Source organism: Scyliorhinus torazame, chromosome 30 (assembly GCF_047496885.1).
Source record: "Scyliorhinus torazame isolate Kashiwa2021f chromosome 30, sScyTor2.1, whole genome shotgun sequence".
NCBI classification, from domain to species: domain Eukaryota; kingdom Metazoa; phylum Chordata; class Chondrichthyes; order Carcharhiniformes; family Scyliorhinidae; genus Scyliorhinus; species Scyliorhinus torazame.
Window position 1 is genome coordinate 20,619,748 of NC_092736.1, and position 144,179 is coordinate 20,763,926.

Sequence of the window (144,179 nt, forward strand, 5' to 3'; positions counted from 1 at the left end):
TCAGGGGATGTCCCGGAGGACTGGAGAATAGCCAATGTTGTTCCTCTGTTTAAGAAGGGCAGCAAGGATAATCCCGGGAACTACAGGCCGGTGAGCCTTACTTCAGTGGTAGGGAAATTACTGGAGAGAATTCTTCGAGACAGGATCTACTCCCATTTGGAAGCAAATGGACCTATTAGTGAGAGGCAGCACGGTTTTGTGAAGGGGAGGTCGTGTCTCACTAACTTGATAGAGTTTTTTGAGGAGGTCACTAAGATGATTGATGCAGGTAGGGCAGTAGATGTTGTCTATATGGACTTCAGTAAGGCCTTTGACAAGGTCCCTCATGGTAGACTAGTACAAAAGGTGAAGTCACACGGGATCAGGGGTGAGCTGGCAAGGTGGATACAGAACTGGCTAGGCTATAGAAGGCAGAGAGTAGCAATGGAGGGATGCTTTTCTAATTGGAGGGCTGTGACCAGTGGTGTTCCACAGGGATCAGTGCTGGGACCTTTGCTCTTTGTAGTATATATAAATGATTTGGAGGAAAATGTAACTGGTCTGATTAGTAAGTTTGCAGACGACACAAAGGTTGGTGGAATTGCGGATAGCGATGAGGACTGTCGGAGGATACAGCAGGATTTACATTGTCTGGAGACTTGGGCGGAGAGATGGCAGATGGAGTTTAATCCGGACAAATGTGAGGTAATGCATTTTGGAAGGTCTAATGCAGGTAGGGAATATACAGTGAATGGTAGAACCCTCAAGAGTATTGAAAGTCAAAGAGATCTAGGAGTACAGGTCCACAGGTCATTGAAAGGGGCAACACAGGTGGAGAAGGTAGTCAAGAAGGCATACGGCATGCTTGCCTTCATTGGCCGGGGCATTGAGTATAAGAATTGGCAAGTCATGTTGCAGCTGTATAGAACCTTAGTTAGGCCACACTTGGAGTATAGTGTTCAATTCTGGTCGCCACTCTACCAGAAGGATGTGGAGGCTTTAGAGAGGGTGCAGAAGAGATTTACCAGAATGTTGCCTGGTATGGAGGGCATTAGCTATGAGGAGCCATTGAATAAACTCGGTTTGTTCTCACTGGAACGATGGAGGTTGAGGGGAGACCTGATAGAGGTATACAAAATTATGAGGGGCATAGACAGAGTGGATAGTCAGAGGCTTTTCCCCAGGGTAGAGGGGTCAATTACTAGGGGGCATAGGTTTAAGGTGAGAGGGGCAAGGTTTAGAGTAGATGTACGAGGCAAGTTTTTTACGCAGAGGGTAGTGGGTGCCTGGAACTCGCTTCCGGAGGAGGTAGTGGAAGCAGGGACGATAGGGACATTTAAGGGGCATCTTGACAAATATATGAATAGGATGGGAATAGAAGGATACGGACCCAGGAAGTGTAGAAGATTGTAGTTTAGTCGGGCAGCATGGTCGGCACGGGCTTGGAGGGCCGAAGGGCCTGTTCCTGTGCTGTACATTTCTTTGTTCTTTGTTCTTTTGTTATGTCTTATTTGTAAACTTTTATTGGGCTGGATTCTCCCGCCCACCCCAGTCGCGTGTTTCTAGGCGGATCGGCGTTTGCTGGTGGTGGGATTCTCTCCCCCTGCCTCTTGTCAGTGTGTTTTCCCATTGAAGCCCCCTCCCCATGCCGCCGGGAAACCCACGGGCCGGGGTGTGCTTCCTGCGGGAAAAGAGAATACTTCCAAGTTTTGCCTTCTTTTGTCATTTGCAGTGGGAACACCAACTCACACACAGTCCCTCACCCCCTCAACCTCACCCACCCCCACCCTCACCCACAACCGCCTTCACCCACCTCCTCACTAACATCCTCACCCACACACTCCCCCAAGCCCCTCACTCACAACCATACTCTCACTCACACCCTCACTCACCCACACACACACACACACACACCCACAACACACTCACCCCTCCTCACACACTCTCACCCTCACACACACTCTCACCCACACCCCTCACCCACCCTGTCACTCACCCCCTGATGTGTCTCTCAGGCTTCTGCGGCCCCAGTTTTGGTTGCCCTTGGGTCTCCATGGCCCCAGCCCTGCTCAGGCCCTCGATAGCCAGACCTACCACTGTAAAGGTCCCGCGTAACCCCTGTAAGGGTCCCGCGCACCCCTGGGGATCCGCAGAATCCAGAGGTAGCACATTTAACACATTGCAACAGCCCAAGGCACTTCACAGGACTGTCATCGATGAAAAAAACATTCAATTATGTTTTTTCAACACCAAGCCCCAGGATGTGAAATCAGGAGGGATTGGGCTGTAGTAATGTCTGAAAGGAGCAGAGAGAGGCAGGGAGGGAATAAGGTGGGTGAAAGAGGCCTTCACTGATGGTGGAGTGGTTACAATCCACAAGAGTCCTCAACTGGAGGAGCACAGGTTGGAGGGCTGAAGGAGGTGACGGAGAGGTGAGGATAGGGAGGGATTTAGAAACAAGGATGAGCTTTTTAAAAATGAGGTAATGTTGGATGGGGAGCCACCAGAAGAATGGGGAGGAGGGAGATTTAGAGTGATTCAAGAGAGATGCAGCATTGCTCCTGGACCTGGGCATATTTCTGTAGGCCATCAGGGTTTTATCCAACTTCCATCGTTCCTCTGGAATGTTGACTGACCTGTTATGCATTTCCATATCAATGCTTGGCCTTCAGCAGTGAGCCACAAGACAAATACATCATATGGCAAATATCTTTTTAACTGTAGGATTATACGGTAATTGTCTATCTGTAGAAAACTGCACCAAACCACTTTGGCGGATCCTACCAATTACTTATGTTCATCTCTCGATTTCAGATGTCGCACATATTGATATTGGAGTCAGTTGCCCGCGGGAGGGGTGTACTCTGGATACAGCTGAACGGATTCTAAATGAGATTGATGTTTTTCCGTACAATACCTGTTGATTGTGCTCCAGGACTCCAGGTGCACAGGTAAGGAGACACACCCTTTGGTGATTGCTTCATACACTAGCCACGGCCAATCCGATCAGCACACATACTGAGTTTCATGGTTTACTTGGGAATTAAGCAGCGCTAGATATTTCTAATGAATTAATCCCCTTCTGTTGGAATCTGACTTTCCAATTCAACTTTGTTCACAGTAAAGCTCTTAGTCAAGAATTAATCTTACGTCTCTTAGCTCGGGCCAGTGGTAGAAATCTTAACTGACTCTTTTTCAGTGCGTTATAGATTTGAAATGTTTTCTCTCTGGCGGCAGCACATATTTAGGCTGATCCCTCAGCTGCGCTGCGCTGTCAGTGGTCTTGCCTTTCGAAAGAGGCGTTAGACTAAGGTCAAAGCAAAATAGGACTGGAGATGTTTAATAATAAGCAGAAACAGCTGCAAATACTCAACAGGTAACATCTGTGGAGGGAGGGAAACCAAGTTCAAGGACTGGATTTTCACCAAGTCATTGAATCATAGAAGTTACAGTGCAGAAGGAGGCCATTCGGCCCATTGAGTCAGTGCTGGCCCTTGCAAAGAGCACCCTACTTAAGCCCACACCTCTACCCTATCCCCGTAACCTAGTAACCCCACTTAACCTTTTGGACACTAAAGGGCAAAACTCCACACAGATTGTCATCCGGGTCCCTGAAGCTGTGAAGGAGCAGTGCTAACCACTGTGCCACCGTGCCGCCCAAGTCAGGATGGCCCGAGAGCCTCTTTAAAGTGGCGGGCCGGTCCCAATCCCGGGATTCCCAAACACATTCCTGGGGCCTCGGATTTTCAGAAGTGCCTTTTTTGGGTGGTTCATGTCAAACGCCCATACCCTACACTCCTGACCTGGCTGGCTCCATTGTGGGGACAGGCATGTCCTAGTTCTCAGCAATGCCCATAGACTCTGGCCAGGTTTTCAAACAGTTGTGGTTCATGCCACCTCAGAAATGTTGTGTACCACAGTGTGAAGGAGGGGACCTTTTGAAAGGCAAGTTGAAAAGGTCTTCCTCATTTCCCCATTGTCAAGGATTCCTCCCCACCGTCTGTAATCAACCCTTGCTCTAATGCCAAGGTGTGGCACTTCCATGCCCATTCATCCACTATACATTGTATAGAAGCAATGAACCCCCATAGTGACAGTCGGTTGTTGAAAAAGAAGCTTTTGAAAACAGTATTTCATTCATCAAAATAGCTTTTAATACAGCCCAATAAAAGTGTCAATCATTCAGACTCTTTAAATTACCAATAGCAGAAACTACAAGCACTCAGAGAGCTAGAACTGTTAGTCAAGCAATGTTTTCTGTAGGGCTCAGCTGTTTCAACAGATTGATGGATTTTTAGACACTCAGCCAATCTTCATTATGAATTATTGATTGAGAGTTCAGACATACATTAGAATAGTAAAACACTTGTGCACCAGAGAAAACATTTTTTAATTAACTGCCCTGGCACTCGGATCTCTGCTGTCAATTTGACAATGTTTATTTGTGCAAGATAGAGCTGTTTCAGTGCTTGCAGTCTCTGCTATTGAAACTTTAAAGGGTATGGATGATTGACACTTTTCTTGGGATGTAGTGAAAGATATTTTTATGAATGAATGGCTGTATTTTCATACCTTTTATTAAATATCCTACTGTCACCATCAAGTTACTTGATTCTGAAAGAGTGTATAGTTTGGCATAAGACGGTGTTCTTCAAACTTTTTTTCCGGGGACCCAACCCGGCCGACCTTCGCGACCCACATCGGCCGACCTTCGTGACCCATGCCGGCCGACCTTCGTGACCCACGCCGGCCGACCTGCGCGACCCATCATTTTCTCTTACCTTATTTGCTGCTGACAAAAATGGAGGAAATGGTTTTGGGCCCCTTTGGCCCACGTACAGGCTCCTCCAATGGAACCTGTTGGATGAAGGTGAAGCCTCTGGTTTTGGAACGTATGGAGTCTCCATCTGTCCAAAGTTCTGCATTTTTATCCTGTAAAATTTTATAAAATAAACCCCCCCCACCGAACATGTAAAAAAAAATTGAAAAAAATAAAAATTAAATGAATAAAATAAAAGAATAAAATGAATAAAACCCCCCCTGAACTTGTAAAACCAAAAGCTGCGACCATTTAAAAAGAACGGCCGCACTGCGCATGCGTGACTGATCATCGGCGCGCATGCGCATAGTTTTGCGCATGCGCGCCGATGATCTGGCACGCATGCGCAGTGCGGCCACACTTATTTTTACGTGTTCGTGGCCATTTTGAAGGCCGCTTGCAGCCGGCCTTATTAACAGCCGGCTACTGCGGCTGTTGCGCGCAGATTTGCGCAATCGGGAGCGCCGCGACGGACGGCTCCGCGACCCTCCCGACACCCGCCTGTGACCCACCCGCAGGTCACGCCCCTGAGTTTGACAATGCCTGGCATAAGGGGATGGGAGCTATAGGGCAGAGGTGCGTGGGGGTTTATAAGTGACACTCATGGGTATGTGAGGGGTGAGGGTCTCTCTGCTTTTATTATAACTGGACACAGCACCAAGGAGGGACTTTTACAAGCCCACCTTCACATCCAGCAGCCCCTCTGATTGCCTCCAGAATTAGTCTGGGGTCATCTGGTACCCAGCAAGTATCAAATGAGGGGTGATGCCTGGGGCCCAAAATTAAAGGACAAAATAAGGATGATGGTGCAAGGACACGTAAAGTAATGAAAGATGTGTCCAGAGGAGGTGCAAATGGCAACAGCAGCATTATTACCAACCCCTCCTGTCTGAAAGTTTGGGAACAGTGTTTATGACCTGAAATTGTTGAACTTCAATGTTGAATCCAGAACATTGAGCCAAATAAACTAAGGCCTACGCATCCTTTGAAAGAGAATTATGACTGCTCCTAATAGGCCTCACCTGGGGGGCGGGGGGGAGATGTTGGTTTGCACCCCCGAGGTTTAACACTCAATATTTCATTCAACTTCCTCTTTAACAAGAGGACCAGGAGGTTCTTCCTGTTCATTTCCAGGGGAGACTAGCATTGCCCAACCATAACCATAAGGGCGCCACGGTGGTACAATGGTTAGCACTGCTGCCTCACAGCATTAGGGACCTGGGTTCAATTCCAACCTCAGGTGACTGTCTGTGTGGGGTCTCCCCGTGTGTGCGTGGGTTTCCTCCGGGTGCTCCGGTTTCCTCCCACAGTCCAAAGATGTGCAGGCTAGGTGGATTGGCCATGATAAAAATTGCCCCTTAAGTGCCCAAAATGTTAGGTGGGGTTACCGGGATGGGAGTGGGCCCAGGTGGGGTGCTCTTTCAGAGGGTCGGTGCAGACTCGATGGGCCGAATGGCCTCCTTCTGCATGGTAGGGAGTCTATGATTCTAGAAGTTTTTGTTGTTGTTGTTAGCTCCAAGGGAGGTGAGCTACAAAACACTCTACGGAGCCCTGAGGTTTTAGGAAGAAGGCTTGCACTGCGAACGAACCGGAACTCAAAGTTATACCATCAATTCAAGTTTCCTCAGAACTCAAATTGTTATGGGAGTGAGAGGGGGGACACACAGCCTGAAGTGAAGGTCCCTAAAAGTCCTCAGCCCACAAATTATGGATACGCGTAGACGTGGGCGCACAATGCATCGGGCTTAGTGTTATGACTCTTGCTGCTACATGCACATCTCTGCTGGTAGTGGTAGGGTGTGGTTAGTGGTGGTGGGGCGGCGATGGGGAGTGTAACTTGCAAATCCAAGCTGAACCATTGGAAGGCACCATAGCTTGACATCTACTTTTATAATCATGGTCTCTTATCTGCCCTTCAGCAAAAACTACTGCTGTCCAAATATGTGCTGGGAAAATTTATGCAAAAAATTATGAGAATGCAGCGCATATACCTCTCTACAAAGTCAAAGGCATCATCCGTTCTAGCTAAACCAACAGCCCACTTGACTAACAAGCCCTTGGTAAAAGGCCCCTATGTATTAACAAAGTTTTCCATTCACTACATCAACTACCATGTCTGAGTGAGCTTATTGCTAAGCAAGAGGGCATTTTATAAAAGCTCTCACACCAGATAGGAACTACTTTCAAACTCACCCTCACACATAATTCTGAGAAGGCCCCCTTTTAAAAACCTTGACTGTTACCTTTTTTTTGACAATACTCTCAATATAAGATTCACTCAAGAGAACCGTTACATCAGTGATGGGCAACCTGTGGCCTGGGGGCAACCTACGGCCCATCAAAGATCAGAGTACGGCCCATCTGGGTTCTGAGTGCGGCCCCCCACGAGACATTTTGGTGACCGTTGCCCACGCGCAGGGTCGCCACATTCCGCTGATTCCCATCCGTGTATTTTTTTTCCTACCGGTATGACTGAAGTGATTCGCACGCAAAGCGAAAGCGAGTGAAGTGAAGTGTACGATTGCTCACAACATTGACTGTGAGAGCCGTGCGCTCCCTCTGTGTCCAATCAAATTGTAAATATTGCTTTTGCTTTCATGTTTAAGACCATAAGACATAGGAGTGGAAGTAAGGCCATTCGGCCCATCAAGTCCACTCCACCATTCAATCATGGCTGATTTCAACTCCATTTACCCGCTCTCTCTCCATAGCCCTTAATTCCTCGAAAAATCAAGAATTTATCAACTTCTGTCTTAAAGACACTCAACGTCCCGGCCTCCACCGCCCTCTGTGGCAATGAATTCCACAGACCCACCACTCTCTGGCTGAAGAAATTTCTCCTCATCTCTGTTCTAAAGTGACTCCCTTTTATTCTAAGGCTGTGCCCCCGGGTCCTAGTCTCCTCTGTTAATGGAAACAACTTCCCTACATCCACCCTATCTAAGCCATTCATTATCTTGTAAGTTTCTATTAGATCTCCCCTCAACCTCCTAAACTCCAATGAATATAATCCCAGGATCCTCAGACGTTCATCGTATGTTAGGCCTACCATTCCTGGGATCATCCGTGTGAATCTCCGCTGGACCCGCTCCAGTGCCAGTATGTCCTTCCTGAGGTGTGGGGCCCAAAATTGCTCACAGTATTCTAAATGGGGCCTAACTAATGCTTTATAAAGCTTCAGAAGTACATCCCTGCTTTTATATTCCAAGCCTCTTGAGATGAATGACAACATTGCATTTGCTTTCTTAATTACGGACTCAACCTACAAGTTTACCTTTAGAGAATCCTGGACTAGGACTCCCAAGTCCCTTTGCACTTCAGCATTATGAATTTTTTCACCGTTTAGAAAATAGTCCACGCCTCTATTCTTTTTTCCAAAGTGCAAGACCTCGCACTTGCCCACGTTGAATTTCATCAGCCATTTCTTGGACCACTCTCCTAAACTGTCTAAATCTTTCTGCAGCCTCCCCACCTCCTCCATACTACCTGCCCCTCCACCTATCTTTGTATCATCTGCAAACTTAGCCAGAATGCCCTCAGTCCCGTTATCTAGATCGTTAATATATAAAGAGAACAGCTGTGGCCCCAACACTGAACCCTGCAGGACACCACTCGTCACCGGTTGCCATTCCGAAAAAGAACCTTTTATCCCAACTCTCTGCCTTCTGCCTGACAGCCAGTCGTCAATCCATGTTAGTACCTTGCCTCGAATACCATGGGCCCTTATTTTACTCAGCAGTCTCCCTTGAGGCACCTTATCAAAGGCCTTTTGGAAGTCAAGATAGATAACATCCATTGGTCCTTGGTCTAACCTATTTGTTATCTCTTCAAAGAACTCTAACAGGTTTGTCAAGCAAGACCTCCCCTTAGTAAATCCATGCTGACTAGTCCTAATCTGACCCTGCACTTCCAAGAATTTAGAAATCTCATCCTTAACAATGGATTCTAGAATCTTGCCAACAACCGAGGTTAGGCTAATTGGCCTATAATTTTCCATCTTTTTCCTTGTTCCCTTCTTGAACAGGGGGGTTACAACAGCGATTTTCCAATCCTCTGGTACTTTCCCTGACTCCAGTGACTTTTGAAACATCATCACCAACGCCTCCACTATTTCTTCAGCTATCTCCTTTAGAACTCTAGGATGTAGCCCATCTGGGCCCGGAGATTTATCAATTTTTAGACCTCATAGTTTCTCTAGCACTTTCTCCTTTGTGATGGCTACCATATTCGACTCTGCCCCCTGACTCTCCGGAATTGTTGGGATATTACTCATGTCTTCTACTGTGAAGACTGAGGCAAAGCACTTATTCAGTTCCTCGGCTATTTCCTTGTCTCCCATCACAAAATTACCAGCGTCATTTTGGAGCGGCCCAATGTCAACTTTTGCCTCCCGTTTGTTTTTAATGTATTTAAAGAAACTTTTACTATCATTCCTAATGTTACTGGCTAGCCTACCTTCAAATTTGACGTTATAACTGGACGGGAAGATCCCTGAACAGAACCCTGACTCAAAAGACTGTAACCTTTATCCTTTTTTAATAAATTGTGGAGGAACAGAGTCACAGGACCACTAATTAGTTTTAGCAACAAGAAAAATACATTTATTAAACATGAAAAAATTGGATTATAATACAATGCTCCTTTATTCCCCCTTTAGCTTAACAATTACACACAAGTTTTAGAATTAACATGAATTACAAAGTATATCTTAAACTACAATGGTCTCATTAACACACACAATCCCTTTTAAGCACACAAGATGACTGTGGTAAAATAAACTCCTCTCTGAATCAAAGTAAATGTCTGTGGATTTCTCCTCAAAATTCCTCCAGATGATTCTTATATCGTAAGCCACCTGTCTCACTGAACTCCGGCTTCAACATGAGTTCTTTCAAATTCCTCTATCAAAAGTCACACTTTCCTTTAAATGATGATTTCTCTCCGCTGCTTCCACCAAGGTTTCACTTTCAGGTTTTATACCTCTCCCTTCAGGTTTCCCTTTGTCTTGAAGGCTTTTACACATACTCTGAGGTCCAGCTGCCAATTTCCATAATTATTCCAAATAATGTCCCCCAAACTGTAAGCAATTCTTTTTACAAACCTCAGCAATTCTGCAGATATCATTCTGCCCTCTCACGATCCGACGCTTTTTCAACTCTCTGTGACTTACTCCATGGTATGGCTTTTCTTCTAGCAAGGCTGAGAGAGATGTTTCCCTCCTCAGCCTTCTAAAACCAACTGCTTCTAATAGAGCTGTGCGAGCTGCTTTCTCTCTCACTATCTAACTCCAACTGCAATCAAATTAGCTAAACTAAAACTTCAAAGTTCCTCTACCTTAACAAGACCCCAATTGCTAAGCAGCTGCTGCTGGTTTATTTACTCTTCATGCCATCGCCCTTACTAAGCATTCTAGAATCGCAATTTGTATTGAAAAAAACCCCCACAGATACAAACACTTTTGTGCAGTATGAATCTAACTATAGGTTTCACTCTTCCATGCACAGAAATACTAAATTAAACCCACTTAAATAATACCTTATTTCTAATCTTCACCAAGACAAATATAAATCCCTTAAAGCTACCTGTATTTTCCTAACAACCACTTCAAGTTGATGACAGTTCTATTAACATAAAAGTAATGAAGTATTTTCTATAACTTGTTAGGAAATATTCGGTGTGTATTAAATGTATTCAATTTTCTGGAGTCCTGGTTAGTGAGCAAGCCCGATTTCAATCTTGCAGCCCATTGGGATGAAGGAGGGCCACTAATGCGGCCCACTCGCTAGCCTAGGTTGCTCAAGGAGCTGGTTTAGCACAGGGCTAAAGAGCTGGCTTTTAAAGCAGACCAAGGCAGGCCAGCAGCATGGTTCAATTCCCGTACCAGCCTCCCCGAACAGGCGCCGGAATGTGGCGACTAGGGGCTTTTCACAGTAACTTCATTTGAAGCCTACTTGTCACAATAAGCGATTTTCATTTCATCGCATTTTTACGTCATTAGCAAAGGTTGGATTTCTTTTTATTTCATTCACGGAATGTGGGCGTCGCTGGCCGGGCCAACATTTATTGCCCATCCCTGAGGGCATTTAAGAGTCAACCACATTGCTGTGGGTCTGGAGTCACATGTAGGCCAGACCAGGTAAGGCCGACAGATTTCCTTCCCTTAAGGACATTAGTGAACCAGATGGGTTTTTGCGATAATTGTTTCATGGTCATCGTTAGCATTCCAATTCCAGATTTTTTTGTTTTCAACACCATGTTATTGTAAAGGAGAGAGTTTGACCCTCTGGCAACATGTAGATAAGACCCGTGAAGCTTAAGCGTGTAAATACAGATGCTCGAACTTTGTTATTTACTATTCAGCTTTCTCTCCACGTAGAACTTGAACAGTTGCAAAGAGTAGAAACCTCATCAATCTGGATCGGATTCCAAACCAGGGATCTGCGAAAGGGCCTTGTGCTAACCTAGTGAGTGCTCTCTGAACCCCTTAAAAATGTTTTGCCTGAGTCAATAGTTGTCTGTTAATGAAACGTGGCTATTTTTTGATATTACATCAGCGTATGTACATTAGAATGTCAGAACATGACCTTTGAAGGTGAGGTTGTTTGACTCTTTGACCTTCAAATGTTGCTCTCTTATCTTTAGCTCACATTTTGGCACGTGATGTTGACTCACTTCTTGCGCTTGCCATTATTTGCCCAAGCCACAAGAATAAACACGCACGCACGGAAAATCGGTGACGCAAATGCACTTACTAATTTGCTAAATAATTTGGGCACAGACAGATCGGAGCCAAGAGAAAATCCAATTAAGCGGCATGAAACTCAATTGCTTTACAAGGTCCCATCTTGGCTGTGGATTATGCAGATGGGGTGGTTTAGGTGGCGGGGTGAGGGGAAACCTCAAATGCAGAGGGTAACAGCGAAACTGATGGTAATCTGAAGAGCTCTGACCATCCAGCGACAAATTTCTCATTTTCAATGAAGTGCGTTTAACCTTCAAACCCTCTCTTGCATGAGGAGGAGTTTGTATGTTGGCATAAAAACAGATGTTTTGTTATTGTCACCCACCCTCCTTCCTCTTGTCTGCTGAATGTTCAATATTTCTTTTATAAATCAGATCACTGGCTGAGTTTACTTCTCTTCCAACACCTTAATCTTCAATTTTTCCAATGCCATTGTACAAATACTCCATTATTTGTGTTTATTAAAGAAAAACAAGAAATTATTTGCATTAATATAGTGCTTTTCATGGCATCAAGACTTCCCAAAGCCTTTTGCAATCAATCAAGTATTCTTTTAAGTGTAGCCACCGTTATAATGTAGGAAACAGGGCACCCACTCTCCCTGTCGTAAACTCTCGACAAAACCTTGGTGGGTGGATGAGTGGGCAGCGCACCTCCCACACGTTCAGCACGCGTTGTCTTCCTCCTCATACTTGCAAGATTATTTATGACTCGCAGCCGGCAACGAGAGACCAGAGTGAGACAACGTCAAATCTTAGCTTTTCTAAGAAGCGGTGAGCAGCAGTGCCTTTTTGTGACAGGCAGTCTGAGCCCCAAATCAGTTCTTTAATCCCGCCGGTCACCGTGTTTCTCACAATGCTTTGCTGTATCATAGAAGATCAAATATGGCCCCCAGCTCAGACACTGTCCACACTTACCCCAGACAAATTGCAGAAAACATTTGCGATCATAATAGGTGTCAACTGCAAAGGTTGTTTTTAAAAAAAATCAATTTAGAGTAACCAATTCATTTTCCCCCCCTAATTAACGGGCAATTTTTAGAGTGGCCAATCCACCTCCCCCTGCACATCTTTTGGGTTGTGAGGGCGAAACCCACGCAAACACGGGGAGAATGTGCAAACTCCACACAGACAGTGGCCCAGAGCCAGGATCGAACCTGGGACCTCGGCGCAGTGAGGCAGCAGGGCTAACCCTCTGCGCCACCGTGCTGCCCGTCAATTGCAAAGGTGCCACTTGAAATGTATTCAATGCCTTGACTGTTTTTGTTCAGTTGATATTGTGAGGGATGCGCCCACTGACCATCTGCCATAAACAGAAGCACAAAGATGTACGTAGAAGAAAGACATTACACCAAAGGTTGCCCTGATGTCATGTTAAATAGGGAGAAGATGGCGTTGTGTTAACGTGGCTGGACTAGTAATCAGAGAATCCCTACAGTGCAGAAAGAGGCCATTTGGTCCTTTGAGTCTGCACCAACCCTCTTAAAGAGCTCCCTACCTAGGCCCACTCCCCCACCCTATCCCCAGAACCCCACCTAACCTGCTCATTTTTGGACACTAAGGGCAATTTAGCACGGCCAATCCACCTAACCTGTACATCTTTGGACTGTGGGAGGAAACCAGAGCACCCGGAGGAAACCCACGCGGACATGGGGAGAACGTGCAAACTCCACACAGTCCTTGAAGGCTGGAATCGTACCTTGGAACCTGGAACTGTGAGGAAGCAGTGCTAACCAGTGTGCCACCGTGCTGCCTCTAAGGGTTTGGAGCCTAGAAGCCCAGGATAATACTCTGGGAACAAAAGCAGGAAATACTGGACAATCTCAGCAGGTCTGGCGGCATCTGTGGAGAGACAAGAGGAGCTAATGTTTCGAGTCTAAATGACTCTTTGTCAAAGCTCCCTTCTCACTCCACAGATGCTGTCAGACCTGCTGAGATTGTCCAGTATTTTCAATTTTTGGTTCAGATTTTTTTTTCTTTATTCGTTTATGAGATGTGGATGTCTTCCTGTTGCTGGGTCTGGCTGCATGGCCATTCGGAGGTTAAATTCGGAGGGAAGATCAAACAGGCTTATTTCATGCCCCTCCCTTCCTGATGGTCCATGATGCCCTTTGCCCGAGCAATATTTTATTGTTTCCCAAGAAATGTATTTCCTGATAATCCTGAAGCAATTTGATTATTTAAATATATTCATTCTGCAACCGTTAGCGTTAACAACCACAGTAACTCCTGGTAAAGACACGTCCTTGAAACAGCTTGGTTAGCATGGAAAGTAGGCAAATAGGTCATGAGAACGGTGACGGAAATAGATTTTGTTGGAAGCACGGTGGCGCAGTGGTTAGCACAACTGCCTTACGGTGCCGAGGTCCCAGGTTCGATCCCGGCTCTGGGTCACTGTCTGTGTGGAGTTTGCACATTCTCCCCGTGTTTGCGTGGGTTTCGCCCCCACAACCCAAAGACGTGCAGGGTAGGTGGATTGGCCGCGCTAAATTGCCCCTTAATTGGAAAAAATGAATTGGGTACTCTAAATTTTTTTTTTTCAAAGAAATAGATTTTGTTCGATTTGTCAGGGTAATGTGACCTCTTCTATTTAAACAATGCCTACCCTATTGAAAGGTGGAGGCTGGGATAATTGAGCTTCCAACTCTATTGGCGGGATTCCCCAGTCCCGTCTGTGGACTTTACTGGTGGGGACAACTTTGGAGATCCTTCTGCTGACAAAGAAGTTTTTCTTCGATAAACAGTTTTTGGTGTATTGTTTGCTGATAATCCTTTGAATCAGTAGGTTTTCTGTTCAATTCTGACTTCAGAGACTTGGGCACAAAATTGTTGGCTAATTCATCACCCGTGCAGGCGTGCTGCACTCAACCCCAAGACTAAGGTCATGGTTCACTAGGTAGTATGATCCCTGCACTCCCACACGCTTTGGAAACCTGGACAGCCTGCAACAGGCACCTCAAAGCACTGGAGAAGTCTGGCTTCACAAGGCCCCCCTCATCCGATGGCAAGAAAGGTTGGTCAATAGCAAAGCCCTCTCCCATGCCCCTCTGCCCATCATCTTGTCATGGCTGACACCGGACTCCCAGAGCAATTTCTCCACTCGGAACTCATTCACAGCAGGAGTCTCTCAAGAAGACAAGGAAAAGGTTTCAGGGATGTCCTCAGGGCATTCCCAAAGAGGTCAAACATCCCCGCTTACACCCGGGAGAACCTGCCTGACCAAAATGGAGAAGGCTCATTTCGGAAGGGACCGATCGCATTGTGTAGACCTAGTCAGGAATGTTCAGAGGTGAAGAAGAGGTGTTGGAGCGAGGGCACTAACCTCTAAACAACCCAAATGCCCAACCTGTCGAGCACTGCCTGCCCCACATGTGGCAGAGTCTGCAGTCTATGCATTGGATTCTCCCGCCATCCCAGAATCCATTGAACCGGAGTGGTCAAAGTCATCCTCAATTCCAAGGGGCTGCCCAAAAAGAGGAGAGAATTACAGTGACTAATGAAGACTACTGAAGTGAAAGAGCAAAAACAGAGGATGCGGGAAAAACCCAGCAGGTCTGGCAACATCTGTAGGGAGAGAAAAGAGCTAACTTTTCGAGTACAGATGACTCTTCTTCAGAACTAAAGAGAGGGAGAAATGTGTCGGATTATATACTGCATAAGAGGGGGGCGGGACAGACGGAACAGGGTGGGATGTCATTGATAGGTGGGATCTGGGAGAGATTGCAACAAAAATGTAGCAACATCTTAAGAACAAGTGACAGATGGGCCAGTGGGGGAGGGGAGGGAGGGCTTTTTCATCTGGACAAACGGTGTTTGGGATATATAAAAAAAACGTAAGATGGGGGAATAAAGTCACAGATACTGTCAGACCTGCTGAGTTTAGCCAGCATTCTCTGTTTTTATTTCAGATTCCAGCACCCGCAATATTTAGTCCCTTAATCTCCAGTATCATTCCTGGTGATTCTGGGCTGTAGCGTCTTCAAAGCCAGTATATGCTCCCCGAGGTGGAACAGTGCGCAGTACTCCAAATGGAATCTTATCAAGGTTCTATACGGGATGCAGTGCAGCAACTGGCCTTCAACAGCACCTTTCAAAGCTTCAAGTTCTGCCACCTAGAAGGCCAAATGCAGCAAGCACGTGGAAACATGGCCGCCTGCACGCTCTCCTTCAAACCAATGTCATTTGCTCCCTGTCGTTGGGATCCTGGAACTCTTCATAACTCTTCTGTGGGTGGGTGCGGCATGTCGCGCAGTGAATAGCACTGGGACTGCGGCGCTGAGGACCCGGGTTCGAATCCCGACCCTGGGTCACTGTCCGTGTGGAGTTTGCACATTCGCCCCGTGTCTGCGTGGGTTTCACCCCCACAACCCAAAGATGTGCAGGTTAGGTGGATTGGCCACGCTAAATTGCCCCTTATTTGGAAAGAAAAGAATTGGGTACTCTGAATTTATTTTTTAAAAACTCTTTTGTGGTTGTACCTACAACACGTGGAATGTGACGGTTGAAAATGACGACTCATACCATCTTTTCGAGGGCAATTAAACACGGGTAATAAATGTAGGCCTTGCCTGCGAAACACCCACATCCCATGATCAAATTAAAACCAATTGAAGCACAACCCCCTCCCCCCTCTCTTTGTATTCTGTGGTGATATGAATCACTGTAAATACACAAGGGGTTAATGTAAATACACTACGACTAAGTAAACACTAGAGGGAGCACCAGAGACATCATGACATGCAGTCATACAGCTAATGAACACATAGAATAGGACACGACCAATAGGCAGTCAAGGCACCCTGAGGTGACACTACCACAAGGAGGCAACCCATATAAAAGGACAGGGCACACATGTTCTTTCTCTTTCCACAGGCGACACTCAGAGAGACAGGGGCAGATCAGAAGCATCACACCCACCACATGGCTTGGAGCAGACTGGTTAGTCAGACTGAGTTACTATAGCAAGATTAGCAGGAGAGTCGAACTCAAGTAGGAGAATTGTTAACTGTTCAATAAATGTGTTAAACCTGTCTCCAAGTCTGAACCTTCCTTTGTCAGAGCATACATCAAGGAAGCAGCTTCTGCTACATGAAGAAGCAGAACACAACATATTACAGCACCTTGATGCAATGAAAAACATTCCAATTGTGTTTCTGAGACTCAAACCATTAATTTTTTTAAAATATATATTTTATTAAAGTTTTCAAACAAAATTTTTCCATTTTACAAATCAACATAAAAATAGTACAATAACTGATAAATAACATTATTTAAATAATATAGCAAACTAACAAAGTAACAAAAAATAGTGCTCCCCCCCCTTCCCCCCCCCCTCCCCCCCCGGGCTGCTGCTGCTGTCGATCTATTTTCCCTTAACGTTCCGCGAGATAGTCAAGGAACGGTTGCCAACGCCTGGAGAACCCCTGAGCCGATCCTCTCAGCGCAAATTTCATCCGTTCCAGTTTTATGAACCCTGCCATATCATTTATCCAGGCCTCCACGCCGGGGGGTTTCGCTTCCTTCCACATAAGTAGGATCCTTCGCCGGGCTATCAGGGACGCAAAGGCCAGAATATCGGCCTCTTTCGCCTCCTGCACTCCCGGCTCTTCCGCTACCCCAAATATAGCTAACCCCAGCCTGGCTTGACCCGGACCTTCACCACCTCTGAAATCACCTTTGCCACTCCCCTCCAGTACTCATCCAGTGCCGGACACGTCCAAAACATGCGTGTGTGGTTCGCCGGGCTTCCCAAGCACCTCCCGCACCTGTCCTCCACTCCGAAGAACCTGCTCATTCTTGCTCCCGTCATATGTGCTCTGTGTAGAACCTTAAATTGTATCAGGCTAAGCCTGGCACACGAGGACGAGGAATTTACCCTACTTAGGGCATCAGCCCACAGCCACTCCTCAATCTCCTCCCCCAGCTCTTCTTCCCACTTTCCCTTCAGCTCCTCTACCAACGCCTCCCCCTCATCTCTCATCTCCTGATATATTTCGGACACTTTGCCCTCCCCGACCTATACCCCCGAAATCACTCTATCCTGGATCCCCTGTGTCGGGAGCAGCAGAAATTCCCTCACCTGTTGCCTCGTAAACGTCCTCACTTGCATATACCTAAAGATATTCCCCGGGGGCAACTCATACTTTTCCTCCAGCGCTCCCAGGCTCGCAAACTCCCCGTCAATAAACAGATCCCTCAGTTTCCTAATTCCTGCTCGTTGCCAGCTCTGGAACCCTCCGTCCATCCTTCCTGGGACAAACCTGTGGTTATTCCTGATCGGGGACCACACCGAGGCACCCATCACCCCCTGTGTCACCTCCACTGCCCCCAGATCCTTAAGGTTGCCACCACCACTGGGTTTGTGGTATAACTTTTCGGGGAGAGCGGCAGCGGCGCCGTCACCAGCGCCTTTAGGCTCGTTCCTTTACAGGACGCCATCTCCAGCCTCTTCCACGCCGCCCCTTCTCCCTCCCTCATCCACTTACAAACCATCGCCACATTGGCGGCCCAGTAGTAGTCGTCCAGGCTCGGCAACGCCAGTCCCCCTCTGTCCCTGCTACGCTGCAGGAACCCCCTCCTTACCCTTGGGGTCTTCCCTTCCCACACAAAGCTCATAATGCTCCTGTCTATTTTCTTGAGAAAGGCCTTTGTGATCAGAATGGGGAGACATTGAAACACGAAAAGAGACCTCGGGAGAATCATCATCTTTACCGCCTGCACTCTGCCCGCCAATGAGAGCGGCAGCATATCCCACCTCTTGAAATCCTCCTCCATCTGCTCCACCAGCCACGTCAGATTAAGTCTGTGTAGAGTTCCCCAGCTCCTAGCTACCTGGATCCCCAAATATCGGAAGCTCCTTTACACTCTCCTTAACGGCAGAGCGTCTATTCCTCTTCCCTGGTCCCCTGGGTGTATTACAAAAAGCTCGCTCTTCCCCATATTTAGCCTGTATCCCGAAAAATCTCCGAACTCCCTCAATATCTGCATAACCTCTGTCATCCCCTCTACAGGATCCGCAACATATAGCAGTAAGTCATCTGCGTAGAGTGACACTCGATGCTCCTCTCCCCCTCTAACCACCCCCCTCCATTTCTTAGAGTCTCTCAACGCTATGGCCAGTGGTTCAATTGCCAACGCGAACAGTAATGGGAACAGGGGGCACCCCTGCCTTGTTCCCCTGTGTCGCCGAAAATACTCCGATCTTTGCCGGTTTGTGACTATACTTGCCACTGGGGCCCCATATAGGAGTCTGACCCATCTGACAAAGCCCTCCCCGAACCCAAACCTCCTCAACACCTCCCATAAATACTCCCACTCTACCCTATTGAATGCCTTCTCCGCATCCATCGCCACCACTATCTCTGCCTCCCCCTCCGCTGGGGCATCATTATCACCCCCAGCAGCCATCGAACGTTGACATTCAGTTGTCTCCCCTTTACAAACCCTGTCTGGTCTTCATGCACCACCCCCGGGACGCAATCCTCTATCCTCGTCACCAGCACTTTTGCCAGCAGTTTGGCGTCTACATTTAGGAATGAGATAGGCCTATATGACCCGCATTGCAGCGGATCTTTATCCCGCTTCAGGATTAGTGATATCGTCGCCTCCGACATTGTCGGGGTAGAGACCCCCCTTCTCTGGCCTCGTTAAAGATTCTCGCCAGCAGCGGGGCCAACAGGTCCACATATTTCCTGTAGAATTCCACCGGGAACCCGTCTGGTCCCGGGGCCTTCTCTGCTTGCATGTTCCCCAGTCCTTTAGTCACCTCATCCACCTCAATTGGTGCCCCCAGACCTGCCACCTCCTGCTCCTCCACCCTCGGGAACCTTAGTTGGTCCAGAAAATGTAGCATTCCCTCTTTTCCCTCCGGGGGTTGGGACTTATATAGCCTCTCATAGAAGGTTTTAAACACTTCATTTACTTTCCCTGCTCTCTGCTCCGTAGTTCCCATTTCATCCCTAACTCCCCAAATCTCTCTCGCCGCTATCCTCTTGCGAAGTTTATGGGCCAGCAGCCGGCTCGCCTTTTCCCCATATTCGTATCTTATCCCCTGTGCCTTCCTCCACTGTGCCTCTGCCTTTCCTGTGGTCAGCAGGTCAAACTCCGTCTGAAGTCTTCGCCTTTCTCTCTATTGTCCTTCGTCCGGGGCCTCCGCATATCTTTTATCCACCCTCAAAATCTCCCCCACTAATCTCTCCCTTTCTTTGCCCTCTTGTTTCTCCTTGTAAGCTCTAATGGAGATCAACTTCCCTAACCACCGCCTTCAGCGCTTCCCATACTACCCACACCTGGACCTTGCCATCATCATTGACCTCCAGGTATCTCTCAATACATCCCCGCACCCTTCCACAGACCCCCTCATCCGCCCATAGTCCCACATCCAGTCGCCAGAGTGGGCGCTGCTCCCTCTCCTCTCCTAATTCCAGATCCACCCGGTGCGGGGCATGGTCTGAAATGGCTATGGCTGAGTACTCCGTTCCTGCCACCTTCGAGATCAGTGCCCTACTCAGAACAAAGAAATCTATCCGGGAGTATACCTTGTGGACATGGGAGAAAAAGGAAAACTCTTTGGCCCACGGCCTAGCAAATCTCCACGGATCCACTCCCCCCATTTGTTCCATAAACCCCCTAAGCACCTTGGCCGCTGCCGGCCTTCTTCCTGTCCTGGATCTAGACCGGTCTAGCCCTGGATCCAGCACAGTATTGAAGTCCCCCCCCCCCATTACCAGGCTTCCCACCTCCAGGTCCGGCATACATCCCAGCATCCGCTTCATAAATCCCACGTCATCCCAGTTCGGGGCATATACCAGCACAACCTCCTTTCCCTGCAATCTACCACTCACCATCACATATCTGCCCCCGTTATCCACCACTATATTCTTAGCCTCGAACGACACCCGTTTCCCCACCAGTATCGCCACCCCCCTATTTTTTGCGTCCAACCCTGAGTGGAACACCTGTCCCACCCATCCTTTCCTGAACCTAACCTGATCCGCCACCTTCAGATGCGTCTCCTGAAGCATGACTATGTCCGCCTTCAGTCTTTTTAAGTGCGCGAACACCCGGGCCCTCTTAATCGGCCCATTTAGGCCTCTCACATTCCACGTGATCAGCCGGATTGGGGGCCACCCACCCACCCCCGCCCCCCGCCGACTAGCCATCCCCTATTCTGGGCCAGCCCCCCGTCCGGGTCCCGCGCACCCACCTATCCCCCAGGCGGCGCCTTCCCGTCCCGACCACCTCTTCTCTTGCCAGCTCCCCCTTGCACTCAGCAGCAGCAACCCAGTTAGTCCCCCCCCCCCCCCCCCCCCCCCGCCACCCCCCGCTAGATCCCCATCTAGCCTGGTTACTCCCCCCATGATGCTTCCGGAAGTCAGCTAACTCTAACTGACCCCGGCTTCCCCCGTTCTCTCTTTGACTCCCCTGCGTGTGGAGCTCTCTTCCTTCCTGTGCCTATCTTCCCGCCATCATCTCCATAGCGCGGGAAAAACCCCGCGCTTTCCTATCGGCTCCGCCCCCTATGGTGCAGCTCCCTCATTCCCCATCCCCTCTCTCAGTCCCTTTTTCCACCGGCGCCCACATTTCTCCGTGTCCCCCCTTCTAGAGGAGAGAAATTCCCCATCTATTGTCTCGATACTATAAACCTCCCATTCCCCAATTTACACTTCTGTACCACAACCTCGTTGTTTCCCCCCCAACATCAGTCTCTCAGTTCTAGTCCAGTTTCTCTTCTTGGATGAAGGTCCATGCCTCATCCGCCGTTTCGAAGTAGTAGTGCTTGCCCTGATGCGTGACCCACAATCGCGCCGGCTGCAGCATCCCAAATTTTATTTTCTTCCTGTGAAGCACCGCCTTGGCCCGATTGAAGCTCGCCCTCCTTCTCGCCATCTCCGCGCTCCAGTCCTGATGCACTCGTATCACCGCATTCTCCCACCTGCTACTCCGTACCTTCTTGGCCCAGCTCAAAACGGCCTCTCTGTCCGTGAAGCGGTGAAATCTCACCACTGTCGCCCTTGGTATTTCTCCCGCCTTTGGTCTTCTCACAAGGACCCGGTGAGCTCCTTCCACCTCCAGGGGGCCCGATGGGGCCTCAGCTCCCATTAGTGTGTGGAGCATTGTGCTCACAGAAGCCCCAACGTCAGCTCCCTCTGTTCCTTCGGGGAGACCTAAAATCCGTAGGTTTTTCCTCCTCGAGCTGTTCTCCAGGGCTTCCAGCCTTTCTATGCACCTCTTGTGTAGTGCCTCGTGCGTCTCCGTTTTTACCACCAGGCCCTGTATCTCATCCTCATTTTCGGCTGCCTTTGCCTTCACTCCACGGAGCTCTATCGCCTGGACCTTTTGTGTTTCCTTCAGCCCATCGATTGCCAATAACATCGGCGCCAGCACCTCCTTCTTTAGCTCCTCCACACACTGTCGGAGGAATTCCTGCTGGTCCGGGCCCAATGTCGTCTGGGCTCCATCCGCCGCCATCTTGCTTCTTCCTTCTCTTCTCTGCCGCTGCTCCAAAGGATCCTTCGCAATCTGGTCACTGCCGCTGGTCCTTTCCATACACACCCGGGGGGACAGCTTCCTTCGTCACCCCACACTGGGTTTGGTTTGAAAACATTTCCGTTGGGGCTCCCGAAAAGAGCCCAAAAGTCCGTTAGAACGGGAGCTGCCGAAACGTGCGGCTTAGCAGTGCATCGCCGCAACCGGAGGTCTCCGACTCAAACCATTAATTGATTCGTGCTGTCCTTTTAAGATGCTGCACACCTTCGCATGTTGCAATCTTACAGCTCCCTCCAATGAACAGGATCCAAATAATGGCATTCTGCTACCAGAAACCTTCTGTAATCAGGTTGATGGGGCTGGCAAGGGGTGGCGTTCACCCAACCGCATTCCATCACATTGCCAACCAGAGTTATTGTTCACACAAAGAATCTAGATTTACAAGTCTTTCCTGTTTGTTCATGTGCATCATGCGGGACAATGCAGTACGAGGACATTTTGTTATGGCTAATTTACTTCCGACTGAACGTCTTTTCTGGTGCATCTGGTACTTCCCTGTTCAGGTACCCATGGACTAAGAGGGTGTTGGCAAACCTGGGACCCCATGTTCATCTTGCCCTGGAGCCCTGGATTATCTCCACTGATGCTGCATTCATCTAGACTGGGAAGTTCTTTAGAAAGATCGTTCTTTGCCAACCTCGTTCTCTCTTACCATCCCTCTTTTCTACCAGACTTTCCAAATCACAGTTTTTCTATTTATTCCAATCATGTCTTCCTGATCTTGGTCAGCAGGCATGATGTGGAGATGCCGGCGTTGGACTGGGGTGAGCACAGTAAGAAGTCTTACAACACCAGGTTAAAGTCCAACAGGTTTGTTTTGAATCACTAGCTTTCGGAACACTGCTCCTTCCTCAGGTTCAGCAGGGTTCTTTCACTCTCGCATTTTATCGGCACCTCTTCATTGGCAGTGTAACATGCCCAAGATAGCCTCATTCTTCACCTGAAAAATCACAATCCTGCAACCTGAATTATTCTCAGCATTGCTTCACTGACCGCCCAACACTTGCTTCTTTCTGTCTAAATTGGTGTAATGTATCACTCCAGGATTCTCAGTTTTGCATTCATGGCTAATTTTGAGTTGATCATTGTTATATTTCTTTGTTGATTCAAAGAGAAAAGATTTGGAGCTGCCTAAACGCTGGATTCTGGTAGAACACAATGAGAGGTTTATTAAGGCTGTTGCTCATACAATCAAAGATGGTGACCTACCCAAAGCCCGCGTAAACACTCTGCTGATGTCACCACACATCGTGTTATGGATGTGGAACCAGCAAGAATGTATTCCTGGACACATAACACCCCTCCTCTTCATTAGAACATAGAACTTACAGTGCAGAAGGAGGCCATTCGGCCCATCGAGTCTGCACCGACCCACTTAAGCCCTCACTTCCACCCTATCCCTATAACCCAATAACCCCTCCTAACCTTTTTGGACACTAAGGGCAATTTAGCATGGCCAATCCACCGAACCTGCACGTCTTTGGACTGTGGGAGGAAACTGGAGCACCCGGAGGAAACCCACGCAGGGGAACACGTGATTAGTGCAACGACAACAATTAACATTTGTACAACAGATCCCCTGATATGTTATTTCTATACATACACACATTTCAATAAGATGGTCTCTGAGGTGGACGTCTGTTCCCTTTTGATACAATTTGGGGTTCTTGATCTCAGCTCCTTGCAACCTTAGAAGTGTCCTCATTCCTATCTGTAGATGGTATTTATTGAGTAGTCACTTTATCTATTACTGTAGGTATTGAAATGTCCTCAGAAACAGAATATGAACTTGTCACTGTCCCTGGTCTCCATTCCAAAGAATAGCTCTCTAGATCTCCGAAAGGTAGAAGGTAGAAGGTTGGCAAAGAACTCTTTAGAAGTTCCTGCAAACTCACTTTGTGGAGCAAGCAACTGATCAGCACAATGTTGGCAAACTCTTCATCGTCCGTCTGTACGGTGTTTGATATTGGACCTGCCTTTTGCTAGTATCATAGCTGGTACCCATTTTTCATCCGTGCAGTAATTCCTAGCTAATAGTCTCGCTCTCCCTGGTTAAATATTCATATTTTAGAGATTTTCTCCCTCCTAGAAATTTGTGTTTAATGTTGTTGACAATCTTTGAATTATCAAGTGGAGTTAACAAATCAAACAACAGCATTGCTGGTGAACTCTGTGTGATAGAATATACAGAGTTCCGATAAGGTCTTAGAAATGTATTAATTCTTCCTGATAATGTTCCCTGGTCCTTCGATGCTTTGATATAATGCTTTAATAATTGCACAAAACGTTTGGCCTACCCATTCCTTGCTGGATGATATTGATCTGACTTGTTCTGGTGTACACCATTTTCCTTCAAGTAGTCCTCAAACTCCTTTGAAGTAAACCGTGTACCATTATCATTGACAATCAGTTCCGGCGTTCCGAATCTTGCAAATATTTCCTGTAGTTTCTCAATAGCCTGCTCAGTCATTGTTGGCTTTGTTATCGCGACCTCCGTCCATTTTGAGTGTCAGTCCGCAATCACTAAGAACATGTGACCTTCGAACGGACCAGCATAATCGATGTGTGTTCTCTGCCATGGCTAAGTCGGCCATTCCCATGGATGTGATGGTGTAATGGTGGAGTGTTTGGCATTGCCAAAATCTCTCTTCAATTTGACGGCTAATCCTGACCATCAAATCTAACTGTGTGCTAATTGCTTCGTCCTTGCCAGGGTATCCCTTGTGCCCTTGGCCAAGGACTCTCTATGTAAACATGGAGGAATAATCATACGGATTCCCCACAATAGAACTCCATTCTGTATGTCAAATCAAGTCTTTGTGTGATGCAAGGCTTGAGGTCTGGACTTTTCCTGACAGCGTTTCTCTTTGGACCAAGTGCACCACCTTCCCCTCACTTCACCAGTTCTTTAAACGTGAGATGAAGTCACAGGTATACTATCCACAGGCGAGAAATACAAAATATTGACATACTTTTCTTCTGGGTCATGTTTGACTTGTAATGGAAGTCGCTTGCGATACTGGATATCTATCGTAAGTGTGCACTGACAATATCAATGACCATCTTTGCAATCTAATAATATCTTTTTGCAGTAATCTTTATTAGTGTTACAAGTAGGCTTACATTAACACTGCAATGAAGTTACTGTGAAAATTCCCCAGTCGTCACATTCCGGCGCCTATTCGGGTACACGGAGGGAGAATTCAGAATGTCCAATTCACCTAACAAGCACGTCTTTCAGGACTTGTAGGAGGAAGCCGGAGCACCCGGAAGAAACCCACGCAGACACGGGGAGAACGTGCAGACTCCGCACAGACAGTGACCCAAGCCGGGAATCAAACCTTACCTGGTCTGGCCTACATGTGACTCCAGATCCACAGCAACGTGGTTGACTCTTAAATGCTCTCAGGGATGGGCAATAAATGTTGGTCCAGCCAGCGATGCCCACATCTCATGGAATAAGTACAAAAAAAGTACATGCCTGTTGTTAACCGTTTTAGTTGCTGTGATATGAAGAGTGTAAAGTTCTTGTTCCTTTTCACCAAACACCATTTATTTCCCTTCCACAGCCTCTGCTCAAAACTCTTAACAACACACCACCTGACAGAGGCCACCTGAAGTCCGTAACCTCTTTTCATTGACACTTTTTGTAGAGTGCACATTTTCCCACAGGGATTTATTGTCAACGTGACAGTCAATAGGTATATTACCCAAATCCCCTAATCCCAAAATTTCTGTCAATATCATACTTATATAAAAGGCCATATCTACCGCCTCTACAAGGCTTAACGTCTCAGCAGCCAAAGTGCTTTTTACCACTCTCCTTATTTTCTTTGTTTCCCACACAAGCGGGCAACATTTACCATTGTTCCCCAAAAGGAAAATTATAAAACCTCCTGCGCTTGAAACCCCATCACATAAATTTGCGTAGGACGCATCACTATAAACTATGAGTTTCAAGTGCTTACGGTCACTTAAAACCGGGAACTTCAAAACACACTCCTGCATTTTTAGTTTGGCCAATGCTTTATTTGCTCTTATTATGTCTTCCACTTTGGGATCATTCATTTTTGTACTCAACTCTAAGACATCAAAACTCACGTCCGGTCTAGTCTGTCTACCTAACCAGTTCAGTTGCCCAATTAAACTTCGCAGTTGCTCTTTTTCTATCTTTGAAACCATTGCGTCTTATTGTGAAACACGGCCATGACTAATTGCTATTGGGGTGATGCTTTCCAAATAAGATTTCTGACGTAAAGTTGCCCCTAACTTAGTCTGTCCAATTTCCAGTCCAATATATTTAAATGCACCGGAAGCCTGACTTCCAACCCTGAATTCTTTCCTCAAACCAGAGATTACAATAGCTTCAAAATCACTACTCCCACCCCACAAAAAATCATCGACATGCATCATAAAAATGCCAGAAAGATTTCCTTTATAGTGCCAGTAAAACATTGCAGGATCTGCTTTCAACTGGCAACAGCCTAACTTTAACAAAACTGACCTTACCGAAAAATACCAGATTCTAGATGCATCATTTAATCCATATACACATTTGTTCAACTTCCAGAGTACCCCTTCTGTGTTAGCTGCTTCTTTAGGAGGACGGAGAAAAATGTCTCTCTGGAGCTGATGCCCCAGCAAAAATGCAGCTTTTATATCTATAGATTTGCATCCCCATGCCTTTGTGGCTAATAGAGCCAAGAAGATCTTTAAACTAACCTTTCCTGCTGTAGGTGAATCTACCCTTAAATCCTGATCTTCTAAGTTTTCTTCAAATCCCCTTGCCACAAGCCTGGCCTTTGCCTTATAAGTTCCATCCGGAAGAACCTTTTCCATGCAAATCCATCTGTGGGATAGAGCTCTTTGTCCCCTATCTGGTACTTCCGTGTATACCCCAAATTCACTCCAGCTATGCAATTCTTGCTGTTTAGCTTCTTTAATAACTTTTTCATCTAATTTATTTGAAGCCACCAAAATCTCAGGTGCATGTGGGCTTCTACTCCTATTAGTATTCGTAGACTTACTCATGTTCCGAGATCTTGACAAACTACGTCCCCTCTCCCGCCTGGTATCTCGTTCTGTACTGCTACTGCTTGATCTTTCCCTTCTGCTGTGGGATGTCCTTTCAATAGTTCTCGACCTTTTCCAGTGGACCTGTTCACTATCCGATGTACTATCTGAACTGGCACTGCGTTTCTGTGACCTCCATTTTTGAACTTCGTTTTCCCAATCCACTGTCTTGACTCCTTCCCCTGAATGCTGTACATTGAGCCGGTGCAGACTCAAAGGGCCGAATGGCCTCCTTCTGCACTGTAAATTCAATGATAATCTATGATTAATCTAGGACAAAGGTTCGGCACAACATCGTGGGCCGAAGGGCCTGTTCTGTGCTGTATTTTCTATGTTCTATGTTCTATTCAACCAATGTTTATACTTTCCAGTGGCCTTCCCTGCTCTACTAATAACAGTTGCATCTTTCCATTGACTAGACCCTTCAGGCAAGTATGTCACTTTTGTACCAACTTTTGGCAGTTGCCCTTTCGGAAAAATGGCCTGTTTTAATTCACCAGAAGTGTTGTGTTCCTCCACAGAAACCCTGTCTATATCGTTTAATTGGTCCTCATAGTTCTATAACACATGTGTACCAGATGACTCTGGTTCCTCGTCATGTCTGTCTGCTCTGTCTAAATTTGAAAATTTGTAATCTGTACCCATTATCCTTGATGAATGTACCCGAACAGTTTGATTACCATGTTGCAAAATAATTGTTTTGCCATCTATGCCTATGATCTTCCCTGGGCCTTTCCATTCATTAGAATTGTCTCTTTTATAGTATATCATGCCTCCTTGCTGAAAAACGGCATCTGATGGCCGTACGTTATGTCTTAAAGCTCTGCGAATTCTCTCAGAGACTTCTGCTTCCAAAAAGCTTTTCTACTGCGATGTAATTCATTTAAATGTTCAGCAAAACCAGAGCTAATTGTAGTCCCCTCCCAAGCTGGAGGCTGGTCATCCAAAATGGACGGAATTTTAGGATTTCTACCAAACACTAATTGCCCCCAACCATCTGCAATGAATTCTTTGCATGTACTGCCCATGCTAAAGCTGAATTTAGCCTGCAATTTGGTCGATCTGCCAAAATTTTCCGAAGCATGTCATCGATGACAGCATGATTTCTTTCACAGACACTATTACTAAATGGGCTTTCTGCAGCCGTATTCATAACTCTGATATTCATGTTTTCACACATATCCCTAAACTCATCATTAGCAAATTCTCCCCCATTGTCCGTAAGGAATTTTGCCGGTGGACCCATTCCTGTCCCTATCCATTTTTCCACGATTTGATCCAGAATTACTCTCTTTTCTTTACTTCGTACAATCGTTGATTGACTAAATCTGGTTGCTAAATCTACAAAATACAAAATAAATATATTGTTAGCTTTTTCCCAGATCTTAAGGTCCATGGCCACAATGTCGTTAAAATCTCTGGCCAAAGGTAGGGTTACTATCGGTCGTGCTGGTGTCCTTCTGTATTTCCTACAAACTTCACAACGGTCACTAACCTGTTCTATCAGTTTAGTATAGTCGTCATCCCTTACCCCTGCATCCTTTAATAAATTTTTCAGCCTCCGAGGAGACGGATGTGCAAATTGCCTATGCAGTTTTAATACCACAAGCTTTTTATCAGCTAAAGTCCCATTTTCAACTGCCATTAACACATCCTTAACCACTCTACTTGAAAAATTATTTGTCAGTAATGGAATACAATAGTGTCCCGACTGTGTAAACTGTAAGTCCAGCGTCTTTCCAAAAACTGTTACCTTATCCTGTTCCATATCCAGTTTCATGTGTGCTTTCTTCATCGACGGTCTGCTCAGAAGCAAAGGTATCTCACTTGATACAACATCCGTGCTAATGAAATGATTCACTGAGGCAATACTGCAAGGGATCACCACTCTTTTCAGCGACTTCAGAGTATTATCATCCCCAAACCTGAAACTTGTGGAACTTTCAAATTCCTTAACCTCGTTACGATTTTCAGCATTCAAAGAGTCCAGGTAACATTTTAACCAGTCAATTCCACACACAGTAGATGTGCAGCCACTGTCCAATACAGCACAGTTGAAGGATTCTGCAACCAACACCCTCATTACCGGCGTAAAACTGCTTGTCAATAGGACAATGCCTTCTTTTTGGTCACTATCTTTTTCCTCTTCTGACTCTTCCGTGTCATGTGTCGCTTCAAACACTCTATCATGACGAGTTGGACAGTTGAAAGCATATTGGTATTGTGTCGAAAACATTGATTTATCATGTCCCGTGCATTTCTGGGGTTCATCTTCCTATTGTAGGTTCTAACTGGGTTTCTGTCTTCATAATTTCCTTGTCTCGGTCTCCGTCTATAGTCTTGAGCCCTGTTCGTAGCCATACGATTTTGCCATCCTGTTACTAGTGTATCTTCCATATTCTGCCTTATTGCAGGCTGACCTATTTGGGTCATCAGAGCCATCGGAATCGAATGTTTCCCCAGAAACTTTTGTAAAGCTTTTGTCATCTGTTCGAATAAGGTATCCTTATCAGTAAACTGAACTCCTGTCAAAACCAGGAGCCTATCCATGTTGCTCACTCTAGCACAGTCAAGTAATTTAAAGGCCAACACAGACTGTGGAAGTTCCAGATTGTGTTTCTGCAGCCTTCTATATAGTCTGCCAAATTCCATTATATAGTCTTCCATGGAGATATCCTCCATTTTCCGTAACTTATCAAAATCCGACCATGCTTCATACACACTTAACAAGTCATCTTTCTTATAAATCTTATCCATATAATGTAATAAAGTCTCTAGACCGTCTTCTGAGTCTAACTCTTCCAATTCCAGCTCAGAAAGCACTTTGTTTCGGATTTTACTGCCATATGGTAGAGAAAGAGCCAATGCCATACCTTGTTTTCTCTTTCCCAAAGCAGTTACTTTAGTCCACATAACTACTGCATTTCTCCATTGGTCGTACGATTCCCTTTCAGAAAATAAGGGAGGATGATACGTATATCATCCAGTGTTCTTTTGGAGTAGACAACCCGTACCAGCCTCCCCGAACAGGCACCGGAATGTGGCGACGAGGGGCTTTTCACAGTAACTTCATTTGAAGCCTACTTGTGACAATAAGCGATTTTCATTTTCATTTTCATTTCATTTTTTCATTTCATTTCAACTGGACCAATTGAAACATTTGTTTGAGGAATAGTCGGAACTTGAGATTTGACTTACCTTACCTTTCAATGTCCTTGGTATCTTGTGAAACGGAGCAAATATTTGCCTGTAGTTAGCAAAATGATTAATTAAGCTACGAGTAAAGATCAATATCTGGTGAGGAGAAAGAACTTTGAAGGAGACAGGTGGTAACCCTAAGCTACGAAATATTGAACGGTCTGTTGATTCTGACTGTTCCTAAGTTACTGAGAAGTATCCTGCAAAGAAGATAACGTAGGAACGGGAAGAAAAGGGAATAAGAACGTAGGAAAGGAAGAGGCCATTCAGCCTCTTGACACTGTTCCACCATTCTATAATAATCTTTATTAGTGTCACAAGTAGGCTTACATTAACACTGCAATGAAGTTACTGTGAAAATCCCCCAGTGGCCACACTCCGGCACCTGTTTGGGTACACAGAGGGAGAATTCAGAATGTCCAATTCACCCAACAAGCACGTCTTTCGGGACTTGTGGGAGGAAACCAGAGCACTCGGACGAAACCCACGCAGACACGGGGAGAACGTGCACAGACAGTGACCCAAGCCGGGAATCGAACTCGGGTCCCTGGTGCTGTGAAGCAACAGTGCTAACCACTGTGCCACCAAGCCGCCAATGAGATAATGAAATAATGGCCGATCTGCGACTTAACTTCGCCCATCCACCCTTGCCCCACATCCCTGAATATTTTTGAATCACAAAAATCTCATCCGTCTCTGATTTACGATTTATAATTGAACTAGCACCAATTATCGTTTGTAGGAGAGAGTTCTAAACATTTACCAACCTTTGAGTCATCATTTCCTCCCTAAAGGTCTGGCCTTAATGCTTAGACGCTGTCCCTTGTCATGGCTGCCAGATTGGATGAGGGGAAATAATATAGAATTCATGTCGGGGAACATCGAAGTGCTTCCTTGTCAAAATTCATTTTGTTACTTTAATCAACAGAATACACGCGCACAGAATACAATGCAAGTTCCGCTAATTACCGGCATCATATCATGGTTCCCGTGTGATTGCTGCTCTCCAGTGATCCACTAATGTTTCCATTTACCTTTTGTTGGTGTAAACGTTCTGCTGGGATATGAATTAATGTTTGCTGTTAAGTTGCTGCATGGTGTTTTCCTGCTGAGAGAGTGAACTTTGAACTAAGAGTGACTCTTAACAGATGTATCCTCCAATGACAATGGGTCAATGATGACCAGTGCTCCATGGACTGCAGGAGATGTTATTCTAAGCTGTCCAGGACTGGCAACTCATGACCTTATGACTGGCAATTCATGACCTTATGACCTTATGTAATCACGCGCGCAACATATGGATTGGACAAATGTAAACTACTGTGTAAAGAATTGATAACTATATATAGAATGAACTGTGATACTAAGAGAATAAGAATTGATAACTATATATGGAATGAACTGCGATACTAAGAGAATTGATTGGAACTGCGATACTAAGAGAAGTGATTGGCTGTATGCAAATGAGAATGCAAACTAATTCTGCTTTTGAAAGAGTATGTGAACCCAGTTTAAGCCACAGCTCAGAGAGAAAGTCTGCCGGCAAGACCGAGGGGTCCAGGACTTTCTCCCAGAGCTCTGTAACAATAAATTGCTTCTTTTCTGAATATTTTCACCCATCATTACATTTTAGGCATGCCACCCAGAAACCATATGGAGGTCTTGTGGCACAGTGGGTGAGCGGCCCTCCCTCTGAGCCAAACGCACCAGGTTCAAACTCCACCCCAGGACTTGGTGGCCAAGGAAGGTGCGTTCCCAACGCAGCCAAACAGGTTGACGACCAGACTGCAAAATCCTTCCATCACACCATTGGCAAGCGTGGGAGAGACCCCCAGTCAACCATGCTTGCTATGAAATGGCGCCCCCTCAAGCTATAAACCTCTGATGACAGGCGAGTGACAAGCCCCGGGGGAAAACCTCGTCATGGAAACAGATGAAAGTCTGCCTTGCGAACCATTAGAAACATAAAGAGAAAAAGCAAAAAAAGCATTAACCATATTGAACCAAAGAGGCGTACAATGACACATAAACTCGGTCCCATTCCCTTACCATGCTCTGTTCATGAAATCCTGGTCCACAGGTTTCCCCGGACATCGAGGCGGTGCTGCGCTTTCATATCCAAAAGGAGGGGGGAACCTTTTCTGACTTCACTTGCAAGGGCCTGACATATATTTCAGCCATTATCAAGAGCAGTCACAAAGCATCTTTGTTATAAACGTACAACTATATATTGCTTTAGCTGGCAAATCTCTGGATAAGTGTATTTTGCATCATATATACTGTCAGCGGTGCACATATCTACAACAATCCTCCATTATCAGCATCTTCCATCCGAGAGATAGTAGAAACACTTAATAAGTAGCAAAGTTCAAATTGCTGGTGTCATTTAGATAAAAGATTACATCATTTTTTTAAAAATCCATTTCCTTGAACAATCTTCCATAGTAAAAGTTTGTATATCTGGAGTATTCACATTGTATTTATTACATTTTATTTCTACTGTTAATTGTCAGGGTGATGTGACATGTGCGTGATGGATATTAGTCTGTAATTTCACCATTTGACCAAATATATACCGAATGGTTTGAAAAATACTTGTTAAAAACAAGAAACGACACTAACTAAAGATGTCTGCCACCCATCACCTGATGTCTGAATTGAAGGTGACCAGTTTCTGGAAAGTTCCAACGTGGAATACAACTCAAACATACCATAACATGTCATTCTCTTGAATTTCACACCAAAGGATGTCAAGAACCACATCAAGGGGATCCACTAAAATGTCATACATTTCGATAAGACTACCTCTCCAGCAGAGACAGAAAGTCTGCTGGAACAATGGTTATGTGGAGCTTTGTCTTCCCATTGCATCAGGGTGATTGAAAACTCAGTCAGGAGATTAATTGTTGGAATATTGCAGAATTTATCAACTCACTTGCCATGAGAGAAAAAAATCCGTCATCGGTTCAGACATTAAATATCAAACACCTTCTGAAATCATCATGGGGAGAGGTCATGTGACTGAAGTGATCATTTTGAAATCTCTTTAATACAGAATGTGAACTGTTAACAGTGTTGAGTAGTGTGGAAAATCTGCCAATGGAGCAATTTGAGCAACCTACTCTCCTCTCCGAAGATACCTTTTACAGTCTAAACATCCAGCACAGAGATAGTGAATTTTCCATTGAAAGGAACCTCAGGGGCGAAGCTCATTGGTTTCTGGAAGAGACAGATTACGGGTTAAAATACATGTGGGGGGTGGGTGGAGGGGATTTTCCGGCCATTCTCGCCAGCAGAATCTTCTGGGGTCCTGCCAATGACAAACCTCTTCCTGGGGGGGTGGATTCAATGTGAAATCCCATTGACAGCAGTGAGAGCAGAAGATCCTGCTGCCAGCCAATAGTGGGCTGCCTCTGGCTGCCAATAAACAAGCTGCAGGGGGGGGTGAAAAATCACCCCATTGTCTCCAGAAATTGCAGTCATACGAATTCAACTCAACTCCCGGAATCTAAACGAACTTGGAAAAGTTTTGACTGCCGCCACAGTAATGCAGCCAAAGGACCTCAAACGGTGAGCTCTCAATTTTTTAATCTCTCAGCATTGAGCCTCACTTTGGTTCAGAAAGTAACAGTCTGCAGCATAACTTGTGAATTTCTGCATGCTTGCGTGTGTGTGTGAATATGGATGCCACAAGTTGGAGCAGTGTGGGTTTACCTCTTCAAATATTTTGCTATCTTTCTCTTCCTTTGGCTGAAGAAAGCTCGGTTTGGCTGTCTCCCTATTAAAAGTTGAAGACATTTGGATTGGAAAAGGCATTCACGGGGAGAATACATTTTTACAAACCTTTTATTGTGGCCAACCGAGGGGGCTGAAATAAATGCCTCGGGCCGATCATGACGCTTTTAATGTCTGGGGATCCAATCAGTCATGTGTTCAGAGGGAGTATCTCAATATCTCCTTCTCCAAGGAGTCTGTGTTGATAGGACCAGAGTTAACGACCTTACCTTTATGAATCATTACTCGCCCTCAGCCAAGTATCCAATATCTATATTTGCTCTCAGCATAGCAGCAAATTCTGGAAACGGGCAGGCCGCCCATTGTTACGTATCAAGCAAATACCATAGTAGAATGTGGACTCCTTACATAAAGATTTGCTGTTTTTGATGTTAGGAATACACATATATATTTCAATTTGACCAATATCGATGTGATTATATAGGTACCGGATCGACATAGGGAGCCCGGGACAGGACGGTGTGCCGGAATGGTGGATTTTCCGCTTTTTGAGTCCTGGGGAGGATGGAGGAATAGGGGGCGCGATTCCCCATTCCCACGCCGGTTGGGAGAATCGCCTGGGCCGCCAAAATTTCCGGGGACGCCGGTCCGACGCCCTCCCGCGATTCTCCCAAGCGGCGGGAACGGCCCGGTCGAGTTTTGCGGGCCGCAGGCCGGAGAATCGCCGGAGACACCCAAAATGGCGATTCTCCGGCACCCCCGCTATTCTGAGGCCCGGACGGGCCGAGCGGCCAGGCCAAGACGGCGGGTTCCCCCCCCGGCGCCGTCCGCACCTGGTCTCTGCAGTCGTGGGCGGTGCGTGAAGGCTTGGGGGGGGGGGCGGCCTGTGGGGGGGCGAGGGGGGATCCTGCACCGGCCTTCACCTGGAATGTGGGGTGGCCCGTGATCGGTGCCCACCGATCGTCGGGCCGTCCTCTCTGAAGGAGGACCTCCTTCCTTCCGCGGCCCCGCAAGATCCGTCCCCTATCTTCTTGCGGGGCGGATATAGACAGGACGACAACCACGCATGCGCGGATGACGTCCGTTATGCGGCGCCGGCCGCGTCATCTATGCGGCGACGCTCTTATGCGGGTGACAAGGCCGGGCGCGTGTAGATGACGTGGCCCCGATCCTGGCCCATTGTCAGGGCCTGAACCGGTTGGGACCGGGGCCGTTCAGCGCTGTCGTGAACCTCGACGGCGTTCACGACGGCGCGGCCACTTCGGCGCGGGAGTGGAGAATCCCGCCCACGATATTTTAAATAAAGAGCGAAACAGGGTGCTACATGTGTGCTGTGCTAATAAGACCGGTCTGTTTGAAGGTGTTTATTTAGTATGCAATTTTCCGGCAGATTCATGATTCGCCCATGCCTGCAGGTTTAGCCCTCCATTTACGTGGCGCAGTGCATGTAACCTCCATACACCCACTCCCACTGGGGACGCAGCGGACACGGCAGGACGGCTCAGGGCTCAAGTGGGAGGTTGCAGAAGTCCTCGCAGGAGGTCCTGATGGAGGGGCTGCACTTCTGCTTGGCTGGCTCCCCGTGGGGAAGGAACCTCTGCTCTCCTGGGGAATTTCAACAATTAAATGCCCCCACCCTCCCCCTCCCCCCCATGGAGATCAGGAGCCCCAGTGGAAGGGTACCTGCTGCCAATTAGATACTTAACTCCCCTGAGGTTTTTGAAGATCGGATTGGCTAGGGCGTGGCCATGTTTGGGGGTAGGGAGTCTGCCCAACCCCCAGCTCCCCCCCCCCCCCCCCCCCCCGCACCGCCACAATCATTAACTCCCTCTCTTTGTTCACAATACTTATGATGTGGAGATGCCGGCGTTGGACTGGGGTGAGCACAGGAAGAAGTCTTACAACACCAGGTTAAAGTCCAACAGGTTTGTTTCAAACACTAGCTTTCGGAGCGCTGCTCCTTCCTCAGGTGCACAATACTTATGATATAGTGCGGCATTAACAACCCAGCTGTATCTCATTCAACGAGGCGTAACTTTCACACGGTTTTGTTTAACAGTGAGACGCCATGTCATAAGTAGAAGTTCACATCAAATTGAGCGATTTCAAAGATGGCAATTTGCGAGGACTGCAACAGCTCCCCCTCTGGAGAAGCAGGGAATGACTGACAGCAGCGTGTGGATTTTCCTGTTCAACACACGTGCTGAGACAACAGGCTGCTGGCAGTTTCAGCGGTGTAGTGACGGCAAACACGTTACAACCAGAGGCTCGGAGCCGTTAACCTGATGTCGACTCAATGTGACAGCCTTCTGACCCACACGTGGCTTTTGTTGCAGCCTGCTGTTTGATATCGCAGGTTCACTAGGCTGTGAATACATTGCAGTTTTACGATGGCGATCGCTGCACAAGGATTAACTTGGCGGCCAACCAAGTTAATGAAATCTCTCCGGCACCAGTTTACAATAGGTGCTTTGTACTTGGACGTTGAGTTTGTTTTTGCTGTGTGCCAACCTCCGTCATTTGCAAATAGATTACCTTACATTGAGATCATTCCTCTGGTCAGTCTCCCTCCTGGGGTATGAAAGAGACAGGGCGGGATTTACCGACCAACCCGCTGCATGTTTCTCGGTGGCGAAGGCGGCCCGCCAGCGGGATTTACCAACCCCATTTGTCAACGGGACTTCCTGGCGACTGCACCCCTCGTCGCGGGGAAACACGGGCGTTGGCGTGGAAGCAGAATACCCGGCGTTGTGAACAGCTGGTAAGTCGACAGTGCAGAAGGAGGCCATTCTGCCCATCGAGTCTGCACCAACCCTCTGAAAGAGCACCCTACCTAGGCTCACTCCCTCGCCTTATCCCCGTAACCCCATCTAACCTGCACACCTTTGGACACGAAAGGGGCAATTTAGCCCGGCCAATCCACCCAACGTGCACATCTTTGGACTGTGGGAGGAAACCGGAGCACCCAGAGGAAACCCATGCAGACACGGGGAGAACGTGCACACTCCACACGGACTGTCACCCGAGGTCGAAACTAAACCCGTGTTCCTGGGGCTGTGAGGCAGCAGTGCTAACCACTGTGTCACCCTGCCGCCCCCCCAAGGGAGGTCTAAGGGAGGTCTTGTGATGCAGTGGGTAGTGTCCCATGCCGCTGAACCAGAAGCTCTTGGCTTGGATACCACTCCAGTAATTGATGACTATGGAAGGTGCAAGCTCAAGGGGCCGAGTGGCCAAGGGCTGTTCTTAATGTGTATGTCCATATGTCCATCTGCTGACTCACTGATGTAAAGTGGGAGCAAATAGAAAATAGATCCAATCTGTCTGGAGTGTCTAAAACTGGGGGTGGTGGGTGGGAGGGTGGAGGTGGATGTGAGGGTTGGGGGGTTGCACATCTCCGGATAAGGAGTCAGCCGATTAGGACTGAGACAGAGAGGACCTCCTTCGCCCAGTGAGTTATGAATCTTTGACATTCTCTGACCCTGAATCCTGCGGAAGCTTTGTCACTGAGCATGTAGAAAGCATAGATATTTGGCTGTTAAAGAAATCCAGGGCTTCTGCGATCAGGCATGAAAATAGAGTTGAAATACAAAATTAGCCACAATCTTTGTATTAAACCCGAGGAAAACTGTGGTAGATGATAAAGGTATTGATTTAGGTGTTTACAATAGTCTGGGTAATGCAGCATCTCACTCCCACTGCAATCCTAGCTGGAAGGGCTCGTTATACCAGGCCCCGAGATGGGCCTGCTTTTATACCTTGCTCATAACGGGCCCCAGGTTGCTGACCTCCACCCCCTACCTGGGAATCTCGTACTCCACGGGTCCCACAGGGTGGGGGGGGGGGGGGTCAATGATTGTTTGCCCCAGGTCCTCGTGGGGGTAATGACAAGCTTATTGAATGGCAGAGCAAGATTGAGGAGTTGTCCGGCCTACTTTTCGCCTTCATTCTTATCTTTTCATTGAGTGAAGGATTTGCATGATCATCATATCAGAAGTCCTGCATAGAGAGTTATTCTACAGGAAGGCAAATATTATACAACAATTTCAATATATTTGTTTGTCACATTTCTAAATGTGCTGATGTAAATTTTCACATAATGTATATTGAATGAATAGTGTTCATCGCAATCATTTTATCTGTTTAAGTATTTATTTTCTTATATATCTTGATTTGATATCCCACTTAAAACATTTCACATTGATTTAAAAAATGACACCTTAAACACTAAGGTGGCCCCTCTCCGTGACGGTATTTGTGGTGGTGGAGATGGCTCACCGGGGGGAGGGGGGTGGAAGTTCCTTGTCCCGGTGAAGGTTGTCACAATTGCACGCTAACAGACCTCGCAGGAGCACTAAGGTTACTTTTTACTAAGGGAAGACTGTACAGAGGCCGGCCGTCCCCCCAGGAGCAGCCCACTGGCCGCACCAGTCCTTACATGTCTTCCACATGTCTCCTTACCGGCGGCACGGTAGCACAGTGGTTAGCACTGTTGCTTCACAGCGCCAGGGTCCCAGGTTCGATTCCCGCCTTGGGTCACTGTCTGTGCGGAGTCTGCACGTTCGCCCCATGTCTGCGTGGGTTTCCTCCGGGTGCTCCGGTTTCCTCCCACAGTCCAAAGATGTGCAGGTTAGGTGAATTGGATATTCTGAATTCTCCCTCTGTGTACCTGAACAGGCGCCGGAATGTGGCGACTAGGGGATTTTCACGGTAACTTCATTGCAGTGTTAATGTAAGCCTACTCGTGACAATAAAGATTATTATTATTATGTCTTCTGGCTGTCTCCTGCCAAAGGTAGGACGCCACCCCTTGGGGCGATGACCCCAGTCTCGGTCCCGGTTGGTCCCCCAAGCCAGGTGACCCTCTTCTGCGGTCGGTGCTGCCCTTAAAGGGACAGACACCACAATCATCACATCGGCAACGCCATTTTCCGTGGCTCAAAGTTATGCCGCTGGCGAACCCGCTGGCCAATAGCGACCTGCCTGTGTTCCACTGGAAAACCCACCGCGGGGTAGGTCAAAAACTCCAGTAAAATCAGTAAATCGTAGGTAATTAATACAAATCATTCCCAAAAGCCATGTTAAAATATTTTGTAAAATATGATTGCATGGGAACATTACTGTTTGAGATAATTTGTAAGGTTATTACGGAATTATGCTTTCTTTTTTAGTTTCTAATTTATATATTATTTTAACAATGTATTGGTAATACTACTATCAAAAAGGCTTTTGTATCTAAACTTTCTCCCTGTTGGTACTGCTTCAGGGTAAAGAATTGTTGGGACAAGTACACCAGTGTTTCTTAATATCCAAGAAAATTACAAAATTGATCCCTTTGCAATTGGTGAAAACGCTTCAAAGGCCTTTTTAACCATTCTTAAAAACAATTACAGATTCCACCGACAGTTGAAGGAAATTACACATTTTCCTTACCGTACTGCTTCCAGGTCAAAGTTTGTCACAACAGAAGGCAGACACTCAACCATTGTGCCGGTGATTCCCAATGGCCCTGCACACATCTTCCCCTTTAAATATATATTCAGTTCCCTTTTAAAAGTTATTCTTAAATCTGTTGGCACCACGCTCTCGGACATTGCAGTCCAGGTCATAACAACTTGCCATGTTTAAAACAAAAGCTCTCTATCCCACCTCTGGTACTTTAGTCAATTATATGGTTCCTGACACTTCTGCTGCTTCTTATTTACACTATGCAAACCTTTTGTGATAGTTTCACGCACATCAAACTGATTTTTATATATTAAAGCTAACCGCACAAAGGCTGGAAGAAGATTGCCGCCCGAGGATCACCTGACCTCTCTTGCGGGCTGAAGCACTCCCCTGTTCCCAGAGTGAACGAAAGGAACTGTCCAGACTGATGGTGACTGTGGTATATGCATCAATGTAAATACACAAGGGGTTAATGTAGGTACACTGCAACTAGGTAAACACTAGAGGGAGCACCAGAGACATCATGACACACAGACATTCAACCAATAGGTCAGTAAGATAGGACACAACCAATGGGCAATCAAGACACCCAGAGGTGACACTACCATAAGGGGGCAACCCATACAAAAGGGCAGGACACACATGCTCTTTCTCTTTCCATAGGAGACATCAAGAGAGAAGGACAGGGGCAGATCAGAGCATCACACCCGCCGCATGGCCCAGAGCAGACTGACTAGTTAGACTGAGTTACAATAGCAAGATCAGCAGGAGAGTCGAACTCAAGTCGGAAAATTGTTAACTGTTCAATAAATGTGTTGAACCTATCTCCAAGTATAAACCTTCCTTTGTCAGAGCATACATCAAGGAAGCAGCTTATGCTACATGAAGAAGCAGAACACAACAGTGACTCCATGCCTTCCCCCGGAACTAACTCAAAAGGGTAAGTTCAAATCGGATAGTCGGAGACGCCAGCTGCCTCAAGCTCTCAAGATGTGAAAGCCGCCACGCAGCATGTATAATGGACCCAACCACCCACCTTATTTGGAAAAGGACTTTGGACTTGAAAAGGGTCACATGATGAGATGGCCATACTTTCTGCTTACTTTGCAGTCAAAATAATAAACAGCAATACCTTGAAAGTAGGCGAAGGACTTCCCTAACCTGTTCCAACTTTGAGTTCACCTGAGGACCACCCTCCTTAACATTTGACGACAAGAAACCTCACAGCTTTACGAGATCTTCACTTCAACCAAAGGATAAACACACCTAAGAAACTACAAGCCTGCACAAAGGAGACGGAGACAATCATAAATTGTAGTTGTATTGTTTTACCTCCTACTGTAGCTAATGTGTGTGTGTGAGATAGTGTGTGTGGGCAGCACGGTAACACAAGTGGCTAGCACTGTGGCTTCACAGCGCCAGGGTCCCGGGTTCGATTCCTCGCTGGGTCACTGTCTGTGCGGAGTCTGCACGTTCTCCCCGTGTCTCTGTGGGTTTCCTCCGGGTGCTCCGGTTTCCTCCCACAGTCCAAAGACGTGCAGGTTAGGTGGATTGGCCATGATAAATTGCCCTTAGTGACCGAAAAAAGGTTGGGAGGGGTTATTGGGTTACGGGGATAGGGTGGAAGTGTGGGCTTAAGTGGGTGGGTGGAGACGCGATGGGCTGAATGGCCTCCTTCTGCACTGTATGTTCAATGTTCTATGTTCATTCGAGTGAGTGGCATTTCACGTTTTAAACCTCCAGGGCAAATGTGTGGCAATAATTATTTTTTTTCTATTTAAAAACTCACAAAAGGCTTGCTGCTGGCAGTTATTGAATTGGAATTCTCCCTCGGAGGATAAGAAAACGCATCCCCTTACGTACAAACATATTGCTCACAGGCAGTAAATAGGGCTGAATAATACACTGGAGGGCAGGGTTTGCACCCCTTTGGCAGCCTTTCGACTCCCTTACCCATCTGCGAAATGTGTCCGATAAAAGGTCAATAAGGCTTGGCATTTTTTTGAGCAGGTGTGAGGCCTTCATCCTGCCCAATCAGTGCTGGACAGTGGGATGTCCGGTCTCCCACATCGTCAGCATTACCAGAAACGAGGTCACGGCCAATAGTCTATGTTATGCTCTTGACGTAGCAGAAGCTGCTTCCTTGTTGTACACTCTGACAAAGGAAGGTTCAGACTTGGAGATAGCTTTAACACATTTATTAAACTGTTAATGACTCTCCTACTTGGATTCGACTCTACTGTTAATCCTGCTATAGCTACTCAGACTAACTAACCAGTCTGCTACAATCCACGTGGTGGGAGTGATGTGTTTCAATCAACCCTGTCTGTACTCACTAAGTGTCTCCACTAGAAAGAGACTGAGCATGAGTGCTGTGTCCTTTTATATGGGTTGGTGTAATGCCCGTGTGGTGGTGTCACCTCTGTGTGTATCGTGACTGCCCATTGGTCATGTCCTATCTTACTGACCTATTGGTTGAATGTCTGTGTGTCATGATGTCTCTGGTGCTCCCTCTAGTGTCTATCTAGTCTTAGTGTATTAGCATTAACCCCTTGTGTATTTACAGTGATGCATATCACCACAGTCTATAGGACTCTCTGGCACAGAGACAGTGTTAGCACTTCAAACCTTGCAGGATAGCTTGTGACTGAGCAGTTTGCAGGCTTCTCAGAGGAGTGCGGTTTAGTTTGCATCCCGCTATCTCCAAACCACCTGATCAGATGGTGGTCTTCTTTCCCAAGGCGAACAAATTAATCAATTCTTTGCAAGGAAGAGTTGTCCAGTTGTTGCAAGTTCTCTCCCCGCCCCCCCCCCCCCCCCACCCACCCCATCCCAGAGATGTCTGTGCCATTGGAACGAGGGGAGAAGTGGGGGGAAGGACCAAACCAGCCCGGGATCAGAGATGGGCAACCTAGCCTGGTGAGTGGGTCTCATGAGAGACCTTCCTTCATCTCAGTGGGCCACAAGATTGAAATCATGCACGTGCACTAACCATGATTCCATTCATAAGATTGAATACTATTAATACATGCTGAATATTTCATAATGAGTTATAAAATGGGCGTTATCATTTATATATCAATAGAACTGTCATCAACTTCAAAAGGTAAAAACAAAATGGCCGTCATAGTCAATATTGCGAGCTATCAGCGTGCACCTCACTTCAGTCATACCGGTAGGAAAAAAAACTACACGGAAAGAAATCAGCGGAATTTGGCGATCCCGCGCGTGGGCAGCAGTCAACAAAATGTCTTGTGGGGCCGCACTCAGAGCCCAGTAGCCCCTGAGCTGCAGGTTTCCGTCACTGCCCTGGATTCAATGAGGGCTCCCTCAGAACCTTCCTCCATGCTGTCCCCAAACCACCTGAGCAGTTGATGCCCACCTCGGTAAAAGGAGAATGCCGAGCCAAACATATGCTGCCTGGCAGGAAGTGGGCGAGGTGGTCGGCGGGGTTGGGCTGGCCGGAAGGAAATGGTCCCAATGACCTAGTGAGTGTGGCCAGGCCGAGCAAGGCCTCAGCATGTGCAGTCCTGTGCCAGTGTTCTGCTCTGGGCCGCGCTCAAGAATGTAGGAGGAAGAAGATCACCGTTTGGCCGGAGCTCAAAGGCAGCATGATTCAACAAGGAGGCAACTGCCTTCAATGACCTCATTGTGCAATGAAAGCTTTGGTCCAGTTGTAGAGTGGGTGTTTGGCAGAATGAGAAAATGGTGTATGAGCGCAGCAGTCAGGCTGACACACACTTAACTAATAATGGGCAGGCAACGTGCCATAAAATAGCTGTAATTGTTCATGAGAACACAATATGTCAGAAGCGAGACTAAATGCCCATATCTCTCGGATACTTTATAGCACTGGGAGGTGGCCAGGAACATAGTAAAGCACTCAGCAGAATTTCAACCCCGATATAACTATTCTTCCGAAGAAGTGCCATATTGGAATTGAAACATGAATTCTGTTTCTCTCTTCACAGATGCCGCCAGACCGGTTGGGTTTTTTCAGCATTCGATGTTTTTATTTCAGATCTACAGCACCTGCAGTATTTTGCTTTTCCTAAAATCTCCACATGTGGCTTGGCATCAAATTATTAAAAAAATTTAGAGTACCCAATTCATTTTTTTCCAATGAAGGGGCAATTTAGCGTGGCCAATCCACCTAGCCTGCACATCTTTGGGTTGTGGGGACGAAACCCACGCAGACACGGGGAGAATGTGCAAACTCCACGCGGACAGTGACCCAGAGCCGGAATCGAACCTGGGACCTCGGCGCCGTGAGGCTACCCACTGCGCCACCGTGCTGCCCCCAAATTTTGTTTGATTGCACTTCTGTGAAGTGCCTTGGGATAGTTTAGGAGGTTAAAGGTGCTTTAAAAATGCACGTTATTGCTACTATTTTAGCATTATGGCACTGAACCTGTAAATAACCTGTACTTCATAAAATAGGATTGGTAGATTCCAACTAATAACTGGAAGGGACGCTTTTAATCCCCTTTGAGGGTAAATGTGTCTTATTTTATGCGTGCAATTAACTCCATGAATGTTGTAAATGCATATTACAGGCTGTACAATGGGGCTGGCAATCTTACCGCTATTCCTGGTGCTGCGTCGTCTCCTGTGCAAATGTTTAGTGTAAGTTCTATTGCAATAAAGCATTGGTTTTAATTTTTCAAAATTCCCTTGGTTCTGGAAAGGTCCCATCAGACTGGAAAATAGCAAACAGAACTCTCCTGTTTCAGGAAGGATCGAGACAGGAAGCTGTAAACTGCAGGCCAGTTAGTTTAACAGCTTGTGGGGAAATTGCTGAAATCAGGCTATAGCAGGGCATTTAGAAAATCTCAATGTAATCAAGCAGAGTCGGCGTGGTCTTGCGAAAGGGAAATCATGTTTGAGTAATGTGGTGAACGTATTGTATTAACCATTCACCATGTATTTCACTGTAGCCAGGGAAAGGGTTGGCCCACTGAAGGATAGGCAAGGGAATCTATGTGTGGAGCCAGAGGAAATGGGCGAGGTACTAAATGAATACTTTGCCTCAGTATTCACCAAAGAGAAGGAATTGGTAGATGTTGAGTCTGGAGAAGGGGGTGTAGATAGCCTGGGTCACATTGTGATCCAAAAAGACGAGGTGTTGGGTGTCTTAAAAAATATTAAGGTAGATAAGTCCCCAGGGCCTGATGGGATCTACCCCAGAATACTGAAGGAGGCTGGAGAGGAAATTGCTGAGGCCTTGACAGAAATCTTTGGATCCTCGCTGTCTTCAGGGGATGTCCCGGAGGACTGGAGAATAGCCAATGTTGTTCCTCTGTTTAAGAAGGGTAGCAAGGATAATCCCGGGAACTACAGGCCGGTGAGCCTTACTTCAGTGGTAGGGAAATTACTGGAGAGAATTCTTCGAGACAGGATCTACTCCCATTTGGAAGCAAATGGATGTATTAGTGAGAGGCAGCACTGTTTTGTGAAGGGGAGGTCGTGTCTCACTAACTTGATAGAGTTTTTCGAAGAGGTCACTAAGATGATTGATGCAGGTAGGGCGGTAGATGTTGTCTATATGGACTTCAGTAAGGCCTTTGACAAGGTCCCTCATGGTAGACTAGTACAAAAGGTGAAGTCACACGGGATCAGGGGTGAGCTGGCAAGGTGGATACAGAACTGGCTAGGCCATAGAAGGCAGAGAGTAGCAATGGAGGGATGCTTTTCTAATTGGAGGGCTGTGACCAGTGGTGTTCCACAGGGATCAGTGCTGGGACCTTTGCTCTTTGTAGTATATATAAATGATTTGGAGGAAAATGTAACTGGTCTGATTAGTAAGTTTGCAGACGACACAAAGGTTGGTGGAATTGCGGATAGCGATGAGGACTGTCGGAGGATACAGCAGGATTTAGATTGTCTGGAGACTTGGGCGGAGAGATGGCAGATGGAGTTTAATCCGGACAAATGTGAGGTAATGCATTTTGGAAGGTCTAATGCAGGTAGGGAATATACAGTGAATGGTAGAACCCTCAAGAGTATTGAAAATCAAAGAGATCTAGGAGTACAGGTCCACAGGTCATTGAAAGGGGCAACACAGGTGGAGAAGGTAGTCAAGAAGGCATACGGCATGCTTGCCTTCATTGGCCGGGGCATTGAGTATAAGAATTGGCAAGTCATGTTGCAGCTGTATAGAACCTTAGTTAGGCCACACTTGGAGTATAGTGTTCAATTCTGGTCGCCACACTACCAGAAGGATGTGGAGGCTTTCGAGAGGGTGCAGAAGAGATTTACCAGAATGTTGCCTGGTATGGAGGGCATTAGCTATGAGGAGCGGTTGAATAAACTCGGTTTGTTCTCACTGGAACGAAGGAGGTTGAGGGGAGACCTGATAGAGGTATACAAAATTATGAGGGGCATAGACAGAGTGGATAGTCAGAGGCTTTTCCCCAGGGTAGAAGGGTCAATTACTAGGGGGCATAGGTTTAAGGTGAGAGGGGCAAGGTTTAGAGTAGATGTACGAGGCAAGTTTTTTACGCAGAGTGTAGTGGGTGCCTGGAACTCGCTACCGGAGGAGGTAGTGGAAGCAGGGACGATAGGGACATTTAAGGGGCATCTTGACAAATATATGAATAGGATGGGAATAGAAGGATACGGACCCAGGAAGTGTAGAAGATTGTAGTTTAGTCGGGCAGCATGGTCGGCACGGGCTTGGAGGGCCGAAGGGCCTGTTCCTGTGCTGTACATTTCTTTGTTCTTTGTTTGTTCTTTGTATAACGCTGTTGCCCATGTGGGCTCCACCTGGACCATTGTACGATATTACATGGAATGTATCATGTTGGTGCCCTTGTGGGCTCCGCCCCTTGAGGGGAGGTATAAAGAGCAGCAGCCCTGTAGGCGGCTCTCACTAGCAGAGCAGTCGCAGGCAGGCATTGTTCTAGTCGATTAAAGCCACAGTTTACATCTACTCTCTGTTTCGTGTGAATTGATGGTCACATCAAGTAATGCATTGGTGTCCTTTGAGGAAGGGACAAGCAAGGGTGGATGATGCAGATCCTCCTGGATAGGGTCAATGCGTTACCCCGTGAATATGGGGAATATGAGCTCCCCCGATAAGGGGGCGGGCCAATCATTAACCTTTTCTGTTGTATAAATAGAACCAGGCAATCATAGTATTTACAATGCAGAAGGAGGCCATTCGGCCCATCGAGCCTGCATCGGCCCTTGGAAAGAGCACCCTACCTAAGCTCACACCTCCACCCTACCCCTACACCTTATCCGAGCCCCGTAATCCCACCTAACCTTTTTTTGGACACTAAGGGGCAATTTAGCATAGCCAATCCACCTAACCTGCACATCTTTGGACTGTGGGAGGAAACTGGAGCTCCCGGAGGAAACCCACGCACACATGGGGAGAACGTGCAGACTCCGCACAGACAAGGGGCTATTTAGCACAGGGCTAAATCGCTGGCTTTGAAAGCAGACCAAGGCAGACCAGCAGCACGGTTCAATTCCCGTACCAGCCTCCCCGAACAGGCGCCGGAATGTGGCGACTAGGGACTTTTCACAGTAACTTCATTTGAAGCCTACTTGTGACAATAAGCAATTTTCATTTTTCATTTCGGTGACCCAGCCGGGAATCGAACCTGGGACCCTGGAGCTGTGAAGCAACTGTACTAACCACTGTGCTACCGTGCTGCCCTTAGGTACCAGCTAGAGAGAAGACCAATAGTGAAGTACTGGTCTTGTGTGAATATTATTATAAATAAAGTTACGTTTCATTTTGGTTGACTCACCAACTTGTGTTGTACTCTTCGTGGCCCTGACAAAAGTTGATAAAGGGACTAACAAGGGAGTCAAAGGTTACCAAGCACATGTGGAATGTGGAGTTGAGGCCAGAATTATGTCAGCCATGATCTTATTGAATGGCAGAGCAAGCTCGAGGGGCCAAATGGCCTACTCCTGCTCCTGATCTGCATGTTTGTTTGTTCATGGTATGTCCGTATGATGTGACCATTGTTTAAACTTGGGGAAAGATCCCCCCACTGAAGTCATGTTACTGATCAAGCAAATCACTCTGGAATTTGCACTCGTGAAGTCTTCCTCTTCTTTCTCTGCATTTTATATAGATATTTGCAGTGATTTTCTTTTTTATAAATAAATTTAGAGTACCCAGTTTTTTTCCAATTAAGGGGCAATTTAGCATGGCTAATCCACCTACCCTGCACATCTTTGGGTTGTGGGGGTGAGACCCACACAAACACGGGGAGAATGTGCAAACTCCACACGGACAGTGACCCAGAGCCGGGATCGAACCTGGGACCTCAGCGCCGTGAGGCAGCAGTGCTACTCACTGCGCCACCGTGCTGCCCTCTCGCAGTGATTTTCTAACCTTTATTAACGCCTACTTATAAGTTATGGGGCGGCACGGTGACGCAGTGGTAAGCATTTCTGCCTCATGGCGCAGATGTCCCAGGTTTGGTCCCGGCCCCGGGTCAATGTCTGTGTGGAGTTTGCACATTCTCCCCGTGTCTGCGTGGGTCTCACTCCCACAACCCAAAGATGTGCAGGGTAGGTGGATTGGCCATGATAAATTGCCCTGAGGTTAGGTGGGGTTACTGGGTTACGGGGATAGGGTGGAGGTGTGGGCTTAAGTGGGGTGCTCTTTCCAAGGGCCGGTGCAGACTCGATGGACCGAATGGCCTCCTTCTGCACTGTAAATTCTATGAGCAACCTCAGCGGTCAATAGCAAGCCACCTCCATCACGGGAAAACACACCGCAGGGACTTGGAGTATCCCGGAGTATCCCGGCCCATTCTAAGCAAAATAGATATACAGACTCTGCCACATGCTGAATTGTTGGAGCTTCATACCCTCTCCCTCAGCACTGCAACTGGAGGGTCACCCTTGATTTTTCTGCTCATGTCCTGGAGTGGGACTTGAACCCATAATCCTGTGACTCGGAGGGAAACGTGCTGTCGTACTGGGCCAGCCCTGACTTAGTAATGAAGGAGATAAATCTCGCAAACGTTAAGCACCAACATGGGAATTAAAACAAACCAAATTAAACGTGTATCATAATCTCATTGTGCCGTTATCAGGTCTGAACCTTCCACTTGTGACCATTGTACAGTCTCTCCATTATCGTGGCAATCAAGTCACTCTCTGGGTCATTTTCGCCCGTTGACCAGTTTCACTGACATTTTTTGAGCGCGATCCAGGAACAGTTTTGCAAATCAAAGTTTTATTTTGACGTTTCAGGACAAACAAACTGCTGATCCATGGAGCAGGATTGAATGAACTTTGATCTCAGTCTCTTAGCACAATTCTGTTGGAACATAGAACGTAGAACAGTACAGCACAGAACAGGCTCTTCGGCCCTCGATGTTGAGCCGAGCTTTGTCCGAAACCAAGATCAAGCGATCCCACTCCCTGTCATTCTGGTGTGCTCCATGTGCCTATCCAATAACCGCTTGAAAGTTCCTAAAGTGTCCGACTCCACTATCACAGCAGGCAGTCCATTCCACACCCTAACCACTCTCTGAGTAAAGAACCTACCTTGGACATCCCTCCTCTATCTCCCACCTGAACCTTATAGTTATTCCCCCTTATAACAGCTACATCCACCCGAGGAGCGTCCACTCTATCTATCCCCCACATCATCTTATAAACCTCGATTAAGTCGCCTCTCATCCTCCTCCGCCCCAATGAGAAAAGCCCTAGCTCCCTCAACCTTTCCTCATAAGACCTACCCTCCAATCCAGGCAGCATCCTGGTAAATCTCCTTTGCACCCTTTCCAATGCTTCCACATCCTTCCTATAATGAGGTGACCAGAACTGCACACAATACTCCAAATGTGGTCTCCAGTTGCAGCATAACTCCACGGCTGTTAAACTCAAGCCCCCTGTTAATAAACGCTAACACTCTATAAGCCTTCTTCACGGCTCTATCCACTTGAGTGGCAACCTTCAGAGATCTGTGGACATGAATCTCTCTGTTCCTCCACATTCCTCAGAACCCTGCCGGACTTTAGCCCTTCCATACACCTGGGGCTGTGATGAAGTCGAGTCTCGATTAATCCACTCTGATCTTAGGGTTCAAATGCCAATTTGCAAACCCGGTTGGCAAATCCACCCATTTACTGAGTAGTTCATTTTGAACCGAGAACACAACTTCATTCAGAGAGCACCTCTCCTGATCTCAGGGAATGCCCAGGCACCCAGCAATCAATGTAGTGCAGTCTTGAAATGTTTTTCTTCGTAGTAACGTGCTAAAGGAGGCAGCTCCCAGAAACAGCAATATGATAATGACCAGATTATCTATTATTTTAATTATGGACTCGTAACTTTCAGGCTCTCCAGGTATCGGGCGGTGGGGGGAGCGGGCGGGGGCGGGGGGTGGGGGGGGGGGGGTGCAATCTGTCCCTGGACAATCGAGCTTCGCTGGGAGCCATCCAATAAAGGGATTTAAATTGCTAACTTTGGATGGTTCTGACATTCATTCTCCTGAAAGATTCACGCGGTCATCGCCCATTGAGCAGCACGATAGCACAGTGGTTAGCGTGGTTGCTTCACAGCGCCAGGGCCCCAGGTTCGATTCCCGGCTTGGGTCACTCTCTGTGCGGAGTCTGCACGTTCTCCCCGTGTCTGCGTGGGTTTCCTCCAGGTGCTCCGGTTTCCTCCCACAAGTTCCGAAAGACGTGCTTGTTAAGTGAATTGGACATTGTGAATTGTCCAATTCTGAACCCGAACAGGCGCCATAGTGTGCCGACTAGGGGATTTTCACAGTAACATCATTGCAGTGTTAATGTAAACCTACTTGTGACACTGATAAGATTATTATTATCCAGAACTTGCCACATCCCTAGGCAAGTTGTTCCAGTACAGCCACAACACTGGCATCTACCCGGCAATGTGGAAAATTGTCCAGGTAAGCCCCGTGCACAACAAACAGGGCAAATCCAATCCAGCCAATTACCGTATCGGCAGTCTGCTCCTGATTATCAGTAAAGTGATGGAAAGTGTTGTTAACTGCACTGTCAAGTGGCACTTACTCACCAATAACCCGCTCACAGTGGTTTAGCACACTGGGCTAAATCGCTGGCTTTGAAAGCAGACCAAGGCAGGCCAGCAGCACGGTTCAATTCCCGTAACAGCCTCCCCGAACAGGCGCCGGAATGTGGCGACGAGGGGCTTTTCACAGTAACTTCATTTGAAGCCTACTTGTGACAATAAGCGATTTTCATTTCATTTCATTTTACTGACGCTCAGTTTCTGTGTCACTAGGGTGACTCAGCTCCTGACCTCATTACAGCCTTGGCCCAAACATGTGTAAGAGTTGAATTCAATCAGGGAGGTGAGATTGACTGCTCTTAACATGAAGACAGCATCAAGGAGCCCCAGCTAAACTGGAGTCAATGGGAATCGGGGGGAAATCCCTTGAAGTCATACCTGGCACAAAGGAAGATGGTTGTGGTGGTTGGAGGTTAATTATTTCAGTTCAAAGACATAGCTGCAGGAGTTCCTCAGGGAAGTAGGCCCAATCATCTTCAGCTGCTTCATCAATGACTTTCCTTTCATCATAAAGTCAAAAAGTGGGAGGTTCACAGACGATTGCACAATGTTCGGCATCATTCATGACTCCTGAGATACTGCAGCAGTCCCTGTCCATATGTAGCAAGACCTGGATAATGTTCAGGCTTTTGCTGAGAAGTGGCAAGTAACATTCGTGCCACACAAGTGCCAGACAATGACCATCGCCTACAAGAAAGAATCTAACCATCGCCCCTTGACATTCAATGGCTTCCTTCCCTGAAGGACATTAGTGAAGTAGATGGGTTCATAGAATTTACAGTGCAGAAGGAGGCCATTCGGCCCATCGAGTCTGCACCGGCTCTTGGAAAGAGCACCCTACCCAAGGTCAACACCTCCACCTTATCCCCATAACCCAGTAACCCCACCCAACATTAAGGGCAATTTTGGACTCTAAGGGCAATTTATCATGGCCAATCCACCTAACCTGCACATCTTTGGACTGGGAGGAAACCAGAGCACCCGGAGGAAACCCACGCACACACAGGGAGGATGTGCAGGCTCCGCACAGACAGTGACCCAAGCCGGAATCGAACCTGGGACCCTGGAGCTGTGAAGCAATTGTGCTATCCACAATGCTACCGTGCTGCCCCAATTCTTGGAGTAGTCAATGATTGTTGCCATAGTCACTGTGGTGGCTCGAGGCAATATGGGGTAGACCTCAGTAAGGAAGAACAAAGACTTTATTGGCAGCCAACAAGAGTATCGTATTTGCAGGCACAGAGTCTCGATACAGGACTTCACATCTGGCTTCTGGGTTCATCCTGTCCGGGACTCCACTCCCCGGGCCCCGTGCTTTACACCCATTGGTCGGGGTTCACGAGCACCCGCACGATAGGCCCTGGGCCAGTCACATGGGTCGTGAGGGCATGCCCCTTAAAGGAGCTACCGCAGCCAATATTACCGACCGACGAGCTTTCAATTCCAGACTTATCATGGAGTCTTTGGCATATATCACGGATACACAGAGTCTTCAGCATCCAATATCAATAAAGTATAGTTTAATCAAGATTCTAGCCTTAAAAAATATTCAAAGATTTTGCTTCCACTGCCTTTCATGAGAGAGGGTTCCAGAAACTCACGACCCTCTGAGAGAAAATACTTTATTCTCATCTCCACCTTAAATGAGCGAACTCTTATTTTTAAAAAGTGACCTTATTGTTTACACGTAACTCAGATAAGTGATACATCTTGTTATCAAAGTTTTTTAAAAATATATATTTTTTATTTTCCCAATTAATTTAGCACGGCCAATCCACCTACCCTGCGTATCATTTTGGGTTGTGGGGGTGAGACCCACGTAGACACAAGGAGAATGTGCAAACTCCACACAGACAGTGACCCGGGGCCGGAATCGAACCCGGATCCTCGGCGCCGTGAGGCAGCAGTGCTAACTAACCACCGCGACACCGCGACGCCCTCGTTATCTTACCTGATAAGGATTTCAAAAACCTCACCAAATAAAATGTAGACCTGAACGAGCAAATCTCCTCTATTTATCGTTCGAGAGGGCAGCACTTAATCTTTCTCTTGCTTCAAAGAGAAAGTTATGCACTCAAATTGCTGAGATTTATAACAACTGCTCTGTAAGTTATCTGCTGCTTTCATGTGCAGTAACAGGGCAAGGGGGTCATCATTAAATCTTTCTCCCTTCCCACTTGGCAGAGGCTCCAAATTATCCGATTGCTGGCTCGCACTGGTTAGCATCATGCGGTTGTTTTCAAAGATCAAATAGGGAAGTAAATGTTTTAAAAGGTTTGTTGCACCCTACCCCTTTTCAGAGAATTCCCTTACTATTCCAGGTTTTACTCAATTTACTTTCAACCATTAAGTCTTATTAGCTATAGCGAAGCTCTGTTGTATTAATATGTTCGCCGCTAGTGACGTAACAAATCCTAGCGTGGGAAACAGAGAGAGAGGAACAGCCAGGTAGGAGATAACACACTGTAAATTAAGTTCTGTTGTTTTAAACTGTGTTCCCTGGTATCACAGCTCCAAAACCCGACGGTATCCTCTAGAGTTTAGAAGATTAAAAGAGCTGACTTGATCGAAATGTTTAAGATCCTGAGGGGGTCTTGACAGGGTGGATGTGTAGAGGATGTTTCCTCTTGTGGGAGAATCTAGAACGAGGGGTCACGGCGCCGAGGTCCCAGGTTCGATCCCGGCCCCGGGTCACTGTCCGTGTGGAGTTTGCACATTGTCCCCGTGTCTGCCTGAGTCTCACCCCCACAACCCAAAGATGTGCAGGGTAGGTGGATTGGTCATGCTAAAATTGCCCCTTAATTGGAAAAAAAAAAGAATTGAGTGCTTTAAATTTACAGAAAAAAATCTAGAACGAGGGGGTCACTGTTTAAAAAATAAGGGGTCGCTCATTTAAGATGGAGATAAGGAGAAACTTCCTCTCTCAGAGGGTCATGAGCCTCTGGAACTCTCTTCCTCCAAATGCAGAATATTCTTAAAGCCGAGATGGATAAATTCTTGATCAACAAGGGGGTGAAAGGTTATCGGAGGTTGGGCAGCAATGTGGGATTGACGTTACCTTCAGATCAGGATCTTATTGAATGGCGGAGCAGGCTCGAGGGGCCGAATGGCCAACTCCTGCTCCTATTCGTATGTAAGCATTTACAAGCATTTGTTCACTGATGCATTTAGTAAGAAGTTACAGAGATAGGATCCTGCCTTTGATAAACCGAGTAAATGTTGAAGTTGTCCAACTCGAATAGCGAATAGGACGTGGCCTTAGCTGCCTTACGATTGCTGACCGAACCGAAGCTCGCCTGCGACATCAGCAATTGCTGTTGTTGGGAAGACGGCGGTTCTGGGTTCATGCCAGACATGGACAGGGTCAAAAATAAAAACCCAGGATGTCTTTTATAAATGTTGAATACGAGGAGGGTCTGCCTGTGCAGGATTGGGCTTGGGAGGTTCAGGTTTGCTGGGTGGGTAGGAAAACCGGAGCTGGGGTTAATGTGGGGAAAGAAAATGGTGGGCCTCATTCAGTCAGAGGACCAGCACTTTTGAGGATAAATGACGAAGAATTTGGACTGTAGTGGACCAGAGGATGGCACCTTTGCTTATGAAGGAGGACGTTAATGCCATTTTGAAATGTCTGTCATGTTTTTGTGACTGCATTGAAGCGCCTCAAGAGCGCAACATGACGTAAATAGAGAACCTGAATATTATTGCACTTTATGTGGTGGCCATTTTGAAATGTTTGTCCTTTTTCTTTCAGATATTTTACAAATAAAGTATAAGTTGCAAAAAAAAAAAGGTCATTAATGCTACCTCAGAGCGCAACATGGTCTCTGCAGAAAGCTTCAATATTGTTGCACTTTCTCCTATTTGAAATGTTTTGCCGGGAGCTTTCAGATATTTTATGAATAATGTATATTTTTGCAAAGCAAAAATGAGGGACATTAGTGCTGGCTGAATTGACAAAGAAGCTGAATGAGAATCAGAAGAGGATGAATGTTGCCCTGTAATGCTGCAGGTGATAAATGATCTGTTTGGAACTGTCAAACTGTAAACACTAAAATATCATAATTTCTGTGTGCATAAATAGAGTTATCATAACCAATTGGCATCAAGCTCGAATATCTTGAAATCTCGAACACCTGTGAAGGAATGTATATACCGCAAGATTAGGTTGCAAAGCCCGCGTCATTGTTTTTGTTTTGAACCGGATCTGTGTTCTTGCGTTACCAACATTCTTGAGAGTTCTGTTTGATCGTTCGAAACCCCTGATCAGTTTTGCATCTCTGCTTGCAGAGGGAAAGGGGAGGGGGGGAGGTGCAGTGAAATGAATGATAATATGGAGGGGAGGATTTTCCAACTATTCTCGCCAACGGGATCTTCCGGTCCCGCCGGGCTAGCCCACGCTGTGGGTTTCCCGGCGGCGAGGGGCTGGATTAATGGCGAATCCCATCGATAGTGGCAAGACCAGAAAGCCCCCCCGCTGGACAATGACGGACAGCCTCCCGCGGCTGAGCAACACTCCAGGGCGGGGCTACGGAAAATCCCCCCCCAACCCCCCCCCCCCCACCAATGTAACCAAGAGTTTGTCTTCCGCAAACATTCAGCACATCATTTGCCTGACCAAAAACACTCCGGGGAGCATAGGGTTCTTAATATTCTTTCCGTATCTCGCTGGATTCCATCAAATCCCCTGATCATATCAGGGGATCAAATTCCAACACTCCCTTCTCAGCAGCAATATTCCAGTGGCACACCTATTTGCATTCAGCTTAAGTATATTAATTGTTCCCCTTAGCGCCTCCTGCTACATATACTGTTACGACGCCCGGTCAGATCCCAACAGTGGCTAAGATATTGACCGGAGCCACAATTTTCATTTTTAAGATTGTACGGAAAGATTGATTTGCTACAGGAGTGATTGCTTGTGGCAAGCAAAACTTTATTAACGTGATTTCCGATGAAACAGCACTCAAAATAAATATACAGCTCTCAACTCCACTAACACAGGCAGGCAAAAGTGATACTTGCATTTACAGAACCTCTTTCCTGCTGTTAGGGAAAGCTCCTTCAGACCCTTTTCCGAAAGCCTGTCTCTGTGGCAGCTTTCCATGCCCTCTCCCGCTAGTTTTCCAAATCCTTCTGCCACACCCGTTTCAACAGGATATTTTTTTATCTCTCTAAGCTCTGCCCAGTCCCTCAAAGATGTTTCTATCCAGGTGTGTCTAGGCTTGAACTCATCATCATTATCTGGACTTTGGATTGTCCGCTCGCTATTACACAAAGAGAACAGGGACCCCCTATGAATATGCAACTAACCTCCCATTTACCACAAAAAGAGGCCATCAGATTATGTAATGGGCTGATGGCTCATCAGATCAGAGTACCCCTGAGGAAAATGGATCTTGAGTGAATTACCCCGGCTGAACAGGGGGATCCTGTTTATTCCCATCAACGAGTTTAAGTCTGAATGGGACAATGTAACTCAGGCCAGGTGTGGGTGCATACCCCTGATTCAGTGCTTTCAGTATTTACCTCAGTCTGTTAACCCCTAAATTGATTGATTGATATTTATTGTCACATGTACCGAAGTACAGTGAAAAGTATTTTTCTGCGGCCAACGGAACGCACACAGTACGTACATAGTAGACAAAAGAATAATCGACAGAGTACATTGACAAATGGTACATCAACAAATAGTGATTGGTTACAGTGCGGAACAAGGGGCCAAACAAGCAATAAATGAGCAAGAGCAGCATAGGGCATCGTGAATAGTGTTCTTACAGGGAACATATCAGTCCGAGGGGGAGTTGTTGAGGAGTCTAGCAGCTGTGGGCAAGAAGCTGTTCCTATGTCTGAATGTGCGGGTCTTCAGACTTCTGTATCTTCTGGCTGATGGAAGGGTCTGGAAGAGGGCAAAGTCTGAGTGGGAGTGGTCTGACAATGATGTCTGCCTTCCTGAGGCAGTGGGAGGTGCAGACAGAATCAATGGTGGATGGCAAGCTTGCGTGATGCGTTGGGCTGAGTTCACCACACTCTGCAGTTTCTTGCGACCTTGGGCCGAGCAGTTGCTATACCAAGCTGTGATGCAGCCGGATAGGATGCTCTCTGCGGCACATCTGTAGAGGTTTGTGAGAGTCGATGCAGACATGCCAAATTTCTTTAGCTTCCGTAGGAAGTAGAGACGTTGTTGGGCTTTCTTGACTGTTGCATCAACGTGAGTGGACCAGGACAGACTGTTGGTGAATTGCCCATTACATCTTTGATCCAATTTCCTAACAGCTCTCTATCGTAACACTAACAAGACTCCTTCAATAAAGATGCCAGTGTGGTTTATATACCAGCAATGCCCAATGACTTGCCTTTCTGCCTCCAAAACTAAAACCAATTCCTTATCCGAACCAAAATCTATTCTTTAATAATACAATTGTTGTGCCACACCTCACTATAAAGATATTGCCATATGCCATTATTAATAAGCAAATAGACCATCAAACCTCATGACACTAAGTTATAGGCACTGAGAGGAGCAAGTTCCTTTTTATCAACTCATCCAGGAAGAAGTTGCCTACCACAGCCAAATGCGGAACCCATTGGTTATAAATCGCAATTTAATGTCAACATTGGTTAAGCCAATATTTAATAGATAGGCAAAGTAATGTAATAGTGGAGGGGTTAGGTGGCCATTGGGGGGGGGATTGCCAGCTGGCCATCGGAGCGTACTGGTGGTCAGTGGGAGTGTTGGGTGGTCGGTGGAAGGATCGTGCGGTCATGGAGGGATCAGGTGGTCGCTGGGGTGGGCCTGTTGGCCAGAGGGCTGGATCGAGTGGTCACTGAGGTGGTCAAATGGACAATGGAAAGAGTCGGGTGATCGAGTCGGGTGATCGGAGGGAGGGGTTGGCTAGTCGCGGTGGACTCAGTGAGGGTAGTTGGAGTGGGTGGCGGGTGAACACGAGTCATGGGGTAGTCGGCAGGTCAGGAGTGTAGTTGGTGGGGGAGGGGGTAGTCGGGGAGGTGGTTGAGGAGGTGGTCAGGAGGATTGTCAGGGGATGGGGAGTGTGAGGGGAGTAAGAATTCCTCCCACAGTCCAAAGATGTGCAGGTTAGGTGGATTGGCCATGCTAAATTGCCCCTTAGTGCCCAAAAGGTTATGTGGGGTTAATGGGTTACGGGAACCGGGGGAGGCATGGGCTTAAGTAGAGTGCTCTTTCCAAGGGCCGGTGCAAACTTTATGGGCCGAATGGCCTCCTTCTGCACTGTAAATTCTATGATTCCCTATCCCGAGGGTTTTAATCTTACTAGTCTATTCTGGCTAAGCCACGGAAGGAGGGAAAACTATCTCTCTGTAAGGCACTGAACAGCTCTCACTAGGAGGAGATAACACTTCCGGCCCCAAACAGTTAAATAGGATGTTAGTTACATTCTAGTGGAAAATCTCTTGTCTGTCAAAACTAATGGAGCCTAGGATCTAAAGCTTACTCAATGTGACCATACAGTTTATTTTTCGTGGGATTTTATTAAAATATTTCAGGGTATTAAATATAAAATTACAGAGTTTAAAAATAGGAATTGTTATCTGTTAATAGATTATACGATGTACGAGGCAAGTTTTTTACGCAGAGGGTAGTGGGTGCCTGGAACTCGCTGCCGGAGGAGGTGGTGGAAGCAGGGACGATAGTGACGTTTAAGGGGCATCTTGACAAATACATGAATAGGATGAGGATAGAGGGATACGGACCCAGGAAGTGTAGAAGATTGTAGTTTAGTCGGGCAGCATGGTCGGCACGGGCTTGGAGGGCCGAAGGGCCTGTTCCTGTGCTGTACATTTCTTTGTTCTTTGTTCTTTGTTCTATTATCTTTTTCTATAAGACCAGATGATATGGGAGCAGAATTAGGCCACTCGGCCCATCGAGTCTTCTCCGCCATTCAACCATGGCTGATATTTTTCTCATCCCCATTCTCCTGCCTGCTCCCCATAACCCCTGATCCCCTTATTAATCAGGAACCTATCTCTGTCTTAAAGACACTCGAAGAGAAGAACATATCATGCATGGAAATCCCTAAGTATCTATGACACCACCTACTTAATACATCTAAAGGAATAATAGGTTTGCACACACGAAAGTCTGATGGGACTTGTCGGAGGAACCAGGCAATTGGACAGAACTGCGACCTCACCCAGTAGCAGAAAGGAGTGAGAGTGCAAAGCTGGGTGAATCTGTCCCTTTTTTATACTTTTCAATTTTTGAGACAGTCCGTCTTTCAAAGTTGACCGATGTTTCTTTTGTTCCTGGTTCGAGGATTCTTTGGTATATGTTCGGTCCACAAGTCATCCTTAAGGGTGACTTCATCCTATTTCGCCTTGAGGCATCAAGAGTCTTTTGATATAAAAGTGGAAGTTTTAAGATTATCTTTGGTGTTCGAAGAGGTGGCTCCCTAATTGCTTCATGGTTTTGCTGCAGCTGCAGCCAGGTTATTTTAAGGGATTTGTGGCAGACCAAGGGCATCAGGCGCCTCGTTTGTTTAGGATGACCCAAATGGTATAACGACGAGCTCCTGCTGTTTGCGTGTAGGTCAGGCCTACTGTGTGCCAGCCTGGGCTTGGGATTTGTTTAACTGACTGCGTTTTAGTCCGAATCTCGGGTGATTGTGATATCCACACAGGAGCGGTCGTGAGGCCTAGTAGGGCATCAGTGGGGTGATGTGGGGAGGAGGGGGGGGGGGGGGGGGGGGGGGGGGGGGGGGAGTCACTCCTGTAGTTACCTCGGAGTTCAAAATGGTTTTCATTCTTCTAACTTTTCCTGGATAGCTAGTCCGGTAAGGCAATTGGAATCACCCAAAGACTGCAATTTAAATCAGGGTATTTGATCATTCCCAGTGCAGGATAATTGCCCGAAGGAAGTTTGAACTTCCCGGGCAATTGACGTGCAATATTTAGGTAGGAATTCCTGTGGCAGGTCTCCCAGTTCATCACTGAGTTACCCCCTCGGATACGACACCCAGGCAATCGGGAATAATGGACCAGCATCCCTACCTACCAATGGACAGTGATTCAGTGAGTTGGGATCATGTCTCCTCATTCAATGAAAAGATGTCTACAGCACAACGACAATTCATTGAATCATAGGATGGTCGCAGCGCAAAAGAATACCATTCAGCCCATCACATCCATGTTAGCTCTCTGTCAGAACAATTCAGCTAGTCCCCCTTCCCTACCCTGATCATCCAATTCCCTTTGGAAAGGTAGGCCGAGGTTCTCTGGACTCCTCGCGCCATGTTCCTTGGCAGCGTGAGACAGCGTGCCGTTGGTTGGTGATGGGATCATTTCACAGCTGTCAATGCTTTGAAGTACCTTGTGTTCCCTGCCTTCATTTTGACAACAATCGGGTGTGGTCATTGCCAATTGCTAAGCCCTAATTTTAGGGAAAATCGATCTTCCCTACCTCCACACTGCCCCTCCAAAACCTCGAGGACATCATTTGCCATTTAGCAAGCCGCTGTCCCGTAACATTACCACTCAGGTGACAATGTCGGAAACCAATCCCCCAGCTCCCTGCGCACGTGTTCCCCGCGCCTCGCTCCATCCCTGCAGTGAGATAGCGGAGGAAACACCTGCGTTACGGTGATAACTCAATGTGACTTCAAAGCTCTACTGGTTTCCTTAGACTGCAAACAGCTGAGTGGATGGGTTTATTGCAGCTATTAATGTATTGGCTACCCCCGCTACGCGTGCAATCACTGCACCCTCTCGCGTTAAAGGTAAAGGGTGGGATTCTCTGACCCCCTCGCCAGGTCGGAGAATCGCCGGTGGGTGGCGTGAATCCCGCCCCGCTGCTCCAACGGCAGCTGCCGAATTTCCGGCGTGGTTTTCAGGTGGGGTGAGGATCACGCTGCGCCGGTCGGGAGCCGTTGGCAGCGGCCCCCCCCGCCAATTCTCCGGGCCCCGATGTGCCGAGCGGCCGCCCGTTTTCGGCCAGTCCCACCGGCGTGAAATGGACATGGTCCATCAGGGCAGGACCTGGCTTGTAGGCCGGCTAGGTGAGTCCTCGGGGGGGCGCGGGGTGATTCAGCCTGGGGGGGGGGGGGGGGCCACGGTGGCCTGGCCCGCGATTGGGGCCCACCGATCTGCGGGCGGGCCTGTGCCGTGGGGGCACTCTTTCCTTCCGCGCCGGCCTCTGTATGGCTCTGCCATGGCCGGCGCGGATAAGAACCCCCCTGCGGCTGCGCAGTAACACCCTGGCCGGTCTGCGCATGCGCGGAACCATGCCGGCGGTTCTGCGCATGCGCCAACTTGCGCCGGCCCTTCGGCACCGGTTGACGTGGCGCCAACCCCTCTGGTGCCTACCTAGCCCCCGGAAGTGCGGAGGATTCCGCACCTTCCGGTCGGCCCGACGCCAGAGTGGTTCGTGCCGCTCTTGGCGCCGGCATCGGGCCATCCGGCCAGTTGCGGGAGAATCCCGCCCAAAGTGTCAAGTTGTGGGTTCAGTCTTGTCGCATGCGGTGTTGAAAGCAAAATTCTGTTAACCCTTGGTGAATCATCACAGTTGGTGTCAGCTCAGTTGGCAGCTCTCTGGCTCTTGAATCGGAATACTGTGGGATCACACCCCATTGCAGGGACCTGCGTAGAGAAACGGGAGACTTCCACTTCAGAAAACGACTGCCAACGTAGCCACCTTCTGGACGAGATGGTAGACTGATGCCCCCCAGGCGGTCATGGAAGATCTCGTCACATGTCTTTGAAGAGGAACAGGTTTGGCAATGGACAATTCCTAAACCTTGACGAGAGAGACAGGTCAGGAAGGAGAGGGGGGAGGGGTGGGCCATTCATTAACAATGTTAAAGGTTTTAAATGGAGAATTGTTCCAAATGGACCCCTTTGCATTGTTTATGACTGAGAATATCATGGACTGCTGAATAATGCGACAGAAATTAGTTTTTAACAATTGAATTATCATATAGGAGTTTATTCCAAAATTAATTGGGGTAGAGAAAATATAGGTGGCAAAATACGCTCAGTTTGTGATTGCGTTGAGGATTATGACGTTATCTCAATGAGGAAGAAAGGACAACTTGACGTGCTCCTGGTTAATGCCTCCAATCAGTGATACCTCCACAAAATCCTGTAAATTCAATGGCAGGATGGAAGCTCCAATACCAGTGTCCTCTTTCAAAGTCAATATCAAGACACTGGCTATGGCTAATCAGATACCTTTGGCGGGACGCATTGCCCATGTGCCTGACACGAGACTCCCAAAATGAGTCCTCTACTCTGCGCTCGGTAGGAGGGTTTCCAAGGACTGAATTTTGAGCTGGGGGTTTCTCCCTCTTAGTTACAGCTCAGCTGAACACGCAGACCTGCAGACACATCAACTCCGGTTAAGGCGGCTTTATTTTTCCAAGCTTGGTCCACGTACGAGGGAGAGTGCTTTGGATAAATGCCAAAAGCACTCTGCCTGACACTGGTACAGACGCCCCAATTATACAATTTTCCAAAAAATCAATAGCCCACCCCAGTTGGGCTTGATCCAATCCTTGGGAGCTGTCAATTTGATAGTGACCAGTAAAGTTTACTTTAAGCAACATGGTGACTGTGATCAGCTCATGATTTAACCCCATCCTGCCACGTGATGTTTACCAGGATACTGTATCTATGGTGAATTTGTTTTTCTGCCATTCGCATCTTACTTGTCGCAGCCAGTTCCTGCCCACCTCATTGCTTATCTGGATGCAGGATGTTGAAGTTTGTTCCTCTTTACACCATGGATTGTCTGAAAGAGGATGTTGGGGCCACTGATAAGAACTGCTTACTGACCTGACCGTGTTATTGCTGACCGCACTAATACTATCTAATCCTGTTTGTCACAAAAAACATGGGCAAGTTAAGTAGGTTAAATCCTATCATGCATTGTGGCCACTGCTTGTAGCAAGGGATTGAATGCTTGTTACTGGTATGTCCTAAAAATACATGTTTAATGGTTAATAATGATGACTGGGTATACTTTCTATGATTAGTCTCAATCCTCAATAAACTAACTTATGTAGAACTATTCTAGTGTTATCCTAGCTTTCTGGTTTTAAGGTGTCTCATCTCAGGACACCCCCCCCCCCCCCCCCTTCAAGCTCTATCCCGATGAGTGGTTACCAGGAGGGCAGAGAAAATATTTCAGGCATCTCCTCAAAGCCTCCCTGAGAAAACTCCGACATTCCCGCCGATCTGTGGGAATCTCTTGCTGGGGACCGCCCAAACCTAGAGGGAGCACCCGCAAAGGTGCCAGCCATTTCAAACCTCTCAGGCAGGCCCAGGGCGGAGGGCAAGGCAAACGATGGAAGGAGCGGACCAAGATCAGAGCATCCCGCCCGTCCCGCCTGTGGCAGAGTGCACAGATCCAGCATTGGACGTTTTAAGTCACCTCAGGAGCCAAAGAACCGGAGTGGAGGGAAATCATCCATGGCCCTGAGGGGCTGCCGAGAGAGAAGACCGGGTAATGAAGTAATGAATCTGAAATTCTGGGAACCAAGAATCTCAATGGACTTAGCTTCAGTGTATGAACAGGAAAGGGGAAACAAAAAGTCAAAAGTGTGTGTTTTTTAGGTGCTTCACGGTCTCTTGTTATTGACGGAGCAGGCTTGATGGGCCGAATGGCCTACTTCTCCTTCGACAGTCTTATGGGCCTATAAATAAAGCAAAGACTGTAGTTGGGCACTTCAGAGTCTGTAGAAAGACCTGTGGTGTCTTAATCACGACGCAGAGTATCTTTGCTGGGTAAAAGCGGATGCTGGAATCTGAAACGAAAACAGAAAATGGTGGAAAATCTCAACGGGTCTGACAGTGACTGTGGAGAGATAATGGGCGCCATTTAATGCCCAAAATACAGAGTGCCGTTTTGTCGCGTATAGCCGGGTGTTCCTCAGCACCCGCAGCTCAGCACCCGCAGCACCTAGATCCACCTCGCTATCAGACGGGACTCTTTTTTTGGCCCCTGACAGGAACCCCCGCCGAGGTGCACTTACCTCCCTTTCCGCCATGACGAGCGGAATTCTAAATGCGGCCCCGATCTCTTGAATCCCCTCGGACTCCCCACCACGGCCTCCGGACAACCCCCCCCCCATGCCCCAAATTACCTCTTCGGTGGTCCTTGAGATTCCTCTAACCCCACCTTTTAAGAGAGGGCATGCCCCGGGCCCGATGGGTGGCACTGCCAGGGTGCCAAGATGGCAGTGCCAAGGTGCGGACTCGGCAGTGTCAAGGTGCCAGGGTTAGATCTCGCGAAGCCTCCCAAATCGCGCAAGGTTAAAGGGCCTCTTTGTGTCATCAAGTCAGGCGTGACAAGGCCATTCAATCGCGCCCAACATTTCGAGTCTGGATGACTCTTTGCCAGAGGTGTGGAGAACTGGAAATAGGAAGAGATGTATCCTGTAATGTATTGGGTGGGTTGGGGCGAGGGGGGGGGGGGGGGGGGGGGGCGGGGGGTGGAGAGGATGGAGCAGTAGGGGCTGGATAGAGGGCCTGACGAGGGTGGAGGCTAGGGAGAAATTGACAAATCTCTGCTTGCAGCTGGGCGGAAGGTGTTCTGCAAAGCGATCACCCAGTCTGCGTTTAGCCTCTCCGGTGTATAGTAGACGGCATTGGAGCAGCGAATTCAATAGACCAGGTTGAAGGAGGTGCACGCGATGCACTGCCTCACCTGAACAGAGTGTTTCGGCCTTGGAGGGTCAACAGGGAGGAGGAAATGGGGCAGGAGTTACACCTCCTGTGATTGCATGGGAAGGAGCCATGGGAAGGTGATGAGGTGTTGAGTGTGATAGACCACAGAATTTACAGTGCAGAAGGAGGCCATTCAGCCCATCGAGTCTGCACCGGCCCTTGGAAAGAGCACGCTATTTAACCCCACACTTCCACTCTATCCCTGTAACCCCCACCTAACCTTTTTTGGACACCAAGGGGCAATTTAGCAAGGCCAATCCACCTAACCTGCACACCTTTGGACTGTGGGAGAAAACCGGAGCACCCGGAGGAAACCCACGCAGACACGGGGAGGACGTGCAGACTCCGCACAGACAGTGACCCAGCCGGGAATCGAACCTGGAACCCTCGAGCTGTGAAGCAACTGTGCTAATCACTGTGCTACCGTGCTGCCCCGTGTGTGCGTGGGTTTCCTCCGGGTGCTCCGGTTTCCTCCCACAGGCCAAAGATGTGCAGGTTAGGTGGATTGGCCGTGATAAATTGCCCTTAGTGTTGGGTGGGGCTACTGTGTTATGGGGATAGGGTGGAGTTGTGGGCTTGGGTAGGGTGCTCTTTCCAAGAGCCAGTGCAGACACGATGGGCCGAATGGCCTCCTTCTGCGCTGTAAATTCTATGATATAAGACTGCCTATCCCATTTTTCATATTCATAAGCTCCTTACGAAAGGCCACGTCACACCTTACTGATCAATGTGTGGCTCTGGGCATTGTGAGCGATCTTTGTTCTTTATGCAAAATAAATAAATACTGCTTTGGTGTTCTTTGTTGTACGCCTTGTTGGTGACAGTTTGACACTTCCACGCTGGGCTGCAGATAAGAGATCTTTACAAGCACTTAGTGAACCTGGTCTCCAAAGACAAATTTTATGGCCACTCTCTATTATCTGACCCTGAACCTTGCCGTCCACCTACAAACAAGATCATAACCATTTTAGTCTCAGGTGGAAATTTAAATGAAAAGCATTTCAAGAATGCTATACATCTGTGTCGTCTTGGGTTCAAGGTCTACATGGGGTTTCCTTCAAGTTTGGCCTGCTATCCTGAGAATGTTATTCGTAAAAAGCATTCTTGTTTATCTGTAGATCTATGTGCATCTCAGTAACTCTTCACGTGGTTGTACTTCTGCTTCCCAACAGATGGTAGCCCAGGAACTTGCACCCATGTTCGTCATCATACCCGGGGACAGTGCGAGGGGGCGGATACTGTACGAGGATGGCAGGGGTAAGTGGCAGAGGGCAATGCCATGGTACGGTGCCAGGGTGGTAGGGGCAGTACCAGGGCTGCAGGGCAGTGCCAGTGTGCAGTGTCAGGGTGCCAGGGCAGTGCCAATGTGCAGTGCCAGATGGCAGGGAGTAGTGTTGGGGCCGTGCCAGGGTACTGTGCCGGAGTGGCAGGGGGCATTGCTGCGGTGCCGTGCCAGGGTGGCAGGGTGGTAGGGGCAGTGCCAGGGTGCATTGCCAGGGTGGCAGGGGAACTGGCAAGGCACTGTGCCAGGGTTGCAGTTGCAGGGAGCAGTGCTATGGCAGGGTGCCAGGGTGGTTGGGGCAGTACCAGGGTGCAGTGGCAGAGTACAGTTCCAGGGTGGCAGGCAGCAGTGTCGGTGGACATTGCCAGAGAGCAGTACAAGATAAAGTGACGGGGGACAATGCTGGGGGGGGGGGGGGGGGGAGGGGGGGGGGCGGTGATGGGGGGAGGGTTCTACTGGGCTGCTCCATCTGGAGAGCCCCATGTCCGTTGGGGAAGAGGGGCCCATGGGGTGGGGTTGTTCATGTGGGCATGGTGGGGTCTCCATATGTAGGGGAGGGGGGCCTTTGTTTTTTTAAAAATCGGGGTGAAGGGTGCTCTTGTCCCAGGATTCCCGACGTTGTTGGCTTTTCCCAGTCTCAACCCCCGCCAGAATGACGCCGTGGGCCACGCCTCCATTCTCTTTGCACCAAGTGTCCCTTAGTCATGTGACATTGCATCATAGTTACGTCAATAGTTATATCAATATCAGGTGCTCCTGATGATAACCTTTTACTCCATGACTCCTGGCAGATGGAGTTAAATCATTTAATATTTTGCACGAGTGTTTGGCGCTCCGTGGAGTAGTGCGGTGGGCAGGCACAGGCTCTGGTAGCCACCTTCCATACCAGGATGCAAACTTATTCTGCTGTTAAACTATTGAGGATTCATCGCCACCTCATTGAGAAGTGTGTTGATGCTTCATTCAGTAAAAAGTATGAAAGGGATTCCTCTCATCTGCCTCTTGTGCTGTCTTATTCTCTTCAGTAAGCGAGTAAATAAATACGATTCAAAAAGCAGTGTTTCCCATCCATAGACTTTGTAATGCTCCCATGGGATCATTTGGTCTCACCTGGGAGACCAGACAGGGCAGCAATTTAATATCTCACCTGGAAGACAACACTCCTGACAGTGCCCAGAAACCAAGCCGTTGGTGGAATTGCTGAAGGGACGACAATTGGCCAAGCGACTGTGGAGATTTCCCTAACCTTCTTTCCATAGTTCCTGGGGATTTGAAATTCATCTGAAGCAGTGTGGCAAAGCAGAGGGGCTGGTTTAGCACAGCGGGCTAAACAGCTGGCTTGTGATGCAGAACGAATGCCAGCAGCGCGGGTTCAATTCCCATACCGGCCTCCCCGAACAGGCGCCGGAATGTGGCGACTAGGGGCTTTTCACAGTAACTTCATTGAAGCCTACTTGTGACAAAAAGCGATTATTATTGTTATAACAGAGGGAACCACATCTTAACATCTCACCTAATATCTGTGCCTCTGAGGATACAAATAGATTGCAAGCTATTGAGGCTAATGACCTAATATGACTTGTCATAGTCACAGAATCATAATAATAATTTTTATTGTCACAAGTAGGCTTACATTAACATCACAGCGAAGTTACTGTGAAAAGTCCCTAGTCGCCACACTCCGGCGCCTGTTCGGGTACACAGAGGGAGAATTCATGATGTCCAATTCACCTATCAAGCACGTCTTTCAGGACTTGTGGGAGGAAACCGGAGCACCCGGAGGAAACTCACGCAGGCGCAGGGAGAATGTGCAGACTCCGCACAGAGTGACCCAAGCCGGAATCGACCGCTGTGAAGCAATAGTGCTAACCACTGTTGAGGGTAGAAGCCAGGCAGACAAGCTCTAGGGTCTACAGCGCCAGGAAGCTGGATTCAATTCCAGCCTTGGGTGATTGTATGTGTGGAGTTTGCACCTTCTCCCCGTGTCTGCATGGGTTTCCTCCGGGTGCTCCGGTTTCCTCCCACAGTCCAAAGATGTGCAGGTTAGGTGGATTGGCCATGCTAAATTGTCCCTTAGTGTCCAAAAGGTTAGGAGGGGTTACTGGGTTACAGCGATAGGGTGCTCTTTTAGAGGGTCCGTGCCGGCTCAATGGACCGAATGGCCTCCTTCTGCACTGTGGGGAAGGACAATCAGTTGTATTTGCAATTACAGCATCAATGCAAATTGAATGACGCTACACACAGATCAAGAAATAGCACTTGGCTATTGTCTTTGCATTTCAACTAATACCTGTTTGGGAGAGATGAGGAGATGATAGAGTCTGACGACAAGTATTTCAATGCATCTTTTTCAAACTGCGTTTGCAACGGATATTACTTTGTTTGCGGAGATGTGATTTGTAAGCAAAGTATATCGCCAACATGCTGTTGAGAGGTGCACCTGCTTTGAAGGAAGATGGTGATGCTAGTACATCTTCCAAACTCGATGAAAATCAACAGCATGACATGGTCTGGAAGGCATCATCCCAGCAGAGATGGTGCATCTGAATCTGGCATTGAAGAATCTTGCTCAGATGGAGCAAACTATACAACAAGATGCAACTCATCGAGTGTTACAGGGATTTGCGATGAAAGAATGGCCTGCGCCCATCAAGGACACATCTGTTGTTGTAAGAGAGTATTTGGAGATGTAGAGATGAAGTTATCTCCCAAGATGATAACTGTACAAAAGAACTAGAGTCGTTATCTCGAAAGAGATGAGAAAAGAAGTGTTGAAGAATGTCCATGCAAGTCATCAAACCAACGAGGGTCAGAGTAATGCTCTAGTAGCTAAACTGGAGCAACGAGATTGAGGACCACATCAGTCAATGTTGTGCTTGGAATTAATATCAAGTTAAGCAGGCAAAAGAGTTCTCATGTCTCATGACATCTCATAAGTGACGCTTGGAGTAGGCCTCCCCACTCTCATTATCTCTGAACACTACTATCCAGGCTACTGGGAGGTAGACCAGCCAACGTCAATGATTACCAGTGAGATTGTAGGATGCCTAAAAGCACACTTCAGTCATCATGGCATTCCCAACATTACGATGAGGGACAATGGCCCGCGGTTCACAAGTGAGGAATTCAGGTATTGCATGACTAACTGGGAAATTCAGCACCACACATCATCTCCGCACTATCCCCAGTCACATGGAAAGGCTGAGATAGTGGTGAAAATTACCAAGGGGATCATCAGAAAAATCAATTTGATCTAGTACAATGTGTACAAGGCAATATTAGAGTGGAGATACACACCAACTGAAGGCAAAAGATGTCCAATCCAATGACTAATGTCATGCCATACCCAGCTGATTCTTCCAACAGGCGAGGCAGTGGTGTAGTGGACTAGTCACTGGAACATCGAACATAGAACATGGAAAATACAGCACAGGACAGGCCCTTCGGCCCACGATGTTGTGCCGAACCTTTGTCCTAGATTAATCATAGATTATCATTGAATTTACAGTGCAGAAGGAGGCCATTCGGCCCTTTGAGTCTGCACCGGTTCTTGGAAAGAGCACCCTACCCAAACTCAACACCTCCACCCAACACCAAGGGCAATTTGGACATTAAGGGCAATTTATCATTGGCCAATTCACCTAACCCGCACATCTTTGGACTGTGGGAGGAAACCGGAGCACCCGGAGGAAACCCACGCAGACACGGGGAGGACGTGCAGACTCCGCACAGACAATGACCCAAGCCGGAATCGAACCTGGGACCATGGAGCTGTGAAGCAATTGTGCTATCCACAATGCTACCGTGCTGCCCTTAAGAACAAATAAATCTACACTATATCATTTTACCGTAATCCATGTACCTATCCAATAGCTGCTTGAAGGTCCCTAATGTTTCCGACTCAACTACTTCCACAGGCAGTGCATTCCATGCCCCCACTACTCTCTGGGTAAAGAACCTACCTCTGATATCCCTCCTATATCTTCCACCTTTCACCTTAAATTTATGTCCCCTTGTAATGGTGTGTTCCACCCGGGGAAAAAGTCTGGACTAGAGATCCAGGATAATGCTCTGGGGTGCTGGGTTCAAATCCCACCAGGGCAGATAGTCAAATTTGAATTCAATAAAAGTCTGGAATTAAAAGTCTGATGACGACCATGAAACTTTTGCCAATTGTCCTCAAACCCCATTCGGCTCACTAATGTCTTTCAGGGAAGGAAATCTGCCATCCTCACCCGGTCTGGCCTACACCTGACTCCAGACCCACACAGCGATGCTTAATTGCCCCTCTCTGAAATGGCCTAGCAAGCCACTCAGTTCGAGGGCAATTAGGGATGGGCAACAAATGCTGACCCAGCCGGCGACGCCCACGTCCCAAGAGCGAATAAAAGAAAACTTTTTTAAAAACGACTGAAGCAGCAACAGTGGCGAAATGGCAAAAAGACAAATTTCACTGTGATAAAGTTACCGAATTATTGTGTTAGAACTGAGAGTTGGAGAGCAGGTCAGGGCGCAAATATTTGACGCAGCCAACAGCCGACGTGGGAATTTGGGATCGCTGGAGAGATGTTTTCACCTCGATCGTACACGGTGAGAATGAACAACCAAAATCCAATGTAGCCAATGGAAGAGCAGCGTCTTCACCACAAACAAACGATGAAGCGGATCTGATCCGGCAAACTGAACGAGGAACTGAGGTCAACCCGTCCCCAACAAATGCACAGGACCAGCGGCAACGTTCGGCACAGCAACAACATTTCCCAGCGAGACAACGTCACTCCAGGAACGAGAACAACAGCCAGAAACTGGCTGCCATTCTCCTGCTCCCTTCCCTGTGCAGAGTTCAACGAAGAAAACTGCTCACCTCGGGGCACAATTGTGCAAAGCCGAGTGTCGCACACCCCTGCCTGTAAACAAACGTGAACCGGGGGCTGTGAGATTCTTGTGCACCGCTGACTTTGTCTGAGAGGTAGGACGGAAATTAAAATGTTTTACCCCAGCAGGTATCGATGGAACACAAATGTGTTATAAGTGGGAAGCAGCCAACAGGCTGCGGGACCAACGGGCCGCAAACAGGCCGCTGACTTCAGCTCCCGTCTAATTCAGTACCCCCACCCCCCTGCACGCCACATCTCCTGCTCTTGCAGACGCGATAAAATGCCTCCCTTCCCCCACCCCTGCCTCGCCCACTTGTGCATTGCGTGCAGAGGAACGGACTAGAAAGAAAACATCTTTTGTTCGCCTGTGATAATTCTCCTCATGGACGGTTCATGTTGAGTGGCATGCAAATGATAAGCTATGCAAATCTTTCCCTTCTTAGGAAACGTGGATTGTTTGGATAAATATCTTTACGCTTTGCTTGTCACACTCATGTGAGCTCTGAGGTCAGTTCATGTAAATAAAGATTTTGGACGGCAGCCATTTTCACGTGGCACATGGGCACATCAGCCGAGAGTGTGGGTTCAATTGCCTTCTCAACCTTGCCCCTCGCCTGAGGTGTGGCGATCCTCAGGTTAAATCACCACCAGCCAGCTCCTCCTCCTCAATGGGGAAAGCAGTCTTTGGCTATCTGGGACTATGGCGACTTTACTACTCTGAGTTCCAAAGGGGCACATCCTTAATTGAGTTTCGGCAGCTCAATTTTGTTCAGGTGTGTGGGCAGGCCAATCATTTATTGCCCGTCCCTAGTTTCCCTTCAGAAAGTGGCGGTGAGCTGCCTTCGTGAACTACTGTAAGTACACCCAAGGTGCAGTTAGAGACAGAGCTCCAGGAATTTGACCCAGCGACAGTGAAGGAACGGCGATATATTTCCAAGTCCGGGTGGTGAGTGGCTTGGAGAGGACCACTTCTGGTGGTGGGGTTCCCAGGTATCTGCTGCTCTTGTCCTTCTAGATGGTAGTGGTTGTGGGTTTGGAAGGTGCTGCCTAAGGAACCTTGGTGAGTTACTGCAGTGCATCTTGTAAATGGTACACACGGCTGCCAGTGTTCGTCGGCAGTGGAGGGTTTGAATGTTTGTGGTGTCATGTGAGAGTACCTTTAAGTACAGGAATACAGTTCATCTTGGGTAATGTTATAGCTGGATCACAGGTGGGAGTGATGCTTACTGTGGTTGATAAGCCAGTGGAAAATCAGACAACTGAAGTGTTGAAGGACAAATATCCTGGGATTTTTCCGGATTGTGTAGTAACAAGGTCACAAAGTCACAGGTTACGACAAGAGGAGAAATCAAAGAGTGAAGATGAAGTTGAAGTGCAATTATCAGAAACAATTTTTGATCAGATGGTTGAAAAAGATCAAGAACAGGTGGAGGATGAGGCAGATATTTTTAGTTCAGGAAAATTGGCTCTGAGTTACAACAAAAAGATATAGAAATAAAACGGATGTATCAGCAAGCACACACGGAAGAGGAATCTGAGTGTATACCAGAGTGTTATTACCGTTAAAGTGATGTCTTGATGAGAAAATGGAGACCTTTACGTATGTAGGCAGATGAAAAGTGGGCAGAAGTTCATCAAGTAGTATTGCTGGTAGGGTATAGAAAGGAGGTGTTGCGAGTATTATGGGTCAGGATTTAGAGAACTCCAAAGTGTATCATGGAGTTCACCTGACCCACAACTTTTAATAGATTGTGGTATGGGGAGCACACCGCTCACTCTACAGGTGTGGTACAGCAGAAAATGGAACAGTGTTTTTTTAAAAACAAAACAATGTTTATTCTATGAACTCAAGTTAACCTTTTTAAAACAAACTATCTTAAAAGTGACTATCTTAGCAACCAGTAAATCAAATACACCCCCCAAAGAATACAACACTAAGTAACCTGTATGCTGTCCTTTTAACATCCAAAAGAATTAACAAACCTTCAAACAGAAGTATTATATTCAATATTGAGACCTTTCTACAATTCTGAGTTCACACAAATGATCCATAGATTGTCTTTTGGTGGCAGAGATCAACAGCAGTGCAGCTCACTTTTAACTTCAGATTCAGCTCACTAAAAAACACAGACACACCCAAGCTTTCTCAAACTGAAACTAAAAAGCAGAAGTGGAGCTCAGCTCCACCCACACTCTGACATCACTCCAGTAACATGAGCAGCTCCATTTCTTAAAGGTACATTTCTTAAAGGGTACTCTCACATGACACCTCCCCCCCAAGAAAAAAAAAACCATCAACTTCAAGATGGTTTCATTTTTCACCTTTTCACCATCCTTTAAGAAATGCACACAGTAAATACACTTTTCATTTCAAAAAACAACACACGCAAACAGGTACAATATATAGTCCATTTTTTCCCTTCTTCTCCCTCCAACTGAAATCCTTCTCAATTAACAGTCTCTTTGAACAAGAAGGTCTCCGCACGCTCTGTCCATTGCTCTATGCCTCGGCATTTCTCTTTAAAGTCAGGTAATTTAGTTCAATCTCATCATAGAGTCCCTTGCAATTCTCCAACACAGGAGCATTGGTTAGCACAGTTTTCAGGCAGTCAAATGCCTGTTGAAAGTCCGCTGTCCATTGAAATTTTCAGCGTTTCTTAAGCAAGTTCATCAGTGGAGCAATCACGCTACAAAACTTTTGCACAAATGTTCGATCAAATCCACTCGTGCCAATAATCGCATTATTTTCCTTTGTCTCGAGGGTATCGAAAACTCCTCAAGGAAAGTGACTTGGGCTTTTCCAAATTCACTTTTGGCTAGGTTTATCACCAAACCCGCCACCTGAAGTCGATCGAATAACTCCATCAGATGTTTTAAATGGTCTTCCATGTCTGGCTGAAAATTACCAGATCGTCAATGTCTTCAGCACAACTGGGTAATCCTGAAATGACTTTGTTAGTTAACTGTTGAAATGTGGCTGGGGCGTTTTGCATGCCAAGTGGCATCACTTTGAATTGGTATATACCATCTGGAGTCACAAAAGCTGAAATCTCCTTCGCCCTTTCGGATAAAGATACCTGCCAGCAACCTTTAAGTAAGTCCAGTTTGGAAATAAAAACTGATTGTCCCACTTTCTCAATGCAATCCTCCAAACGTGGGATAGGATAAGAGTCCGTCCTTGTAACTGCATTAACCTTTCTATAGTCCACACATAACCATTGGGTACCGTCTGGTTTAGGCACCATCACTATGGGTGAGCTCCATTGGCTGCAACCCACTTCAATTATGCCATTTTTAAGCATACTCTCAATCTCTTTGTTAACCTGTGCCAATTTTAAAGGATTAAGTCTATATGGATGTTGTTTGATCGGAACAGCATTTCCCACATCTACATCATGTACAGACATTTTAATACTGCCCAATTTATCTCCACAAACCTGCCCATGTGATATCAATAACTCTTTCAGGTCAGTCCATTTTTCCTCTGGAAAGTAACTCACCAATTTATCCCAATTTTTAAGAACATCCTCATTTTCCAATTTAATTTGAGGAATGGTGAATTCACAGTAATCTGGATTTGGTTTGTCACTTTGAGTTACAATCATTAAAACCTCCTCCTTTTTCTCTCCTTCCCTTTCAAAGTACCTTTTAAGCATATTCACATGACACACTCGGTGAGTCTTCCTTCTATCTGGTGTTTTTACCACATAATTCACCTCACTTAATTTCCTTTCAATCTGATACGGTCCACAAAACCTAGCTTTTAAAGGTTCACCTACCACTGGTAACAACACTAAAACTTTATCTCCACTGGCAAAACTACGAACTTTGGATTTCTTGTCCGCTACCCATTTCATCACATTTTGTGCAACTTTTAAATGTTGTCTAGCCAATTCACCTGCTCTATTTAATCATTCCCTAAAATTTGACACGTAATCCAATAATGTAATTTCCGATTTCGCACTCGCCAATTTTTCCTTAATCAATTTAAGTGGTCCTCTTACCTCATGCCCAAAAATTAGTTCAAAAGGACTAAATTTGGTTGACTCATTAGGTGCATCCCTAATTGTGTTGCTAACTTTCTCCTTGGTTCAATTGCTCTGTTTTATTACTTTTGCTCTCGAGCCGCCAGGTATCTTTATGATACCGCCACGAGGTTCAAGTCGAGTAATGATCAATAACCCAGTACACCGATTAGTAAGATTCAAATCAAAGCACATTTATTATACACAGTAATCGCTACTCATGCACAAATTCTTCGTCTAGGCTACTTCTACAACTAACAGGCCTATACTTAACTTCGGACTGGCCCACCAGGTCAGGGGAACAAATGGCCTTTCGTTCGGGTTCTGATTCTGCGGGATTCGAAGTTGGTACGGATCGGTAGCTAGGAGCGCCTATCTCGTAGCGAGCGTTGAATTAAGACTTACTTTGGTCGGTGGTCACTGCACCGGTCACGGTCAATGTTGATTCGTGTTGCTGGGTGACCTGGGCAGGACGAAGAGGGGGCTGAAGAGAGATCGATTGAACTTGGGGCTTAACTCTTATAGTCCCCAGGGGCTTCCCACCTTTTGGGGCGGACCCTGTACCTGGTTCCAAGTGATTGGACTTTGTCCCAATCGCTTGGTTCGATTTTCTCCAATACTGGAGCGGTTCCCTGATCGATGGGCGGTCTTGAGGTGCTCGTTCACCTCCTTTGTGTTGGTTCCTGCTGGCGCCGAGGAGTCTGGCTTTGCTTTATGTGTCCAAAATGTTACTTATTGTTCCCGGGGATTGCTCATCAGTATGCAGATGGCTGCTACATTGTTTTGGTGATGGTCGCTGGTATCGATGTTGTCTGGCTTTTGCAGAGGTAAATACACAGCAAACCTGCAGCTGCTGGTTTCTGTCTATGTGGGCTGACTTTCCCATCAGCCTTTGCCGTTTGCCATTTTAAATCGGGAGTTGGCCAATTTAGGTGGCTACAATTGTAAACAGTACGAATGGAATTCCTTTATCCCAATCCTCTGGATAATCTTGACAATAAACCCTCAACATTGTCTTTAATGTCTGATGCCACCTTTCTAACGCTCCCTGCGATTCTGGATGGTACGCAGTTGACTTAAATTGTTTTATTCCTAAGCTATCCATTACTTCTTTGAATAACCTCGAGGTAAAATTTGATCCTTGATCTGATTGTATTTCTGTGGGTAGTCCATATCTCGTAAAGAATTTAAGTGACTCCTCCACAATCTTTTTAGCTGTAATATTGCGTACTGGAATGACCTCTGGAATCCTAGTAGACACATCCATTATCGTCAAAAGATATAGATTCCCACTTTTTGTTTTAGGAAGCGGTCCTACGCAATCAATTAGGACCCTTGTAAAAGGTTCCTCAAATGCTGGAATGGGTATTACGGGCATTGGTTTTATCACTGCTTGAGGTTTCCCTATCACTTGACATGTGTGACATGAATGACAAAATTTAACTACATCTTTCTGTAGTCCAGGCCAATAAAAATGTTTTTGGATTTTAGCTTGTGTTTTCCTTATCCCCAAATGACCTACCACTGGAGACTTAACCCTTTAAAATTGGCACAGGTTAACAAAGAGATTGAGAGTATGCTTTAAAATGGCACAATTGAAATGGGTTGCAGCCAATGGAGCTCACCCATAGTGATGGTACCAAAACCAGATGGTACCCAATGGCTGTATGTGGACTATAGAAAGGTTAATGCAATTACAAGAACAGACTCTTATCCTATTCCACGTTTGGAGGATTGCATTGAGAAAGTGGGACAATCAGCTTTTATTTCCAAACTGGATTTACTTAAAAGGTTACTGGCAGGTACCTTTATCCAAAGGGCGAAGGAGATTTCAGCTTTTGTGACTCCAGATGGTATATACCAGTTCAAAGTTATGCCATGAAAAACGCACCAGCCACATTTCAACGGTTAACTAACAAAGTTGTTTCAGGATTACCCAATTGTGCGGTATACATCGACGATCTGGTAATTTTCAGCCAGACATGGGAAGAACATTTAAAACATCTGATGGATTTATTCGATCGACTTCAGGAGGCGGGTTTGGTGATAAACCGAGCCAAAAGTGTATTTGGAAAAGCCCAAGTCACTTTCCTTGGCCATACAATCGGACAGGGTCGATTGGTCCCACGGGATGTGAAAACAAAAGTTATTGGGGAGTTTCCTATACCCTCGACACGAAGGGAAATAATGTGATTTCTTGGCATGAGTGGATTTGATCGAACATTTATGCAAAGGTTTTGTAGCGTGGCTGCTCCACTGATGGACTTGCTGAAGAAACGTAACAAATTCCAGTGGACAGCGGAGTGTCAACAGGCATTTGACTGCCTGAAAGCTGTGATAACCAATGCTCCTGTGTTGGAGAATTACAAGGGACTCTGTGATCAGATTGAACTAAAGTATCTGACTTTAAAGACAAATGCCGCAGCGTAGAGAAATGAACGGATCGTGCAGAGACCTTCTTGTTCAAAGTGACTGTCAATCGAGAAGGATTTCAGTTGGAGGAAGTAAAATGAAAAAAAAATGGACTATATTATTGTATCTGATTGTGTGTGTTGTTTTTTGAAACAAAAAAGTATATTTACTGTGTGCATTTCTTAAAGGATAGTGAAAAGGTGAAAAATGAAACCATCTTGAAGTTGATGGGTTTTTTTTTTCTTGGGTGGAGGTGTCATGTGAGAGTACTTTTAATAAATGGGTGTTTATTACTGCAGTGATGTCAGAGAGGGGGTGGAGCTTAACATCTCATCTTCCGGTTAGGCACGCTACAGCCTTCCGGCCTGAACATCGAATTCAAAACTGTGGCGACTAGGGGCTTTTCACAGTAACTTCATTTGACGCCTACTTGTGACAATAAGTGATTTTCATTTCATTTCTTTGCTTCCCCCTTCCCCACCCGCCCACATCTACAGTTCATCCTCTGATGTTAGTTTCCCTGCTGTTTGACCTTTCACATCTTTTGTTCTCTCTGGGGACTGCCCTTAGCACTCTTTCCCCTTGGTTCCTGTGGCCATTAGCACCCGGTTTTCCTGGGTTTCTGTGACTATGACTCATCTTTCATTCTCACTCCACAGTATAAATATTTCCCACTTTCTCTGTCTGTTAGCTTTGACAAAGAGTCATCGGACTCGAAACGTTAGCTCTTTTCTCTCCCTACAGATGCTGCCAGACTTGCTGAGATTTTCCAGCATTTTCTCTTTCGTGTCAGCTTTTTACTTTTGTTTTAGGCTGTTTGCTGCAGTGTGTGTTTTAGTTTAGTTTTCAGTGTCGGAGCTGAAGCCAGACCAAGCAGGTGTACTGCTGTTCTCTCTGCCATCAAAAGACTATCTCTTGATCATTTGGTGAATTCAGAATTATAAATATTCTCAGTAGGGAATATAAACCTAATGTGTTTCTGTTTAAAGGTTTTTTTTAAAGTCTTCTGGATGTTAAAAGGACAACTTATGGATTACTTAGTATTGTATTCTTTGGGGGTTGTTTTTGAATTGATGGTTGCTAAGATGTTCACTGTATGTTTCAAAAAGGTTAACTTGAGTTCATTGAATAAACATTGTTTTGCTTTAAAAATTACTTTTCCATTTCTGCTGTACCACACCTGTAGAGTGGGCGGTGTGCTCCCCATACCACAATCTATTAAAAGTTGTGGGTCAGGTGAACTCCATGATAGAGCATGGACACCGCAGTCCTTGCATGAACAAGAAGTGACTCCAGTGTCACAAGCCTCCACAGCGAGCTTGTGGACAGACTCCACAATTGCAGAAACGCAAGACTCCAGAGCGCAGTCCTTGCACGAATAAGAAGTGACTCCAGAGTCACAAGCCTCCACAGCGAGCTCGTGGACAGACTCCACGATAGAAGAAATGCAAGACTCCAGAGCGCAGTCCTTGCACACACAAGACGTGACTCCAGTGTCACAAGCCTCCGCAGCGAGCTCATGGACAGCCTCCACGATAGAAGCAACGCAAGACTCCGACGCGCAGTCCTTGCAGGAACAAGACCATGAGGGTCTAGCAACCTCCTCTGACCAACAAGCGGCAGATGATGCAAGTCTGCCATGCTCAAGTAAACAGCAAGAAGACTATGACAGTCCACCACGCTCCAGTGCACAGCAGGACGACCATGATGGTCTGTCATGCTACAGTGAAGAACAAAGCGACAATGGCAGTCCAAGCCCAAATGAAGGACAACAGCAAGACAATGACAGTCCACCCACATTGTTTGCGCCACCAGATGAAGACTCTGACAATTTACCCAACCCAAGTGAACAACAAGCAGCTACTGAGGATCGACCCACGATATGTGAGACGAGTGACGACAGCATCCCACTTCCTATGCAAGATGTGCAAAGTGACAGACCTCAGCTAGTGTGTACAGAGGTATTCGACGATCACTGTGAGACCACTGGTGACTCCGGTGACACCACGACACTTCCACCCTCATTCGCTTGAACCTCTCCACAAGTCAATGCATTCCTGCATGTTCTGACTCCAGACGTGCAGCTTCAAGAAATCTCAGCTGACTCCAGTGAACCTGCTAAGACTCCGGACGGGGAGCATCAACAAAGCAACACTGACTCAGTTAAAACAAACCAGACTCCAGATGGGGAGCAACCAAACGCCGACTCTGACTCATGTAAGCCGGACTTTACTCCAGATAGGGAGTGCCGCAACCTCAGTGATGGCACGCTCAGGATGACAACAGATGCCACAACGACAGGAGATGGATCACTTAACAATTACACTGGGTCAGTAATAACAAGCAGCAGCTACAGTCCAAGAGGAATACACCAATATTCACCACAGCTATATCCACACATTTTTTCCACACCAGCAGTGCAGCCAATGACAGCTCATGCTGGACAAACCCAGTATTCAAGCCTGCAGCAGCCAGCAGTCTATGCAGCATATTCTCAAACAGGCCAGCACTACGGACTAATGGAATCAAGACCGAAGGAGGACTCCCGCAAACGCAATCTGCACTACAGACTGGATGCCTTAGTTACAGCCCAGGATTTGCTGCAGCCCAGCCTGGCCAGACGGCATATTCCTATCAGATGCAAGGTTCCAGTTTCACACCATCACCAAGTATTTATGCGAGCAGCAATTCTGTTTCCAATTCGACAAGCTTCAGCGGTTCTCAGCAGGATCACCCTTCCAGCACAGCACGTGGCCAGAACCAGTATATACAGTCTTATCCAACTTCAACATATGGCACATCCATGACCTTGAATAATACTGTTGATGGTACCTCTTCAACGTCAACGACTTATCAGCTACAAGATGCCATCCGACAGCACCATCACAAACATCGAAAAAAAAGACTCCAAATCAGACAGCGAAGTGATTTGACCACTTCTTGGTTCCTGATACACAGGGACACCGATGGCCTTCACAAGCACATGCCACCATCAAACTCACCACCCCACCAAGAGAAACATTTGACCATGATGATTGAAGGGTTTTGGACTCGCACATTTGATTTGGACTTATTATTTAATCACTGTTCCCATGACTTGTATGTACCTTAACATATCTACCAGTTTTTTGTTCAATTTTCTCAAAGTGCGCAGAAAATATGTAACATATAAAAAAGAGGGGATGTGGTGTGCATCAATGTAAATACATGTAGGCTAGCTAGACACTAGAGGGACCACCAGAAACATCACACACACACTCAACCAATAGATCAGTTAGATAGGACACGACCAATGGACATTCACAATACACACAGAGGTGACATGACCACAAGAGGGCATTACACCAACCCATATATAAAGGACACCATACACATGACCTGCCTCTTTCCAGTGGAGACAGTCAGTGAGTAGAGACACAGGATTGATTCAATATTACACCCACCACATGGATTGCAGCAACTGGTTAGTCAGTCTGGGTAGCTATAGTAGGATTAGCAGTAGTGTCGAACCCGAGTACATAGAACATTACAGCGCAGTACAGGCCCTTCGGCCCTCGATGTTGCGCCGACCTGTGAAACCCTCTAAGTAATAGAAGTGTAAATAGTTTAATAAACGTGTTGAAGTTATCTCCACGTCTGAAACTTCTTTTGTCAAGTGCACCACAAGGAAGCCGCTTATGTTACACCTAGAGCATAACAAATCACTCACCACTTTCTCAAGACCAATTGAAGGTGAGCAACAAGCACTGAGCTTACCACACCCCACGAACGATTTTTAAAAAAATAGCAGGTTAGAAATATGGAGCATGTCAAGGCAAGCGGTAGCTTTAAGACAAGTCACTCACATGTCTGTCAGGTAACCGAACAAACCTTTGCCTGCAGAATTTGTGATTTTCATGTTGTGGCAGGCCTCAATTTTCTCCATCGAGTGAGTCACTTACTCCATTACCTCACCCTTCTGGTCTCACCCCAAATTAGGGAAAACTTTCTTTACAACATTACGTTTGAAAAATTGTGAGAATAAAGGCCATTAATGTATAGTTTTAATATCTGAGATGAAGAGTTAATTGCTAATTAAGGTTCAGAGCCAACTGGAGGCATTCTGAATGTTGTATTATTTTATGATTTTATTTTATTTTTCTTAACATGTCATAGTCATTCTTTACAGGATGTGAACATTTATTGCCCATCCCTAATTGCCCTTGAGAAGGTGGCAGTGAGCTGTGTCCTTGAACCAGTGTAGTCCCTACACCACCTACAACGTGGTGTAGGTACGGACCGAATGTTGGAAAATGGGATTACATTAGATAGGTGCTTGATAGCCAGGGCAGACATGATGGGCGGTGGTCTGCCATTGGTCGGTGACAGGGTCTTCCAGTCCCGCCATTGTCAATGGGGTTTCCCATTGGATGTACCCCTGGCCGTCGGGAAACCCACGACTCGGGTGCACCATCAGCGGGAACGGAAGCTGCCCCCGGCATGAATGGCTAGACAATTTCGGCCTATGACCCGATGACTATACACTCACAGAGCTGTTAAGGAGGGCGTTCCAGAGTTTTGACCCGGCGACAGTGAAGGAATGGCCATGTATTTCCATGCCAGGATGGTGTGTTACTTGGTGTGCAGCTTGCAGGTAGGGGGCGCTCCCATCATAAGTCTGCTAACCTTCTAGGTGTTGGAGGTTGTGGTATTGGAATGTGCTGTCGAAGGAACCTCGACACTGTCCTGTCCCTCTCAAGCTCCAGACGCACATCCTGCAAACTCTTCAAGAATTGAGACTCTCAATTCTTACTCAATCTTTCCCAATATTTCAGATGTATTGAATTCCTTCTGGCTGTTGGGACAACCACGGCCAGCGTCCAAGCTAAACCAAAAACACCAGCGGCTGCAGTCAACTCGATAAAGCAGGATTTGCCGACAATCACACATTAATCGATGTCCTCCGAAACATCTAACATATTGACTATTGCGTTTGTTAATTGTTCATATTGTAAATTTTGATTGTTAACGTTATATTGTGTTTCATTGCAGGAACCTCTGATGTAAAAGGGGGGAGAAAGTGTTGCGTTTTCATGTTTTTTCCTAGTTGGAATAACGTCACTTTAAGAGTTTGATCACGTGGCGGAGAGAATAGTATCAGCCGCTTGGACATGCACTTGGGCAGTCTATGCTAACAGCCTTGGCATGTGAGAGTATCTTTAAGAAATGGGTGTTTAAGAAATGTACCTTTAAGAAATGTGTGTTTAAGAAATGTACCTTTAAGAAATGGGTGTTTATCAGTGATGTCAGAGTGTGGGTGGAGCTGGGCTGTCTGTCGGCTTTTTACTTTCGTTTTAAGCTGTTTGCTGCAGGGTGTGTTTTAGTTTCGTTTTTCAGTGTTGGAGCTGAAGCCAGACCAAGCAGGCGTACTGCTGTTTTCTCTTGATCATTTGGTGAATTCAGAATTATAAATGTTCTCAGTAGTGAATGTAAACTAATGTGCTTCTGTTAAAAGGTGTTTTAAGTCATATGGATGTTAAAAGGAAAGCTTAAAGGATTACTTAGTGTTGTAATCTTTGCGGGTTGTATTTGAATTAATGGTTGCTAAGATGTTCACTGTATGTTTCAAAAAGGTTAACTTGAGTTCATAGAATAAACATTGTTTTGCTTTAAAAAAATACTTTTCCATTTCTGCTGTACCACACCTGTAGAGTGGGCCGTGTGCTCCCCATACCACAATCTATTAAAAGTTGTGGGTCAGGTGAACTCCATGATACACTTTGGGGTTCTCTAAACTCTGTCCCATAACAGCCTGTAGAGTAAACATCTTTCCAATAAAGCTCTTGTTTGTTTGTACCTTTATGACCTGCAAGACTACACTTTAAAAATGCCACAGTGAAATATTTCACTGTACCTTGGTACACGTGACAATAACCAAAATCAAGAAATCCAATCCAAACATCTCTGGCTGGGCCGGCATTTATTGCGCATCCCTAATTGCCATTACCGGAGTGCCAAGCTGGGCCATTTCAGAGGTCATTTAAGAGTCAACCACATTGGATCTGGAGTCACATATAGGCCAGACCAGGTGAAGATGGCAGATTTCCTTCCCTAAAGGACATCAGTGAACCAGATGGGTTTTTACAACAATTGACAATGGTTTTGTGGTCACCATTAGCCTTTTAATCCCAGATTATTTTATTGAATTCAAATTTCAGCATCTACCATGGGATTCGAACCTGGATCTCTAGGGATCACTATGCTAGTAGCTCCCCACGGTGGTCACCCATGTTTCTTAGTAAAGATAACTATAGATAGGCTGCTTAAATGTGGGGCCGCAAACATTGTGGGGGGAGGATTTGGTCTCTCCCAGTTGTGTACAGCATGCCCACAGGCAATGGTGATTGACACAACTCCATTGAAGTCAAAAAATTGCATTTATCATTGAAGGGAAAAGATTTCAGGCACGATCTAACGGGAAAGGTTCGAAGGGCGATTCAACTAAAGTCCCACAGTGAGCGCATCTAGTCGTGTGTTTCCCAGCTATACAACGGTACTACTTGCATTAAATAAGAGTCCTCAGTGGGGAAAGTACGGACGACGCCGCACTTAGCCCCGTTTTCTACACTGTAGCGAGACATCGGGACGCCATTTTTAAAGGGTGCCCCAATCTCAAAGTGGGCTTGTGGGTCCCCCCCACCTATGGGCAATGTCATCCCCTACACACAGGGACAATACTCTACACCCCCCCCCCCAAGTGATGGGGGTGCTGAGGGCCCCCCTTTTCAGGCCTCCCCACACCTCCTTTCAGGCCCCTCTTTCCAGAATGCCCACCCTGCAGCCCCAAAACTTCAGAAGGTCCCTCCATACCCACCCTGCACCTCCTCACCCTTCATCCTCCGACCTCTTTTCATGGGTATGGCCCTGCCCCTTTGCACTGTCACATTGGCGCCAGGGCACCATGGCACTGCCACCTTGGCAGTGCTCCTGCTAGCTTGACAGTGCTACCCGGGCACCAGTGACAGCCTGGCAGTGCCAAGGTGCCCGCGTTCAAGGGGGGAGAGCCAGGGGACCCGTCTGCCCTGTCCTTGACCACCCGGGGGCCTCTGCTGGCATGGGAGACCCCTCAGGTGCCATTCCACCTGGTCCACGTTTGTGTGAACCAGTACTGACCTGGGCCCGGCTGTGGACTCCCTGGGGAAGCCGGTAGGTGTCGGTAGCCCGATAGATCCCGGATCAGCACTCCTGAGAGGGTTTCAAACCTACTTAGGCACGCTAGACTGGGTCCCGACCATTGTGGTGGGAACCTGATTGTGATGTTTTCTGAGATCTGGGTAGATCTCGCGAGGCGCACTGGCTGTCGGGAAGCTCGTGCGACTATCCTGGCATCTACCGGCTGTGTCGCGCTTAAATTTGGGCTGGTAGATCGCGCCCAGAGTATGAATCGTAATGATCTCTTGATTCTACTGGTGAAAAGCTACTTTGCCCTCCCAATGTGTTGTGATTGTCATTTCACCAGCTACGACAACTTAGCCGAATGAGTCGACCAACCTGAGAGGGGTTGGCTCAGTAAACATATGGACTTGTTTCAAGATGTGCCATGGAGCACATTTATTATTGGACACTCTGCTGGCTCTCAGTGTTAGAGTGGAGCTCGTGCAACCTCACCCCACTTACTTCTGGCTGCCCATACTGGAAATGGAGCAAGGAGGTTGAAGTGCGGCCTACACCAGATGTGGCCAGTTTGAACTTGGCACAAACATCCATCCACAAGGTCCTGCTTCAACAGAACAATTGATTCATCATTGGAAACAGAAACGAGCGTTTCATTGAGCAAAGTCTCTGCTGTAATCTCTGGAAAGCATAATCGATTTTAGCAGCAGAAACAGCAAGGGACGATGCTAGGGTGGTGGGGATGTCATTGACCAAACACTCCAGAGGCCCAGGTTAATAACCCTCACCAGGCCCATCGGGATACCCTAATCGAAATCCCGGTGGAAGTGGTGAAGCACGAGCTTCCTTGCTCATGGGTGGAGGCCCCGCCCAGCTGGGGCACGTTATTAGACTATATAAAAACCGGCCCTTAGAGGGACTGGCATTCTGGTTGTCCCGACGGGGACTTGTGTGTGTATGTCGCCGTAGCCACCATTACCTATAACCTAAATAAACCACTGTCCACTTACCTACTCCAGCCTCCTGGGTTTTCATAAGGTTCAAATCCCATGTTGCAACTGGCGGTACTTAAAATTCAGTTAATAAATCTGGAACATGGAAATCTAGCCATCAGTAATGGTGACGATGAAACTATCATCGATTAGTGCGAAAACCCATCTGGTTCACTAATGTCCCTTTGGGGGCGGAGGGAAATCTGCCGCCCTTACCCGGTCTGGCCTACAAGTGACTCCAGACCCACAGCAATTTGCTTGCCTCTTAACTATCCTCGTAAATGTTCAGTTCAAGGCCAATTCAGGATGAAAGGGCGAAGGAAAAAAATGAGTACAGCTACATAAAAGTAACACAATTTGAAAGGACTCCAAATGTCTTTGTTTAGTGGAGTTTTCACTACACTTAGGGTATCAATGCCTCCCACACTGCTGACATCAATCCGAAATGTATAACTTCTCATTTTCCCCCACTTTATTGTCTGCATAACGTAGCTGCACTTGACCACCAAACAATGCCGGGATTATAAATCCGCATTCCTCTCCCTATGCTCCTTGGGCCATAATGGCAGCCAACATGTGCACAGCAGGATCCCACAAATACCACACTCTTTAGGTGACACACCAGTGCAGTACTGGGTGAATATTGCCCTGCCGCCTTTCACCAATCAAAGGCCTTGGCCGCTTGGGCAGGCAAATGGGCAGTCTATCGTAGCACCAAAGGCCTTCTCTGACCACTCGTGACATGATTCAAAAGAGGGCAGAGGAGGCCCGAAATAAATTTTTAAAAACCGAAATGACAATCCCTGGAACTGTTCACTGGAGAGAAACAGAGTTGAACCGGGAGTCTTTTTTATTCATTCTTGGGATGTGGCTGGGCCAGTATGTGTTGCTCACCCCTTCTTGCCCTCGAGCTGAGTGGCTTGCTAAGCCATTTCAGAGGCTATTCAAGAGTCAACCACATTGCTATGGGTCTAGATTCACTTTGAAGTCTGACCAGGTAAGGGTAGCAGATTTCTTTCCCTAAAGGGACATTAGTGAACCAGATGTGGTAGTGAACCAGATGTGGTTCCCCCCCCCCCCCCCGCCCCACTCCCGCCCCCCCCGCCCCTGCGCCCCCCGCCCCCCCCACCTGACAATATTTTATGGTCATCTTTTATTGGATTGAAACTTCACCATCGGCTGTGGTCGGATTCAATCCCAGGTCCCCAGAGCATTACCCTGGATCTCTGCCTCACTCGTCCAGTGAAAATGCTAATAGGCCACCACCTCCCCTAAGTTCTTACTGGTGTCACAGAAAATACAGTACAGAAGAGGCCATTCGGCCCATCGAGTCTGCACCGACACATGAAAGACACTTGAGCTACCCACCTAATCCCATTTGCCAATACTTCACCCAAAGCCTTGAATGTTATGACGTGTCAAGTGCTTAACCAGGTACTTTTTAAAGGATGTGACGCAACCCGCCTCTACCACCCTCCCACAAAGTGTGTTCCAGACCGTCACCACCCGCCGGATAAAAATGTTTTTCCACAAATCCCCCCTCCTGCCCCTCACCTTGAACTTGTGTCCCCCTCGTAACCGACCCTTCAACCAAGGGGAACAGCTGCTCCCTATCCACCCTGCCCAGGCCCCTCATAATCTTGTCCACCTCGATCAGGTCGCCCCTCAGTCTTCTCTGCTCCAGAGAAAACAACCCAAGCCTATCCAACCTCTCTTCATAACTTAAGTGTTCCCTCCCAGGCAACATCCTGGTGAATCGCCTCTGCACCCCCTCCAGTGCAATCACATCCTTCCTATAATGTGGCAACCAGAATTGCACACAGTACTCCATCTGTGGCCTCACCAAAGTTCGATACAACTCCAACATGACCTCCCTGCTTTTGTAACCTGTGCCTCGATCGATAAAGGCAACTGTTCCATCTGCTTTTTTCACCCCCCTATTAACCTGTCCTTCAGAGATCTCTGGACAAACACAGTAAGGTGCCTTTGTTCCTCGGAACTTCCCAACGTCAGGCCGTTCATTGAATACTTCCTTGTCAAATTACTCCTTCTAAAGTGTACCAGCACAATCGATAACCTCAGAAACGAGATTGGAGACAATTGAAGGCTTTAATACGGAAGATGTTTCCCCCAGCAGCGCAGGTACAGAAGAAAGCTGCTGGGGCAGCACGGGCTCTTATACCCCACCTTGCAAGGCGGAGCTAACATGCAAGCTTATCCAATGGGAACAAGTACATTCTCCACCAATGGTATTGCGGCATTACTAGGTACTGTAATCCTCCTAACACAGGCTACCACACCAGCTCACACTTTTCAGGGTTAAATTCCACCTGCCACATATCTGCCCATTTGACCATCCCGTCTATATCTCCCTGTAACCCAAGCCACACAGCCTCACTGTTAACCACCCGGCCAATCTTTGTCTCACCTACAAACTTACTGATCCTACCCCCCACATAGTCATCTATGGTGTTGACATAAACAAAAAATAATAGGGGACCCAGCACAGATCCTGGTGATACGCCACTGGACACTGGTTTCCAGTCACTGAAGCAGCCGCCAGTCATCACCCTCTGTTTCCTACGACTCAGCCAGCTTTGAATCCACCTTATCAAGTTACCCTGTATCCCATGTGAATTTGCCTTCTTTAAAGTCTCCCAGTGGGACCTTGTCAAGGCTTTGCCGAAATCCATGTAAACTAGATCAACTGCACTACCCTCACCTACACAACTTGTCACCTAGAATCCCTACAGTGGAGGAGGAGGACATTCGGCCCATCTAGTCTGCACGACCCTCCGAAAGACCGCCCTACTTAGTTCCACTCGTCCGCCATATCCCAGTAACCTCACCCAACCTTTTCGACACGAAGGGACAATTGATCAAGGCCAATCCACCTAACCTGCACATCTTTGGACTGTGGGAGGAAACCGGAGCACCCGGAGGAAACCCACGCAGACACGGGGAGAACCTGTAAACTCCACACAGGCCAGAATAGAACCCCGGTCCCTGGCGCTGTGAGGCAGCAGTGCTAACCACGTGCTCAAAAAATTCAATCATATTTTTGAGGCTTGACCTCCCTCTGACAAAGCCATGCTGACAGGTCCTGATCAAACCTTGCCTCTACAAGTGGAGATAGATTATCTCCTTCAGAATTTTCTCCAATAGTTTCCTTACCATTGATGTGAGACTCACTGGTCTATAGTTCCCTGGCTTCTCTCAACAACCTTTCTTCAATAGTGGGACCACATTAGCTGTTCTCCAGTCCTCTGGCCCCTGGCCCATGGCCAGAGAGGAATTAAACATTTTGGTCAGAGCCCCTGCAATCCCCTCCTCGCCTCCCACAGCATCCTGCGACATGTAATGATATGCAGAAGCAATTCTGTATGTTAATATGTTAGACCTCGTGGCAGTAGAACTATACCATGTGACACTGCAACCTCAAGGAGTCTGAGTGTGAAGTCGTTGTGGGTAGTTGTGTTTTGTATTAGTTCTCGTATTCTAGTTGTTAACAGTTTACAGTTTGTTAGTAGTATTAGTATTGTTTTATACCCACGTTATTGTAATTTAATAAATCTTAACTAGTCATGAACTAGGCGTTCTTTGGTGCACTGACTCAACCATTGTAACGCACTAGAACGTAACATGGTACCAGAAGTGGTGATCTACGAATTGAAGATCTGAAGTAAAGAATTTAGGAAATGGTACGACTAAATAAAAAGTACTAATCGTTGAATAGCATCAAAAGAACACATCTCAACATCAACTGGTCACCAAAGAAAAAGATGGATAGCTTGAAAACACCACAAAGTCTTTGTGTCACTGGTAACGTAGATGCAAATTGGCGTGCTTTTAAGCAGCAGCTTACCTTGTACTTAGTGGCTCTGGGTTTACAGGCACAGACTGATGAGCAAAGAATAGCATTGCTGCTCACTGTAGCAGGTCCACAGGCGATCAAAATCTTTATACATTTGCATTTGAGCGAGAGGCAGATAGTGAGAACTTTGATACCATCGTTAAAAAGTTCGATGAGCTTTGCAACTCGAAGAAGAATGAAACTTTTGAAAGGTACATTTTCAGAACACGGAATTGAAAAGTGTAAAAGGAGAGCACGCCGCGCCGCCTGGTCCCGCCGATGGTCACTGAGGATCTGGAGATGGCCCCAATTCGGGCGGACGTGGACCAGATGGACCGGTGGATTGTGGCACAAGGGGTGACGATACAGAAGGTGGAGGTGGCACTCTCTGACCATCGTATCGGATGATCTCCCGGAGGCAGAGGTGGCGGTGTTGGCAGAGAAACAGAGACTGCTAAAGGCCAGGGGGTGTTGGGGTCTCTCCTGTACTGTAGCTCCCCACTGAGTAAAACAGGGCCGTGGGTGGCCTTGGCCACCCGCGCCCAGTTCGGGGCTCTTATTGCGAGTGCCGGGAAACACGCAGCTAAACACACTCTCGAGGGGTTTGGGGGAGGAGGGGGGGAGAGGGTTTGGGGAGGGGACTGAGTTGGGAGGGGTTGGATTGGATTGGATGTGTTTATTGTCACGTGTACCGCGGTACAGTGAAAAGTATTTTTCTGCGAGCAGCTCAACAGATCATTAAGTACATGAGAAGAAAAGGGAATAAAAGAAAATACATAATAGGGCAACACAACATATACAATGTAACTCCATAAGCACTGGCATCGGATGAAGCATACAGGGTGTAGTGTTAATGAAGTCAGTCCATAAGAGGGTCATTTAGGAGTCTGGTGACAGTGGGGAAGAAGCTGTTTTTGAGTCTGTTCGTGCGTGTTCTCAGACTTCTGTACCTCCTGCCCGATGGAAGAAGTTGGAAGAGTGAGTAAGCCGGGTGGGCGGGGTCTTTGATTATGCTGCCCGCTTTCCCCAGGCAGCGGGAGGTGTAGATGGAGTCAATGGATGGGAGGCAGGTTCGTGTGATGGACGTTTTGGGGGAGGGCGTAAGATGGGAGAGGGTTTGGGGGAGGGTTGAGGTTGGAGGGTGTTTGAGGCAAGGGGGTGAGTTGGGAGGGGGTTTCGGGGAGGATAGGAGGTAGGAGGGGGCTTGGGGAAAGAGTTGAGGTGGGAGGGGGTTTGGGGTGAGGTGGGAGAGCGTTTGGGGGAAGGTTGAGGTTGAAGGGGGTTTGAGGCAAGGGGGTTAGGTGGGAGAGGGTTTGGGGTGAGGTGGGAGAGCGTTTGGGGGAGGGTTGAGGTTGGAGGGCTTTTCAGGCAAGGGGGTGAGTTGGGAGGAGGTTTGGGGGAGGATATGAGGTAGGAGGGGTTTGGGGGAAGAGTTGAAGTGGGAGAGGGTTTTAGGAGAGGGGCTGAGGTGCGAGAGGGTTTGGGGTGAGGTGGGAGGGGGTTTGTGGGGGGGAGGTTGGAGGGGGTTTGGGAGGGAGTTGAGGTGGGAGGGGGTTGGTTGGGGGGAGTTTGGAGTGGGTTTGGGGGTGAGGTGGGAGGGGGTTTGGGGGGAGGGGTGTGAGGTGGGAGGGGGTTTGGGGAGGGTTGAGGTGGGAGGGGGTTTGTGGGGAGGTGGGAGGGGGTTTGAGGGCTGGTTGAGGTGGGAGGGGGATTGGGGGGGTGAAGTGGGTGGGGGTTTGGGGGGAGGGGTTTGAGGTAGGAGGGGGTTTGGGGAGGGTTGAGGTGGGAGGGGGTTTGTGGGGGAGGTGGGAGGGGGTTTGGGGGTGAGGTGGGGGGGTTTGGGGGAGGGGTGTGAGGTGGGAGGGGGTTTGGGGAGGGTTGAGGTGGGAGGGGGTTTGGGGGAGGGTTGAGGTGGGAGGGGGTTTGTGAGTTGAGGTGGGGGAGGGTTTGGGGGGAGGGTTGAGGTGGGAGGGGGTTTGGGGAAGAGTTGAGGTGGGAGGGGGTTTGGGGTGAGGTGGGAGAGCGTTTGGGGGAAGGTTGAGGTTGGAGGGCTTTTCAGGCAAGGGGGTGAGTTGGGAGGGGGTTTGGGGGAGGATATGAGGTAGGAGGGGTTTGGGGGAAGAGTTGAAGTGGGAGAGGGTTTTAGGAGAGGGGCTGAGGTGCAAGAGGGTTTGGGGTGATGGGGGAGGGTTTGGGGGAGGGGTGTGAGGTGGGAGGGGGTTTGGGGAGGGTTGAGGTGGGAGGGGGTTTGGGGGAGGGTTGAGGTGGGAGGGGGTTTGGGGGAGGGTTGAGGTGGGAGGGGGTTTGGGGGGGTGAGGTGGGAGGGGGTTTGGGGAGGATATGAGGTAGGAGGGGTTTGGGGGATGAGTTGAAGAGGGTTTTAGGAGAGGGGCTGAGGTGCAAGAGGGTTTGGGGTAAGGTGGGAGGGGGTTTGTGGGGGGAGGTTGGAGGGGGATTGGGGGGAGTTGAGGTGGGAGGGGGTTGGTTGGGGGTAGTTTGGAGTGGGTTTGGGGTGAGGTGGGAGAGGTTTTGGGGGTGTGAGGTGGGAGGGGGTTTGGGGGAGGGGTGTGAGGTGGGAGGGGGTTTGGGGGAGGGTTGAGGTGGGAGGGGGTTTGGGGGAGGGTTGAGGTGGGAGGGGGTTTGTGGGGGAGGTGGGAGGGGGTTTGGGGGGTGAGGTGGGTGGAGGTTTGGGGAGGGGTGGGAGGGGGTTTGGGAGGGTTGAGGTGGGAGGGGGTTTGGGGGAGGGTTGAGGTGGGACGGGGTTTGTGGGCGGAGGTGGGAGGGGGTTTGGGGGGTGAGGTGGGAGGGGGTTTGGGGGAGGGGTGTGAGGTTGGAGGGGGTTTGGGGGGAGGGGTGTGAGGTGGGAGTAAAAAAAAAGGAGAGCACGAGACATGGTATATTGGCAATATATTTCCAACTCAGAATGGCTAGGGGCTTGGAGGGGAACCTCCGGGAGGTGGGGTTCCCAGGTATCTGCTGCTCTTGTCCTTCTATGTGGTAGCAGTTGTCCATTGGAAGGTGCGGCCTAAGGAACCTTGGTGAGTTGCTGCAGTGCATCTCGTAGATGGTACACATGGCTGCCTCTGTGCATCGGTGGGCAAGGGTTTGAATCATAGAATCATAACATTTACAGTGCAGAAGGAGGCCATTCGGCCCATCAAGTCTGCACTGGCTCTTGGAAAGAGAGCCCTACTTAAGCCCCACGCCTCCACCCTATCCCCTTTATCCCCGTAACCCAGTAACCCCACCGAACCTTTTTGGACAAACCTACACATCTTTGGACAGTGGGAGGAAACCGGAGCACCCGGAGGAAACCCACGCAGACACAGGGAGAACGTGCAAACTCCACACAGACAGTGACCCAGCAGGGAATCGGACCTGGGACCTTGGAGCTGTGAAGCAACAGTGCTAACCATTATGCTACCGTGCTGCCCACTTGTTTGTGGAATGTTTGTGGATGGGGGGGCCAATCAAGCGGGGCTGCTTTGTCCTGGACGGTGCTGGGCTTCTTGAGCGTTGTTGGAGCTGCACTCATCCGGGCAAGTGGAGAATATTCCATTACACTCCTGACTTGTGCCCTTTAGATGGTGGACAGGCTTTGGTGGTTAGGAAGTGAGTTACTCACCGCAGGAATCCCAGCCTCTGACCTGCTCTTGTAGCTGGGGTATTTGTATGGCTAGTCCAGTTGAGTTTCTGGGCAACAGTAACACCTAGGATGTAAATTGATGGTACCCTTTTGATTCCTGACTACGGTGTCCATTTTGACCATACATAACCTAGACAGTGATTGCTGGCAGCGTAACTATTCATAGGTGCACCAAAGCCAACCACCCAGAATGACCATCAACAATCAATTTCACGTTTATTCAAGAACTTAATTAGCATCACAAAAGGAGTGTCGCGTTCTTGAAAACAGTACCTTCAATAAATCAAAAACGTTACTGAGGTTTATACAGAGAGGTGACACAGTGGTTAGCACTGCTGCCTCACAGCGCCAGGGACACGGGATCAGGGACCCGGGATCGATTCCCCACCTTGGGCGACCGTCTGTGTGGAGTTTGCGCTTTCTCCCCGTGTCTGCGTGGGCTTCGTCCCATTGTCCAAAGATGTGCAGGTTAGGTGGATTGGTTTGCTAAAATTTCCCCCTGGTGTCCAAGGATTAAGTGGAGTTACGGGGATGGAGTGGGGCTAGGTAGGGTGCTCTTTCAGAGGTTCGGGGCAGACCCGATGGGCCGAATGGACTCCCTCTACACTGTGGAGATTGGCTCCAGACAGCTGCTGATTGAGGTTGGTCGGAGCGAAAGTATTCGGGAATTTAATTTGCAGATGCAACGGAACTGAGGCGCAACACTGAATAGCAGATTTATTCAGAATGATGCTCTAAGCATTGGTGATGTTCTTGGACTTGTGATCTGCTGTGAACATTTTTAACTCCTGCTGACATCGCAGCTATGTTGCGGAGAAGTGCTGATGGAACTGAGATCCATCTGCTTGCAAGATTGTGCAGTATTCTGAAAAAAAAAGAATAGAACATTTTCTGAGATCTTCCACTGATATTTAACCGTCAGTGGTACTGAAAGTAATGTCTGTGTTGTCAGCAGAATTCATCTGAGATGATGCTCACAACCTCTTTGTTCAGGTTAGCCTTCAGCAAATCCCCAGCGGTTCCTCTTATGATCTATAAATTACGCCTTTTATGAAGTTTGCCCACAATAGCTGTACATGAGTGCTTAGGTGTAGATGAGTGCTTACTACTCCCACCTCTTAGCTGGAAATGTGTGGGTTGGAATCCCAGCTCAGTCCAGGAACATGAGCAACAAATCCAGGCTGACACAGACTGTGCAATACCAAAGAGCACAGTACGAAGTCTTACAACACCAGGTTAAAGTCCAACAGGTTTGTTTCGATGTCACTAGCTTTCGGAGCGCTGCTCCTTCCTCAGGTGAATGCAGAGGTCTGTTCCAGAAACACATATATAGACAAATTCAAAGATGCCAAACAATGCTAGGAATGCGAGCATTAGCAGGTGATTAAATCTTCACAGATCCAGAGATGCGTTAACCCCAGGTTAAAGAGGTGTAAATTGTATCAAGCCAGGACAGTTGGTAGGATTTTGCAGGCCAGATGGTGGGGGATGAATGTAATACGACATGACTCCCAGGTCCCGGTTGAGGCCGTACTCATGTGTGCGGAACTTGGCTATAAGTTTCTGCTCGGCGATTCTGCGTTGTCGCGGGTCCTGAAGGCCGCCTTGGAGAACGCTTACCCGGAGATCAGAGGCTGAATGCCCTTGACTGCTGAAGTGTTCCCCGACTGGAAGGGAACATTCCTGCCTGGTGATTGTTGCGCGATGTCCGTTCATTCGTTGTCGCAGCGTCTGCATGGTCTCGCCAATGTACCACGCTTCGGGACATCCCCACATCATGAATACCAAAGAGCGAAGCTGTTGATTTTCGGAGATTTTTTTAAGCATTCCCTCCATTCCCACCCTTGCACTCCTGAAAATACCGACTCGTGTTAAAGGTTTTATATTGAAAGCGGCAAAATATATTTTTTTGATAAGCTGAAAATCCGCAACAAGTTAGTCAGCGTGCGTGGAGACGTGCAATGGAGTAAACAAATCTTCAACCAGCGAAAGAAAGAGAGAGGACAAGACAGATTTCAGCACCTTTTGAGAAATTCACGGGACAAGTTACGGCCAATGTGGAGCGAAAAACAGAAACGCCAGTCCGTTACTAAAGGAAGTCCAATGTTCTTGAAAATATTACCTCCAATGATACAAATAAGTTGCTGAGATTTATACAGAGCGTAGTTCCAGACAATTCCTGAAAGTCCAAGTAAAAATATTTGTGGATTCCATTTGCAGGAGCAATGAAACCGAGACGCAGTACTAAATGTGACCTGTTTGTGAACTTTTTAAATTCCTGTTTTCACCACGTCTATGTTGATCATAAAGAGAAAAGGGGAACAGATTTTAGTCAACGCGTAAACCAAAAAAGAGCTAGGTTCGTGATATGCAATCTGCAGTGTGTCCGTTGTGCAGGAGTCCTCCTCAGGCCAATTTCTAATTCTCAACCATAGTCCTCAAAAGGGATTATTGAGTTATGATCACTTTGCTGTTTTGTAGGATGTGCCTTCTGTGCAAAATGGCTGCCACATTTACAAGTGATCGCACTTCGAAAGTACTTAATAATAATCTTTATTATTGTCAGGGGCTGTTTAGCACAGGGCTAAATCGCTGGCTTTGAAAGCAGACCAAGGTAGGCCAGCAACACGGCTCAATTCCTGTACCAGCCTCCCCAAACAGGCGCCGGAATGTGGCGACTAGGGGCTTTTCACAGTAACTTCATTTGAAGCCTACTTGTGACAATAAGCGATTTTCATTTCATTTCATTTCACAGGTGGACATACATTAGCACTGCAATTAAGTTACTGTGAAAAGCCTCTAGTCGCCACACTCTGGCGCCTGTTCGGATACACAGAGGGAGAATTCAGAATGCCCAATTCACCTAACAGCACTTCTTTCGGACTTGTGGGAGGAAACTGGAGCACCCGGAGGAAACCCACGCAGACACGGGGAGAACGTGCAGACTCCGCACAGACAGTGACCCAAGCCGGGAATCGAACCCGCTGTGAAGCAACAGTGCTAACCACTGTGCTACCGTGGGTACTTTAAGTACTTTGGGACACCCTGAAGTCAGAAAAGTTGCTACACCAGTAAAAGCTCTTCCCTTCTTGCTGTGGTTCTGTGGCCCCAGACTGACAGCTGGAGCAACATGTACATTTGAACCAACATCTGCTTTCTCCGGAGTTAGTATGACCTGATAGAAGCTAAGAGACTGCCCGATTTCGACACTTGATTCTCCGATTCACAATCCCATCGAGTTCGGCTTTGCACTGGGGCGCAAGTCCTCAAAGCGTGTTCTCTGTCATCGAACGTTTACAGGGGATGAGCAACAGAGAAAGACTACATCAGACGCGAAGGGGGCGAGGGGGAGATATTCAAACGCGGTGTTAAGGGCACAAAAGAGCATTAAGCTGCAGGGAGCTTTATAACTATCCATTCTAGTGAAAATTGACAGACTTCTGCAGGAAGTTATGGTTTAACTTTGTAAATTTAGCACATTACACGTTGCAAAGTAATGATTAATGGGCGTTTTATGTTCTGTTTGTCTGGTTAAGACCTCGCTCCACGTGGATAAAATCTAATGCAACCTGGGAGTAAGTGAGAGAGTGGATTAATCCTAAAAGTGCATACTACTGGCTCTACTGAGGTTGAGAGAGGGTAAACCAAAGTTACTGGTCTGTAAGGCACAGATAATCACAGATTAACTGGCAGGATCATTGGGGAGCCCCATAAATGCCATCATGACATCACAACTGAGGACGACATCGAACCACAGAATGGTGAACAGTGCTGAAGTAGGCCTTTGGAGCCTGTCGAGGCTGTGCTGGACCATACAGCGAGCACAGTTCAGCTAGCGCTATCACCCCGCCCCGTTCCCTGTAGCTCTGCAAATGTTCCTCTTCAGGTGGTGATCCCATTCTCTGTCGAAAGCCAAGATGGAATCTTCCTCCACCACAGTCCGTCAGTACATCCCGGATCCTAACCCACTCGCTGCATTTTAAAAAATGTTTCCCCCATGCTGCCTTTGTTTTATTTTTGCCACCTACCCTATTCCAGCCTCCGCTGTTTCTTGATCCTTTTACGAGTGGGAACAGTCTCTCCCCATTTACCCTGTCCGAAATCCTCGATCAAATCCCCTCTCACCCTCCTCATCATCGAGGAGAATATAGAATTGGCCCATCGGGTCTGCACAGGCCCTTGGAAAGAGCACCCTACTTAAGCCCACACCTCCACCCTATCCCCGTAACCCAGCAACCCTCACTTAACCTTTTGGACACTAAAGGGTGATTTAGCACAGCCAATCCACCTAGCCTGCACATCTTTGGACTGCGGGAGGAAACGGGAGCACCCGGAGGAAACCCGCGCAGATACGGGAAGAACGTGCAGACTCCGCACAGACAGTCGCCCGAGGCCGGAATTGAACCTGGAGCTGTGAGGCAGTAGTGCTAACCACTGTGCCACCCTAGCAGTCCCGGCGTCTCTAATCTATGTGTCTAACTTTTTTATAGTTCCGCAGACTTAAAATAAACTTTTGAAACTCGCTGCAGTTGCCGACCTCTGAAGCCTCAAAATATCCCGTCCCTGCAGGGAAGTGAGACGCCAGCGGGAGATGGGTTGCCGCCATTGCAAAAATGTCACCTGGTTCCGGTGCCAAGAGTGTTAAACCCCCGCGCACCATCGCAGAACAGCCAGTATCGCCGGCTCGATCCCTTGCATCCAGTTACACGGAAAGGGGAAGTAAAACATCATTTGTGGGCTGGGGAATTGAGGCTTGCCACGAATACGTGTCGTATTTGTAAAGAGAGGGGGTGGGGTCAACTCATGCACTGAGTATTGTTGCGTTATGTACTCTGGGGTAACACAGGCTGCAACTGGAGGCAACTTTAACCAAAAGTGTGACCAGTAACACTTGAATATCAACTCCACAATTGCTTCAACATCTTTAAATCATCACTTAAAGAATCTGGAAAGGCCATCAAAGCCCAGTCTTTAATAAGAATCTTTATTAGTGTCACAAGTAGACTTACATTAACACTGCAATGAAGTTACAGTGAAAGGCCCCTAGTCCCCACACTCTGGCGCCTGCTCGGGTCCACGGAGGGAGAATTCAGAATGTCCAAATTACCTAACTGCACGTCTTTTGGGACTTGTGGGAGGAAACCGGGAGCACCCGGAGGAAACCCTCGCAGACACGGGGAGAACGTGCAGACTCCGCACAGACAGTGACCCAAGCCGGGAATCAAACCCGGGATCCTGGCGCTGTGAAGCAACAGTGCTAACCAGTCTGAAACCACCCCAGCCATGAATCAAATCTGACCTACTTTTGGACTTGTGAACAATTTAACCCACGCTCCCACTTTGTAACTTACTTCTGTGTGTGTGTGCTTAAACTCTTGAAGCATGTGTGAGTTAGAGCTGGAACTTTTAATTTGTTATTTTTGCATATCAGGTACGATAAATACGATTTCACTTCCTTTTAGTACTTACAAAAAAACCTGGCCGTGTGCGCCTTCTACGGTCACAGCAGTTAAACAGTTAAACGTTCACTGAATTGGCAAGCAAATTGATTCAAGAAACACACCCGTTTGAGCAGTCAGCTGAGGGGCAGAGAGAGAGGAAAGCTGTTTTACCGCGTTGTACCTGAATGTGACCATACAATGGACAGGCTGTTCTACCCTTCCCCCATAACCAATGCCCCCCCCCCCCCCGGCATCCCGTGGCATGATCGTCCAATCCCACTATTCTCAATGGGGTTTCCCATTGTTCACACGCTCCGTCGCGAGAGCCTACGGCTGGGTGTCGCCGTGGGAGGGACATGAAAATCCCACAAGCAGGAAAATCCCGTAGAATTTATACAGTATATGTCTAAACGTATAGTCTGGAGTATGGATAGGAAGCAACAGTTTCCCTCAGTTGAAGGGTCAATAACGAGGGGGCATAATTTTCATGTGAGGGACAGGAGGCTTTGAGAGAATTTGAGAGAGATTATTTTCACCCAGACGGTGGTAAGAGTCAGGAATGCACTGCCTGGGATGGTAGTAGAGGCGGGTCACATAACCACCTTTAAAAGTTAGGCGGATGAGCCTTTGAAATGTCAAAGCATTCAAGGCTATGGGCCAAGTGCTGGAAAGTGGGATTCACGAAGATTTAGTGTGGTTTTGTTGCTGCAGACTCGGTGGGCTCAGTGTCCTCTTCTGTACTGTATGACTCTCTGACTCCAGGTGAGAGCTGAGGACACCGATGAGCCTCAACAACATTCAAAACGGGATGAAAATAAAGAACTCGCACGTATTATGGGCTCCATTCTCCTTTTGGGAGATGTACTCCCGCAGGAGTTGAATCGCTTCTGGTTTGTGCTGGTGCTGGACATCGCGCCCAGAAGCGATTTACTCTCCCCAGCCATACAAAATGATGCATGGCAGAGACCGCACGGGATTCCTTTCCAAATCCTGCTATTGGGCCACCATTTTGAGCCTCTTAAACATTTTGAACATTTTAAACACCTAGGAGTTAAATGCTTTCACTTCCTCGTTTTTCCAACAGAAAGCACTTAACTGCTTTTGCTGTGGTCAGGAACTGTCAATCATGGCTAGATGATTATAAACATTGTGGTTAGGTTCACAGTAGGCTACTTTAGATCCATTCAAGTGTAAAGGGAAATGGAAATAAACAATCCAGATATCTGGTTGTCTGAAAGCTATCACCCTATCAATTACAGTCTATTTCTCTTTTAAAGTGTATAGAAGCCTTGCAGATCAAAGAGTCTGAGTGGGTTTAAAGCCTTCTGATGTGTTTTGACTATCTAACAGTTGCTTATCTCTGCACCTCTGCCTGAGGCAGCAGGCGTAAGGAATAAGTGAGTGAAAAAGGCGTGATGTTTCACTGTTTCTGTCTGGACTGCTCTTTAGCTTCCAGGCAGGGTGGCTAATGAGGGGAGGGGGGGGCGGGGAGAGGGGCTGTTCTCTGTTATGAGGGGGGTCTCTACCATGGGGGAATCTCTGTTATGTGAAGTTCCTCTGTTATGAGGGGGTTCTCTGATAGAAAGGGGTCTCTGATATGGCGTTTGATGAGGGAATCCACGGGTCTGGTCGGGATCTCTGATGGGGGTCTGTTAGGGTATAGTGGGGGGTCTGATAGGGGCTGGGAGGTGGGGTGGGCACTATTTGCATTGTGGCGGGTGGGGGAAGGGATCCTTTAATGGTCTTTGGTGGCACATACCTTAAATATTTATCCCCTTGGACCACGCTGGCAAACACTTGCACCAACCCGCGCCCACGTGAATACCGGTCCAGAGGGCCGGTGCATCGTGGAAGCATGGAGAATCCGGTGCCCAGCCCGTTAATAGGATACAACCATGTTCAAATGAACCATTAGCATCCTCCCGCTGGTGCACGGGCCACGAGCCTCGATGTCGGCGCCAACGGGGGCCTGGAATGGGCACTGACCCCATTTTACCCATGACACGAAGTTCTCCAGTTTTCCGCCACATCGGAACTCAGCTACCTACTGCGGACGACAATAAATTTATGGGATATCAAAGAATAAGTATTAAGGTATTGTGTTCAGTTTTGGTCTCCTTAACTGAGAAAGGACGTACTGGCGCTGGAGGGGCTGCAGAGGAGATTCACTAGGTTAATCCCAGAGCTGAAGGGGTTGGATTACGAGGAGAGGTTGAGTAGACTGGGACTGTACTCATTGGAATTTAGAAGGATGAGGGGGGATCTTATAGAAACATATACAATTATGAAGGGAATAGATAGGATAGATGCGGCCAGGTTGTTTCCACTGGTCGGGGAAAGCAGAACTAGGGGGCATAGCCTCAAAATAAGGGGAAGTAGATTTAGGACTGAGTTTAGGAGGAACTTCTTCACCCAAAGGGTTGTGAATCTATGGAATTCCTTGCCCAGTGAAGCAGTAGAGGCTCCTTCATTAAATGTTTTTAAGATAAAGATAGATAGTTTTTTGAGGGATTAAGGGTTATGGTGTTCGTGCCGGAAAGTGGAGCTGAGTCCACAAAAGATCAGCCATGATCTCATTGAATGGCAGAGCAGGCTCGAGGGGCCAGATGGCCGACTCCTGCTCCTAGTTCTTATGTTCTTATGTTGTAAAGTGGAGGAGAAAGGCCCCAGTCTAAACTCAATGTTGAGTGCTCAGGGCTGTAACGCATCCAATCAGAAGCTGGGATGCTTCTGCCCCAGCTTGTGTTGGGCTTCACTGGTACATAGCAACAGGGCAAAGACGGACGCGTGGGCATGAGAGCAAGATGCTGAGTTAAAATGGCAAGCAACAGGAAGGGTGGGGGTCATGCTTGCGGGCATAGCGGTCACCCAGTTTGTATTAAGCCTCTGCAATGTAGAGGAGACTGCATTGGGAGCAGCGAATACAATAGACCAAATTGAAGGAGATGTAGGTGATGTTAGTTGAGTGACATACATGAGGGCTGGTTTAGCTCAACTGGCTGAACAGCTGGTTCATGATGCAGAGCACAGCCAGCATCGGGGGTTCTATTCCTGTACCAGCTGAGGTTATTCATGAAGGCCCCGCCTTATCAATCTTGCCCCTCATCTGAGGTGTGGTGACCCTCAGGTTGAATCACAACCTCAGCTCAAAGGGGGGGGGCTCAAAGGGAAGCAGCTCTCGGACTGTGGTGACTTTACCATTATCATATATTGTCACCCAGGGAGAATTCCCTGCTGTTATTGAATAGTGAGGTGTGATCTTTATCGAGGCCTCAATTGAAAGGCAGCCCCTCTGACAGAGGTGCACTCCCTCAGCACTGCACGGGAGTATCAGCCTCAGTTACCTGCTCAGATTTCATTGATTTGGATTTGGACTGATTGACACCATCCAGCTCAGAGTGAGCGTGTCACAGAGTACAGAGTACACCCAATACAGTTCAAATGCTATTTATAAATAAAGTTAACAAAACAGGTTCTTTTGAAACAACATTTCTTGAATTGGTTTTATGATCATGTTTTTTTGAAACCGCGGACGGTAATAAGTGACATAAGGTAATAAAAACATAAAGGTTTTTCACGTTTCTCAGAACATTGTTCAAGTTTATTTGCCTAGCATGGACGCACTTGTTCATGAATTAATTCAATCAAATGCTGCTTGAACTCAGTAAAACTAAAATGGCTGCAATTCCTTCCCTTGTGTAAACCGACCAACCCATTGCGTCTTCTTCAGCGACGGAGACGGCCCTCCAGCGGGATTTACCGAGCCTGCCGTTGTCAACGGGACTTCCCATGACTGCACCCCTCATCGCCAGGAAACCTGGGCGCCGGCGTGGGATGGGAAGATCCCGTCGACGTGAGCAGCCAGCCGATCGCGCCCACGGAAAAGAAAATAAATGACTAGCTCCAAATTAAAAATAAAGCACTGACTCATTACAAGAATGTGACTGATGATGTCGGTCACATGTGATGTCCAAAGTCCTTCACTCGACTCAGTAGCCATAGAATAGAATTCCATAGAATTCCTACAGTGCAAAAGGAGGCCATTCAGCCCATCGAGTCTGCACCAACCCTCTGAAAGAGCAGCCCACCCAGGCATACTCCCCCACCCCATCCCCGTAACCCTACCCAACCTACACACCTCTGGAAACTGAGGGACAGTTTATCATGGCCAATCCGCCTAACCTGCATATCTTTGGACTGTGGGAGGAAACAGGAGCACCAGGAGTCATTTAGTTTGATCGGGTTTTACCAAAACTATACTTGCTCTCAATAGGTAGAAGTAGCAAAATGTTAGGATGCCGAGCCAGACCCCAACTTGTGTTGGGATAGCGGATGTGAACCCCAAACAAGTTTCCAATTCGTAAAACTGTGAGGGAAGGAGATTTTACCCCAGGAGTGATGACTCTGACCAAGAGTTATCTTTTATATTAAGATAAACTTTAATTTAAATACAGAATTAACCATATTAACTCAAATAAATAGCTTTACAATTAATAGTTAAACAGTCCTTAAATAAAAGACAAAACTTTTACACTTACTATCTACACCTGCTATTAATTCCAATTAAGCAACTCAATACAGTTCAAATGCTATTTATAAATAAAGTTAACAAAACAGGTTACTTGCTTATCTGTGCAAACCTTTGGAGAGAGAGAGAGAGAGACCCTTTCAGGAACTACCTGAAAATCCTTCTGTCTTGCTAGACTCAAATTCTGTTGGCAAACTGTTGGTCAACGTAGAATCTTATAACGGACTTCAAAACTACAGACAGACTTGGATCCTCCCATTAATTACATCATCTGTATCCCACTTTCCCATCTCCTACTTAGATAGGACTAAATACAATCCCTCATAAATGTTCTACTCTGGTGCATTCCATATACTAAATGCATTGCAATCACTCAAGTGTGTGGTTGCAATGCACTTACCATTCCTTGATGTGGTTGATGTTTGTAAACATTGGGGTTCCAGCACTTAGAGTCACTCATCCATGAAGGGAGATGTATGAATCAGGGCTGCAGTTGTTTTGTGGAAGCTGTTAATCACAGCCCATTACTAGAAATCAATGAATGGCTTGCAGCAAATGAATCTGAAGGGTTGAAACACAGGTCACAGCCATTCTCCTTCCAGGAATGGACATGTGGAGCTTCCAGGTAAGTGCTACCTGTGAGGGATCCCTTTAGTCAGGGGGTCCCTGTGGGGGGGTACCTTTAGTTAGAGGATCTCTGTGAGGGGTTCCTTCAGTTAGGAGACCCTGGGGCGCTCCCTATTCATGGGGTCCCGGGGGTGGGGGGGGTCTCCGTATTAAGGGTACTCTGGTGGGGGTTCTCCATATTAAGGGGTTCCCTGGTAGAGGTATCCCTATTAAAGGGGTCCCTAGAGGGGTCTCCCTAGTTAGGAGGGGGAACGGCTCGAATCACCCCCCTTTCTTGGGGGAAGGGGGGGCACCCAGGCAATCCAGGGGTGGGGGCTGCTTTGCAGTGCGGGGGAGGGGGTGGGGTGGCCGCAGGACTTCACTTCCCAATCTGCGCTCCCAGGGGCAACGTAAATTGGTCGCAATTCTCCTCCGGCAGTCTCCCGTAAGGAGAATCTCATCTGATATCTAGAGAACAGTAACAATGATAGTTTGGGAGATTTTGTGGCCAGTCATTTATATCAACTCCCTTTAAGGGAGTGCTAGATTGGCACTCTGGCATTTCTCTGGGTGCTTCAGTAGAGCCAATCCAGAGACAAGTGCTCACACCGGATATTGAATTGTCCCAGTTGCTGAGGTTTGGGATGGTTTGCCAGACCAGACTCAATGAGCAGTTTTCCAGAAGGCAAAGGGAATTGTTGGCGACTTATTTCTGTTTCAACTGGGCAACGGAAGTGACTAATGTTGGATATCATTTTGTTAACAAACTGCAGGAAAGGGATTTGGAAGCATTAAGAAGTAAAAGCATCCCAGATGACACTTTCCCCTTTGAGGGGGGAGGGCAGTAAGCATGGTAGCACAAGTGGATAGCACTGTAGCTTCACAGCGCCAGGGTCCCAGGTTCAATTCCCCGCTGGGTCACCGTCTGTGCGGAGTCTGCACGTTCCCCCCGTGTGTGCGTGGGTTTCCTCCGGGTGCTCCGGTTTCCTCCCACAGTCCGAAGACGTGCAGGTTAGGTGGATTGGCCGTGCTAAATTGCCCTTAGTGACCAAAAAAAGTTTAGGAGGGGTTATTGAGTTACGGGGATAGGGTGGAAGTGAGGGCTTCACATGGGTCGGTGCGGACTCGATGGGCCGAATGGCCTCCTTCTGCACTGTATGTTCTATGAAAGTCTATGAAAGCTGACTGGTGGTGATTTAACCAAGGGTCACCACACCTCAGGCAAGGGGCAAAGTTGAGAAGGAAAGAGCTGACTGCTGGTCATTTAACCCAAGGGTCACCACATCTGGGGCAAAGTTGAGAAGGAAACCTTCAGCCAGTACGGGAATTGAACCCAGCCTGTTGGCACAAATCTCTGTATCACAACCCAGCTGTCCAACCAACTGAGCTAAATACCACCAACCAGCAATTCATTGGAACCAAATTTGATGAGCAATCTTAAACAGCTGGAAACAAAAGTTACCCCCAAAAAAGGCGCGGTGGGTTAGCTCAGGGTGGGTTCGTGCAGATAAAGCAATGAAGGATTGGAGGTGACAGAATAAATAGGTTGATTTTCACCTGCAACTTATTGAGGTTCAGTATTTTCCAACTCACGACAGATGGAAATGAAGTCAACCTGGAGTCCCACTGATATTAATGTGAAGAAAATATCCTTGTTATGGTTCGTGGGTTTGCAAGAGTTCAACGGTGACATCATGGACGCCTCTTTCTGATTTCCAGGTCATCATATTAATTGCAACTCTCAATTCTCATCATTGAAAACATTTTCGTTGTCGATGATTCACCACCTCAGAATGCTAACACACTTTATCTCAGGACAGTAAGAAACCACATCTGTAAATAGAAAAGTGTTACTTTCCCTGCGTATATTCAATCATTGTGTTCTGCGTCTCCCTGTGAAAAGTGAACCTTGTGTCTATTTCTTCATTTCACTAAATACATTAGGCGCTTCTTTATATTGAGAAGGTTACAGGCTGCCTTGGGTTGTGATTCAGCGCAGCGTGCTTGCTGTATTTCAAACTGCACAGGAAACAGACTGAATAAGCGCACTCAGGGAAGAGGGAGAAAAAAAGCAGGTCGTTCTTGACAACGGTGCTTCTATTTATTTTTGGACTGTCTCCTCGGGTAATTCCATCTCTTGCCCTGTTCAGCTTCTCTACCAAGCAATTGGCCTCTGCATCCTCCCCAAAGTGCCACACTTCATTCCAATAACTCTGTGTATGGGGGGGGGGACACAGCGTTTAAGAGAACATTTTTAATGTTACTATCATTGATCAAGGGCCGCTCACCAGAGACAAACAACTGAGGTCTGAATGATCCATCTCCTGAATCATCACAAAACTTCCAGACATCATCTAATGGGCGGATATTTGGATATGGGTGGCACAGTGGTCAGCACAGCTACCTCATAGTTCCAGGGACCCGGGTTCAATTTCCTCCTCGGGTGACTGCCTGCGTGGAATTTTCACGTTCTCCCCGTGTCTGCGTGGGTGTCCTCCGGGTGCTCCGGTTTACTCCCACAGTCCAAAGGTGTGCAGGTTAGGTGGATTGGCCACGCTAAATTGCCCTTTAGTGTCTAAAAGGTTAGTGGCTAGGTTAGGTGGGTTACTGGGTTCAGGAGATAGGGTGGGGGCTTGCACCTAGGTAGGGTACCCTTTCAGAGGTTCATGCAGACTCGATGGGCCGAATGGCCTCCTTCTGCCCTGTAGTGATTCTATGATTCTAAGTCATTAGATTCAATCACTTTGGACATGTATTCTTCGCTTTAGCACATTTTGTTCAGTGTATCATCTCACCCATACTGCTTTTCAGCCTTTGTGGAATAGTGTGGGAGTGGTCGAAGGATTCCTGAGCTGACTGGTAACCCATTGAACCGTGTTATGAACCCTCCTTCCATGGTCAACAAATCCTGGCGTTGGACGCAAACCTGGAGCTTCTAGTCTAGGAGTAGGGGGGCTACCACTGTGCAACAAGACTTTGTTTCAACACAGTTATTGACAATATTACTGCCTTCAAATGAAATAATTTAAAAAAAATTCAATGTGTGTGTCACCAGCCAGCCCGATATTTTCTGCCCATCGCCAAGATATCCTTGCGAAAATGATCATGAGTCACCCTCACTGAGTACGACGGAGTGGCTCGCTAGTGTCTTGGGCAGCACGGTAGCACACTGGTTAGCACTGTTGCTTCACGGCTCCAGGTTCGATTCCCGGCCTGGGTCACTGTCTGTGCGGAGTCTGCACGTTCTCCCCGTGTCTGCGCGGGTTTCCTCCGGGTGCTCCGGTTTCCAACCACCAAGTCCCGAAAGACGTGCTTGGTAGGTGAATTGGACATTCTGAATTCTCCCTCTGTGTATCCAAGGCAGGCCAGCAGCACGGTTCGATTCCCGTAACAGCCTCCCCGAACAGGCGCCGGAATGTGGGGACTAGGGGCTTTTCACAGTAACTTCATTGCAGCGTTAATGTAAGCCTACTTGTGACAGTAATAAAGATTACTATTAAGTACTTTCGAAGTGTGATCACTGTTGTAAATGTGGCAACCATTTTGCACAGAATGGCAACAAAACAATTATGAATGAAGGTTAGTTCCGAGGTAGTTGAGAGTTAACCACATTGCTGTGAGTCTGGAGCTACATGTAGGCCAGACCGAGTAAAGGATGGCAGATTTATTTCCCTAGTGAACCAGATGGGTTTTGAATAACAATCTCACGATCACTGATATCAGCTTTTCATTCTCGGTTTCAATTCAATGGAATTGAAATTTCCCAGCTGTTATGATCTGATCTGAACTCAAACCTTAAGGTCATTAGTTCAAGCCTACTGGCTGACTCATGGAATCATAGAATTTACAGTGCAGAAGGAGGCCATTCGGCCCATCGAGTCTGCATCGTCCCTTAGAAAGAGCACCCCATTTAAGCCCACACCTCCAACCTATCCCCGTAACCCAGTAATCCCATCTAACTGTTTTTTTGGACACTAAGGACAATTTATCATGGCCGATCCACCTAACCTGTACATGTTTGGACTGTGGGAGGAAACCGGAGCACCCGGAGGAAACCCACGCAGACACGGGGAGAGCGTGCAGACTCGGCACAGACAGTGACCCAAGCCGGGAATCGAACCTGGGACCCTGGAGCTGTGAAGCAACTGTGCTAACTACTATGCTACCGTGCTGCCCAGCCAGTAACATAACCAGTAATACTATGCTAGCCCCTTTTATAGATGCAAACTTTGAATCCAAAGATCTCGGGCAGGATTCTCCGCCCCCCGTTGGCGAAATCGCAATTGGTGACGGGGCGGAGGATTTGATTTGACGCCGAAATCAGGAGTGGCGGCAATTTTCGGATTCTCCGCCCCCTGAAAACCGGCGCCACGTATCCTCGTCCTCAGGCCATTGCCTGAGGCCCGTCCTGCGATGCTCCGTCCCCGACCGGACGAGTTCCCGACCGCGTGAGTTACCTGCGCTCACACCATCCGGGAACCTCGCGTGGTGGCTGCGGACTCAGTCCGGCGCCACCACAGTCGGGGGGGGGGGGGGCCGGTCCGCGGGCAGGGGGTGCTTCATTCAGGGCTGGGGGCACTGTGGGCGGGCGGTCCGGGAGCGGCCGAAGGGGGCATCACTTTTGTGGTCGGGGTCCAGGGACTGAGTCTGGTATGAAGCACGGCGCAGCCACTGCAGGCCCCCGCCAAGCGCATGGGTGGCCATGGGACCAGAAATACTCAGGGCTGTATCGGCAGCTAGAGCCGGGAGCTCTATACTGCCTCCCTGCGAGTCCCCAGCAAATTGCTGGTTGTTTTGCGCCAGTTTTACTGCCGTGAAAGACCACCGTTTTCACGCCGGCGTGGGGGACTTAGTCCCCAAAACGGCGAATCCAGCCCTTCATTCTTAACCCAATGGTCAGCACACAATAATACATCAAGACCGACCAAATGATAGAATGGGTTTCTGAAGCACTGCGGTTTTATGGTGGAGCTTACAAGCCTGAGGCCTACAAGGCTTTCTTCAGCGTGTTTACAGTTCGACTAGCAATAGCAACCAGAAAAAAACTGGCCACAATTGCAAATCCAATGTTGATACATGGAGCAACCAGCGTGATTCTGACCCCTACACATGTGGCCTAATATACAAGCAGGGCAATTTTAACCCAACTCACGGAGTGGAATATCCATGGGATGGGTGGAAGGCTGGTTCTCTCACTCCCTGCCCGTTGTCACTCTCTGTTGACAGTCAATGGAGACTAAAATCAGGCGGGGTATTAAACCGACATAACGCACGATCCATAAGCTGGTTAAAATGAGCACCAAGGTTTCCACTCAACTTGATTTGAATTCAGAACTGATCTGAATCTATCCCTGCAACATTGGCAAGAGAACCCGCAGTCTGACAAAATCCAACTTGTTCCCTCGGGAGCAAAACGGTTTTGTTAATATTTTCGGCGATGCACGGGATATCTTCAATGGTTTCGCAGACCGTCAGGCTCCTCTTGGCCCCTATTGGTCACTCCTTGCGTTCAGGATAACCATTTGCCCTCCAGGAGCTTCCCTGGGAAAATGGTTTGCTGCAAGGAAGTTATTTCAGTTGTAAATTTGTTGGAATGGGAAATCGAGACCTTGCCCCTTGTTGCCAAAACTGCTTTCTCAGAAACCCAGACCTGGTTACCAAGAATACTCTCCACTTGCCTGGATGAGTAATACGATAACCGTGCACCCGACAGTCCTCACCTGGAATACTGTGAGTAGTTTTGGTCCCCTTATCTAAGGAAAGATCTCCTGGCATTGGAGGCTGTCCAGGGAAGGTTCACAAGGTTGATCCCGGGTATGGAGCGATTTTCCCATGAGGAGAGGTTGAGTAGATCGGACCTATGCCCATTAGAGTTCAGGAGAATGGGAGATGACCTTATTGAGACATATAGGCCGACTGTTCATGTCGGCGAGAACCTCCAATTAAAGCGACAGCACATTTTCCCGGCGATGAGGAGTGCATTGAACCAGAAATCCCATTGACAGTGGTGGGAGCAGAAGATCCCGCTGGTTGGCCACTGAAAAACATGTGGCGGGGTGCGTCGAAAATCCTGCCCTGAGGAATCTCAGGGGGCTTGACAGGTAGATGCTGAGAGGTTGTTTCCCCTTGTGGGAGTGTCTAGCACCACGGGACGTAATCTCAGAGAAAGGGGTCGCCCATTTAAAACAGGGGAATTTCTTCTCTCGGGGGGTAGTGAATCCTTTACCGCAGAGAGCTGTAGAGGCTGGGTCGTTCAAGGCTGAGATTGACAGATTTTTAATCAGTGTGGGAATCAAGGGTTATGGGGATGAGGCGGGAAAGTGGAGTCAAGGATTATATCAGATCAGTCATGATCGCATTGAATGGCGGAGCAGACTCGATGGGCCGGGTGGCCTATTTCTGCTCCTATGTCCTAGTGGATTTATGGAGTGCAGCACCAACAACATTCAGGAAGTTCGATGGACAAACCAGCTCGCTCGATTGGCACCCCATCCACCACCTTCAACATCAGCTTCCTCCACCACCGACACACAGTGGCAGTCGTACGTACCATCTGCTAAGATGCACTGCAGCAACTCGCCAAGTCTTCATCGACAGCACCTTACAAACCCCACGACCTCAGCCACCTGGAAAGACCAGGGCAGCAGAGACATGGGAACGCCACCACCTGCACGTTCTTCTCCAAGCCATACGCCATCCTGACTTGGAAATATATCGGCCGTTCCTTCACCCGTCTCGGAGTCAAAATCCTGGAACTCTCTCCCGAACAGCACCGTGGGTGTACCTACAGCCCAGGACTGCAGCGGTTCAAGAAAGCGGCTCACCACCACCTTCGCAAGGGGCAATTGAGCAAGGGAAATAAATGTTGGCCAAGCCAGCCATACGCGCATGTCGTGAAAGAATAATTTTAAAACGTTAAATAGACTTCATTGGATTAGAACTTGTAATGCTTCCCCAGGTTTTTGAGAGGAAGTTGCTAACTATTCATATGTTTGGTTAGTTCATTAGTTTTAATCTTAAGAGAATCTCATACTTTCCCGAGCCTATCGCTCTGATAAAAATAACAAAATGGTTCTCACCCTGAAACCCAGACATCATCCCCCCACCCTTACTTACTTCACCCTTTTTGTCACTTTTTCCACCAACAACAATTTTTGTTTTTCCATTTTGAGCCATTCTTCCGAATAGTTGTCTTCAGTCACATGTCGGAGGTCACGCCTCAAAGAAACCCACAAACCCACCGTGACACAGTGAGGTCTGCACCACCTCGCCTCTACACTTGGGGGCGTCACCTGCGCCACATTGCTCTGAATGTGAATCACTCACCCTCTGTGCCGCAGCACCAAACCTTCACCTACACTGCAGCGGCGGCTGTTAGTCATTGAAGCAAAATTAAATTAAAGTCCAACTTAATCAAACATTACAATTTGTGAACTGCGTTAAAACCATTGGCAGTTGCGTTAGGTGCTAACGTAGCCACCAAATAATCCATTGTCAGGCGATATCTCGCGATGGCATGATTCTGAAACAAGTCAACAGTGGAGCATGTAGAGTTTTGACAAATGTAATGGCAGAAGCTTTCCAGCCCGTCTCGCTGGCGGGGTCTTCCATTCCCGCCGATGGTGACCGCCCCACCCACCCTGCGGCACGCTCAGTGCCGGGTCCCTGAATCAGGCATTGACTGCCTTCAAACAAAGAGCACCCCCGCTTCCCCCCCCCCCCCCCCCCCCCCCCCCACACACACCCCCCTTCCCTCAACTACAGGGGGCTTTCTGCATGACGACTGCCCTGCCCCCTGCTGGGTGAATACCGCCAGCAGTTGGGGATGGAGGCCTCTAGTGGTGGCTCGGTGGGAAGGCCGTGCACGAGCCTTGCCACCCTAGATTTGATTGGGCCGGAGGAGGGAAAGCCACCATTTCGCCACCCACCCCAATTGAGTGGCTCCTGCCTCCCCCTCCGTCGCACCCGATCTCCAAACACACTTCAGGGCGGCTCATTAAGTTCTGCCCTAGTCCATTCTACTCTCTTAGATAAAGATTGAAAACCCCATGGCTCTATTTCGCTGAAAATCTGGAGAGTTGCCCCTGGCGACCTGGCCAATAGTGATGACACCTCATTGACTGTAAATTGCTCTGGGACATTCTGCGTTAGGTGTTTTGCAAATTGAAGTCTTCTCGTTCTAATTGTCATTCAAGTAAGTCATATGCTGTAGCCATGGAGGTATTCAATGGATGCTATAGGTCAAGGGAATGCTAGACCGATTATCATATCCAGTCTGCTCAGGTAGAACCATCTGCTTAATGTTTGACCTACCTCGGTGTTTAATCTGCTTACTCATTTCCTCTTTTACACAGCTCTTGTCTGATAACCGTCCATACCATCGCCTTACCCTGCTTACTGATTAAACCAGTTCTACTTCTTTCAATTATTAAATCTGTCCCTTCAACAGTAAGTGTGGGAAATTCCTGGAATTTCCAACTTGAAAGTGTTCAAACAATTAACTGTCACTTGTGGGGATAGGTGAGCAATAGAGAAACGTGGATTTTTTTAAAGCTCGAAACATATAGACATAGAAACTAGGGGCGGGAGTAGCTATTCTGCCCTTTGAGTCTGCTCCGCTATTCAATATGATCATGGCTTATCTTCCAGTCCTGGTAGAACTTCATACGTTCCAGTCAAATCTCCTCTCATCCTTCTAAACTCGAGTGAATGCAGGCCTAGTCGGACCAATCTCTCCTCATAGGACAGTCCCGCCAACCCAGGCACTTTCAGCCTAGTGAACCTTCTCTGCACTCCCTCCATGGCAAGTATATCCCTTCTTAGGTAGGGAGACCAAAACTGCACGCAACATTCCGGGTGTGGTCTCACCAAGGCCCGGTATTACTTCAGTAAGACATCTTTTGTACATCCACACTTCCCAATATGTCTTTCTCTCCAGCTTAGACAAAGAGTCACCCAGCCTCGAATCGCCGGCTCCCTTCTCTCTCCACAGACGCTGTCAGACCTGCTGAGATTGTCCGGCATTTTCTGATTTTCTCCCCCAATATATCGCCATTTGGATAATAGGGGCTGTTTTAGCACAGGAGCGAAACAGCTGGCTTTTAATGCAGAACAAGACCAGCAGAGTGGGTTCAATTCCTGTAGGGGCCTCCTCGAACAGGCGCTGGAATGTGGCGACTAGTGGCTTTTCACAGTCACTTCATTGAAACCTACTTGTGACAATAAGCGATTATTATTATTATTACTCTTCATTTCTGTTTTTTACACCAAAGTGTATAACTTCACATTTATCCGTGTTGTCCTGCACCTGCCATCCATTTGCCCACTCACTCAAGCCTTTTCTAGTTTGTCAGTAGCTGGAGTTAATCATAAACGCGACGTCATGGATATAGGTTAAGAGGCGGTAGATTTAGAACTGAGATGAGGAGGAACTACTTCTCGCAGAGGGTGGCGAATTTGTGGAACTCGCTGCCCCATAGTGCGGTGGAGTCTGAGTCATTAATGGCTTCAAGAAGGAGATCGATATATTTCTGATTTTAAAAATGAGCTAGAGGGATATCAGGAACAGGTGGGGAGGTGGATATGAGACCAGGAAGAGATCAGCCACGATCGGATTGAATGGTGGAGCAGGCTCGAAGGGCTGAGTGCCGACTTCTGCTCCTAATTCCTATGTTCCTATTTTCCAATGAACACCACAATTAATATATTTTAAACACTGTGCTTCCTTTCATTCATTCATTTGTACATTCCTCAATGAAGGATGACCTGGAGGCCCTAAGGATCCAAGAAATCTGGAGCTCACAGCGCTGTGATTGAACAATGCACACAGGACGTTGCAGAGCTCCCACCACTGCAGTACAAACTTCAGACACAAATAAGCATGGGGTTGGAAATGAGTAAACAAAACACGGGCACATTGCATATTTTTATATAAATAAACAAATGGAGGAAGAAGTATTCTGTACCAAAGTTAAATGAAAAGAGGAAGAATGTGGATTAACAAACCACCTTTCCACATCCACAGGGCATTTCAAAATGATTTACAAGAAACAAATCATTTATGTTGCGTAACAAGTCCTTAAGTCCCTCTCCCATGTCCAATATCGACCACGGTTGCACCAGCAGGCCAATTGCTTCTCCTGTAGTGGATTGAAAATTGCATTGTGCATTTTGTGCACTTGAGGCTACCACACACACATGTACCAGCAGAGGGAGTCTGTCGGGGTGTGATACGAAAGGTTCCATGCTTAACACATGGAGCAGTTCTGATTCAAAATGCGCCTGGCTGAATATATCACTGATTATGTCCCAAGCACTTTACATCTCCAGCCTGCACTTACTTCCCGCTTTCATGTGCCAGCTAAAAAGAACAAAAAGGAAATGATAACCCATCTCATGACCTCAGACTGTTTCATAGCACTTGACAACCAATGAAGTACCATTGAACCATAATCACTATTGCATTGTAGGAAATGTGGGAGATATTTTCAGCTGTGGCGTAAGGTATTTATTTTTAATTGTCCGGGAATAACACTGGTAAAAACGTTGGAATATCCGGAGATCATGAAAGGCGTTGTATCAATGCAAGTCTTTCTTTATTTCTTTAATTAACATCAGTTATTTACTTTTTCGACTTTGGAAACTCATGATGGAAAGTCTTTGAAAAGCAAAAATGTCAATTGTGCTTCCGTACACATTCCAAATAAGCAATTAGAATGGAATGGACCTCCAGATCACTTTCAGGACTGTATTCAGAAATGAATCTGTATTAAAAAGCATCATCGCTATGACATGTTTATGCCGATACTCTCCAGATACCAGACATCGATATTAAACACTTGGTACTTTCCAATTATATCACAATCTTGTCCACCCACTGTGTAAACTCTCATCTAAATATCAAACTGTTATTTCTAAACTCCTCTGTGTCTGAAAGCATGAGATACAGAATGAAGAAACGCTAAATATATTCGACACAAAGGTTATATCAGGTGGTGCCACAGATGAAAGGAGCTTTCCACTCTGCACTCAGCATTTGTGCGGAGTCTGCACGTTCGCCCCGTGTCTGCGTGGGTTTCCTCCTACAAGTCCCAAAAGACGTGCTTGTTAGGGGAATCAGACGTTTTTGAATTCTCACTCCGTGTACCCGAACAGGCGCCTGAATGTGGCGACGAGGGGCTTTTCACAGTAACTTCATTGCAGTGTTAATTTAAGCCCACTTGTGACACTAATAAAGATTATTATTTTGCTTTGGGTAGTGATTGGGTAACTTAGCTATGCATAGCAAGAACCTCCATTCTCCAATGTCTTCTGCTACCACAGGACATTCATTAGACCACAAGACAAAGGAGCAGAATTAGGCCACTCGGCCCATCGAGTCTGCTCCGCCATTCAATCATGGCGGATATTTTCTCATCCCCATTCTCCTGCCTTGTCACCATAACCCCTGATCCCAAAGCTCGTCACCAGTAATTAGAGCTTTCGCATTGTAACGTGGGAAAGGCAGCAATCAATTTGGGCACAGCAAGTTCCCACACGCAGGAACGAAGTAGTTGCCGGATAACCAGTTTTATTCACGTTAGTCGAGGGATGAGTATCGGCTCGGACATTGGAGAGAACTCCCCTGCTCCTCTTCGCAATAGTGCCATGGGATCCTCTCCGTCCAGTGGGCAAGGGCAGAAAAACAGTGGGAGAAAGTAATATATCGCAAGCCCATGGGCCAATAATGAAATCTATCTGCAAGATTGAATTTATATAGCACCTCTTACAACCTCTGGACGTCCAAAGCACTTTATAGTCAATTAAGTACTTTTGAAGTGGAGTTGCCTGTTATATTGTAGGAAAGTAATTAAAAGTTTATAAAACCAATGCATACCACTGATAAACAAGGGGGTATTTCCAGGGTGAAGCATCCATGTTCTATACGATTGGGAAGGGCCAGTTTTAAACAATGGGAAAAGCCTCAAGTGAGGGAAAAGAACAACGGATAAGGTGAGGATTAGACAAAGCAATTGGAGACGAATGAAGCCAGTGAAATATTGCGGCCAGGAGCGTATCCCAAGTACAGCATATGGATAAAGTTCTCACCAGCAGTGTATACCTACAAACTACCTCAGTGAAATCAAACAATGCTAGTTAGATTCAAGAAGTGGCTCCAAAAGAAACATCAATGTTATTGAGACACACTCACGCATTAATTCATTTTCCGTTTGTTAAGATCTCAAATAGAGCAATTCCATACAAACACATCAGTGCTTTTCTCATTAACACTTGTTGCTAATACCTCAACTGGTTTGTTCTGTTCTGATGAAGAGTCACATTGGACTCAGAACTTTAAATCTGCTTCGCTCTCTGTTGGGTGAAAATATTCACAAGTAGACCTTAACGTGAGCAAAAGAAGTAATTTACTGTTGCAGAGCCCTAGGAGAAAGGTCCTAGACCCCTCGATCTTGCCGGCACACTTTCTCTCTGAGCTGAGGCTTATACTGGGTTAACATACTCTTTCAAAAGTGGAATTAGTTTGCATTCTCATTTACATACAGCAATCAATTCTCTCAGTATCGCAGTTCATTCCATATATCGTTAATCAATTCTTTACACAGTAGTTTACATTCTTCCAATCAATATGTTGCGCGCGTGATTACATAAGGTCCTAAGGTTATGAGTCGCCAATCCTGAATGCAGGATCTAGGGGCCCCTTCCTCTCTTAGTGGCTTGGTGGGCGTCCACCTATCGCAGTTGTTTTGTCAGCTTAGAATAACAGCTCCTGCAGTCCGTGGAGCACTGGTCATCACTGACCCATTGCCTTTTTGGAGGATGCAGCGGGTTATGAGTCACTCGTTTAGTCCAAAGTTCACTGCAGAAAACACCATTTGTGGCAACTTAAAAGCAAGCATTAATTCATATAGCCAAGTATCCCAGCATGCACTGCCAAAGCAGAAAATTTGCAACAACACTCTCCACTCCCCCGCCCCCCCCCCCCCCCCGCAGCACTTTCTGATTTTATTTCAGAATTCCAGCATCTTCTTTGTACAATCTTGGTTTTGTGCGCAGGGTACATAACCCTCTGTTCAATACGACTATTGATTGGAGGAAAAATGCATCCATTACCCATTGAACAGCAATGTCTACTCTTCCAAGGTACCTCATTGGCTGAGAAGGACTTTTGGGGCATCCGGTGGTCATCAAAGGCACTATACAAATGAAAATGTTCCCTCCTTCTTCTCAAAAAATTGGCATGGTTTGACGAAGGCATGACAAACAGAACCCGGCCGATTGCGAAATGTTATTGCGAGCGAGACAGGTTCGTGGTTTTGGGAAATAGCTATTCAGTAGATAAATCTTGTGACACCTTCACCTTAATCATCTGCACATCCACCAGTTGCAGGAATAATAAAGCTGAAATTATCGGCAAGCATTGTTATTAAGGAGAGAACCGCACAGCCAGGGCCTGTCTGTCTGTACACAAGTAAATGTGGAAATCAGGACATTTCTGTCCGAGCTATCCTACTCTACACCAAACATCACTGCGCTAGAGGCAAACCGACAGACTTTGCGCTAAAAGAAATGAAAGGTATGGAACTTACTCATTCAATCTCTCTATTAAACACACCAGAAATTTTTAAGGCTGGTAAATATATAAACGATTCCTTAATCATGTTATCAGTCTTAATTACTGCAAGGCAGCCTCTCTGGCCCTGAAAAATTGCAGTGTAAGCATGGAGTTATTTTACTTGACAGTACTCAATAAGTTTGACACCATCCAGTTCAAAGCAGCCCGGTTGATTGCTCCCCTTCCACAAACATTCAATAACACCACCACTGACGAACAGTGGCAGCAGCGTGTGCCGCCATCTGCAAGATGCACCTCCGCAACCGACCAAGATTCCTCGGACAGCGCCTTCAAACCCACGGCCACTACCACCTAGAAGGACAAGGGCAGCAGATACCTGGGAGCCCCACCACCTGGAGGTTCCCCTCCAAGTCACCCACCATCTATCGGCGTCCCTTCGCTGTCGCGAGGTCAAAATCCGGGAATGCGTTCCCTAACAGCACAGTGGGTGTACCTACACCACGTGGGCTGCAGCGGTTCAAGAAGGCGGCTCACCACCACCTGCTCAAGGGCAACCAGGGGTGGGGAGTAAATGCTGACCTAGCCAGCGACACCCACAACCCGTTAAGTAAATAAAAGAAAAAGAAAAGTTGCGCCTATGCAGTTCAATATGCCCAACAACCAAACTGTGGAATGGAAATGTTTGAAAGCAGTTCTAGGGAAAACCACAGGAGTTTGGAAGACCAGGGGCGGGATTCTCCGACCCCCCGCCGGGTCGGAGAATCGCCGGGGGCTGGCGTGAATCTCGCCCCCGCCGGTTGGCGGATTCTCCGGCACCGGATATTCGGCGGAGGTGGGAATCGCTGCGCGCCGGTTGGCGGGCCCCCCCCCCGGCAATTCTCCGGCCCGCGATGGGCCGAAGTCCCGCTGCTGGAATGCCTGTCCCGCCAGCGAGAATCAAACCACCTCTCTTACCGGAGGGAGAAGACGGCGCGGGCGGGCTCCGGGGTCCTGGGGGGGGGGGGGGGGGGGTGATCTAGCCCCGGGGGGTGCCCCCACGGTGGCCTGGCCCGCGATCGGGGCCCACCGATCCGCGGGCAGGCCTGTGCCGTGGGGGCACTCTTTTCCTTCTGCCTTCGCCACGGTCTCCACTATGGCGGAGGCGGAAGAGACCCCCTCCACTGCGCATGCGCGGGGATGCCGTGAGCAGCCGCTGACGCTCCCGCGCATGCGCCGCCCGGCAAAGTCATTTCCGTGCCGGCTGGCGGGGCACCAAAGGTCTTTCCCGCCAGCTGGCGGGGCGGAAATCTGTCCGCCGCGGGCCTAGCCCCTCAAGGTAAGGGCTCGGCCCCTCAAGATGTGGAGAATTCCGCACCTTTGGGGCGGCGCGATGCTGGACTGATTCACGCCGTTTTTGGCGCCGGTCGGCGGACATCGGGCCAATTACGGAGAATCCCGCCCAAGATTCAGGGTGGGAACAGACTGCACAGCCGACGTAATGAAATTAAAGGCTATGGTAATTTTCAAATGTAAAGCTCAAGAATTATGGTCATGCCAATTAACAGATGATTGTTTGATAAAGATAAAACCTTCACAAAAATTGGAAATATCTGTTCTCCCACATTTGCTGGTCCAACATCAAATCGTGGGAGTTTTTAGTGTAAAAAATGTCACCATATCAGTTTAAAAAAATCTAGATTATCCAATTAAGTGTGGAGGAACTTGATTTGCTGTCAAGGGCTGACAAATCACAAAAGTGCCGCAGTTGGATCCTGACCATCATGTCATAGCCAAAGTGACTCAGAGCTATTGCATGGCAAGCTGAAGATAAAGAATTTGACTGTTTTTAAAATCAATGTCAAGCACTCTCTCTGACCCTGAAAGATTCCGTTTACAAGTGTGGAGTTGCATTCCTCCCTCGAGTCTGGTGAATTACTAGTGTTACATTTTCTTTCACATATCAAAATGGCGATCCCTCATCCCCACATTTGCGGTTCGAAGTTTATACTCGATGAATAAGGCAACCCCCATTTTTGGAACATTTTTTGACAGGGCGACACGGTAGCACTGTTGCTTCACAGCTCCAGGGTCCCAGGTTCGATTCCCAGCTTGAGTCACTGTCTGTGTGGAGTCTGCACGTTCTCCATGTGTCTGCGTGGGTTTCCTCCGGGTGCTCCGGTTTCCTCCCATAAGTCCCAAAAGACATGCTTGTTAGGTGAATTGGATATTCTGAATTCTCCCTCCTTGTACCAGAACAGGCGAGGGGATTTTCATAGTAACTTCATCGCAGTGTTAATGTAAGCCTACTTGTGACACTAATAAAGATTATTAATTGAAAAAGGATTATACACAGACATATATGACACTTTTTATTATAGTTGTTTTTGTCTCTCTCTTAATCTCAGCTTCCTTTCCCTCTCTTTGTTTTGCTTTCTGTAAATGATTTTGCATTAAATTAAGTTTTCTAATTTACACTCCCAGGTTTAGTCTCAGTGAGGATTCTTCAATATGATTAGTTGCTAAAACACCTTGTTGCTTGCTCATCCGTGCCCTAACGCTCACTGGAGGTCACAGGGCACGAAAACACCCCGAGAGATGTGTAGGCAGCTGAATGGTGAGCAGAATTTCTTCAACACTGCCCGCAAAACCCGAGCCAAGGCATCAGCATCCGCAGTATTTAACCGCACTCAAGGAAGGAATGTGGCTCCATACTTGTAAACATAATTGCTTGACAGTGGTTTTAATACTATTCAAATACATTGTCCTCAACTTACCATGCAATGAGTTCATGAGATGATCATTGTAGAAGAGACTTTAGTTGGCGGATTAGCTGCCTTAATACTCTGTATTCATTTTAACCGGCTGCTTGACTATATTTCATGGAAATAGGCACTTGGCAAAGCATGATGGATATTTAGCCTTATCTTTAGTCAAGACGTTCTGTATGAAACAGTCAGAAGGTCATACAATGTAAACAAGCGTACAGCTGCACATTGTTTTGCTGACAGCAGACAATTATTATTTTTCTTAGGCGAGGAACTCAAGGCCTGTTATTAAACTCTAACTCCAGCCTGCTCGCTTTTCTGTCTTTTTGCTAATCTAAAGAATGCATTTTGTCCTAGATATTGCTTACTGTATCATATAAATTGCTTGCCTTACCTCTGTAAAGGGGGGACATTTGGAATGACTGTGGTCTCTCTAATTCCCCCCCCCCCCACGAACTTCGTGTTAAATAAAGGACCTTTGGCGAAACTCGAATTGCTGACTAATAATTCCGACAACAAACATGAATGGCATGGTGGCACAGTGGTTAGCACTGCTGCCTCACTGCTCCACGGGTTCAATTCCAGCCTTGGGTCACTGCCTGTGTGGAGTTTGCACATTCTCCCCCGTGTCTGAGTGGGTTTCCTCGAGGTGCTCCGGTTTCCTCCCACGGTCCAAAGCCTAGCGGGGTGGATTGGCCATGATAAATTTGCCCCTTCGTGTCCGAAAGGTTAGGTGGGGTTACTGGGTTACGGGGATAAGGTTGAGGCGTGTGCTTAAGTAGGGTGCTCTTTCCAAGGGCTGGCGCAGAAGCAATGGGCCGAATGGCCTCCTTCTGCACTGTAGGGATTCCATGATCAGCTTTAGGAATGCAGGCTGAGGTATAATTATTGTCCATAATACCAGGAAGAATGTTCCTGCGAAATAGTTCCATGGGATCCTTTATGTCCACCTGAGAGAGCAGATGAGTCTCCTGAATAACATCTTATCAAAAAGGCAGCACCTCTCACAGTGCAGCATTACCTCAGCCCCGCGATGGTGCACCATCTTGGATTATGCGTTGAAATCCCTGGAGTGGGTCTTGAAACCACAGCTTCGTAACCCAGGAGCTTGTGGGTTTAAGGTTTAGACCAGTTTACAAGTTGCAAAATGTGCTTAGAATACTGGAATGCACTTTCGTGAGGTACACCCAGCAACACTGTCTGTCTGCCAGAACTAGTGATTCAGGTTCAAGATCCCACTAAACTGTTTGATCATGAGCAAGTCATTTTCCTGGAAAAATGCTCCCGCTCTTGGAACTGAGCTTGAATGCCAGCCTTCAGTGCTTAATGGTTATGCTTCTCATACAGAGCCACACTAAGCTTTTCCTCTATTGTGCTTCCAGTTAGGGTCAGTCATTTGACTGCATGGATCAATTGTGCCTGGCTGTACGACAGTGAGGAGGTAATGGAGCCATCTAATCTTTCGCAGCAGTGTCAGTCACAGTTGCATTGTGCCTCTGTCGACAGGGCGGCACAGCGGTTAGCACCGCTGCCTCACAGCGCCAGGGACCCGGGTTCCATTCCAGCCTCGGGTGGCTGTCTGGGTGGGCAGGTTCTCACCGATAAGTTAGGCTTTCATAAAAGTCACTTAACTGAACGTTGACAGGTCAATTTTAAAGCACGCCTTTCGGGAATTGTGGGAGGAAACCGGAGCACCCGAAGGAAACCCTCGCAGAGACGGGGAGAGCGTGCAGACTCCGCACAAACAGTGACCCAAGCCGGGAATCAAACCTAGGATCCTGGCGCTGTGAAGCAACAGTGCCAACCACTGTGCTACAGTGCCATATGGGCTTTGCTGGCACTTCTACCTTCCCCTAAAGCCCCATTGAGGCAGAAAAAGCGCTGGAAAGAAGGTTTCCGTCAACTAATTGGGCGTTATCGAGCACAATGGAAGATTCTTGTGTCTGAACCTGCACACGCAGACGTCAGGGGGACGTACTGCTGCCAATATGAAGGTTTTCGACAGCGGTAAGAAGTCGGGGAAGACTTGCTCATGTTGAAGTGAGTGGTGTCTGGGCTGTAGAGACCGCGGACGTGGCGAAGGTACACGGGAAGCGGGGAACAGGGATTTCAACATCTGCTGACTCTGCTCGGGCCACTACTCAGGCCAAAAGTCAAAGCACCCAAGCAAAAAGGGGGGGTGATTTCCAAATTACTTGTTCAAGGAATTGTTTGTGCCATACTTTCCAACGCAGTCGGGAGAGAGGAAGTGTAGACTCTAGGAGTTAGGATCCAACAAATGGCAGGAAAACAGGCGCCATGGAGGCGTTTGATGAGGATTACGAAACATGGTTCCAATTGTTTTTAATAGTTAATCAGACACCAGAGGACCTAAACTTCACAACATTCCCCAGCTCAGTTGGCCGTGAAAGGTTCATGCTGCTACAGAATCTTGCTCATCCAGCAAAAACAGGAAGCAAGTCCTTCAGTAAATCAATGAAAATTTCAGATGGACATTTCTCTCCCAAGGCGTTATTGATTGCAGAGAGGTCCCGAATGCACCGCCAGAGACAGGAAGAAGATGAAACCATTTTGCCACTCAGAGCGCCTTTAAGGAGATTAGCTAGGCATTGTGAATTTGGTACAACACTTGATGATACTCTCCGAGACAGGCTAAACCTAGATTTTAATTCCAGAGTTTATTCATGGAATTCAAATCCCATCGGCTGTCGTGGCGGATTTGAACCCATGCCCCCCGAGAGCAATAGTCTGGATGACTAATCCAGTGACATTACCACTGCATCACCACCTCCACCAAATTCAGCCTCCTTCCTTCTACGATTCACACAAACTTCAATTAAACATGAGGCACTTCATGGTGAGGTATGAGAATTTAATTTATTCTTGTGCGTCATAAGAGATCGAACATTTCATTTTCAATCAACAAATGAGTGGCTTCTGATTTATCTCCCTCTTTCGCGCTATCCAATTACTACGGGAAACAGTCCTGCTTTATACAACCGAGTTTTACGACTTCAAAGGCATTTTTAATTGCCCCCAGAAATCCTTTTTGGGATGATTTATTTACGTAATTGGTCGCTTACTTCAAACGTACCTCTCACAAACATTTCTCATGATCTATCTGTCCCTGGATCCTTGGCAGAATATTTTATTGACAGCTTGTTTAGCTGACAGCCGCTCTTATTCCATGGTTAACTGATCCCTCTACAATGTTTATGACACTTGTCACAGAAGCGATACATTTATCACTCATTGCTTGATGCCATCGCAGTCAGTGAACTCCGAGCAGAGGCTAGGAGTGTTTTCCTGTTAATCTGTGCAAGTCTTTGGCTCTGACATAAGTGAGTTTGAGTCTTAACCTTTGACTCTCTACCATCGAACAGATGCGGAGCTGGGGTGACCAAGAAACCTGCGGCTGACCCTAGAGCAATCCAGAAGCAACAGAGGCCCCCCCTCCCCCATCCCCCCACTAGTCAGCCTCCTCCCGATCACCTCACCCCACAGCCATAAGACCATAGGAGCAGAATTAGGCCACTCGTCCCATCGAGTCTGCTCCTCCATTCAATCATGGCTGATATTTTCTCATCCCCATTCTCCTGCCTTCTCCCCGTAACCCCTGATGCCCCTGACCAACCCTCTCAAAATTTTCCTGAGGGTTGTTGGCAATAATTCTTCAATGCATTTAATTCTTAAGTCTGCTTGTCCTGGCCTCATCGCTCTTATTCAAAGATAACATACTCAGTATCAGCAAGGGTAAATTCCTGCTCCCAGTTTGCATTGTCCAATTGGCGCTATCCACATCCACCCTCTTAATGCTCTGTATCAAGATTCAATGAGGCATGATTTTTATTTCAGTAGAAACGGTCCACCAAAGTGAAAATTACCCTGCTGTATGAATTGCTCGTAATTGGATATTTAATCATGTTCCATAGATATCCACTTGTGCTCTTATAAATAAGACCAAATTGAAACTATGGGGTTTCTTTTGGTTAGGAGCTGCATATGTGTAGAATCACAGAATCCTTAGTCACGTGTAGGCCAGACCAGGTAATGATGGCAGATTTCCTTCCCTGAAGGACATTGTTGGGTTTTTTTTAGGAGAATCCCGGTTTCAAGGTCACTTTTACAAATACCAGCTTCCCATTTCCAGAATTTCTTTTAGAAACATATTTCAAAATGATGAGGGACATAGGTAAGGTAGATAGGAAGGACATTTTCCCTTTCGTAGAGGGGTTAATAACCAGGGGCATCAACTTAAGGTGAGGGGCAGGAGAGTTCGAGGGGATTTGAAGAAAAATGTTTTCACCCAGAGGGGGGTGGGCGTCTGGAACTCGCCGCCTGAAAGGGTGGTCGAGGCGGGAACCCTCGCAACTTTTAAGAAGCATTTAGTTGAGCACTTGAAACACCACAGCATACAGGACTAGAAAATGGGATTAGAATAGAATGGTGCTTGATGGCTGGTACACACATGATGGCCTGAATGACTGCTTTCTGTGACTCTAAATTCTCAAATTGACCCTGTGAAATATGAGCTCCCATTTTCAGGATTATTAGTGTTGTGGTTCAGTTGTTAGACTAACATACCCGCTCCAATGTAACAAGACCCACCATCAAATGCATAAGTTGTAAACTCGACAGCGAGACAAGGCTGCCAAACTGGCAGCTCATTCAAAGGCTTGAAGTGTGACTCCACCTCAAATCCCAGGATGGAATTAAATTGTGAGGAATTTCTCCCTTCGACAAGTTTCCCAATGTGAGGAATAGTTTCGGAGATGCAATTTGGCACTGTGAGAAGTTCAGAATAAGTTTGTTGGATTGGATTGGATTTGTTTATTGTCACGTGTACCGAGGTACAGTGAAAAGTATTTTTCTGCGAGCAGCTCAACAGATCATTAAGTACATGGGAAGAAAAGGGAATAAAAGAAAATACATATTAGGGCAACACAAGGTACACAATGTAACTACATAAGCACTGGCATCGGGTGAAGCATACAGGGTGTAGTGTTAATGAAGTCAGTCCATAAGAGGGTCATTTAGGAGTCTGGTGACAGTGGGGAAGAAGCTGTTTTTGAGTCTGTTCGTGCGTGTTCTCAGACTTCTGTATCTCCTGCCCGATGGAAGAAGTTGGAAGAGTGAGTAAGCTGGGTGGGAGGGATCTTTGATTATGCTGCCCGCTTTCCCCAGGCAGTGGGAGGTGTAGATGGAGTCAATGGATGGGAGGCAGGTTCGTGTGATGGACTGGGCGGTGTTCACGACTCTCTGAAGTTTCTTGCGGTCCTGGGCCGAGCAGTTGCCATACCAGGTTGTGATGCAGCCCGATAGGATGCTTTCTATGGTTAAGTGCAATACTCTACAAACTTCAGGCTGCGTCAACAGGTCAATGCAAGCAGGCTTTGCTTTCCTTGTCAAGCTCGGACAGCTGAGCGCAAATGTCCAGTTCTGGTTTCCTTGTCGTCTTTCCTTCAGTTTCCCTTCCCTTCGAGAGAGATGAGGAGAATTCTTATCTCCCAGAAGCCAGTGAATCTTTGGAAATCTCTTCCTCAAAAGGCAGTGGAAGCAGAGTCCTTGGGCGGGATTTTCTGGGCCTTCCCACTGGCAGGATCTTCCAGTCCTGCGGAAGGCGCCCCCCCCCCCCCCCTTCGCAGTGACGGGTTGCCCAGTGGCAAGACGGACGAGCCATGCAAAATGCTCTAGACATCGGCGGGACCAGACATCCAGCGCTCTGAATATTTTTAGGGCAGAGGTAGATAGATTCTTGATAAGCAAGGGGGTGAAAGGTTATTGGGAGGTTACAATCAGATCAGACATGATTTCTTTTGAGTAAGGTTTCAAAGTTGCAGGAGTGTACCGGCAGGCAGGAAGGTGGTTTAAAGTGTGTCTTCTTCAATGCCAGGAACATCTGGAATAAGGTGGGTGAACTTGCGGCATGGGTTGGTACCTGGGACTTCGATGTTGTGGCCATTTCGGAGTCATGGATAGAGCAGGGACAGGAATGGTTGTTGCAGGTGCCGGGGTTTAGATATTTCAGTAAGCTCAGGGGAGGTGGTAAAAGAGGGGTAGGGGTGGCATTGTTAGTCAAGGACAGTATTACGGTGGCAGAAAGAACGTTTGATGAAGACTCGCCCACTGAGGTAGTATGGGCTGAGGTTAGAAACAGGAAAGGAGAGGTCATCCTGTTAGGGGTTTTCTATAGGCCTCCGAAAAGTTCCAGAGATGTAGAGGAAAGGATTGCAAAGATGATTCGGGATAGGAGCGAAAGCAACAGGGTAGTTGTTATGGGGGACTTTAACTTTCCAAATATTGACTGGAAATGCTGTAGTTCGAGTACTTTAGATGGGTCCGTTTTTGTCCAATGTGTGCAGGAGGGTTTCCTGACACAGTATGTAGATAGGCTAACGAGAGGCAAGGCCATATTGGATTTGGTACTGGGTAATGAACCAGGGCAGGTGTTAGATTTGGAGGTAGGTGAGCACTTTGGTGATAGTGACCACAATTCGATTACGTTTACTTTAGTGATGGAAAGAGATAGGTATATACCGCAGGGCAAGAGTTATATCTGGGGAAAAGGCAATTATGATGCGATGAGGCATGACTTAGGATGCATCGGATGGAGAGGAAAACTGCAGGGGATGGGCACAATGGAAATGTGGAGCTTGTTCAAGGAACAGCTACTGCGTGTCCTTGACAAGTATGTACCTGTCAGGCAGGGAGGAAGTGGTCGAGCAAGGGAACCGTGATTTACTGAAGCAGTCGAAACACTTGTCAAGAGGAAGAAGGAGGCTTATGTAAAGATGAGACATGAAGGTTCAGTTAGGGCGCTCAAGAGTTACAAGTTAGCTAGGAAGGACCTAGAGAGAGAGCTCAGAAGAGCCAGAAGGGGACGTGAGAAGTCTTTGGCAGGTAGGATCAAGGATAACCCTAAATTCTATAGATATGTCAGGAATAAACGAATGACTAGGGTAAGAAAAGGGCCAGTCAAGGACAGTAGTGGGAAGTTGTGCTTGGAGTCCGAGGAGATAGGAGAGGTGCTAAATGAATATTTTTCATCATAATTCACACAGGAAAAAGTCAATGTTGTCGAGGAGAATACTGAGATTCAGGCTACTAGACTAGAAGGGCTTGAGGTTCATAAGGAGGAGGTGTTAGCAATTCTGGAAAGTGTGAAAATAGTTAAGTCCCCTGGGCCGGATGGGATTTATCCTAGGATTCTCTGGGAAGCTAGGGAGGAGATTGCTGAGCCTTTGGCTTTGATCTTCAAGTCATCTTTGTCTACAGGAATAGTGCCAGAAGACTGGAGGGTAGCAAATGTTGTCCCCTTGTTCAAGAAGGGGAGTTGAGACAACCCCGGTAACTATAGACCAGTGGACCTTACTTCTATTGTGGGCAAAATCTTGGAAAGGTTTATAAGAGATAGGATGTATAATCATCTCGAAAGGGATAATTTGATGAGAGATAGTCAACACGGTTTTGTGAAGGGTAGGTCGTGCCTCACAAACCTTATTGAGTTCTGTGACCAAACAGGTAGCTGAGGCTAAAGCAGTTGATGTGGTGTATGTGGATTTCAGTAAAGCGTTTGATAAGGTTCCCCACGGTAGGCTACTGCAGAAAATACAGAGGCACGGGATTCAGGGTGATTTAGCAGTTTGGATCAGAAATTGGCTAGCTGGAGCAAGGCAATGGGTGGTGGTTGATGGGAAATGTTCAGACTGGAGTCCAGTTACTAGTGGTGTACCACAAGGATCTGTTTTGGGGTCACTGCTGTTTGTCATTTTTATAAATGACCTGGAGGAGGGCGTAGAAGGATGGGTGAGTAAATTTGCAGATGACACTAAAGTCGGTGGGGTTTGGACAGTGCGGAAGGATGTTACAAGTTACAGAGGGACATAGATATGCTGCAGCGCTGGGCTGAGAGGTGGCAAATGGAGTTTCATGCAGGAAAGTGTGAGGTGATTCATTTTGGAAGGAATAACAGGAAGACAGAGTACTGGGCTAATGGTAAGATTCTTGGCAGTGTGGATGAGCAGGGAGATCTCGCTGTCCATGTACATAGATCCCTGAAAGTTTCCACCCAGATTGTGAGGGTTGTTAAGAAGGCGTACGGTGTGTTAGCTTTTATTGGTAGAGGGATTGAGTTTCGGAGCCATGAGGTCATGTTGCAGCTGTACAAAACTCTGGTGCAGCCGCATTTGGAGTATTGCGTGCAATTCTGGTCGCCGCATTATAGGAAGGATGTGGAAGCATTGGAAAGGGTGCAGAGGAGATTTACCAGAATGTTGCCTGGTATGGAGGGAAGATCTTATGAGGAAAGGCTGAGGGACTTGAGGCTGTTTTCGTTAGAGAGAAGAAGGTTAAGAGGTGACTTAATTGAGGCATACAAGTTGATCAGAGGATTGGATAGGGTGGACAGTGAGAGCCTTTTTCCTCGGATGGTGATGTCTAGCACGAGGGGACATAGCTTTAAATTGAGGGGAGATAGATATAGGACAGATGTCAGAGGTAGGTTCTTTACTCAGAGAGTAGTAAAGGCGTGGAATGCCCTGCCTGCAACAGTAGTGGACTCGCCAACACTAAGGGCATTCAAATGGTCATTGGATAGACATATGGACGATAAGGGAATAGTGTAGATGGGCTTTAGAGCGGTTTCACAGGTCTGCGCAACATCGAGGGCCGAAGGGCCTGTACTGCGCTGTAATGTTCTATGTTCTATGTCCTTTAGAACGGTACAGCAGGATCGAGGGGCCAAGTGGCCGGCTCCTCCTTCTACTTCATGGGCGGGATATTCCGACCCCCCGCCAGGCCGGAGAATCGCCTGGGGGGCGGGGTGAATCTGGCCCCGCCGCGAATCCGGCGGCAGTTTTTCGGCAGGGGCGGGAATCGCATCGTGCCGGTCGGGGGCTGTTGGCAGTGGGTCCCCGCCCCCCCCCCCCCACCCCCCCCCGGCGCCCCCCCCCCCCCCCACCCCCCCCGGCGATCCTCCACTCCCCGATGGGCCGAGTGGCCACTCGTTTTCGGCCAGTCCTGCCGGTGTAAATTCAACAAGGTCCTTACCGGCGGTCCTCGGGGGGGGGGGGGGGCGCGGGGGGATCTGGCCCCGGTTGGGGGGGGGCCATGGTGGCCTGGCCCGTGATCGGAGCCCACCAGCGGGCCTCTGCCGTGGGGGCACTCTTTCCCTCCGCGCCGGCCGCTGCAAATGTCCGCCATGGCCGGCGTGGAGAAGAACCCCCCCCGCGCATGCGCTGGGATCACGCCGGGACACGCTGGTGCACCCGCGCATGCGCCAACTCGCACCGGCCGGCAGAGGCCCTTCGGCCCCGGTTGACGCGGCGCCAACACCGCCGGCGTTGGCCTAGCCCCTGAAGGTGCGGAGGATTCCACACTTTCCGGGCGGCCCGACGCCGGAGTGGTTCACGCCACTCCTCGGCGCCGGTACAGCCCGCCCTGCCGGATAGCAGAGAATCCCAGCCCACATGTTCACATATTCTTCCCTGATGTGACAAGCTGGATTTGCCAATTTATCTTGTGCTAGGACATGTGTGAGGGAGCCCTTATGCACGATACATCTCGGAGATCAAAGGGCAAATATTCCTCTTATTCTGTTCAGATGCAAGGAGTGAGGAAGTTTGGATGAAGGCATAAAAATATGTGAACATAACACACAGGAGCCGGAATCGGCCATACAGCCCCTTTGAGCTGGCTCAGCTCACCGATATGATCATGACTTACCCTGCCAATGATTGAATACTCACAGACCCCTGGGGGTGTGAATTGCAAAGATACACAACCATCAAAGAAGAAATGTCTTCTCATCTCAGTCCCTTTTAATAATAATCGCTTATTGTCACAAGTAGGCTTCAATGAAGTTACTGTGAAAAGCCCCTCATCGCCACATTCCGGCACCTGTTCGGGGAGGCCGGTACGGGAATTGAACCCGCGCTGCTGGCCTTGTTCTGCATTTCAAGCCAGCAGTTTAGCCCACTGTGCTAAACCAGCCCCAACATATGGGTGCCCACTTATGCTGAGACAACACCACCAGATTTGGAATCTCCAGCAGGGGGAATGGAGCTTCTCTGTGAACCTGATATATTTCAACAGAGGCTTCTAGCAGACTCTGCACATTAATGTGGCATTGTCACTGGACTAGTAATCCTGAGAGCCAGGGCAATGCTCTGGGGACCCGGGTTCGAATCCCCAACATGGCAGATGGTGGAGTTTAAACTCAATGATAACATCTGGTTTGAAAACATATTTGTAAAAAAAAAAACTGTTCACTAATGTCCTTTCTTGGAAGGAAACTTGGTGACCTTACCTAGTCTGGCCTACCTGTGACTCTTAAATACCCTGTGAAATGGCCTAGCAAGTCCCCAGTTGTATTCAACCACGACAAAGAAAAAAAGGAATGCCTCCCAAATAGCACTGTGGGTGTACCTACACTTCAGGAACTGTAGCGGTTCAAGAAGGCATATCACCGCCACCTTCTAAAGGGCAACTAGGGATGGGCAAATACATGCTGGCCTAACCAGTCGTACCCACATCCAATGGATTTAAAACAAATGTGGAAAAGACGTTCCTGTTTACTACCTGAGCAGAGACGCTCGTTTTTTTAACCCTAATGTTGGCGAGGTGACCTCTGCTCAGAAGGGACCTACTTGGAGGAACCGCCTGATTGAAGGATGCAATTCTTCGAGGATACCGACGGCAAGAGGAGGCCCACGAAAAGGAGCCTGAGGGAGGAATACCAGCGATCTAGAGTGCAAGCACCGATCCCACCTCCCGGAGACACCTGCTAAGTGTGCGATCGAAGACTCAGCTCTAGGATCGGGCTCATCATCTACGTAAGGGCTCACAAGACCCTAACCCTAACCCGGTTACCTGGAGTTTCTTAGGTGGACAATCATGCCCGTTAGCGAGTGATCGACGAAGAAGAAGAGGATGACGGGGGAAGCACACAGATGCATTCACTAACATCACAAACAATTTATTTGTTCAATCCAGCTTTCAGAAATGGGGCTAGCATTCAAACGTGCTGAGGAGAATGCAGGAACTCACTGACTGCAATAGTAATTCTCTGCTGCGCAGCACTATTCAATTGGCATGTCCCAGTGCTGTTGGTTCATCACTTCAATGGTCACCTAGCTGTTTGTGGGGCACCACAAAATCCTGATTGAGAAACGCTCTCATGCCACATGACCCGGAGGTTATGAGACACCAGGATTGCACAGAACCCATTGTGGTCCAAGTCACGGGAAATTAACTTTGGCAGACTCACGCCCATCAAACCATGCCACGTGGCTGTTAATACTGTGGCAACGTGCCAGGCAGTTCCGCCCAGAGCTCTCCTTTCCTCCTTCTCTCTTGGCCAAGAACCTTCAATGGGTAAAAATAATTTATCAATCTTTAAAATAAAACCAGATCAAACAATCTGACTGGCGATGTGCTGATTAGGAAGGAAATGACACCTGCTGTTAAGTTGACAATCGTATCATCTGAATTTTCCCAGATCTTGGACATGTTCCAAAAAAATACGCCCCCTACAGATCCAGCCTCCTTTCTAACTAATTTCCAGTCAACAGCTGTGACAAATGGTGAGCGATCAACAGTCATTTAATGCAACTGGCAATTGGCAAAGATGCTAACCGAAGGCCAGGGTCTCTTATGATATATAAAAGTGCCTATTTCAATCGGGTTGCCTTTAATCTATCCTTGGCGTGCCTGAATTTTTTTTAATCGAGAGATTTTTTTTTAAACTACGGCGGAAATTTTTCTTCCGACATTCTGACGGTTGCTATGCCTCAAAAGTACCTCATTGTCGGAAAAGTGCACTGGGATATCCTGAGGCCACGAAGAGCTCGATATAATTACAAGTCTTCGTTTTCCTTCCTTTTTAAAAGGTTCCTGCAGGTTCAGACGTAACGGATGTTATTTATAAGGAGGCAGTGGGGGTATTGGTATTGTCGCTGGATTGGTATTCCAGTGATCCAGGAAAATGATCCGGGGACCCGAGTTTGAACCCGGGTTTGGCACAGGGTGAAATCTGAATTTTATGAAAATCTGGAATTAAAACGATGACCATTGTCCATTGTTGTAAAAACCCCAACTGGTTCACTAATGCCCTTTAGGGAAGTAAATCTGTCATCCTTACCCGGTCTGGCCTACATAAACTGGGCTAAATCGCTGGGCACACTGGGCAAAATCGCTGGCTTTTAAAGCAGACCAAGGCAGGCCAGCAGCACGGTTCAATTCCTGTACAAGCCTCCCCGAACAGGCGCCGGAATGTGGCGACTAGGGGCTTTTCACAGGAACTTCATTTGAAGCTTACTTGTGACAATAAGCGATTTTCATTTCATTTCATTTCATGTGACTCCAGACCCACGGCAATGCGGTCGACTCTGAAATGCTGACCCATCCAGCGGCGTCCACATCCCATGAATAATCACTGGATCTCCCTGCTACTTCTTATACCACAGTGGGAGGTCCGGAGGTGACAATTTCAGTAGCTGTGGAACTCTTAGCCACTGAGCGGGACACTGCAAATCCCTATGCTGTTTCCCCGCCTGGGATGCGCTCTCTCCCACTTTATTGTCAGGCCGTCTATTTCTGAAAATACCTACAGCCGACTGACTTTAGAAATGTGGCTCCCCTAGTGGCCACTGTCTACAGATTGATGCCTCCAGCTCCTTCCAGACTAGCACAGCTAAATTACCAGTCAACCTCTTGTCCGGTGAGGTATCAAACAGTTGACTAATGCATTGTTCAGTCTGATCAATGTGTTCTACCTTACATAGCAGCAACAGAGTGACAGGGCTGGTCAATTTTACTGTGTTAGTGGATGTGTAAAATAGAGAGGGTAATAAACAGCATCCATGTCTTTATCTCCATCATTGCCTGGTTGAGTGCAGCTCCAACAACACTCAGAAAGCTCAACACCCTCCAGTACAAAGCAGCCCGCTTGATTGGGGCCTAATCCACAAACATGCACTCCCTCCACCATCAACGCACAGTGGCAGCCGTGTGTACCATCTACAAGATCCACTGCATGAACTCACCAAGGCACCTTCCAACCCACGACCACTACCATCTAGAAGGACGAGGGCAGCAGACACCTGGGAACCCCACCACCTAGAAGTTCCCCTCCAAGCCACTCACCACGCTGACATGAAAATATATCGCCGTTCCTTCACTGTTGCTGGGTCAAAATCCTGGATCCCCCTCGCTAACAGCACCGTGGGTGTACCTACACCACATGCAAGCGGTTCAAGAAGGCGGCTCACCTCCACCTTCTCAAGGGGCAATTAGGGATGGGCAATAAATGCTGGCCCGGCCAGAGACTCCCACATCCCATGAATGAATAAAAATAATTCAGGGGAATAAAGAATGGTAAAGCTTCAAATCAGAGCTTTAAAGGCTATAATTGTTCTGCAATCAATCAAATATGTATCATGGGGAAAGGAGCAAGCGATGGAATTGAAACAAAAGCACAGAACAAAAGGACAAGCAGAAAGCTCAATTCAGCCAGAAAGGTCAGATGCTAATCCAAGATTTATTTGGCCAAGTGTCATCTCTTTAAGGAATACGACTGTCCCTGTGTCACAGACGATGTGGCTTCAAACACTTCCTGCAGCCTTTCCTCTTCCAACACAACCTGGCTGCTCGCCCACATTCCGCCGTCTGTAAACTTGTGGTCATCCAAAACTCTGTCTTCCATGTGCTAACTCACAGCAAGACCCATCAGCCCTGTGCTCACTGACCTACACTGTCTCCTCGTCAAGCAACATCCTGGCTCACATCCTTGTTTCACCGTCCAAAATTCACAACCTTGTTTTCAAATCCCTCCGTGGCTTCGCCCTCCCTATCCTTGCAACCTCCTCCGGCCCCACAACCCTTTGAGATATCTGCATTCCTCTACTTCTGACCTCTTGAATTTTAATTTGTGAGGGACTAAGACATCGCTCTGTATGTTTTTAATGTAAGATATAAAGAGATGTACTCATTGGTATCTCTAAATATTTTAAACTGGAAAAAGACATAAAATAGCTGAATCTACGTCTGTGTGTGACCCCAAACAAAAGAAGATATCTCGCAAAATCAGGGACACTCAAGTACCGTTATGCCTGAATAGGCACTAATGAACCCTTGTGGTCCGCATAGACCAAATTCAAAGAGAGCTATACAAAGGCCATCTGCATTTCATAACCCAGACTGGCGAACAGGAGCCTACTTGTCTACTAAGACAAAGGATCCCACGATCTTTCTTTCAATTCTTAATGGTTGAGATATTTGATGATCTCTGGGGCCCAGACAAAGGACCAACATCCTTTGCCAAGGATAGGTGGAGAGGTGGGAGGCATGGGCCTCTGGCTTGTGGAACAAGCAATATTGCCTTGCTGAACGGCAAAAGTGTCAGTCTGACCAGGGTGGTCAGTGTATTAATAAGTGTGTTATTTGGCCGGCAGCCTCACAGAAAAGGAGCTCCGGCCAAGGTTGGACACCTGGGTCCATCTATACTGCTCTTGCTGGAAATACTGTCCTATCACCTACAAGACTGATTCATCTCTGCATGCCTATCTCACTACATTAAGTAAATCCTACCAGAAAGGTGAATTATACAGCATCGGTTTTCAGCTCGCCAACCTCCGTGAAGACCTCATTGGACTTTGATCCTGGACACTGGAGCTAGGTGAACCAATATTTATTTTCTCTGTGGTCTCTATACTGTAATTCTTTGTTTTCACTATACCTCTCTTTACTGTCTGAACTGAATGTGGGCTCGACATTGTGACCCACCCACTTTTAGTGTGCAAATAAACTAACCCTTTGAGTTCATCCTATCTTGAGTTCATCCTATCTCAAGTTTGCTGTGGGGTTATTCATAGAAAACTGGACCTAAATTGAGGGGTTGGGAAACATGCCACCACTGATTAGGAGGAAAATAAATCCAAACACCCTTCTGTTTATGGGCGGCTGGGCGGCACAGTGGTTGGCACTGCTGACTCACAGTGCCAGGGACCTGGGTTCAATTCCAGCCCCGGGTTACTGTCTGTGTGGAGTTTGCACGTTCTCCCCGTGTCTGCATGGGTTTTCTCCGAGTGTTCCGGTTTCCTCGCACAGTCCAAAGGTGTGAAGGTTAGGTAGATTAGCAATGCAAAATTGTCCTTTTGTGCCCAAGGATGTGCAGGTCAGGTGGGGTTAAGATATTACGGGGATAGGGTGGGGGTGTGTGGGGCAGGGTGCTCCAAATGGCCTCCTTCTGCACTTGAGGAATTTTATGGTTCTTCTACGATTTTATGGGTGCTAAGAGGAGATATTAACCCCCTCCTCCAAATCGCTCCACCATTGGTGACAATGCTGTCAGTTGCCCAGTCGCCAAGCTCTGGTATTAGCTTCCCTACAGCTCTCCGCATCACTTTCTTGCTTTAAGGCACTCCTTGAAGCCTACCGTTTTTGATTGCCTGACCACATGTCTCCTGGCGTAGCTCGGTGAAATACTCTGTTCTATAATGTGCCTGTGAAGAGCGATGGGACATTTCATTATGTTAAACATCCTACATAAATATAGGTTGTCCTTGTTCTCCTGCACTTTGCTCCAATTATCATCAATGGCCTTCATTGACTTATTTTCCACGACCAAGAGATTCAGATCTAGTGCGAGCAATGAATTGGCCTGCGCTGCTGCCAATGTCTTTACCCCTCAGTGCTGGTGTATTGTGTACGACTTGGAACTCCTGGCGTGTGACGTCTTTCCCCTCGTGGAAGGAGTCACTCAGATTTCTGCCCGCTGGATCTGGGCGGGGTCTGGTTAGGTTTAAGATTTTCCTTGGGCTCTTCCTTGGGTTGGCCCTCATTGACGTTGCCACGCCATTTACCGATTCGCCAGGGCTCACCCACCCGGCCTCCAGGCTCACTGATTGCCAATTGCGCGGGTTGGGCTGGATGTGGCTTCCAGGTGCGGCTTTCAAGGGTGGCACGATAGCACAGTGGTTAGCACTGCTGCTTCACAGCCAGGTTCGATTCCCGGATTCTGCAGAGTCTGCACGTTCTCCCCGTGTCTGCAGGGGTTTCCTCCGGCTGCTCCGGTTTCCTCCCACAAGTCCCGAAAGACGTGCTTGTTAGGTAATTTGGACATTCATAGATTATCAGCGAATTTACAGTGCAGAAGGAGGCCATTCGGCCCATCGAGTCTGCACCGGCTCTTGGAAAGAGCACCCTACCCAAAGTCAACACCTCCACCCTATCCCCAGTAACCCCACCCAACACTAAGGGCAATTTTGGACACTAAGGGCAATTTAGTGTGGCCAATCCACCTAACCTGCACATGTTTGGACTGTGGGAGGAAACCGGAGCACCCGGAGGAAACCCACGCAGACACGGGGAGGATGTGCAGACTCCGCACATTCTGGATTCTCCCTCCCTGTACCCGAACAGGTGCTCCGGGGGTGCCGAGGGACTTTTCACAGTAACTTCATTGCAGTGTTAATGTAAGCCTACTTGTGACAATAAAGATTATTATTAAGTTAAGGCAGACTGCAACGGTATCCGTGCTTTCTCCAGCCATGTCCTGGTTACTGGACACTCCCCCACCACTGATCTGTGCAAGAGAACCCCTGGCGGCAACAGTGAGGTCTGTGATGGCGCTATCTCAATGCTGGGCCCAGGATTTATGCATCTGGAGATCGCGTTGCACTGCTACACAATCTGTGGTCAACAGCAATGTAGGGAATCTCTGTCAGACAGAGGCACAGTTGCAGCTAGTCTACTCCTCCACACACCTGGCTGGATGTCACTGGGCAAAACCCAGGAGCCATCCTGTTTAAAGGTGCCAAATCCTTGAAATATCCTGAGGCACAATGTAATCATTGGCTGCCACGCAGGCAAGCATGCCAATCGTCCACCCACCAGAACCTGTGGGGCGTAGAACCAGTTTCTCTCTCGGTGCCAGCGGTTGAGGGCGTGGGTAGATTCCCAGGAAAACGCCCCTGCCCTTCTTCGGAGAATGTTGTGTGGGATCCTGAACCGAAATCTGGCAGGCGGCTCCTCGGTTTGTAATCTTGCGTCAGGAACCCTGGAGCAGGGCAGTTCTCCACTCGCCCAGCAAACTGAAACCTGGCGTGACCTTGGAACCCCCAAGAACTCTGAGGCAGAGGGATCTAGATTTAAGTTCCCCCTCCAGAAACTTGGACACATGCTGCAGTCTGACAGTCGAGTGTGTAGCACTTGTCATGATATGCAAACATGCAGCTAATGAACACATAGAATAGGACACGACCAATGAGCAGTAAGGCACTCAGGGGTGGTATCTCACTATAAAAGGGACGAGGCACTCACACCCCACCTCTTTCCACAGACCAACACCTACAGAGTGAGACAGGGTGTATCCTCAGCATCACATCCCAGCACATGGCTTGGAGCAAGGCTGGTTCAGTTAGACTGAGTTACTACATTTAGATTAGCAGAGAGTCGAATTCATTGAGAACTGTGCTAATAGTTCAATAAAACACATTGAACTCACTTCAAAGTCTGGAGCATCTTTTACTCAAAGCTGCATCAAGTGGCAGCTTGTGTTATTCCAAATTACATAACACAACAGCACTGAGGGAATGCCGCACAGCTTTCGAATGAGACATTAACCAATGCCCTGTCAGATGTTCATAGAAAATCTATTAAGAAGAGCTGGGAAATCCTTTGCAGTGTACTGACCGAGATTTATCCCCCATCTTTCCAAGAGCCGGTTGCTCTTTCCAAGAGCCGGTGCAGACTCGATGGGCCGAATGGCCTCCTTCTGCACTGTAAATTCTATGAATCTATGAATCATCCGGATACATTTATCCCCATTATCCGGATGCAAGATGGCGCCGGAGCGAGGCGACTCTCTGCGAGCTCTCCCAAACAGATCCACTTTTTACTTAACCTATACTCGTTCTAATCTTTTAAAAATTAATTCTAAAACTAACATTATTACTAACCTCTCTCTCTTATCTTCTCTTGCAGGCTTGAACATCCTCCGAGGCCCGTGGAGACCTTTTGACATTGTATATGTTGTGTTGCCCTATTATGTATTTTCTTTTATTCCCTTTTCTTCTCATGCACTTAATGATCTGTTGAGCTGCTCGCAGAAAAATACTTTTCACTGTACCTCGGTACACGTGACAATAAACAAATCCAATCCAATCCAATCCAATCCATCACCGCCATCATTTACATAGTAAGAAGTCTTCCAACACCAGGTTAAAGTCCAACAGGTTTGTTTCAAAACACTAGCTTTCGGAGCACTGTGGAGGAGCAGAGAGATCTCAGAGTTCATGTCCATAGATCTCTGAAAGTTGCCACCCAAATGGATAGAGCTATGAAGAAAGCCTAGTGTGTTAGCGTGTATTAACAGGGGGATTGAGTTTAAGAGTCGTGAGGTTATGCTGCAACTGTACAAGACCTTGGTTAGACCACATTTGGAGCATTGTGTGCAGTTCTGGTCACCTCATTATAGGAAGGATGTGGGAGCATCGGAAAGGGTGCAAAGGAGATTTACCAGGATGCTGCCTGGATTGGAGGATAGGTCTTATGAGGAAAGGTTGAGGGAGCTAGGGCTTTTCTCATTGGAGCGAAGGAGGATGAGAGGTGACTTAATTGAGGTGTATAAGATGATGAGAGGGATAGATAGAGTGGACGTTCAGCAACTTTTTCCTCGGGTGGATGTAGCTGTTACAAGGGGGCATAACTATAAGATTCAGGGTGGAAGATATAGGAGGGATGTCAGAGGTAGATTCTTTACTCAGAGAGTGGTTGGGGCGTGGAATGCACTCCCAGCTATGGTAGTGGAGTCGGACACTTCAGGAACTTTCAAGCGGTTATTGGATAGGCACATGGAGTGCACTAGAATGATTGGGAGTAGGTTGATTTGATCTTAGTTTCAGACTAGATTGGCACAACATCGTGGGCCGAAGGGCCTGTACTGTGCTGTACAGGTCTATGTTCACTTTGAGGCATCTTAAAATGGGCCCATGTAAGGTCCTGAACACCTCTCGTTATAACTGCAGACCATGAAATTGTCCCGCCTCCCCATCCCCTGTTACCATTACATTTCTCACTGTGACTCTCACGGTGCGCCAGGACTCGAGCACAGAAATCAAGACCCAGTGCAATACAGAGGGAGTGCCGCACTGTCGGAGGTGCTGTCCTGTGGACGAGACGCTAAGCCAAGGCCCCCGACTGCCTTTCAGGGGGAGGCAAAAGATGGTGTTATCCCCGCATTCATTCCTCCATCAACATCACAAAAACAGACTACCTGGCCCGTTGTCACATTGCTGTTTGTGGGATCCTACTGTGCACAAAATGGCTGCCGTGTTTCCCACAACAGCGACTAAATTTCAAAAGTATCTCATTGGCTGTAAAGTGCTTCGAGACATCCGACAATGATGCAGGTCGCTATGTAAATGCAAGTCTTTGTTTTTTTTGCCTACTTTGGAGTACACACAACTGGTCAAAGAAGCGAGAAAGAAATTTGGCACAGACTCTATCATCCTCTTTGTATTATTAAGGCGAAATAGATTAAGTACAATTCTTCTGGCACAAGGAGTTGTAAGATTAATAAACCATGGTGCAGCCAGTTAGTGCTAACAATAGGTTTTATAAAAGAACTCCTGTTCTTATTTTGTTAAGGGAGGTCAGTAATCTTTAAATTTGAGAAATGGCAAAACATCAGTAACATGAAGGACATTCTAAAACAAAAATAAGGAACACTGAGTCCGAAGTAACTCAAACTCCGCAGCATTGCGTAACTCCATCCCAAATAACGTCTCAGATTCAACCGTAGATTTGCTGGAGACCTCACAAGGTAGACACAATGGATGAAAGGGTGCGGGGGGCAGGAAGGAGATTTATTTTGCAACTGGTTCCTGTGAAATTGTGAATGTATTTATAAAAAGCAAGCTTTTGACTTGGCATTGCTTGGGTGGTGCAGTGGGCAGTGGTTGGCGCTGTTGCCTCACGCCGGGTTCGATCCCGCCCCCGGGTCACTGTCCGTGTGGAGTTTGCACATTCTCCCCGTGTCTGCGTGGGTTTCGCCCCCACAGCCCAAAAAGATGTGCGGGGTAGGCGGATTGGCCGCGCTAAATTGCCGCTTAATTGGGAAGAATGGAAAGGGATCAAAGGATGGGGGGGGGGGGGCGGAGAAAGGCGAGAACAGGTAACTGAGTTGGATGTTCGGCCATGATCATAATGAATGGCGGAGCAGGCTCGATGGGCCGAATGGCCTCCTCCTGCTCCTACATTCTACGTTTTTAATATAAGATTGTCACGGAGAAATCCAACAGGAAATTCAGAAGAGACGTCTTTATGGCGAGAATGTGGAACCGCTACCACAGGGTATGTTTGAAGCAAATATTGTTGATGCATTTAAGGGGAGGAGCGTATGAGGGAGAAGGGATTGAAGGGTTACGATGACACATTTAGATGAGGAGGGGGCCCGTGTGGTCGCCCTGGACTGGTTTGGCCACACGGCCTGTTTCTGTACCATATATTTTATGTAATCCTATCAAACATATTGCTCAACAGTTCCTGCATTCCTAGTTCCTTGTTAATTATACATATTTACCAGGCAATGTTTTGGATGAACATATAATTATTCTGATTAAGTTTATTCGGCAGTAACAAATTGAGGAGCTAAGAGGAAAATAGCTTTTAATTGCACATTGTCAATGCTCCAGCAAATGTGAAATGCCAGTCCATTTATATTTGGTTGAATTCTTTTTTTGCATGAATAGAATAATTTCCATAATATTGATCTTTCAAAGACATCAGTGTTTACATCAGCACCTGACAGACCTTCAGAGGATTGTGGCCCCCTTGTGCCAAAGAATGGTTTGGGTGGCACAGTGGTTAGCACCGCTGCCTCCCAGCGCCAGGGACCCGGGTTCGATTCCGACAGAGCAGGCCTGACTGGGATCTGACGTAAGTTGTAAATATAATCGGCGGGATTCTCCGTTTCTGACACCATGGGCGGAATTCTCCGATTTTGAGGCTACGTCCGGAGCCTTACGGCAAAAAGGTCGGCGATGCCCCCGCACCGTGTTCCACCCGGTGGGGAGCTGGCAGCCGAGCCACGTAAAAGCCCCGCCGTTCCCGGCAGAAACAGCCGGAGAATTGCCGGGTCTGTGGCCACGCATCTGCACGGCGGCGACCTGTAGCGGTCGCGGCGTGCATCCGGCCACGCATGGACCCAGCCTGCCAGATATTGCCCCCCCTGTAACCCCCCCTCGCCACCCCCAGACCACCCCCCCACCAGTCCCCCTAGCCCCCGCCGAAGCCATCGCAGCCTGCAGAACGGTCCCCCCCCCCCCACCCCCCACCCCCCCACTGTGGTGGTGTTGGGGACAGTCGGCAGCCGCTAGGCGAGGTTGACGAAACCTCAGACCACAAGTGGTCCACGCCATGGGAAAGACGTGCCATCGGGACAGGGCCTTCAGGTAACGGACGATTAGGCCGCAGGCCGGAGGTGGGGGGAGTGGGGGTGGGCGTGCGGGTGGAGGTGGGGGGTGGTGGTGTGAGGGTGATGGTGGTGTGGGGGTGAGGGTGGTGTGAGGGTGATGGTGGTGTGGGGGTGAAGGTGGTGTGAGGGTGATGGTGGTGTGGGTTGAGGGTGGTGGGGGGTGAGGGTGGTGTGGGGGTGAGGGTGGTGTGGGGGTGAGGCTGGTGTGGGGGTGAGGGTGGTGTGGGGGTGATAGTGGTGGGAGGGTGAGGGTGGTGTGGGGGTGAGGGTGGTGTGGCGGTGAGGGTGGTGTGGGGGTGAGGCTGGTGTGGGGGTGAGGGTGGTGTGGGGGTGAGGGTGGTGTGGCGGTGAGGGTGGTGTGGGGGTGAGGCTGGTGTGGGGGTGAGGGTGGTGTGGGGGTGATAGTGGTGGGAGGGTGAGGGTGGTGTGGGGGTGAGGGTGGTGTGGCGGTGAGGGTGGTGTGGGGGTGAGGCTGGTGTGGGGGTGAGGGTGAGGGTGGTGTGGGGGTGAGAGTGGTGAGGTGCTGAGGGTGGTGGGGGTGTGAGGGTGGTGTGGTGGTGAGGGTGAGGGTGGTGTGGGGGTGAGGGTGGTGTGGGGGTGATAGTGGTGGGAGGGTGAGGGTGGTGTGGGGGTGAGGGTGGTGTGGGCATGAGGGTGGTGTGGCAGTGAGGGTGGTGAGGGGGTGAGGGTGAGAGTGTTGTGGGGTGAGGGTGGTGAGGGTGGTGTGGGGGTGAGAGTGGTGAGGGTGCTGAGGGTGGTGGGAGGGTGAGGGTGGTGTGGGGGTGAGGGTGGTGTGGGGGTGAAGGTGGTGTGGGGGTGAGGGTGGTGGGAGGGTGATGGTGGTGGGAAGGTGAGGGTGGTGTGGGGGTGAGGGTGGTCTGGGGGTGAGGGTGGTGTGGGGGTGAGGGTGGTGTGGGGGTGATAGTGGTGTGGGGGTGAGGGTGGTGTGGTGGTGAGGGTGGTGTGGGGGTGAGGGTGAGAGTGTTGTGCGGGTGAGGGTGGTGAGGGTGGTGTGGGGGTGAGAGTGGTGTGGGGGTGATAGTGGTGTGAGGGTGGTGTGGGGGTGAGGGTGGTGTGGGGGCGAGGGTGGTGTGGGGGTGAGGGTGGTGGGAGGGTGAGAGTGGTGGGAATGTGAGAGTGGTGAGGGGGTGAGGGTGGTGTGGGGGTGAGGGTGGTGTGGGGGTGAGGGTAGTGTGGGGGTGAGGGTGTTGTGGGGGTGAGGGTGGTGTGGGGGTGAAGGTGGTGGGAGGGTTCGGGTGGTGTGGGGGTGAGGGTAGTGTGGGGGTGAGGGTGGTGTGGGGGTGAAGGTGGTGGGAGGGTGAGGGTGGTGTGGGGGTGAGGGTGGTGTGGGGGTGAGGTTGGTGTGGGGGTGAAGGTGGTGGGAGGGTGAGGGTGGTGTGGGGGTGAGGGTAGTGTGGGGGTGAGGGTGGTGTGGGGGTGAAGGTGGTGGTAGGGTGAGAGTGGTGAGGGGGTGAGGGTGGTGTGGGGGTGAGAGTAGTGAGGGGGTGAGGGTGGTGGGGGGGTGACGGTGGTGTGGGGGTATTGGTGGTGGGAGGGTGAGGGTGGTGTGGGGGTGAGGGTGGTGTGGGGGTGAAGGTGGTGGGAGGGTGAGAGTGGTGAGGGGGTGAGGGTAGTGAGGGTGGTGTGGGGGTGAGGGTGGTGTGGGGGTGAGGGTGGTGTGGGGGTGTTGGTGGTGTGGGGGTGAGGGTCGTGTGGGGGTGAGAGTGGTGTGGGGGTGAGGGTAGTGAGGGTGAAGGTGGTGGGAGGGTGAGGGTGGTGTGGCGGTGAGGGTGGTGTGGGGGTGAGGCTGGTGTGGGGGTGAGGGTGGTGTGGGGGTGATAGTGGTGGGAGGGTGAGGGTGGTGTGGGGGTGAGGGTGGTGTGGCGGTGAGGGTGGTGTGGGGGTGAGGCTGGTGTGGGGGTGAGGGTGAGGGTGGTGTGGGGGTGAGAGTGGTGAGGTGCTGAGGGTGGTGGGGGTGTGAGGGTGGTGTGGTGGTGAGGGTGAGGGTGGTGTGGGGGTGAGGGTGGTGTGGGGGTGATAGTGGTGGGAGGGTGAGGGTGGTGTGGGGGTGAGGGTGGTGTGGGCATGAGGGTGGTGTGGCAGTGAGGGTGGTGAGGGGGTGAGGGTGAGAGTGTTGTGGGGTGAGGGTGGTGAGGGTGGTGTGGGGGTGAGAGTGGTGAGGGTGCTGAGGGTGGTGGGAGGGTGAGGGTGGTGTGGGGGTGAGGGTGGTGTGGGGGTGAAGGTGGTGTGGGGGTGAGGGTGGTGGGAGGGTGATGGTGGTGGGAAGGTGAGGGTGGTGTGGGGGTGAGGGTGGTCTGGGGGTGAGGGTGGTGTGGGGGTGAGGGTGGTGTGGGGGTGATAGTGGTGTGGGGGTGAGGGTGGTGTGGTGGTGAGGGTGGTGTGGGGGTGAGGGTGAGAGTGTTGTGCGGGTGAGGGTGGTGAGGGTGGTGTGGGGGTGAGAGTGGTGTGGGGGTGATAGTGGTGTGAGGGTGGTGTGGGGGTGAGGGTGGTGTGGGGGCGAGGGTGGTGTGGGGGTGAGGGTGGTGGGAGGGTGAGAGTGGTGGGAATGTGAGAGTGGTGAGGGGGTGAGGGTGGTGTGGGGGTGAGGGTGGTGTGGGGGTGAGGGTAGTGTGGGGGTGAGGGTGTTGTGGGGGTGAGGGTGGTGTGGGGGTGAAGGTGGTGGGAGGGTTCGGGTGGTGTGGGGGTGAGGGTAGTGTGGGGGTGAGGGTGGTGTGGGGGTGAAGGTGGTGGGAGGGTGAGGGTGGTGTGGGGGTGAGGGTGGTGTGGGGGTGAGGTTGGTGTGGGGGTGAAGGTGGTGGGAGGGTGAGGGTGGTGTGGGGGTGAGGGTAGTGTGGGGGTGAGGGTGGTGTGGGGGTGAAGGTGGTGGTAGGGTGAGAGTGGTGAGGGGGTGAGGGTGGTGTGGGGGTGAGAGTAGTGAGGGGGTGAGGGTGGTGGGGGGGTGACGGTGGTGTGGGGGTATTGGTGGTGGGAGGGTGAGGGTGGTGTGGGGGTGAGGGTGGTGTGGGGGTGAAGGTGGTGGGAGGGTGAGAGTGGTGAGGGGGTGAGGGTAGTGAGGGTGGTGTGGGGGTGAGGGTGGTGTGGGGGTGAGGGTGGTGTGGGGGTGTTGGTGGTGTGGGGGTGAGGGTCGTGTGGGGGTGAGAGTGGTGTGGGGGTGAGGGTAGTGAGGGTGATGTGGGGGTGTTGGTGGTGTGGGGGTGAGGGTGGTGTGGGGGTGAGGGTAGTGTGGGGGTGAAGTTGGTGGGAGGGTGAGAGTGTGTGAGGGGGTGAAGGTGGTGTGGGGGT

General features: G+C 48.0%; 1 long non-coding RNA gene across 1 annotated transcript; it reads left to right on the forward strand.

The window, feature by feature from the left end:
• The first annotated feature begins 2,805 nt into the window (after nucleotides 1–2,805).
• Nucleotides 2,806–82,604, forward strand: LOC140404279 (uncharacterized). The gene is made up of 3 exons (XR_011938482.1): nucleotides 2,806–2,930; nucleotides 65,443–65,527; nucleotides 81,681–82,604. It is a non-coding gene; the product is annotated as an uncharacterized lncRNA (long non-coding RNA).
• Nucleotides 82,605–144,179: the final 61,575 nt, after the last annotated feature.